Raw genomic sequence first — 109,601 nt, forward strand, 5'->3', positions numbered from 1 at the left:
ACGCTCCCAGGTAAAGCCGCTTATCGAATGAGGAGAGGCCCTGCCTGCATGCACAGGCACAATGCCGTTTGGAAATTTCATTTCCATAACGCAGAGGCCTTTGTTTCGGGGTTTGAAACATTTTGGAAATTCCCCATAATTGATGCAGGAGGTGCATGCCTTCAAAGCAAGGCAATTGCATTCGAGAATATGCCCTCGAATGCTCCAACAGTGAAATCTCGTAATGCTCTGCGCCAGAGCCGAGCTCAAGAGTCTGTCCGTCCGCCTGGAGTCCTGAGTCCTGAATCCAGACCAAGTGCGGTGGAGCGGTCTCTGCTGTGATGTGGAATTCTATCCGAGTCCTGGACATGGGTTTCGGATTGGGTGTGCTTGGATGTGTTAATTAATAAACGAAGTCCACTTTAAGACGACGTCTGCCTGCCGCCTGCAATGCCACTCGATTGCCATGGCAGCGAGGAGGCAAGGCAGCAAGGCGGCCGGGCACCAGCATGGAAGCAGAGCGGCAACCTCAACGATTTCAATACAGTTACGGGTTGAGTTTGCCACAAATGCCGAACGCCAGAAACTGGCACAGATTGCCAAGCTTTGCGGATGGTTACTGAGTCGACGCTCAATGGCCTGCAATCGGGGAAAATATGCTGCAGAGCAGCTCTGCTCTCCTCTCCCTCTCCCCCACGCACACACATGCACACCCTTCGATGCCGATCTCTTTGAGCGTTCGAGCAGCATTGCCCAAATGCCGCATTTTTGAAGTAATAAAGCGCTGGGCAGTGCAGGTCAAGCCATCCCGTGCCCCTCATTTGCCTCCACCCAGTGGATGTGTGTACGTGTGTGTGTGTGTTGTGGCTGCTATGATTGCGAATTACACTAGCCAACACAGATCGCAGATTCGAAAAGGGGGTTGAAGTACTCAAAATGGAATGAAAAACAAATAAAATTAAACAAATTATGTCTTTAAAAATACTACAAAAATATATAAAATATTTACAATGAAGATGTTGAGCACGTACTAACATTTCATCATGTTTTAAGGGAATAATTAACATTTTATTATACATATTTTAATACATTTTTAGGTTAACTTTTTGAACCAAAAAAATTACAAATACAAGTGTGTTAATGAGTTATTACAAGAACATTTTGTCCATCTGGTCACTATTTTTGGACAAGGGTTCATCTCAAAGTAATATAAATTAATAAAAATTAGCGCTGAACAAAAAGAAACCACAGTAATCTCAAAGCACGGCTATGCATTATTTCAAACGACATGTTCATGTTGTTGCTTCTGCTAAAAGACGAAGAGACTGAGACTGCAAGAAACTGCAAAATTGTTATTGCAATTTAAATTTGTTTCTGCGCTGCGCCCTGATCTGTACGCTGATAAAGATTTGCTGGCAGAGAAAAACTGTACATTCGTTCGTATTTATAGCGCGCTCTCTCTCTTTCGTTATCTTTGCCAGACAATCAAATGGAGAGTGAGCGAGAGTCTTTTTCGTGTTCCTGTTCCTCTTTCGCTTTCGGAAGAATGATGATCGATGGAACTGAATACCGCGTAGTATTGAGAGTATGTTCGGCTGTGTGTTCATGCACTCAACTCTCTCTAGTTTGAGTAACTCTAAATGGTTTGGGTATCCTGTGCGATTAAAGGGGCATTAATTCGGTTTTTGTTGCCTGCTGTTGCTTGACTTTTCCAATTTGAACTGCTGTTTGGTCGTCGCTCTTGGCCATTTGATATGCCGTTTAGTTCGTTGGCTAATTAACATTGCTTTACTCTGATTGCAGCAGGGACATTTCCATTTATTTCTCATCCCTCGCACACATACAAACACACACAACAGAGGAGTTTTCACGGAAAAAGAAATCCGAACTTGTCTTCAACAATATTATTCAACGTCCCCGACTCCAGCATTGGCTAAGTCAACTTTTGGCCACAGTCGAAAAGTTTTTTGACTGACTCCAAGTTTTATCATATTTTTGCACAGTCAAATCTCAGCGAGAGATTCTCCAGCGCTCCGCCCCGCGCCCCCCTCAGTTCAATTTGCATACAGAGTTGGAGCATTATTTTTATTTACCTGATTCCAGCGCTGATTTATGATTTTATCGTGAAAAATGCAGAGCAGCCGAGGACGTGAACGTAAACGTGGAGCGACGGAAAGGAAAAGGCGAAGCGCACCGAAAAGTCAATTGAAATGCAAACGTGGGCCAGTGGGCTGTCTTGGGTTGTCCTGGAGTTGTGGGGCCAAGCCAGGCCAGGCCAGGCCAGGACTCTCGTCTCTTCTCTTCTGTTTGTATATGCCTCGGCCGTTGCGTGTTGGCCATAACTCAAAGCTTGAAGCTTTGTTGCTTACCAATTGCGATGCGATGGCGTCACGTGTTTTCATTTGGCGCCTCCTCTCTCGCCTTTTTGCCAAGTGCTTCGTGGGAATTGTCACATCACAGGAAGTTGCAGCAGGGGCGACGTCATTGACTCATAAATAAAGTTAGAGCCAGCATGAAAGCTCTGCTCCTGCTGCTGCGAGGTGCGAGAGGGTTTCTCTCGCTGTCCATTCGAGCCAATTGCAGTGATAAAATTTAGTCCGAACATTGGTCGAAAGGATGTGCTTCGAATGTGCATTGGAGGAGGAAAACTTCCGCCTTATCCCCACGATTGGCAATGGCTGAAGACGCAGCAACAGGCAGCGGGTCTCGAGAGAATAATATTTTTCTTGTGCTAATTGGAAAACTAAAAATCGACGGGAAAGATATTCGAGGAAAACGATTTTATAAGTACAGAAATTGCAGAAAATTAAGCTTGTTTTTTCTGGGAAATCAATTGGAAATCATACAAATTTCTTGAACCAATTTCTTAGAATGTTATCCAAGGGTCAAATACAGCTTTGATTCGTTGAAGACCTACCGGTTAATCTGCCTGGAATTATCCCCATTCATTAACAAAATTTACACCATTAAGTGTGTCCTTAAATTGTAGATTGTCCTTTGTGTGGCAGGTGCGTAAACGGTGTGGGTGGGCAGGCTGTCATTCAATATTGCCAGCGGCAGGTTTCTCGAGATCTGCAGCTGATGCAGCCCCAGAGTCCTGCCATGTGGGATCGGAGGATGAGGCACGGGGTATGTCCTCTGCAGCCTCGGCAGCCGTCATACGGCGTTGTTTCATTAAAATATGCAAGCAATATTGCGGCATAAAAACACACACGAAATTATACAAAAGCAAGAGACAAACGCCCCGCTCACCCACATGTGGTACATACGGTTGGCGCTGGGGGTGGAATTTTTCATAATTTTCCAACGTTCGGGGAAAATATTTTGCAATATTTAAGTGATGCTGGAGCAGGATGGTCCTGCTGCTGCAGCTGTCAGGGCAGGATGGTCAGTGGATCGAGTGGAAAACGGACAGAAGAGAGAGGGAGAAAGAGATACACAGAGACAGAGACAGGGACAGGGACGGTGGGAGACAACAAACACATTGAAAGCGCATTTATTTGTCACTTGTCACGCGGTGCACTGTCGCATCGCGTCACATCGTTGGCCAACTGGCATTTTATAATTCCCCAACGTTTTCCCTCCCCCTCCAGCAGCAGCAGCAGCAGCAGCAGCAGAGTCGTTGAGAAATTTCACTTGATTGTCTGCCTCACACACACACACACAAACACACAGAGAAGGAGACAATTGAGGGCACGGTACTGGTGCGGTTTTTGGCCTGGGACAAGAGCTGAACTTTTAATTATTACCTGCATGTGGCGGACAGCGGTCGAGCGGCGGTTGGTAGACGACGGTCTGTCCATCTGTCGAACTGTCGTCTGTTTCGGTGGCTACAGGGCGTATGTGTGATATATGTAAGAGTGAGAGATGGGAGACGGGAGACGGACCGGAAGACACTTGTGCGACAACGAAGGCTGTTTTCATTTATTTTAATGTTTCAATTTTCAAGCAATTAACGCATAAAAGGACGCTTCGGCCTTGTCCAAATAATTGACCAAGATGGAAAAACAGTCAGGCTGTAATTTCATATGCAAAATTGCTTAAAGAGAGATATGAAGATAAAGAGGTGAAGAGAGAGGGTGAGGTGTGCAGTGAGATGACGGGGGGTGGGGATTGGGGGTCGTTTTCATCCCCCAAGTACGTTGGGGATGGGGGGTCGAGTCTGTTTTCTCTAATAAATGAAGTGAAAATGTTTTGCGCAAACAAATTTATGAGGCATGCAGCATCGAAATTATGATAAAAGATTGAAATGTGTGTCTGCCACCCTGCACATACATATATGCATTAGTGTGTGTGGCAAAGCAAATATGCGCAAATTCGTGTTCTGGCAGCAGAAGTGGAACGGAGAGCGGAATGGACTGAGGTGGAGCGGAGTGGAGAGCATCAGCGAATAAAATGGAGCGCCGAACCAAAAGTGGCGCGTACTCAAACGTAAAATGTTTGTTTGCGGCTTTCGAAAGCCAGCAAGGGGCTCGGCTCGCAGAAGGAGCTAGAGTTTGGGGCAGCAACACCAGCAGCAGCAGCAGCAGCAGCAGCAGCAACGTGCACACATCAATCACAGTAGCCAAGGAATGGGCCCGGCCCCTACCCTGTCAATGAACAAGCAAAAGAAAGGGCACAAAAGTCTGAAGAAAATATTCCCATGGAGGCAGCAGCTGTAGATACCCTTGATTGTCCATATTTTGTAGGTTTCCAGGCTACGTTTTTCAAAGAGAAGTACGATAAGTGATTGATTTCTGATTTATTTATTTGTGCAGAAGACAAAAAGGAACACGAACTATACCGACTTTTGGTTGCTGGAAATATAATCGTTTTTAATCTTCATTGTTCAATAAAATCATGGGAAAAATAAGTTTTTAAGTTTCATATTTTTGATTGATTTTTGTAGCTTCAAAGAAGGATGTATTTAGCCGGAAATTGAGTATTTATTCAATTTTCTATACTTGAAATATTTATAATTATTATTGTATTATATTATATTATATTATATTTTCATATGATCATATTGTATAGTATAACCTTAATATTATTTATTTTTACTCTGTCCCTTAACCTTTAAAATTTCATTCCGTTCCAAAAGATCGTCTGACAGTCGTTGGATACCATCGTGAAAAAGAGTACAATAAATAAGAAGCGAGAAATTTTGAAATTCGAGAGATGCACATTGAGCGAGAGAATACTTGTGTGCGAGTGTGTGTGTTTCTGTACATTCATAACTGAAGCAGAGTGTAAAATAAATATACATACACTGGTATATGTGTCTGTCTCTGTGTGTGAGTCTAAGGAGCGGAAGGAGAGTCGCATGCACCCAGATACACATTCAACGCTAATTTCCGTCACGTTGAGCATACAAAGGAGCGGCAAGGCACGTGAGGCGGCACACCGAAAAATATCTGGCAATGTGTGGCTAAAGTCGACAAGGGAAAACGTAGAACCTGCCATATTCCATTTTTCAAGAGGCAACAGCAGCAGCAGCAGCATCAAAGAGCTGCTATCGAATGCTGCAACAATCGTATGTGTGTGTGTGTGTCTGTGTGCTGCAGCACAAGGCATACAACAGACACCTTGTCGACACACGACTTTTCTTCCACGTCAGTGGTCGAAAAATGCCAAATAAAACTGTGCTTTCATTTCTAAAATAAGCAGCAGACATATTTCGATCGACGAACTTTTCAATTAGTTACCAAAACAGGGAAAACCCGGAACAAAAAACGAAAAGTTTGCCACAGCAAAGTGCAAACGGATTTTCTTCATTTGGCCAATATCCAAGGCAACCCCAAATGGTTTCGGTTTGATATTCGCCGTGAAATATGTGCGGCAAATGCAAATTGAATGGAAACTTTTCCTCGTTTCGAAGCCAAGTGGAGAGGCAATTATTTTTGGGGTACGTATCCTTGAAATTAACGCCCAAAACTAACTTTAAGTTAAGGCCAACTGCCGTGGATGGCAAACTAAACATCAGGTAAATGAATTTCCACACCAAACAGAGACACACATAGAAACGCGGGGAGGGAGAAACACACTGCACAGAGATTCCAACTCTCATTTCCCGAAAAATCAACGACTCTCGCTGACGCTGACGGCGTGATGGGGCATGTAAAACCCATTCTGGGGCAAGCTGAAACTCTTTGCTTAACTGGTGAAGCATGCAGAGAGCAGTGTGGTGCCGAAGGGAATCCCAGTGACTTTCAGCTCTGATTTTCAACTTAATTAATTAAAAGCAAATTAAAAGTTTTAATCTCTGCAACAAATTGTGTTGCCTGAAAGAAACAAAAAGTGCCTACAACATTATTTCGGGGCGAGGGAGAAGTAGAGGGAGAGGGAGATGGAGATGGAGGAGCTCTACTGATGAGCAGAAATAATAAACTGTAGCCGACAGGGACTGCTATTGCCGATGCGAAAACAATCAAGTGGAGGCGTCACAGAAAGAGAATGGGATAACTGGAGCTGGAGAAACAAAAGAGTTTTCTCTGATGAAAGGGTTGGCTCTATCCTGTCGCTGGGCTTTTTTGGGGGTGTGTTCGGGGATGTTTGGTTTTTCATAAGCCCAATGTAAGCAGATTTGTATCTTAATTCAACGCAAAATTAACAAATTTCCAAGCAATGCCAAACAACGGCTGACACAACAACGAAAGTCAATTTGTTCAGACGATTTGTGGCATGAAAACTTTTGCCACTCACCTTCTTTTGTACGTCAGCGGGGGAGCGGAGAGGGGCCAAAGAGCATGTGTTTTGTAATATAGAAGTTTATTTGTGCAACTTTTAGGGCTTACGGATATTTATTGCTTTTAAAAATACACTTAGCTTTCAGCTTTCGCCTTTCTGTGATCAATGGCCGGAAATCAAAGCCAAATGGAATGCACGTAGCTCTGCAGCAGCAGCATTATGGATGCAGCATCTCCTAAACGTCAGGCTCTGAATTTATGATGCCCAAGGAGCTGCCTGCCGCCTGCTGCATTCATCACGTGGCAGCCGTCAACAGCTGCATCGTCCAAGGATCCATCGTCATCCGATGGGCTGTCATAAAAAAGAAGCTCATCATCGGTTTTTTGGTATGCCATAAAACATTTTGTGCCACAAGCCACGCCTGGAATAAAATAATCCAAGAAAGAATCTGTTGGGCTACGCAGCCTAATATTACGCAATATGTAATCCATAGATTATAGCCAATGGAGCAGCAGTAAAGTAAAAAGTAATAAAACCCTTTTATTGTTTGTTGTTTGCACTGCCCACTGTGCCACATTGTAATCTGCATACATACATATGTACATAATCATATGCTCCCGCACGGCAGCAGCCGCGCAGACGTTCTCTCGCATCTTTCTTTCGCCTTATCTAGCGCTCTCTCGATCTGTCGCTCTCCCGCTTGCATTAGAGCACGGGCATGATTACCCCTCTCTTTCGGATCTTCTTTTACGTTCAGTATTACTGAGAGCACTTTGACGCAATTTTTGACGAGAGAGAGAAGAACGAAGTGTCCCGAAAAGAGAGCGCGTGGCGGGAATGAACGTCCGCCTGCCCTTGAACTTAGTCTGCACCTAGCACTCACTTCTTGCACGTCTTGAATCAAGCAAAAATCTAACAGAATCATCGTGCTTTCGTCGTTAACCTAACTCGAACCATTCGCTATACCTTCATCCCCCACAATAAACCGTTTAAGGCTGAACAATCGTCGACTTTTAACAAATAGATCGCAAACTACGCCGCCTAGCCGAATCTTTTCTTGAGGGATACGAGGAAGAGATGCTGTATCTTTTACTAATTGCGCGGGGGCTCATAAATCCATGGGCTGTATATCGGTGGGCGTGGCGTGGCGAGCAGCAGCGTCTTGTTTTGCAATTTCCGCAAAATGAAATCTCACTCACGCCAGCCAAGTAATCCTTGGGCGCCGCATTTAGTTGCAACATTTTATTGTTGAGTTTTTGGCAGTGCTTCGTTCTGTGCGTCTGCCACTGCCGCTGCCGCTGCCCGTTGCACTCGTAAATGTCATGCCATGCATTTGCATTTCAATTTCCATTACAATTTGGAAATGCCAAAAACGGGAAGGGACGGGGACGCCCCCGCCTCGTTGCTGTTTTTGGCCGCGATTAGCGCGCTATAAATCCAAAAATGTTGCCAGCATTTTAACATTATTTTGTCGGCCATCCCCAGCAGCAGCAGTGCAGCAGCAGAGCGGCCATCTAGTCATTCAGCCATCTAGCCAGCCATCCAGTCAGCCAATAGCCACTGTGTTTGTGTTGCCCCGTAACGTTTTTCTGTTCTGTTGTTAAATGCATGCAAAGACCATAAACCAAATCGTTCGACGCCAGCCACGCCCACCATTCTGAATGGGCAGGAGGAGGAGCAGCCTCCCCAGTGTGAAACATTGTCCTGCGACTCCGTAACGTACGTACGTACGCTTCAAAATATGCAACTCATTTTGCTGGTGATTTTTTTTTTGCATTTGGCAAGGGTTTTGGTACTGGTATCCTGGTATCCTGTATCCCATTTGCATTATTTGTAGCCCCCGATACGCATTTAATTAAAAGGGACGAGCATTTGCATTAGTATTGGGCTTGGATTAGCATTACTTATACGCACTACGAAAACCCCCCTGGCCCATTCCATTGCGCAAAATCAGCAAAAACATTTTCAGCTAATCCCGTGCTATATTCTGGTATCATTCCTGGTTTAACTCTGGGCTTTATTCTAGTCGTCGTTTCGTAATTCATTCGTCATTCACTGCTGGTTCATTTTGACTTCATACCTAGCTTTATTCGTGATTCATTCGTCATCCATTGCTGGTTCATTCTGAGCTTCATTCTTGGCAATTCTTGCCTCAGTCCTGGATTCATTCTGGCTTTCGTTAGAGCCTTCATTCTGCCTTCATCTCGGGCTTCATTCGTGGTTCATTTTGCCATCCTTCAGCATTCATTCCTGACTTCATTCAAACTTCTTTTAGTTTTCATTTCTCACTTCATTCCTGTCTTCATTCTTTGCCATGGAAGTCGGGAAAAGTCGGAGAAGCTAGTATTTTCGCGTAATTATAGTTGATTTACTCAGGAAAATGGATATAACCCGCACGTTTACTTAGTAGCTGTGTGTGTCAGCAAAATATCCAAGTGGATTGAAGAGCTCCTACTCCTCCGCTTGGTTGGCACGTGTGTGCGGGGCACAACTCGTTTTGCCTACTCATTTTGCGTTACGCATACGCCATGTATGTGCTTCGTGCTGGGAGATGTGGCGCTGTGTGGCAATATGGTTACGTGTAAAACTTTAAACAGCACGATGACTGCACAATTATGGCACCGAGCGAGGTAGAGGGAGCGTGGGGGCATGCGGCATAGGGCATGGGGCATGGGGCGTGGGGAAATTGTGGTTGGGTCTTGGCTGCAGCCAATGGCTTGTAAATAATACGAGCAGGTAAGCTCTGTGGCAGGTCGCGCGGCATAGCGTTCAAGGTTCCACCCTTTGTTGCAGCAGCGTGTGTGTGGTAAAATGGTGCCTCTGGTGCCTCTGGCTTTGCCATTTTGTGGCCGCTGTATCGTGGCAGGGCTTGTGGCGGTGCCACCACGCGCACTGCTCTGCTGCTGCTGCTGCTGCTGCTGCTGTTAGTGCAACTAATTAAGACAAACTAACGTGCGAGCGGCGGGGAGTGCCCCGGTTTCCCTGGGGTCGTGCACACGGGACCCTACACACATGTCCTTGAGAGGTAACAGTGCTCAAGGGCGAGCCGATCCTCTCACCCTCTTCTGGAGAGAGATGCGTACGTGTTTTGATATATGCTTTTGTTACAATCACAATGTGTTTACACGGAGCGCAACAGCGAGCCCCATGCCACCCCCATGGGGACTGCTTGTGTGTGGCAACAGGGCGCCAAGTGCACTTAATTTGTTTGCTTAATTTACAAAACATGAGACGCCAGCGATGCTCAGTGCCTCGTTCGGTGTTTAGTCCATGCTCCTCTGCCCCCATGCTCTCATGCTTCCATTCCTCATGCTCTTCTCCTGCTATTTGTGTTGTATGCTCAGCACTCACACTCTCTCGCCGGCTGTGGCAACATCGGCATCGGTATCAGGCTCAGTCTTAGTCACCGGCTGGTGTTGCATGTAAGTGCAGCTGTTGACTGGCGACATGAGAACATGGACCAGCCAGCGCTTTGACGAAGGCACTGGAAACATTGTAGCCCCTGTTGTCTGAACGCTGCTTGATAACGGGTTCGCTGTCTTAATTATCGCTACCTTAAGGATGCCCCAAAATATTCGAAGTGGGAAACGGTACATTTTATACGGGGTAAAGCGCCTGGGAATGGCTTTTCATTTTAATGATTTTTTAATGCACTTTGGGATGGATTCTTTAATTAAGTCAGAGATCACAAAAAAGATGTATGAGTTTAAATAAATTTAAGTCGAGAATTACGATGCCTATCCTAAATACATGGAAGGAAGAATTTGTAGAAATTTCTACAAAGAAAATGTCAAGAGTCCAGAAATCGTACCAGATAACACAGTCATCAATCCCAAAGAATTTCCCCGCCAGGCACAAAGGGGTTCAGGCATGATCTAATGATCGGTCCATAGAAATTTACTCAGTAAGATAATGCTGTTCGTAATTCGCTCAATACTAGTCTTTTAATAAAAGAAAACTTAATTTTTTTACATTTTTTATTATTTATTTATTTCATCATATAATTCTTGCCATTATCGCATTTAATTTTGAGCTAAATTCCACGCCCATTTTATGGCGTGCATTTGTTTTTTCTTTTGGTTTTTCTTTTCGTTTTGTTGCCTCTCCAGGGGGCGTGTGGTTTGATTCTGGGTTTGACCGTTTTGTGGGGCCTTTGCTTAACTTCCATTAAATTATCCATAATTATATGCATATTTAATATATAATTTCATCGCGCTTCATCAATGCTCTTCTCGGTTTTGGTTTTTTTTGTGTGTTTCCTGTATTTAAGTTTGATTTTACATTTTATTATTAGTGTTTTTGTTTTTTAGTTTAGTTTTAAATTTAGTTTTTGGGTGTTTTGGTTTTCCAGTTCTTCATTCAGTTGTTGTGTTTTTGATTTTTCAGTTATTTGACCGCTCTGCAACATTGCGATGAAATAATTTTCATTTTATTTCTGAAGATTTTCATTCGTTTTTGATTTACAATAGTTTTGCTTTTGTCGACATTATCCCAATGTTTTTATTTATTTTTTATATTTTTTTTTGTGAAATCTATGCAGAGTTCTTTAGCATCTGAATCTCCAAAAATAGTTGGCTTTTACTTTTACTTTCAGTAGTCAGTACTCTCAACCCTATCCATCCTAACACATACGACTCATACGCACTAAATTCTTTCGATTCGACATTAAATATTAGATAAATATATATTGTATTTATTTAATATATATATTTTGCATTTAGTATGTAAATTTAGTCTAGAACAAAGTTTCGTCTTCTGTTAAATTAACAAACAAACAAAAACAAAAACAAAAAACAAATAGAAACCGAAAATTAAAGCCACAATTGAAATTCAAATATAAATCCAATTAAACTGCATTCTGTCTCGATATTCACTTTTGATTTTGTTTTTATTGATTTTTCTTATGCCACTAATTAGTTTGCTTTTTTAGTTTTTTTTTTATCATAGCTTTAATTAATGTTTGCCTCCGCACGGGGGTCCTGCTGCTGCCTTTGTGCCTGTTTTTCGTTTTTCTTTATTCGTTCATTGATTTATTTGTATTAATTTATTATTTTGTAAATGTTTTTTACAGTTATTATTTACATGGCTTATGTGTCTAGGCTCTGCGTTTCTCGTGTTTTGGAGGGTGGTAGGGTGTACTTATAGTTTTTAAACATTCCGACCTCTGACTTATGCTTATTAATTGTTGTGTGTTTTTCCCCCTTTTCCCTTTAGTTTCGCTGTTGGGCTCTTTTTAATTTTAATTAAATTTAATTTATGGATTACTTTTCCCTATTTTTATGCTCCTCCAACGATCCACAACAATCCGTTACGCCTTGTTACGTATTCAATTTATGCTATATCTTTTGTTTTTGTTTTTTTTTTGTATTTTTTGTTACATTAATTATTTTATTTAATTATTTTATTTCTCGCCTTTCCGCTCACCTGATCTTCTGAAAAGTGTGGCCTTTCTTTGCAACTTTCACTTATGAATGTATTTATATTATATTTCGTTATTATCGGAATGTTGCATGTAGCGTGGCGCAACTGAATGAATGCATTGAAAATATACCTCCATTTTAACTATGAACCGATGCGATGTGCGGCGCGACCCCTGTTTCATGGCAAATAAAAAACAATATTAAATGCAAGGACATTTTACTAGCAGCTGACAATGATTTTTCTCCTCTTTTTACCCCCTCCCAGTATTTTTTTTTGTTTTTTTTTTGCATTTTCCATATTTTTTGTTGTATTATTTCTGGTTTGTGTTGCAATTAAGCACTTTGCAGCCACATATTCATTCATATTTTTGTATAGTTTCTTGTTTTTGTTATTTTTTAATTACACTTTATGTGCCGCCTCCTCCTCCTTCTGCTCCTCCCTCCCTCTGCGTTTGCTTTCCAATAATAATTGTTTATGTTGCTCCATATACCGGTCACAGCTGTGCCACCGCCAGCGTGGCCAATGCGAGGGTGACAGAGCCCAAGGCGCTGCAGCAGATGCACTGAGAGGCGCCGGTGAGCGCCGAGTTATCCGGATCGCCGTTGGCATACCGCTTGGAGCCCTCGAGGCCGAGTAGATTGGGCGAAATGGTGGTTGGCGGCGCATTGCTCAGCCCGATACGCTGCTGGACGCTCTTGTGGAACACATGGAGAATGGAGACCTCGCAGAGCAGCATTATGTTTGGCTGGTACTTGGGCATCGCCTGGAAGAAGCCCTGCAGCACCTGGCTATGCGGATAGATCTCCAGCGAGGAGTATGTGGTCGAGCCTTCAAACGCATCCTGTGTGATGCGCTGCAAGGGCGTTTTGTAAATCTGAAAAAGGAGGGAAAAGAGGCAACGAAAGGAAAGCAAATGGGAAGAATCAGTAGATATTTGTTCACTCTTTCTCGCTCTCTCAGCGTCCAATCATTAGCCTTCACTCACCTTGCGTCCGTTGATGTACCATGTAATGTTCGCCGGCGGATAGGAGGGACCCACAGTGCACACTGCCTTGAAGTGGTCGTTGGCGCCAATCACCTTCTTGTCCACCTGCATCACGGGGTCATCTTTGGGCAGCTCAATCACCTGCATGTGCGCCGACCGTATCTCGGTGTGGAAGAGCGGCGCATCCTCGGAGACCTCGCACTGATAGCTGCCGCTCAGCTCTCGGGTGACACCTTTCAACGTGACGGACGTGGCATCCGAATTGGTGAGCTGCAAGTAGGAGCACAGGAAGGGGAAACACACACAGTTAAAACCTGCCACAAAAATTGTGTTGAAATTGGAATTAAAGACCTATATCTATCTGCTTTTCAACATAATCTGCTGTCCTCTTCACTGAAGGCAGTGAAAAGCGCAAGCGATGCACTTGTTGTTAATCAACGAGGCAGAGGCAAGTGCCACAGGGGGCTTTTGTTGGGCCTTTTGTTCACCTTTGGTAAGGGGTATCCCCCCGCCATGCCATCCCATCCCTTGATCGTTGTCACAGTTTAGCATATTCTGTTAATTGCCAGCCATCGCTTGCCACTTGGCAAACAGTTGTGCAATATCCTACTCAAAATCCACTTCAGCAGCGAACAGTCGCGATTACCGTGCCCCACAGCGTCTGTTCAATGTGCCCCTCTATGGTGTGCGTATTTTGGGGGGGAAAGTCCTTTTATCACAGGCCTGGCCCTTTGTATTTAAGTTCAGACAAACAGCAAACCCATTCGAGTTTTGCATATGCCACCAAAGCCAGCGCGAACGTTGCCCTGCCTCATCGCTTTGTTTCATTTGCATCTGTACTAATCCAAGCATGGCTGTGTTGCCATTGCCATTGCCATTGCTGTCTGTTGGTTGTTTGTTGTTGGTTGCGCCACCGAATGCTGCTACTCGTATTGGCACATTCAGCTCCACATGGAATGCCAGGAATCCTGGCCACTACTGGCCCGGCCCCGAGGCGAACAACAGCTTTTTACGATTGTTTCAACACTTTCGAGCATTGCTCGCCCGTAGCCCGGCTTTTCTATTTAGTTGGTTGTTGATTTCTTTTTTGCTGTTTTCTAGTTTTCTGCCAGTTCATTCGCAGATATCGCGAATGTCGATAAGGGCCGCCAGGCACCATACAATCCTCTGGCTCCTGGATGCTGGATGCTGTCTGCTGCCGCATGCAACCTCGCGGTTGCCATTTTGGCATATTGGCTCCATGAATGTGGCTCCTGGATCTCCTATGGCCCCGCGGGCTAGCAAGGATAGCTCTGTGCAGCTGTGGTTCTAGTGGCTTTTGGATTTGTCGACGTTGATCTCGTTACGCAATCGTAAAATGAAAACAAATGCGAAACGTATTGATAAGGTTCTCTGTATGCAACAGAGAGGGACGAGTCTTGTGTGTATGCTGTGTGGCATGAATAATGTGCACTGGGGCATAGCCCATATACATTATATTTTCGTATTGCATGAGTACACTCGGAGAAAAATGGCATAGTAAAAAGGAACACACCCACAACTACATTAATTATTCGGCTTTAAAAAAAAAACAGGGAAAATAAATATAATTTACTTTTAATAAAATAGAAATGTAAGTAAATAAAATAAATAATTAAGTGTAAAATATTAAATTTTTATGAAATAAATATACAATTTTTAATATAAAATATATTGATTTTACAGTGCCGCTCAACTGAATAGGTTCAACAATTTTCAAAACTCAAACCGCTATATCTTTTTAACCGACTTTCTGATTTATATGAAATAATTTTTTTTGCCTAGATTGATTCATTGTAAATATGAAACATATTTAATATGAATGTGAAATGTATTTAAATTAAATATTTTCATAGTCGTAATATCAAAATGTAAATTTTCACTCTCGGATCAATGCTATTAGCACATCGAAATGTAAATATTAAAATTCAGGGCTTTTTTCTCTGGGTCCCGAGGCCATCTCTGATGTGTTTATGGAAATAGTTTTCCACTCAAACAAGAGTTAAAGCCAAGCAATGCCTAATTCTCTGAACTTTTGCCACAAATAAATGTTGTCCATGGCGCCACTTGCCTCTTGCCACTTGCCCCTTGATATGATTTCAATCCCCATCTAATTAAATGACACTAATTATGTAATCAAACATATACGCATACACAGCAAAAGTTGTTCCTGTCGTCCTTTATTTACTCACTAGTTTTTATGCCACGGGCAGCGTGGCTCTGCCTCATACCGTTGCAGGGGTGAGTGTTTGTGTGTGGCTTTCTGTCATATTTATTTAATTGCATGTGACTTTATTTGTTGGTGCCTCTCTGCTCTGTGTGGGACTGGCGGCGGAAGCGGAAGTGGCAGCGCCAGGAAGCGCGCCAAACAAAACGCAAATGTCTGCCATTTTGAGGAATTATATGCCCAGTCGTGCACCCTCATATCCTTGCTTCCTTTTTGAGTTGCTGCCTCTCCACATGTGAAACTGTAGCCATTTTGTATGAGAGGCAAGCCGCCATTCAGCCAACCATCCACCAGCAGTAGCAGTAGCTGTAGCAGAACTCAACTTAACTTTGCTTTTGTCGTGGAAAAGTTTTTCCTGACTTTTTTCCGTTCCTGTTTTTATATATTTTTTTGTATTTTTATTTGTTGGCTTTTAATTTCTATTTATATTTTATATTGCTTTAGCGGTAGCCGCAGCTGTAACTTTGGGGCATGAACAGAAAAAAAAATGATGCCACTAAAGCGTAATTTTGCATGCCACAAACACACACACACACACGCTGACACTTGGAGTGGTGCCAGGAGTTCCATGTGTGAGAGTAAAGTATTGTTTCAATAATTCTGGCTTTATGAAATAATAACTCTAAAGCAAAAAACGCTTCCAGAGAAAGGGAGAAAGCTCCGGCTGAGTCGAGTCGTCGAGTTGTAAGAATACAATGAATTTCATTGCAGTTGCCCCCAGTTGTGTGGCGCTGCCTCTTCCTCTATCCTCTGTCCTGTGCCCCCATGCCCCGTGCCGCACTCTCCATGTGCTGTGTGTGGCTCCTCGCTGAGCTTCCGCTGTTTGTTGTGAAGCAATTTTAATTTTACCAACGCTCTGTCGCATGCGGCATGTGTATGTGCCTCAGCTGCAGCCTCGTTTGCATGCAACACTTTATGAATTATTGCTGTATCAACTCAAGTCGCGGTGGCCACACACATACACAGCTACGTACTCCGATTCTATCCACACTCTACGCCGAGTGCCGCATGCCGCACATGCAGCACACAGACAGACAGGCACAGACACAGCACAGATACAGACACAGACACTCTCTCACATGTGCACGTATTATGTCATGCCGAATTTCCGTTGCCTCCGAGCATTGTTGTAACTAACGGCGTTCGGCGTTGGCGTTGCCTACGCTCCACTACCGCTCGACGCTCTTCGCAACCAATTCCCCATGCCACATGCCCCATACCCCATGCCATCCTCCAGTTGCCACTGGCATTTCACAACTTCGACTGCCTAACGCTTGTGCAAAAACCGACCACAAATTTAGTGAATGAGATGTTTCCGGTGCGGTTGTTATTCTCCTTCTACCACTCACACTCGCACCGCCATTGTTGCACCATGGAGCTAGTAGAGCTGGCAGAGCTAGGAGCTAGGACCGGCTGCCAGTTGTAGTTGTTGCCGTGGCCGTACAATTTTTGGGTGTTTGGAAAATGCATGGCTTTTTATTGTGCTCATTGTTGGCGCAGGCAGCAGACAACAAACAACAACAGCGCCAGTGAAGAGCCAATGGTGGATGCTCCTCGGACAGAGGACAGAGCTAGTTACACTCTGCGATTCCGATTGCAACAGTCGCTGTGTCCCCATCCCGAGCCCCCCCCTCCTCGTACTGCATGGCTCCTGCACTTCACGGAATGCATTTCGCCTTTTATTTATTATGTTTATTTGTTGCCATTTGTCATACACACAGCACAACAATTTTTAGCCAAGGCCGCCTCTCCACGGCGTAAACAACAGCCAGGAAAATAGAAAATGCCACAGAGTGGCGAGTGGAGAGGGGAGGGAAGGCCTGCATGTGACTGGCTTGAGTGGATAATGGTAATTGAAGTGCTTTCTGGCTATAAAGAGGGTTATGGCCAGAGGATATTTAGATGGAAATATTTCGATGAAGTGCACTCCAACCCCTGGAGAGCAACAAATTCTTCCATTGATTGTGGTCACATGATTATCAAAACATTTTCTCATTATCCCATAGGATGAGGGTCCACATATGGAAGGGCTATCTGCAAAACTACAACCAGAGTAAAAAGCACTGAAATTGTAGTATTTGCATATTTCCGAGAGTGGACATTGTAAAAAGAAATTGGTTTTCCTAACATTTTGGTATTAATATGACAATATTTGATTTATAACTAAATAAATTATTAAAAAAAAATTTCGTATATAAATAAAAATTTTAATATTTAGATTAAATATATTTCCAACAAATATAATATTTTATATATATATATTAAGGTGTTTTTAATTTATTAAAAAAACTGTTTAAAAATTGTCAAAGTGAATACTACTGTAATACTGTAATTCCAATATGTTTTGTATTTAAGCACCTAATATTTAGGTGTCGCGTCGCTTTAGCCTTAATGGTGTTCGAAAGCCAGGTGTTCAAACAGCCCAAGGTTGTCATTGGGCTGTTGGAACTTGTCTTGTTCATTCTGGCCATAAAAATGACTCAAACGCAACTCTGCCTCTACAATTAAGTAGACTCGACATTCCTTACTTATTTTCGTTATACATTTTTAATCTCCAAATTTTCACAGTGTATTTGTTCCATCGGTGATGCAGATTTTCATCGCGCACTCAATTACAGTTTTTCAACTTTACGGATAAGCCAGAAAAGGGGACTCCCACATGCCCCCCCCCAAACCCTCCTGCATGGTGCATCCTAATTAACAACAGTCCCCACAACTGTGCCTGGAGAAGTCCTACAGTCCGAAAGAAGTCCTGCAAATACAGGATCTACATTGGAGGAACTTTTTGGTCACTTCTGTCGCCAGGCCTTCGGCTGCCATTGGGTTCTGTTTCTGTTGCTGGTTTTGCTTTTGCTGATGCTGGTATTTCCAGGCGGAGAGTGCATTAATTTTAAGCGGCACATTGCTGTGCATAAATGTGAGCCGGCGTGTCGGGTTATTAACAATGTTAAAAGCAAACGCCAGGATATTCCGGCAAAGAAAGGCAGTGCCAGGAGGCAGAGGCAGGGAACTAGCACTGGCGCTGGCTGCCATTACCGCAAACTTAATGCGGAATAATTCCTTCCGTGTTGACAGTGTGCAAAAAGTTTTTTGGGAGTCCACAAACTGAGGAGAAGAGGATAAAAGGGCCCGAAAGCCAGTGGCAATGGCAGCGGCAGAGACACAGAGAAGAGGCCTCTTGCTTGCTGGCGATTTTTATTGTTGTGGCGGACAATGAATAAGCCGCAGAACTTTAGGGGCACTTGGCATATCCTATTCCTGTCCTGCTGTGACCCTTGCCCCTCCCTCGCCCCTTTGGCTTCCCTGCCCTGTCGCTCAGCGGGTGGTTCTCTGGTAATTGTGTTTTTAATTGAAGATTCGCCACCGAAGCGAGCGGCTGTCTCTAAATTAAAAATTTAATTACATTTAACATGATGATTTTCCTGTTCATTTTCCCCTTTTTTTGCATATACACGTACATATACATATATATGTTTCCACTCGGTGACATGTGCGCCAGGTGGAGTGGTGTTGCAAGGTGGTGGTTGCTGCTGCAGTGGTGGTGCAGTGCAGTGGAGGGGTGTGTTGCTTTCCCTATGCTGAATGACTTTTGAAGTTTGTCGACGACGCGACTTCCTATCTGCGTCCGCCTCCGTCTCCGCCTCCGCCTCGTGCTATCCGCCTTAATATGCATACATTTACATTCCAATAACGCTCAAGTGGACGACACGAGTGCACTTTGGTCTCGGCCACGCCCACCCCACCCAGCGTATGCCATGCCCCCAGAAGTGGTGGCATGGTGGCATGTCAGCGGCATCATCATCATCAGCAGCAGAAGCAGATGCAGCGGCAGAAGCAGCGACAGCTGCCATTCAAGTGTTTGCCTCCTTTATCCACCACCTCTGACACTCATAGATACACACACACACACACACACACACTCATATGATCATATATATGAGCGTATATGTATGGGTGTATGTGCATATGCATAATGGCGCACGGGTCGGGAACTTTTCTCATTAAGCCCCGTGTTTAGCTGTTTGAAATGATTTAGCAAAAGTAAAACAAGTCAAGTTATAATGTTTTAATCTCAATTACGGCACTTGCCACAATTTCGAGGCACCTCCGCCATCATACCAGCCAGCCAGCCATCCATCTGCATCTAGATCAGGGCAGCATTAGTGGCAGTAGTGGCAGATGCTTGATGCCTTGGCATAACTTAAAAATTCCATTTTCCATTTGTGGCCAGGACCAGGACTCGACCTCTGGCCTGTGGCCTTTGACGCTCGCTTTGCCGTTCGTTAGTGCTGCTATCAATTTAAGTTGGGGGCGCCTCATTTCGATTTGTTGCTGCTGCCCCTTGGGCTTGGGGCAGCGCCGAGTGCTGGCTGTTAACTTTTATTTTTGTTCAAAAGGTGCTGCCACTGCCATTGGTGCTTCCACTGCTGCTTGTGGCTAAAACTATGGGCTAACCTTCAAACTTAATTGCATGGCGAATGCTGGCTAAATCATTTGCATTATGCAATCGACCCTCCCACTCTCCCTTCCCCCTCTCTCTTCACAGCTCTTCTTTCTCTCTATGGCTTTCTCCATTGGGCCATGACCACTTCTTCCTCTCTCCGCCTCCGCCTCTTCCACCAGCTCGCTTTTCTTACGCTTTTCACCTGTTTGCGGTTCATAGCTGATTGCATCCTCAAGGAGTTCTGTTCTCAAATTAAAATGTATTTCCACTCGGGGGCGTGCCACTCACATAAGTAGGCTCTCCTGCCACATTAACCCAGCAATGCCCTCAATGAATAGTTTCCGATTCGCCAAATAAAATAAAAAACAAGCGAGGAATCGATAGAGAGCGCAAGGCAAAAAGGAAAGTAAGTAGAAATGGGAAATAATTAACACGCATAGCCGCACGCCCACTGCCCCGCCCTCTGCGCCTGCCCCGGCCCCTATGCCCCGTCGTGATGCTGCAATCGAAATATTTAATTAGTGCAAAAATGCCTTTGAATGCTAATTAGTGGCAAATTAACATTCGAGCAGCAGCCGAGTTGTTCCCCCTTGTATTCACTCGTATTTCTCTCTCGTGTTTTATTTTATTTGCTATCGTATTTTATTTCGCTGTTTTTCCGGCTAGTCTCTTTCTCTTTCTCATTCTCCCTTTTTGCTTTTTTGTCCCACTGCCAGGGCTGCATGGGCCAGAGTGCAAATTAAAGACACAATCAAAGCAAATTAATCAAGTCCGGCAGCGGCGGCATGCCCCACTCCCCCTGCTGATTGATGTGGCCGGCGTGCCCCATTATCGATGGGAACGACCGGGCAATTGTGATAGCCGATGGGAAATCGGAGCGATTCTGGTAGCTAGCAGCCCCGCCATTACATAAAACAAACATTACTCCATCATCCACACCCCACTCCTCTGCTTTATGCCATTATTTATGATTATTTAACGTTCCCCTTTTCTTATATATTTTTTTTTTTGGCGAATTTGTTTGTGAAAAATGTGGCCCGAAGTGTTTGTAAATGAGTTTGCAGTTTTATGTGCGGACGAATGAGTTTTCAATTTATATTTCCCCCGCACACACACACACACACAAACGCACACAAATTTTTCATGGCAAATTCAATTTTATTTATTTATGATTATACGACAATCGATTCGTTTTCGCCAAACGAACGCCCCCATTGAGGAGAGAAGGTTTATACACTGCACTGTCAAGGGTTTTGCAGGGTATACTCGTATTATGCATTGGATCAGTGAATGGGAAGATTCCCAGATGAAACAGCTGTTGGTTTTGGAAGCTGCACGTCTTGGATGATCTGCTAATTTGATATTTCAGTTTTTAACGTTTAAGCGTGTCCATTTTTTCCATTAGATATTAATATTTCCCAAAATGTGTAATGGTATTTCCATGCCTTAGGCGACCCGAATTTACTGCATACCTTGCGGCGGATGGTGTTTATTTATGAGCTCTAATGGAATGACCGAAATGGAACAGGAGGTTCCAAATTGATCTTTCTGCATCTATCTTCAGAGACGGCCTTTTATTCCAGTGCAGTCTTAGCTAGTGGTTATGTCCTTTCGAATCATAGAGTATCCTCCCTGATATGCAGCATATATTCAATGGGAACCCTTGTCTGGTTTCTGTGGGTTGTGTTTTTATGGTTAAAACAGGAACCGGATGCTGATTTTTAAATGGTGTCCAAAATATTTCGCCGCTTGCGGAGCTGCTGCTCGGGGCACCGAATTTATTGCATACTTTTCGGCTGTTGTTTTTATTAATGAGCGCTGCATGGAACAAACGGAATGGAATGGAATGGCATGCAAAATGCTGAGCATTTCCCGTGCACTAGGATGGATTGTACCCATATCTTTTAGATGCTTGCTGTTTTCTGGTTTTTCGGTTATTTGTTTGCTTTTGTTTGCCTAGCAGCCCAGACCAGCCCAGCCCGCGCGCGCCATAAACTATTTTGCACTTTTCGCAATATTTCAGTCAGCGGCAGCAGCAGCGGCATCGGCGTTAGCGGCGGCTGTATCAGCATTTGGGTCTGTGTGTGGCGTTGTGGCACTTTCCCAATTGTGCAGCATACACACACACACACACACATATGTAAATGGAAAACACCACCGAATATTGTAAATAAAAGTGTACAAATATGGGATAGCAATAGAAATGAAAAGTGTGACACACACACACACAGATCGCCCATGGAAGTTAGAGAGGGAAAAGACGATGCTGCCTGCAACTGCCTCAGGCAGCTGCAACACCGCCACACTGTCTACATTCATAAATATTTGCACAATATTTGAATATTTTCCCATTTGTTAGTCTGAAAAAACTTTGAACACATGGCTGCCGCTCTTGTGATTTGTTCATTAAATGGAGAGACAATGGAGACAGGAGTCCCAGGGCATTGTCTGGGGAGAGATTCCACGCTTAATTAAACTTACATCAACATTAATGCCGGCAACGGCGAAGACAAATGTGGGCTTGGCCTCGCGGGGTACATAGCGATAGAACTCCTCCTGGCCAAAGTACCAGCGTACAGCGTACAGTGCTGCCTGTAAAACGGAAGGAAAATGCGTTAATGAAAAGCCTGAGTGGATAGACATCGCAGCAGCAGCAGCAGCAACGCAGCGACAATGAGTCGAGCCACAGCAGCAGGGACAGAGAGGACGGAGAGATTGGCGACAACGGCAAGACAAAGTGCAAGTAATTATAATAATTAAGCATGCCGCCGTTGACAATATCCTCATAGCTTCTGGTGCTGCTCTTGTTGCTGCTGCTGCTGCTGTTGTTCCTTCAGGATACTTCACTTACCTGCTCCAAATCATATTGACAAGACAATGTCGCTGCATTTCCCATGATGACGGCCTCCGGCACGAATATCTTCAGATCCTTTAGGCAATGAGCTTTTGGGGGGACAGAACAAAAACAAAAACACTATCAGCAACCAGAGTGGAAAGGCATACGCAAACGGATATGTACATATGTATGTATGTATGTATGTATGTATGGAAGGATGAAGGGATGTTCGTGACAGGACTCCCAGTGAGAGAGGTTCTCGACTGCGAATTTCGTACACGGCATGTGGCAACAATTTGAATTCGATTATGCCCCAGGCAAAGAGACAATAAAAGAGAACAAACCATCAAAAAAGTGTAAATAAAACTCAATTATGCACGGGAATTTCCAAAGGACAAGGATCAGGCCTGGTCTGCTATTGTTGCTGGAGGGGGAGGGAGGATCCCCCTGCCCCCCCTGAGTGTTAATTTATGACAGTGGCCCTGGGCGACGCCATGGTCGACGCTCCGAATTTGACTTGCATTTAATGCAATTTATTTCATTTTATTTCATTTCTGTTTCATCTCTGGCTCGATTCATTTACGGAGCGCCAGTTGCCACACGAATTATCCGCATTAAATCCGATGACTTATCCGCCAACATCAAGTGGAAATTTAAATAAATTTCAGTAAAGAGATATACATATGTGGGATATCCTGCGACCATTTCGGGAATAGTTTCTACATCCATATCCTTCGATGGCTGAAACATAATCAACGTAATTGAATACATTCGGATATGCGGATCAGAATGCCGGAAAAATGCTGCACAGTCGTGTGCTGGGAGTGGAGTGTGGCATGGCTATGGCATGAAAACTGATTTAAAATAAATGAAGTGTCCATCGACTGGACTTTTTCCATCGATTTGTGGGTGCTGTAACGAACCAGGCTGGGTGTTGGGGAGTGGGAGAAGGGCGCACGCGGTTATTCCCGGCTGGGATGCTCGTCGGCTAATTGGGGTGGTGATCTTGCCCTCCTCTCACCGGATGCCTATCCTCATTATTAACAAGTTAAAATTTATGCGTGCTACGACGAGAGTTAAGGTGGACCTAAAATTGCTTGAACACATAATTGGCCCTTTCTCCGACCTGTCCCCGAACGCTTTTCCCCGCCTCAGATCTCGTTGAGGGCGGATTGACCCTCCCTACCTTGGCCATTCCTAGGTCGCAATTTATATGGAATGACCCCTTTGCGTCGTTATGGGATCCTCAGGGGCATTTGGCTAGCCGAAGGCAAAAAAAAAACTGTGAACTAAAACATTATAAAATTTATTGAATTATGACTAAAAACTGAGCGATTCCTAAACTAAAACTAAACATAACCCAACAAAAAGTACGCATAAAAAGTAAAAGAATTAAAAAAATAATATCAATAAAATTGCTTAATAATGATGAGGAATAAAACTAACAATTATCTCGGAATTCATGTATAAAGACAGTACAACAGCCAGACCGAAAGGGGGGGAGAAACGGAACAAACAATAGGGGGAATTATGTAATTATCTAAATTTCTCTTTCCTTTTCTCTCATGAGTGGAATTGCCAGGGTTAAATTTTCTTGTTCGTTCTCACTCACCCGATGATCCGCATATCCACCGACGAAGCGCTTCCCGGAGGAGATTTGGACCTGTAAAGTGAACTCCAATCGGGAGTAAATCAAAGGCACACAGAAAAAAAACCTCACTCACAAATTAAACTCTTTGCTCGCTCCACTCTCACTTTGAGCGACTCATTCCACTCGAGTACAACAAAAAAACTCTCTCTGCCCTTTCTTTTTCTTCCTTTTCTTTCGCCTGCCCTTCGCCGACTGTCGCAGACTTTAACGCACAAAAAAAACTAACAAAGAAATATTACTTAACTCATTAAATTATTAACACTAATCACTTAACACTGAATCCTATTATTACTAGAGATCTCAGCCATTCCCGGTTTCTTTTAGTTTTAGATTTTCTCCCTTCCGAAATCACTCCATCGTTCCCTGGGACGGTTCCCGACGATAAAAATCACTCGCGAGACCACTCGAAAGACCCCGCCAGATCTCGGACTGCTCTTGCTTTCGCTCTAGCTGCGCTATATAGCCCTGCCTTGGCTCGCTTTTCAACAAGACGATTGAGTTTTTTTTTCTTCTTCCCCAAAAACCACTCAACTCTCGCTAGCGTGGCGTCGGTTCCCGTGTACTTGGGCCTGCAATTTTTTCCAACGCTGCTTTGGCTGCTCCTCTGGACCCCTTCTGGCGTCCCTTGGACGCTCGATCTCCTCGACGCCTCGCGTCTTTGGATCCGCGAAGCTGATCCGGGCCGCTTTGCAAAGAAAATACGGCGATGCGGCGTTCCTCCTTTGCGGTATCCACTGCGCCAATGGCCGGTCCTACACGGATGAAATTATCTGACTAGTCCAATTTTCCTTTACCCTTCTCAATCTCACCTAGGCTGGAAAACTAATGCCGGAATGCTGAAGCTCTTCTCCTCCCGCCGCGATTACACGTTTTTTTCCCTTTTTAGCACTTATAAAAAATACTTATTGGCTGTTGACAGAGAAAACGAACGCTCGGGTCGAGCGCCAAAACGGGAAGAGACCGAAGCCAAGCCCCTCAACAAGCTACAACCCTCGGGCCCTCTCAAAGGACAGGGTGAAATGCCAGAGAAAGTTGACAATCCAAGCTGTTAACTCTATCACTCTTCCTATGCCACTTTTCGTGATCTCCCCGACCTAGCCCATAGAGGGTGTTTGGTCTACCACGGCCCTTACGGTGCCGACCACTAGATGGCGCTGCGAACTAGCTCTCTCGCTGATCCAAGCGTTACAAATACCCCCCGCCGAAGATCTGACTTAGTGGTATCACACAAGTCGGATCCAAACTGCGCGGATCAGCTATTGTTTTAAGTCTTTCGCGTGGTATCGCCCAATAGACCGTCCTTGTAGATCCTCCAACTCATAATAAGCATTACCTATCTTCTTGCGGATTCTGGCCTTCACATAGGCTGGGCCCAGTTTGGCACTATAGCCAGCCTGGAAGTTGCTCTGCTTAAAGTTCCTCCGGAACACCTCTTGGCCCACTTGGTACGAAACCTCCCTTGATCTCAAATTGTAATTTCGTTCGTTTTTCTGCCTTTGCTTTTCCATTACCATTAAGGCCTTGCTACGTACCAATTCCAACGAATCCTCCTTGGAGAAGACTAGGGATTTATCTTCCAACAATCGAAGAGCTCTCAGAACTTTATACGTTTCCCCGGAGCTAACGAACTGCTGCCCAAATACCATATAATAGGGCGAAGTTCCAAGGCTAGAATGGACCGCGGTTCGCAAGGCGCAACAAATGCTGCTCAGCTCCTCGTCCCAATTTTTCTGATCGGACCTCACATAGGAACGAATGGCGGCAATTACAGATCGGTTTACTCGCTCTGACGCATTCGACTGCGGAGAGTATACTGCTGTGGCCGTGTGTGATATCTTGTGCGCTTTGAGAAACTTTTGGAAGACTTCCGACTTAAATTGCGAGCCATTGTCCGATACGATGGTCTCCGGAAAGCCAAAAGTGTGGAATAGATCTTGCTGCAGATACTTGATCACGAGATCAGCCGTTAGTTTTTTTACAGCCTTCAGGAAGACAAACTTAGAATAGTGGTCTAGTACTATAAATATGCCAATATTCCCGCTTTTTGAACGTGGATAAGGGCCGAGAAAATCTACGTATAGCTTCTGGAAAAACCTCTGCGACTCGGGTGCCACTCCCAACGGGGGTCGCTGGACAGAGTTCGGTGCTTTAGTTGCTTTACAAGTGTCGCACGCGAGTACATACGCTTTTACATCTTTGACTAAACTTGGCCAATAGAGAAACTGTCGCACTCGCTCTAGAGTCTTATGAATTCCCCCATGCGATGCTAAGGGATGGTCGTGAGCATTGGCTAGTACCTCTGGAATGAGACTCTGTGGGATCCATAACTTCCAGATAAAATGATCATGAAGAGTACTCCCTGTGGCGAAATCACACTTCCTATACACACGATCTTCGACCACCCTCAGATCCGGCAAGTTAACGTCATTGGCCCTTATTCTGCTTACCAGCTCCACATACTCGTCGGACTGAAAAGCTGGTGACTCGAGATCAACTGCTTGTCCATAACCGACATCAACGGCCGCCAACTCTTCTTCATTAACTCTGGATAAGGCATCGGGTACAACATTTAAACGCCCACTCCGGTGTTCTATTTTGAAGTTAAAGCCCTGTAATTTCAATGCCCATCGGGCCAGCCGCGAATGTAGATCCGTCTGCGTCATGAGCCATTTTAGAGATGCATGATCGGTGATAACCGTAAAATCATGTCCCTCTATGTATGCCCTAAAACGATTGATGCAAACAATCGCCGCCAGACACTCTTGCTCGGTCACAGAATAATTTCTTTGCGCCTTATTAAGTTTTTTCGACACAAAAGCTATCGGAAATTCGTCTCCTTCCGGAGTCTTTTGCACTAAGACACCTCCAACACCTGACTTGCTGGCATCACAATGCACAAAGAAAGGTTGGCTAAAATCGGGACTACGAAGAACTGGCGCAGAGCACAACAGTTTTTTAAGTTCCTCGAACGCGGTACGTCCTTCTGAAGTCATGACAAATCTGCACTTAGGTTTCAGCAGGTCAGTGAGAGGGGAAGCTATCGACGCAAAATTTGCTATAAATTTACGATACCATCCAACCATCCCAAGGAATCTCCGTAGGGCTCTCAAAGAGTTCGGCACTGGAAAGTCTATCATGGCCGAAATTTTCCCGGGATCCGTTCGAATGACACCCTCCCCGACGATATGACCAAGATATTTCACCGAACGCATACAGAATTTGCTCTTTTCTACGTTGAGCGTTAATCCAGCCAATCGAACATGCTGCGCTACAACTCTCAACACCTTCATATGCGACTCAAAGCTATCGGAAACAATTAACAGGTCGTCCAAGTAGACGAAGACTTCATTGCGAAGTTCCGCAGGGATCACCTTGTCCATCAATCTGGTCATGGTTTGCGACGCGTTGGTGAGACCGAACGGCATAACCTTAAACTGATATAAAGGTTTACCTGGAATTGTGAAAGCAGTTTTGTCCCGAGACTCTGGATCTAAGGGTATCTGCCAATAGGCATCCTTGAGATCCAGACTCGAGATGAACATGGCTCTGGGGAGGCGACTTAGTATACCGTCTATTTGCGGCAACGGATAGGCGTCCTTTCGTGTAACAGCATTGACTTTTCGGCTGTCTAGGCAAAGTCGAACCTTTCCCGGTTTCTGGACTAGCACAACTGGAGAGGACCAGGCGCTATCAGATTCCTCAATAACTCCTAATTTGAGCATCCTATCCACTTCGGCATACAGCAGTTTCTCCACGGCTGGTGACACGGGAAAATGCCGTTGTTTTACAGGCTTAGCATCTCCTGCATCGATGGAGTGCGACAAAACCGATGTTCTACCCAAACCAGAGACTGCAAAGGATGGAAATTCCGACACAACCTTCTGCAACTCCTCTTTCTGACTTGGAATTAGTACGTGCGATTCCTGACAAATTTCTGCTACCTGCATCTCCGGAGGTAATAAATTGAACGTTGACCAAAAATCGATTCCTAGATATAAGTCCTGGCTAAGCGACGGAATGATATGTAGTTCCAAATCCTTCACGACGTTATCATAGGTGACTGGAGTTCTCAATCGACCCAGAACCTCCTGCCGCCTGCCATCTGCAGTATGAGCAACTGAGATGCCCCGTTTAAATGGAATCCTGCTGGTAATTATTTGTTTAGCCAAATTCCCACCAACTACACTCATCGCGTATCTAACAACCCAAGCACTGGCCGCTCAAAAATTTTTACCTCTGCGTACGGACGTTTATCGAGCTCTTTGTATCTAATCGCATTTATTGACTTAGCTGCCTTCCAAAATGATCTCATCCGTTTGGAGTGTCTTGAATTGGATCTACGACGGAACAGTGTTTCTACAGCCTCTGCATCTGAATTAGAATTAATGAAATTATGCCATAAATTTGTTTTTACTGTACTGACGGGCTGGACTGGAATGCTCGTATCTATAACTGCCTGGTGTTGATTTTCTACTGGCTGGCGTCTGGGTTCGCGGATTTTTGGCGACGCACACTCTGAAGCTGACGAGGCTGTGTGCTCGCCATGCCGTTTTTTTTCTGACATTTTTCGCAAGCTGGTTTGTAAATGTTTGGAATGCCACACCCATAGCAAAAGATCTTGCGTTTGGATTCGCAATCCTGGTACCGATGTCCTTCCTTATGGCAGTTCCAGCATACCAAGGCCAACGCTCCTATTTCGGCTTCGCCCTCACCTTCGGAAAACTCCGTTTCGTCATCAGACATGTGCTCCTCCACCAACTCAGCTACTTGCCTACGGAAAGGGACACTCTTTTGATACCCATAATTCCGTCTCACGTCCTCCAGGAAATTCTCTCTTCGTCTGCATATTTCCCTGAGCTCCCCAACCGAAGTTATTTTTATATTGAGCAACTCGTGCCTTACTTCGGGCCTCAAATTTCTTCGCAGTATGTCTACCACAGACTTTTCTGACAAGGGAGACTCTAAACTATCCATTAGCTGGACTATGGCATCATAAAAGGCATCGAACCCTTCCTTTTCTTTCTGCTTCCGGTCCCTGATCGCCTCTCGAATGTCCACATCCGTGCGAGTGTCTCGGAACTGTTTCTTTAATGCCTGACAAAGCACATCCCATCGGACTACTACCACTGACTTATGAAACCTCCAAAAGAATTCCCGAGCCTTTCCGTCAAAGAGGATGCTAGCGTTGCTACATAGCACCGCAAAGTTGCTTTCCAGCGTTGCATGGGTGAGAGCTTCTACCCTATAGATAAAATTATCAGCGCTAATTCCATCCGCATTCCCGCTAAATCGTAGCTTCCAACCATTCATAATGTGTACGACCTTGTCCGGCCTTTGGGACAGATCGGAAGCTAAACTTCTAGGAGTGTCTCTGCCCTCTCTGTAAAATCCTGCCGATTCTCGGCCTCCGCCTGCTTCCTGACCCTGCGAACTATGGTCTGGAGCTATATTTCGAGTGTGTTGATCCCGGCCAGTCAGTTGAAGATGAGCAGCGACATTGGTTTGTATTATTTGCGCCATCTGCTCCGACAACTGGGTTAAAAGGTCGTTTTGCATGGCTCGCACGGCTTGGGTAATCATGATTCCTATATTCCCGCCATCAACTGAAGCTGAACCTGGATTATTATTTGCTGATCCCGTCGCTGGGGTGCCTGAAGCTTTTTCTTTGCTTCCTGCCTGCTGTTTGGCGGTTTGCGTGCCCGAAACCGATGCGCCGCCTTGCAACTCAAAAGTGACTCTTCCACATCTGGGACATTTAGCATTTTCCTTCGAGTAGGGGACGATGCAAGCTTTATGAAATTCGTGGCCACACCTGGTCTTGTATGACTGCAGGGACCCAAACTCTTCCCCACACAGAATGCAAACGGACGGATTTACAGGTTCTCCCTCCATTATTGATTCCCTTCGGCACGTCAACTAGCTTTTTTTCTTCCCAGTGCTCACAATTCTTTGCCGGTCGATGACCTATCTCAACCGAGACAGCTGTTTCGGCGTTCTAGCAACTTTTTTTCTTGTAACACAAAAAAAATAAAAACTCTTTGCTTACAGCTTGAGGAAGTGAGACGCGTTTGTAACTGATAATAAAACAAAAAACAATTTATAATTAAAAAATAAGAATAATATTTTGTGAAAATCGCAATATATAAAGAAATCAAAAAAAACATTTATTTGCCTTCAAGCATAGCTTAGTTCCCCTGAAAAAAAATCATATCGGAACTGGTGTGAGAAGAAAGAACAGAGATAATTTACCGCTGCTTGTGCCGTGCTAATCAGCCCTTGCAACAACAACCAAACGTTTTATTGCTTTGGAGCGCCGATCCGCAAGACAAAAACAACGACTGCAAGCTCGAGTGCGAGTACATCGAAGCTAATCAGTTTCGTCTTCTTTACTCTCCTTCGCACTCTTGCTTCCGCGGACAGGTATGCTGGTTTTCCATCACCCGTGGCCAGGCAAACTCTTATTAAAGATTTTGTTCTGTATTTCCGAGCGTTTGATGGCCAGCTCTGCCGCATGACTATTGTAAACTATGGATGGGTCTTTGCTAAAACTCGTTATTCGTGGTCAGGGTGGACTTATTTAAAGACTTCTTCCCTGCTTTTCCAAACGTCTAACTCGTTGGGCTACGGACTCCATTACTGTAGGGTATTTAATCGCCTACTAAGCTCTACGTCCTCAGCCGTGGCTTGTCGATCGCTGCTAGCAACTTCTCAACAATAAATCCTATGCGACTGACTTGCAAAATTTAGCTGACTATGAAGATCGGTATTCTGGCCCAGATGCTGCAGCAACCGTAGTTTGAGAATAAAAGCGAATAAACGTATATGCCTCTCTTCTCAAGCCCACTACATATGTACATCGTTTGCCAGAAAAACCGAAAGTGTTTTTGATGTGTGTGTTTCTGCGATATTGTTGACCACATCGGGATGCGGTTCTACCAATTATTTTGGGTCCCATTGTTGGGCGCCACTAACTTTATAATAATGAAATTAATAATTACTTATAACTGTAACGAACCAGGCTGGGTGTTGGGGAGTGGGAGAAGGGCGCACGCGGTTATTCCCGGCTGGGATGCTCGTCGGCTAATTGGGGTGGTGATCTTGCCCTCCTCTCACCGGATGCCTATCCTCATTATTAACAAGTTAAAATTTATGCGTGCTACGACGAGAGTTAAGGTGGACCTAAAATTGCTTGAACACATAATTGGCCCTTTCTCCGACCTGTCCCCGAACGCTTTTCCCCGCCTCAGATCTCGTTGAGGGCGGATTGACCCTCCCTACCTTGGCCATTCCTAGGTCGCAATTTATATGGAATGACCCCTTTGCGTCGTTATGGGATCCTCAGGGGCATTTGGCTAGCCGAAGGCAAAAAAAAACTGTGAACTAAAACATTATAAAATTTATTGAATTATGACTAAAAACTGAGCGATTCCTAAACTAAAACTAAACATAACCCAACAAAAAGTACGCATAAAAAGTAAAAGAATTAAAAAAATAATATCAATAAAATTGCTTAATAATGATGAGGAATAAAACTAACAATTATCTCGGAATTCATGTATAAAGACAGTACAACAGCCAGACCGAAAGGGGGGGAGAAACGGAACAAACAATAGGGGGAATTATGTAATTATCTAAATTTCTCTTTCCTTTTCTCTCATGAGTGGAATTGCCAGGGTTAAATTTTCTTGTTCGTTCTCACTCACCCGATGATCCGCATATCCACCGACGAAGCGCTTCCCGGAGGAGATTTGGACCTGTAAAGTGAACTCCAATCGGGAGTAAATCAAAGGCACACAGAAAAAAAACCTCACTCACAAATTAAACTCTTTGCTCGCTCCACTCTCACTTTGAGCGACTCATTCCACTCGAGTACAACAAAAAAACTCTCTCTGCCCTTTCTTTTTCTTCCTTTTCTTTCGCCTGCCCTTCGCCGACTGTCGCAGACTTTAACGCACAAAAAAAACTAACAAAGAAATATTACTTAACTCATTAAATTATTAACACTAATCACTTAACACTGAATCCTATTATTACTAGAGATCTCAGCCATTCCCGGTTTCTTTTAGTTTTAGATTTTCTCCCTTCCGAAATCACTCCATCGTTCCCTGGGACGGTTCCCGACGATAAAAATCACTCGCGAGACCACTCGAAAGACCCCGCCAGATCTCGGACTGCTCTTGCTTTCGCTCTAGCTGCGCTATATAGCCCTGCCTTGGCTCGCTTTTCAACAAGACGATTGAGTTTTTTTTTCTTCTTCCCCAAAAACCACTCAACTCTCGCTAGCGTGGCGTCGGTTCCCGTGTACTTGGGCCTGCAATTTTTTCCAACGCTGCTTTGGCTGCTCCTCTGGACCCCTTCTGGCGTCCCTTGGACGCTCGATCTCCTCGACGCCTCGCGTCTTTGGATCCGCGAAGCTGATCCGGGCCGCTTTGCAAAGAAAATACGGCGATGCGGCGTTCCTCCTTTGCGGTATCCACTGCGCCAATGGCCGGTCCTACACGGATGAAATTATCTGACTAGTCCAATTTTCCTTTACCCTTCTCAATCTCACCTAGGCTGGAAAACTAATGCCGGAATGCTGAAGCTCTTCTCCTCCCGCCGCGATTACACGTTTTTTTCCCTTTTTAGCACTTATAAAAAATACTTATTGGCTGTTGACAGAGAAAACGAACGCTCGGGTCGAGCGCCAAAACGGGAAGAGACCGAAGCCAAGCCCCTCAACAAGCTACAACCCTCGGGCCCTCTCAAAGGACAGGGTGAAATGCCAGAGAAAGTTGACAATCCAAGCTGTTAACTCTATCACTCTTCCTATGCCACTTTTCGTGATCTCCCCGACCTAGCCCATAGAGGGTGTTTGGTCTACCACGGCCCTTACGGTGCCGACCACTAGATGGCGCTGCGAACTAGCTCTCTCGCTGATCCAAGCGTTACAGTGCCACAGGATGGACTATACGGACAGTGCGGACAGTACGGACAGGGCTGACAGGGCGGCTTGTGGCTGGCCAAATTATGGCTACTTTAATTGAACAAACCAATATTAATCAAAAGCAAGCGATGGCACATTCTCTCTCTTGTCATTTTTAAAAGGGAAATGGCATTACAGCGCGGATTGGGATTGGGGATTGTGGATTGGGGTCTGGCAGTGCATATAATAAACACTTATTTGGTAAATTAAATAATCAATTTTAACCGCAAAATGGTGGCACACACACGCTGTTGGCATAATAAATTCGGAATTCAGATTGCGTTTAACATGACACGAAACTCGTGAGGGATTGGCGCCAGGCAATATGGGACTCGTGCACACTTACCACTGAGCATTAACTCGGAGATTATAATCCAGCTGAATGCCAGCATATTGAATGTGGAATGCAAGAGCCCTGCTCCTCGACGAGAAGCACATCTTGCTCCCTCCCGCTGGCTGGCCATTTTTCCTGTGTGTGTTCTACTGTTGATGCTGATGCTCCTTCTGCGGATACTTCTTCTGTTTCTCCTCCTGTGTCTGTGGCTGTCTGCTGCGCTGTAAAGAGTTTAGAGTGCATTGCATGAGCAAAAAGTTTCAAGCATCAGGCGTATAATCATATTTGAGATGATGCCGCTCCTCCTCTGCTGCGCTCTACTCTGCTCTCAGGCTTATTGATAACTGGCTCTCCAGCTACTTGTCAAAGTTTCAGTAGCTGCAAATTGAAATGTTGCCCTTACTTTTAGTCTATTTATCCATCCTCTATGTCTATGTCTATGTCTTTGTCTATGTCTATGTCTATTTCTATGTCTCTCTTTTGTCTTTTGTCTCGTTTTTCTCTTGTCACTCGTGTCTGCTTTGACAACTTCTCTCTCTCTGTGTGTGTGTGTGTGTGTGTAAGGCTTTCAATGACACGCGTCGTTCGTAAGTTTTAAGAGTTCGACGTGCTTAAAAACTTTGCTGCAATAAGACACAAAAACCTTTAACTAAACAGCAGCACACGACACTACACAAACGATGTGTGTGTGTGTCTTTGTGGCAAATAGCATTAAGCATACGCAGCGTATGCCCCAGGCAGATGCATCAGCAGCCACCCACTGATTGACAGCTTTGGGGGCAGGAGAACTGAAGGAATACTGTGTGTCCCTGACAACTGAAAATAGATTGGATGTGTGAGAGAGTCAGACAGATGGACAGACAAAAGAGACAGAGACAGAGAGAGAGAGAGAGATAGAGAGAGAGAGAGAACGAGAGATATAGATGCTGACCACAACATTGAAAACAATTGTCAGATGCTGCTGGTCGTTGCATTTGTAACTTTTGGCTAGGACATCTTGTCCTGTTCTGCTGTCCAGTTGTCCAGTCGTTCTTGTGTATCAATTAGACCACAAAATCAGCAACTGTTTCTTGCAATTGTTTAGCTTCCATATCTCTGGCCGCAAAAACAGAAGCTTATGGTCGCATAAGCTAAGCAAGGAGGACAAGGAGCCAAATTTTGTTAATGATATCATCATATCAACGCATTAACTCAAGGCGACCCAAAGCCATTAAGCCTTGCAACCAAATGAATGTTCGTTTGTCTCTAATTTAAAATGGAATTTTCACTCCCCTCAAAATACACAGAGCCACAGACAGAGGCAAGAGACTGTGCCACAGATCCAAAGCCAGAGCTCCCAACGATGGAGCAATAAAATGACATTAGCCACTGGTCCTGTGCTGGGATCCCTGTGTGGGTCCTTAAGCATAAGACTGAAAGTTATTGTTGCCGCAAAAACAACAAACGCATTAACCGTAGGACCCTGGAAACGAATGCATGCCAGCCATGGCCATCAACCTTTTCCATATCGTTTTCGCAAATTGTCCAGCAGATTGAGATACATCCAGACACACTCTCATCCTCCTCATCGATTTGCTCATCGCTTGGGGCTGGGGCTGATGGCTGGGGCTGGGGCTCCGGCTGCGACAGGACTCTCTTTCTGTTAAATGCCCTCATGTGAGCATTTAAATTAAATTTAAATATTATTCTTAGGCAAGTCGATTATGTTCGGGTCATCATTTTGAACTTTAATGTGTTTTTCGGTGTGTTATTGTTTGAATGGAGAGAACCCCGAACAGCAGAACATTGGAACAGACAGACATTTTCTGAGTAATAGCCTTTTGTGTGTGTATTTCGTTTTGTTGGAGAAAATTATTTTGCGGTTGCCACGGCGGCGGGTGGTGGGACATTCTGCCTGCCACAAACTAATATTCACATCCGCCTCTTTTGTTTTTGCCTTTCTGCCGTTCTGCCATTGGAATTTTCATACAATTTTCGGGTATGCTTTCCGCACAGTTTTTGGATAACAGCAAATTTCCAAAATATTTCATTATGATTTTAATTGAAAATTCTCTGACCAAAAGGGACAGGGGCAAAATGAATCTCTCGTATCAAGTGAATATTTGATTTACATTCATAGCCTTTGTAATGAGATAGTCCTGCGGCGTGCTGGCATTAATCAATTGTGCTTTCAATAGATCCCCCGAAATAATAAGGAACATAATTTAGCACATACATGTCTATTTTTTGGGTGCGGTGATGGCTTTTCCTCCTCCGACGAAATGTTGTAATTAAAAAAGTTACAGCATGAAAAATGTCCTGTGGAGGCAGGGGCAACGGCAGGAGCGGGGCCATGTGTATGGCGGATTCAACTTTTTGAAAGTGCCATAAAACAGTTGATTATGGGAGCCATCATTAACGCAAATCTAAGCTTTCATTAAATTAATTTTTTATGTATAAAATTTGCAGTTTTTCCAATAAGAAAATGCGACCAGGGGCAGCGGAAACGCTCATCATAAGCCCCCTCCTTAAGGAGGATTGGGATGCGGATTGCTGGCGGAGGCAACTGCTCGTGACGATGGCAACGTCAGCCACGGCGACAAAAGGACGACCACCCAGTGTCGGGATATTCAAATGGCAGAGCAGAGCGAGTGGAAATTCAATTGCAAGTCAAATCGAAAACAAAACAAAGCGAAACGAAAATCCGTAATTGACAACATTTCAAGTGATAATGAGCACTTGCCACAGATACAGATACGCACAGAGAGGGGGAACGACACAGACACAGCTACCGGAGGAGATGGAGGCAAGGAGAAATGTCAGCACTGCTGACTGTGTGGAAAACTGGGGGCCAGAGCGAATTGATGATATGATTTTCCGGGCAGTGACAAGACGTAGAGTAACGGAATGGCATTAAGGGTGTATCCTGGGCGAAAAAGGACACTGACTAAGGCGGAAGCCATGACATGCAACAATGCTGAGGCAGCACCAGCATCAGGTAAGCTCTGGCTATCGATTGCCCCGACACTTGAGCCACTCGGCCACGTAGTCAATTTCATAGATAACAGTCGAAAGAAATTGGCATCAGGCATTGGCCTGGCCTGGCCCTAGAGGTGCGTTTAGGCTGGGCTTTAACTCGAGGGCTGGGCTTTGCTGCTTAAAGGATTCACTCGACTGTGGCAGACTATAGTGGAAGGAAATCATTCATTCATTTCGCTGTGGATCCACTTTGCTAATCGCCGTCTGTCAGTGGAGGGCGCTCACACACCTAAACAATAATCGCAAATCAAGAGAAATCGTTGCTATAACGCATTAAATGCGCCCTTGATTGATGCGACACTTGCTCGAGGGGTTGCTCATTAGGTTTAGTGCCGCAGACTGTGCCCCCGAATGCCACATGCGTGGTGCTGAGAGTCTGAGGGCTCAAGCCTCTAATCAATCAATCAGTGTTTATGCCACACCACACTCCTCCCCCACTTTCTCTGCCCTGCCTCTCGCTTTTCAAAGCACAAACGAAACGAAAGGAAAATAAAGGAAAAGCAATGAAAAGAAAAGAAAGCAAAGTACATAATGAACAAAAGGGCGCAAGCGAGAAGGAAAGAAAGAAGGAAAGTTGGCGAAACAATTGCTTCAGTTGCTGCGTCGTTTGACGAATGCCCTCCAGGCGGAATCGGAATCTGCCCCAGAGTCGGAATCGGAATCTGCCACTGAATCTGGAATCCAAATACGGCATACTATAATCGGTTCCGTGCCACTGGTTACTGCCTCAGAGAGAGAGAGATAGAGAGGAGAGCACCGAGAATTCTCCTCCTTCTATGTTTGTGCTTTGTGCGGCGTTGGCGTTTTTACAACTTCCGCTTTTTTCCCGCTTCGGGTTTGGGGGGCAGAGTTCATCACAGGTTCTGCCGCCTGATTGTCAATGAAGGATTAATGCGGCTCCTGCTCCTGGTCCTGGTCCTGCTGCTGGTTTTGAAACAGTAACAGCCACCGATACGCTTTGATTGCAGCAAGCAGCAGCAGCAGCAGCGGCAGCAGCAGCAGCAGCATTATGCTGCAGGCGACACAAACTCGAGGATCAAACCCCATCGAAACGAAAAGATAGAGAGCGACCCCAGCGGAAGGAAGCTTTGTGTAATGGCACAAAGGATTGCAAATTGCCAAGGCACTTCCTGGCAAAGGACATTGATTTCTTTTTTATACGAAAGTCCCAGCCCCATCAATCCGATCCCATGCCCTTGGCTGCCTGCCACTTAGACACAAGAGAGCGTGTGCGGCCATGCCTGAGTGAGTGTCACTGCCACTGTCACTGCCACAGCCACTGCCACTGCCACTGCTAGGAAGATGTCACGACGTGTCCTTTAATTATGCATGTCCTTCGCTAATGAATTTAGACGTAATTGTTTGCAGGATGCCAAAGACGTGGTCAGTGCGCGCTTTGCCAGCGGCTTGCAGGTCAATACTTAATCAAATATTAAGACCGGTGGCTTTCTGTCACTCACTGACTTTGGGGGCTACCTCAGAGGCAAATGGGGGCTTAATTAGGCGTTGCAGCCGGCATTGTCTTGTGTGGCATATCAAATTACAATCCAGCCTCTACTCAAATCAAATCTTGACTTCCATAATGGAAATTGTTGGGAAAAGAAAACTTTATGCGTAAAAAATACGAAGCCAAAATGAGTTGACAATTTCAAAGCCAAAAAGATAAACGCCAAAGGACCAGTGAGAGAGAGAGAGAGAGCTGGAGAAAGTGGGTGTGGGGTGAAGTGAGAGGTAGCCCAAAGCTGTGCGAAGTTTGTTGTAGCCGCTGGAATGCCCAGAGTTCCACTGTCCTGACAGCAGCCTCTCTCTGGTAACATGGAAAATGCATTTGAAACTCGAACTTTGAACCACGAAACCGATAAATCACACGAGTGAAAAACTGGCATTAGGATCTACGCTTCGGAACAAAAGAAACTTAAAGGATTCACGTTGACTGTCAGGCAGGAGGGAGAGAGAGAGAGAGACAGAGAGAAGCAGAGGCTGGCCCTTCCTTCGGATGGGCGCCAGTCGGTGACTCCGAGTCCGACTCTGAATCTGTTTGCATTTGGACACTGGCCGACGCCGCTATTTATGAAAATAGTTTCCAAAGCAAGTTCTAGCAGTATCTCTGGTAAACGGAGTGTATCTGTACCCAGTGTCTCTCTCTCTATCTCCATCTCCCTCTCATTCTGTGTCTCTATGTGGCTTCGTGTTGTGAAAGTTTCCCCACTGCAGCAGCAACCACTGGGCTGCTGCCGCCTCTGCCAAAAGTTGTGCAAATTGTGGCCGAACAATGGACGGAACATGGCAGGCAGGCAGCTCTGTGATTTCTCTCGGTTTTAATTTCGATGCTTTTTGGATTGTTTTGCGGCGGGAGAGCTAATCAGGCACCGGTTTTCCTATGAAAATTCTCCCCCCCCCCAATTGCCACATTTTCCATAGTTTTCGTGCAACCCCAAACAGTTTGCATAATTAAATGCCCCTCGGGGCGCCGTTTGATATAAGTTTCTTCTATTTCAAAGTCATCCATGTTACCCGCCGCAAGAGTCAACTGTTTGTTGTTCTTCGTGCCACATCTTTGCCGCCCCGCCACTCTGCCGGCTTTTCCTCCTTGAAAGGTGAGCAAATTGAACCGCAAATGATTTTAATTTGCGACTGCCTGCCGCTGACGTATTAATTTACATGCCACATATCCTTGTAGATTTCCTTTTTTTGCTACATTTGTGTCTGCAGCATGCCCTCGGGGGCACCACGCCGAAGAAGAAACTTTTGGTGCTGGGCGCGTGGTGCGTGTGAGCGCACTGCCAGGATGCTGCTCAATTTAGTTGAACATAAATAATTAATTACGTTGCGTTGCCTGAGTTATGAAATGCGCAATTAGGCGCGTTTAATATTTAATTAAGGGCTAACAGGGAGCAGCCAGGAACAGCCAGGAGCAGCACTGGCTGCCCATCGATGAACGACACACACAAAAAAAGAAAAAAAAAACGAAGCAGCAACTCCGGTAACGCACGCAAACACACGCTGGCGGGCGAATCATGGGGCGTGGCTGTTTATAAACATGGAAATGGTATTCGGGAGCGGATGAAGTGGCTGGATTAAGTGGCAGCTTAAGTATAAACAGGAAGAGGCGGTCTGCTAGTCAGAAAGGGAGAGAGAGAGAGATATATAGAGAGAGCTTACACCAGGGAGCGGTAGAGGGGTCCCCGAGAGAGTGACTAAAACATTGCTGGGCAGTCCCCCAGTGCGTATACTTGATTTGTGGACAAGCGTTTGGTTAAAGGCGAAGCTTAATGTTAAGTAGAAGCAGCAGATTAAGAGCCAGCAGCAGCAGAAGCAGCAGGCAGCAGTCGAGGGAGATGATAGTAAAACAGCAAAAGAAAGCACAAGAAATCAGGCTTTAAGAAAGCTTCCCTTCAGGAAAAGCCAAACAAATGATGGCAGCTGAAGCACAAAATCTTTAAAAATTATAACCCTAAAGAAAAACTAAAATATGGGAAATATTTAAGGATGGAATACGCCTCAGATGTTCTACTTGATTGCGCTTTACCTTCTCGCCCATAGGTTTTAACAGCATATCCTTCGTGCATACTCGTACGGAGTTAATGACGAAAATGTTTCCTATTAGCAGGCATTTTGCTATTAGATTATGTTTCCCCTTGCCTGATAACAGCATGTGGCGGAGAGAGTAAGAGGATCTTGCAGCAGCATCAGCCTTAACAGCCTGATAATTTGGGTTCGCCCTCCCCCTTCTTTGCGCACATCTCCTCATTTGTATTTTACACTCATTAAAAGATAAACGAGACAAGCTAATGACTTTCGGGGCTAAATAGTGGATGCCCCTGGCCTTTTTTTGGTAGCAAGGGGGTTTGCGGCAACGATGGCAATGAAGTGAAAAGCAAATGGCGGCCAAGCCATAAAATTCAAGAAAAGAAAAGCAAAAGAAAAACAGATAGGAAAAAACGCTGAGAAAGAGCGAAAGGCGAATGCATGCCGGAGACAGGCAAGAGTTGGGCGTAGAAAAAGGGGAGCGCCAGATAAGATTCGTTTATGACACCAACGCCCCCACGCCCTACGACCACACCCACGCCCCTTGCTACGAACATGCCGCATCCAACATGCCACATATCTTCCTCTGCGTCTCTTCTGTGTGCGTGTGCACGTCGCAAGACAAATGCAAATCCCTGGGTAATTAGGAGTTGTGTTCATGTCGTCGTCGTAATAGTTTTATGTTGCCACATTGTAGGCGACACACACGCGCTGCGTGGCAGCCACAAGGCTGGTGAAGCCTTCAGTCTTCAGGCTGAGATTGAAGCCGCCCCTGCAGTCATTTTTTGTTGGGGTTAATGTTTGTTCTTGTTTCGCTGCGTGGCATGGAAATCCTCTTGAGAGACAGACTCTCTTATGTCATACTCTTTCTCTTGTCTTCTCTTCTTGTTTTTCCCTTCTGCTAACTCTCTCTTTGGCAGCTGTTTTTGCTGCATTTAATTTGATTATACGCGTTCATTAGCCTGCTTTTTTAATTGAATTTTCGGCTAATTTTTTTCGTTAGCCAAAGCCAAGTTACAAAGTTAACGAAAACATTGTTTGAACTTGCCCCAAGACCCAGAGCTGGGGGCACGGCGCATGGGGCATTGTCTGTAAGCTTAAGCTGAAGTTATGCCTCTACTTTCAGGGGGAGACTCTTCTTCTTTTTCTTTTCCGTATATTCGTGTGGGATAAGGGAATATTTATTTTATTAGAAATTTATGATTTTGTTTTTTCGTTTTCTGTTCCTTACATAATAGAAAGCGGAAGCGTGAAATGAGCTTTGCTGCATAAACAACATACACCCACACACAGACACAGAGGAACACAGACACACACTCGTACGCCTGATGGCCATGCAGGTGGCAGGTGGCATACCATGCCCCCAAATGCCATTGTGGTGGTGGCGGCGGCGGTGGCAGTGGCATTTTATGACACAGTAGCCATAACTTTTTCGTGGGTTAGTTGCTTATTTTGCTCAAAAGTCCGCAGAAACACAGCCATGCCATGGCCACACATAAATTCCCTGACAACTCGCATGGCGATGCCACAAAATAAAATACGAGTGTATCCTTGCTGCTTCCAGTCGCTGCAGCCTCCCGTCGTTCCACTTGCAGTCTTAAGTGGCATCTGAAACTTCTCTGCCCCGCCTAGGAGTAAAACTTTGCAGCAGCCACGCTAACGCTCGTTGCATCAACAGCCAAATAAAAGACTGCACCACCACCGGCGTCTTGTTGTGGTTCATCACAGAGCTTTGTCATTGGTGGCGTCACTTCGCGCCGACTTTTGCCACGAAATGTTAACCGTTTTCATCTGCTAACAGCTAGCAGCGGTTAATACCTCGCATTTTTGTCGTAATTTATGGCCTGAAATAATGCGCACCATTAAAAGTTTTGCAGCCCGTGGCAGCTGCCACAACATACAGCGCTGTGCATGCAGCACGTGTTGAAAACGCCAGCGATACAAATCTAAGCCAAAACTTGCCTCACGGGGCAGTGGCAGCGGCAGAAGGGTAGCCGCGGGGGCAGACAGGCAGATCTAAGCTCAAAATGAAATCAACGCCAGGAGATAAAAATCTTTTGCTATGCAGAAGCTCGTTAATACATTTTTGATGAGACACACACAACAAGTGGCAGAGGCGGATGGACAGCGGAGCAAAGGCAGGGGGTTCAAAGTTATGAAGAACTTTTCCCCGAGTACGAAGTGGCACACACACACTCTGACACGGTTTTCTGGGGTTGGCTTTTGAAATGTTTTGCCTGCGCCGCCCTCCATAAATCAGAAGCAGAAGCAGCAGCAGAAAACTGGAAACTAAAAGGCTGCCCCACAGGCAGTGCCACAGATGTAGAGGGGCAGGTGCTGCAGGAAGGCAGCTGGGCGGCAAACTACAGTTAAATATGTTGTAACAAATAAAGTACATCAGCAATGGGGCAAATGCTCACAGGCAGGGGCAGAGGCAAAGGCAAAGGCAGAGGATGCGGTAAGGCTTCGTTCGGATTCTTTCTGCACGGCAGCTCATTCATATTTATGGCATTTTTGCATTCAGTCGGACATCATTTCGTAATGTGAAGAGAGCTGTTACCACCAACCATACTTTGTCAGTGCCTATCCCAACCTCTCTCTCTCCCCCTCCCCCGGGGCTGTCTCTTTCTGTTACAGATATCATGGCAATTGGCACGTGGCTCATACGCAGGGACTAAGGCTGCTGTTTCTTCCTGGTCTCTCCTTTTGGCCGGACTTCTGGCCGGATCGCTGCTGCTGCTAGTCTTTATGCTTTGGTCATTTATGAAGCTCATAAATTTCCACAAAAAATTCTTCCTTTTGGCTCTCTTTGGCGCAAAATTACAGGGGGAAAAAAACAAGAAATTGTCTAATAAACTTTGCAATAAATTCGAACATAAATTTTATACACCGATCCGAACCGAACCCCGAAGTTCAAGCGTTAAAACTATGCCAACAAAAGCCATTAATTCCAGTCAGCAGAAATGAAGTAAAGTGTCAGTTATGTCTGGGGGGAAAGCGGAGGGGGAGGGGAGTCTAACAGGAAGGGAGGTTCCAGGGCTAAGAGCTGAGACAGCGGAAATTAAATGCTGCCACTGGCAGTTGCCCCCAGAGGACCCTATCCTCCATGCCATCCTGTTGTTGTTGTTGTTCTTTTGGTGGGATGTGGCATGGGGCATGGGGCATGGGGTTTTGGCTTGTCCAATGGCTGCTACTCATAATTAGATGATTTAAAGTTATCGCAAAAGTTGCAGTTGGCTGCCTGGTGGCTGCCGCCTGCAACCAGGTGGTGGTGGGGCGCCGGCCAGGTAGTGGTTCGACCTCACTGGGCTTCGGCTCCGACAGCGGTTCGATTCACTTTGCCGCTTGCCAAATGTCTCTCAGCGCTTAATTGCAAAGTTTTCTCTGCCAGCAAAGTGATTTCCCTGAACTTTGCCACATAAATTATGCGATTTTTAAACAGCAAACTGGAGAGAGTGGAACGGAGTGGCCGAGTGCCAGTGTGGCAGAGTGGCAGTGTGGCCGAATGAGGTTAGTGCGCGCGGGGGGGCTGGCAAAACTTGAAGACAACAAATACTCTTCTCGTACAGATAGTCGTAATTCGGCATTCATGAAATTCACTTTGCAGCGTCGAAAAGTTCGAATGAGCCGCGGGCTCTCAAAGTGGCCTCGCTATCTGTGCTATGCTTTGCTTTGCTCTGCTCTGGCACATCCTTGCTGCTTCTCCTCTGGCACTAATATATAATGAGGACACACGAATCTGATACTGATGATCTCTCGCCCCCTTTGGCACCCTCTTGTGGCGCGCTTTCGCTCCCACATCCGCACCCGCTCGTGTGGGGTCTATGTTTGCCTGTATGCAGAATGGATTAAAAAACTTTTGATTAACCTTATCAAAAGCAAAAGCTGTGTAAACATCGCACAGGGCAGAGGCAGAGCAATCAGGACGTCGACAGGACGACAGAGGGGCCAAGGGCTGGGGCGAGGTCGAAAGTCAAGGGATCGAGGGATAAGGGCGAAAACAGCGCCAAAAGACTCATACAAGTTTTTAAAAGAAAATAAGTAACTTTTTGACAGCCTGCTGCTCAGCACACACATACTGCCACATACTCTCTGCCACACGAGCTAAACTGTTGTTGGGTGCTGCTGCTGCCGCTGATTTTGCTGCTTCTGCTGCTGCCGCTGCCTCTGTTTTTTTATTTTTTAGCTCTTTGCACAAAGCAGAGCAAAAGTTTGCTTTTTTAAAAAGGCAACTCTCTTAGCCTTTTGCCAAAGCGCTGATGTTACGTTGTTGATATACGAGTATACGCTTATATATCTGTGTGTGTGTGAGCACTGTAGGAGTGTGTCTGTAATAAAGGCAAATAAATTAAAATAAATGTAGGGAGATACAGTGGAGAGTGGAGAAGGTGGCTGCTAAAAAGTTGCTGGATATTGATGGAAATAATGCGAAGAAAAAGAGAGGATGGGATCTAGCCATCCGCGGGTAGCGAATATTTGTTGGATACCCTGGAAGAGCGATCTATTTAAGGTGGAATCTTCTTCTCTTGGATATACAACTATTAAGCTCATAAATACTATAAGAGTTTTTAGAAGAGTTTACTATTAGTCTTAGTCAAATCTCAAAAGCTGAATCCGCAGCAGCAGTCGGCAAGGCTCCTGATGCGCTGCAGCTCACGTACACGAGTATAACAGTGATAGCCACCAATACCATGTTCCCTTTCGTTTGCTGTCTACGTGCTAAATGTGAATATATGTGTTGTATAGCATTATGATCCAGAATAGCGGTCTTAGTTGTACGATTGCCCACGAAGATTGTAAACTCAAAACTAGTCGAAAAGATTCCTCGAAATATGTACATTGCTTGGACAATCGAAGCTCCTTAACTGATTTATAAGCCCTTAGTTGGAGGCTCAAACAATTAATATTAGTGCCCTGAAATAAACATATGTACAGCCGAAAATATGGAATCGGTGGTAATCGGTAAGCAGTTCCTTCGATCACATTTATACCACTGCTTATTCTGACCAGTTTGTGCCAGTTATTAATTGCTTCAGCCTGTTTTGCATTGATTCGACCAATTATCGTGTGATTTCTGGCCTTTTTGGCCCTTACTTCTCTGTAAGTGCTGTAAAATTCCCAAATACTTCTAACAATATCTTTTAATGAAAATCCAAACACCCCCTGAAAGTCTATGAGATTGCTCATCCCATTCCCGTCATCTTTTAACTCTCGGATATTTTCTACATCCAACAAAAATATGGCAAAAATCTCGTCGTGTGGTTACGCTTTGAGAGGCAGAAGCAGCACTTGATTGCCAGCCAAATTACAGCTTTCATCAATTGCAAAATTCTGATAGGGCCAGAGCCCTGTCTGGCCCGTCTGTGCCTCTGCTCCCTCCATGCAACAAGACTCTCCAACAACACTTGTCAATGTTGTCATGGGGGAGCATGGGGCAACATTGAATTAAAAAATTGTTGAACGAACTGGCTTATGTGCAAATAAATGTTTGCAATGAGCAAAGGCAGCAATTTGTTTCATTTTACATTTGACTTGGCTCTTGTTTGTCTGAGAATTTTCCAAACGGAATGGGGAGAGGGCTTTCGGGGCGTGTGTCTTGTTGTGTTTTCTGTTCCCTTCACAGTGTTTGCTCTTCTCACAGTTGACTGCAATAAAACCGCAATTTGCCAGGGCTAACGCAGACACTCACATGTGTATGTCACAGCTGTGTGTGTATGGAAATGTTTCTCAAGTGTCGCACCTTTTACGCATCGCATTTGTAGGCGGCAGACTTTTCCATCGGATATCCGAGAGGGGCTGCCAACACGTTTGCACAGTTAAATGTCCTTATCGCTGAGGCGTCGCACTTCAATCAGTTTGGGACATCAGGGCGTCTACATATATGTATGTATGTATGTGTCGTGTGGCAAGGTGATGTTCGTTCGCCTGGAATTAACATGCCACATTTGACGGTACTGTGCTGCCATCTCTGATGTTTTTATCATTGCGATTCACTTTATTCTTGGCTCCAAAATGAGCATTACTTGATTACCCGCAATTATTGTTACTGTCTTTGTGCCACACACACATATCCACACGGCGTATACAGCCATTGAAAGGGGGCACATAATTGCCGTCGCATATGCGGCTGCCGGTGACAGCGCTGCTTTAAGCATACTTGACATTAGTGCGGTGGCAGCAACAGCAACAGCAACGGCGACTGCAACGGCGACTGCAACGGCGACTGCGACTGCGGGAATTTTAGGTCAAAATGCTACCAAAAACAAAAAAAAAATATGGAAAAAAATACTTTAAAAAATACTTTCCCCCTCATTCGAATGCGAATGTGTTAGTGCACTTGTACATAAATGGTGCATCAGCAGCAGCAGCGCAGCGGCAGCTCGGAGCAGTTATGCGCTGCATTTAATTACAGTTGGTTGTACAGTGTTGGGATGTTGGGTGGGAAGTGTGAGGGCGAGGCAGTCGGAAAAGTTTTCGTGCACGGCCTCTGCCGTGGCTGCCGCAAGTTGCGCTTTGTGCCAGCTAAAAAACCCAAAACGCATTTCATTAACACAGCTCAACTTCGTGGCAACAATAGCAACAATTGTAGCAGTAGCACTGGCAGTGGCAAGAACAAGACACACACACACACACACACAAAATGTGGCAAACAGGCGGAGAATTTTCATTTTTTTCATATGTACTCTTGTGTACTTCTGGTGCATGTCGCCAAACATTTAGCAGGGTGACGGGCGGTAGGGGGCCGGGCAGAGCGGCACTTCAGCCGTGAGCCAAAACTTGCCACACACTCACACACACACAAACACACATGAACATGTGCACCACTCTTCCATGTACTCCAAAAACCCGCCGCCGACGACGACTACGACGACCTCAATTTCCAAGCGCATAAACACTTTTTTTATTTTTATGCAAAATAAAATCGCTTTTCTGTTGTGCAGCGCATTGACCGAAATTTACTATATATATTGAGAGATCTATGTATATATACAGCGAGAAAAAAAAGGATATTTTTTTATGTTTGCAAGGATAATAGAATATTTGAAAATTTTTTCAAGCGGGGAATTTTTTTTTTTTCTATATTATCATATTATTAAATCATTTAAATATTTATTTGACTATAGAAAAATCGTGACGAACTCATTTTTCAGAAAACCTCCTGTGCAGAAGATAGAAAAATGTTGCGATCGGGCCCTTATTATAGCCAGAAAGAACAACATTTTATGCTCATGTGTCAATTGGCTGTTTTAACACCTGGCTTTTGAAAACTATTAATTTATTCGCAGATAAGGCTTTAATTTACAGAAACCTAGTACTGGGTTTCGACTGGTTGCATGACGAGTTTCTACATAGTTTGAATATCCCTTTAAAATGTAGAATGGTTTAAATTTTCCTTTAAATTTCCTCATAAAATGTATCTATTTTTTTCGAGTGTAACATAGATACAATGAAAAGAGTATATTTGTTTAAAATAAATCAAAATACGCCGAAAATGCCATGGATATATATGTGATACACAAAACAGACAGCGACGAAAACAAATTCTTCTTAATTGGCCAGTGGCGCCCCCCGAGAGTGCAGTATGCCACAAAAATGTTGAAATAAAAATCCACTACGGATCAACATGCTGTTTGTACGCACACACTAGTATATCCCCCCAAGAGCTTTTCCGGAGGGAAAAACAAGAGCAACAATAGCCCGCCAGTTAATATTTAACCAGGGAAATGGGAGCAGCGCCAGCAAACGGAGCCGAATCGGAGATACTCTGCCAGGAGAAAGCCCAGCAACAGCAGCAGCAGCAGTGCAGTGTAATTATCCATTCAATAAATCGAATTATGCGAGTTCTGATTTTGATATTGAATTACGGGAAATATCGATCAAGGAATACAATTTCATTTCAGTTGCTTGTTGGAACGGTGTCCAGGGGGCAAAAGGGAAATATCTGTCATGTCGACGACATCGATATCGACGCCGTTGTCCGGCAGACGCTTGGCGACAGCCTGCCCCGGACATGCACACATATACGTACTCTTACTACTCCTCCCCTTGCCACATGCCACACGCAAAACAGCCAGAGAAGAGAGGAGAAGAAGAGGAGTCAATACGTTGCCTTAATTGCTTACAAGTTGTTTGCCATGTTGTTGCCGGAGCATGTTTATCGTTTAAAGTCAAGTGAATTGACCTCAGCGCGAATGACCCACTGGACAGAGGCAGCACTGGAAAAGGACTCACTCCACGCCACTCCACTCCGCTCCGCTCCTCTCCTCTTCACGGGGCCCCAGACTGTCGGCATTGATTTTTATGGAGCCAAGAGATACTCATCGTAGAAGCACAAGAGCCGACCACTTTATGACTTTTTTAATTACTTATTTTGCTTAAAATTGTGTAGTGTAGGCAAATAAACAAAATGGAGTGTGGGCGAGTGTGGAGTGTGTGTGCGTGCGTGGGCCATAGATACACTTGTATCTGCACACATACACTGGCACAAAAATATGGCTTCGTTTATAGGCAAATAAAATAATGAAAATTGCGATACGAAAGAGCTCCTACACTCCATGGTGTGGGGCGCAGCAACCCAAAGGTCCTTTTGTTTGTCTTTTATTAGGACCGTAAAAATCTTCCTTGTAGCCTGCCACGTCCTGACATCGTCCAGCTCCTCGTAGTCGTGGTTGCGCCTGCTGCTGCTGCCAGCCACTTGACCAGGCCCAGGACAATGACGACAATAACGATGTCGCTATCCCCGACCTTTTGTCCATCAGCCGACCGACCGGTCTGGGGGCCTGGCCCGGGCCACTGCCCTGGACACTGGGCAAATTTTTATATAGTTTACCATATTGTTGTGCCACATTTTGTTGCTGCTGCTGCTGCAAATATTTTGCGAGGAATGAGGCCAAAAGGCAAAGTCCTAGCCACAGCATAATTTGGAGTGCAAAGAGCCAGGGCAGGACAGAACAGGGCAGGGCTCGTGCTGCGGCTGCTGCTGCTGCTTCTGCTGCTGTTGCTCTGTGACTCAATTGAAGTGGCTGGGGTCCTGCTGTCCTCCCAGATGTCTAAATAGACATATATATGAGAGTATGAGAGCGTGTATATATTATATGCAGTTCGAGGCGTGGCCACACTTTGATTGTCTTCATTTAGCTGGATTTTATGCTGATTTACTTAGGCCACAGACAGCACAGCACAGACGTTTACGACGCGATAAAATCTGAACGCCATTACATAAACCCTGGCCTATGGCCCATAAACCCTGGCCGAGACACAGTGGCCCCCGTGCCGCGTGCTGGGGCCGTTGCCGAAAATCTCGTATCCCCGATTGCAGGAAGCAGCTGCTTCAATTTTCAATCGCCAATTCATTGGTGGCTCACATTTTCGACGATTTAAATTAATTTCAAATATCATTTCTCACTTGGCGGACGACCCTGACCCGTGTGGCAGCAATGCTGCCTCCTATCCTGCTGCCTAATGAATATTTAAAATGCTGCACGTTCCACTAACACTTTGGTGAGGAACACACTCACAGAGAGAGAGAATATATGGAAGGACTCTCCTTCCACTGCTGTTGCTGTGGCAGCACATTAAATGAAATTTGCTTGGATATTCCTGGCTGGAAATACCATTTTCAAGAGGACACCTATCACAGAGAAAAAGGACCCCAGACAATGTGAAATTTATTTAGGCGAAAGACCCGAAAATCGATTTCCATTGAGTGCGGAATAAAACCCCACATGACTCTTCTCTTCTGGGTTCTCTGTGGAGTTGCAGATAAATCAAGAGATTTTCTGTGTGATTTTATATGTGAAAAATGTCCTCTAGACTCTACTTTCTTTAGTCGGTATCAGGACGATACTGGAAGCAACAGTGTTTAACTTTTTGATGTCTTTATTGCCGCCTTCCAGTCCGCTGACCTCCAACCACCTTCGGGCGCCTTTAAAGTAATTAAATTTTCGCGGTATTACGCATACGCCACTTGGTACAGCAGCGGAGTAACATTGCGGCGTAGCTGTGGGACGTGCGGTATGTGGTATGTGTTTGATTGTGTGGCTAGCTGGCGCCTGCTTCTGCTGCCGCTAAATGGATGGTTGCAGGCGCTCACTCGCGGTCTCTGTTTCCGTCTCCCATGAACAGCGTCTGATCCTCATCGTTCCCATTCCCATGGCATCGTCTCGTCTCATATCAACAATGTTGCTAAGCTGCCAGCATCAGCTACTCCCAACGCTGCTCTTCGCCGTGGTTTCAGCGTTGAAATAGCAGAAATTTTGATTTTACGACCTTGTTGCCCGTCATTAACGTTATTTTATGATGACGCTGATACGACCGCGAAATATTGTGGAGGAGCTGCTTGCTGGCTGGAAGAAGAAGCTGGCTGCCACATAAAGAGGAACCTCTGGAGGAGCCACTGGAATGTTATGGGATGAGATGTGATATTATGGGGGCACGGACAAAGTTATTATGTTTCTGATGTCTAAGTAAAAAACCAATAAATGTTAATGAAAATCCCAAAGAGACAAAGTTTAGTTTGTGTTTGAGTTTGAGTTTGAGTTTGAGGCATGCAGCATTGAACATAAGCTGATAATATTATTGCGGCTATTAATGGGCTCATGGTTTTATGGGTGTTTTAATCGCTTTTGTTACTGTTGCCGTCGCCCCACACAATATATACCACAATAAAAAGAATGCTTATGTTGCGTGTGTGTCGCCACCGATTCCCCTCCCCGCACTGCTCCCCTCACTGCTTTCCCCTTTGTATGACTTAGCAGCAACTTGCAGCTTTTTGTGGCGGCCGAAGGTACAAAAACTAATTGCAAAACCAAACGCACATCCAAGTAGCTTTCAGCTTCAGCTCCTTCTGTAGCTTCAGCTTCCGCGTCTGACTCTAACTGTGGCAAGGTGTGTTTTTGTGTGTATTTGTGTGGCTGCTGCACAGTAGAAAAGCAATTTAGCAAATTCCTTGGCGTTTGGCAAATAGAAAAGCCAACTTCTAACGCTCTCCCTTGCTCTCCGCGGGACCTTCTGCAAAATCAATTTTAATGATACCAAGATGCTTCTTCAATGGCCATGGAAGTGCGAAAGACGGCAAGGCAGAATTAAATGGCACATGGCGCGTCTATAAAATGCCAGAACACATTCCTCCACTCCGTGCCTCTCACGTTGCAACATATGCATTGTGTGGCACTGTGGCGTACAGCTTTTGTGCCGTGACAATAAAGTAGCAAAAGCCGCAGATTTTATAGCCCTGCCATCTAATTATTTTGTAGAAAATATTTTTATGGAAAGTAATGGAGTCCCCCCACTGGAAAGCCTCGGCGTTCAGGCTCTCAGGCAACATTATCGTGTGTGCCACACACCTACAGAGTCTTTAGTTTAAGTATTTCCTTTGAGTGCGTTGCAAGTCCCTCAACTAAGTTGTTATATTTGCACCTGCGCCTGCACCTGTGTGCGGCATCTGTCGCCGCTCTGTCTGTCGGTCTGTCTGTGGTGCAAGCAGATGCCATTTGGTCTTCCCCCTGGGGTGCCGAGTGCTAGTGCTGGCTTGTCGCAATTAACGTTTCGTGAAATTCCTGGCAGGCACTCGGATCAGGGGCAACGATGCAGCGATGCAACGTAGACAACGCATTGGGGCGTGAACAGCACGGAAGTCGACTGCTCAGCCCCCACTCCGGCGGCGTATACTACGTGCCTTTAAGGTCTAAGGACTAGAGCAGCCTTTTCTTTGACCTTCTTTCTCTGTGTGGGTGGGGGATGTATGGGTGGGCGGATGAGTGGGTGTGTCTGCCCTGCAAGTTGTTGCATGACATTGTTCCATTGCTGCAGCATTGAGTGTTTTTGTGTTTTTCGCTGTGACAACTGACGGCCTATTTGCGTGTGCCACAAATGCCATATGCTGGAAATTCCACAGGCAAAACAATTGCTGCCATTACAGTTTGTAATTTGGTAATCAGCCATACGAATCTGCATAATGGCAATTGGAGCCAAGCCCCAATCCTGACTCTCCCACTCCTGCAGCCACATCCTTGCTCTGGTACTCGTCGTCGTAGTCGTCGTCGACGTCCTGTGGCAAGTTAGGTAAACATGGCAAGAAAAGTTGCCAACTTTTAATTGAAGTGAAAACGACGATAACGACAGCATTGTTGAGGATCTGGGACTAAGGATAGCTCCTGTAGCTTTGTTGCCAGCCCGCTGGGATGTGGATATGCTCCACTCTTTCTCTCTCTCTCTCTCTCTGCCTCTGTCTGTCTCTCTCTACCTCTCGCAGTTACATATGGGCCATGGAGCAAAAACAGTTGCGGAATTGCTTTTTAAACCCACAGAGCGGCGCATAAAAAATCAGCACAGCCCCGCACTCTGGGGGCCTCTGCTATTCGGATTGCGAATGGTCTAAAGAATAGATGATGGGGTCGCTGGGGGGGTAGTCGGTGTGGCAGTGGGAGTGGGCGGCTTAAGCCTTTAAAACGTGAAACTTTTGAGCCGCTTCAAGTTTTAGCCAAGCGTATTTGCCTTTGTGGTCGCACTCGCACCCCGTCCCAGCTGACAGGCAGGCAAATATTCTATATACATTCTTCTCTTGGAGATTGGGGGCCCTGGGGTTGGCGTTGGGGTTAAAGTTTGCATTTCATGCATGCTGTAGAGAGGTACTGTAGAGAGAACTAGGACTGGGACTGGGACTCGGATTTTGCGGGTCAACCTGTTGCCAGGAGGGCGCTGCAAACATCGGATGCGGGGGCTATCAATGCGGGGGCTATAAGCAGGCAACGAACGGCCTTGAAAGGATAGTTCAGGGATGGCAAAGCAGGATAGTAGCACGGCATTGTTTGCATTGCCACACGCAAATATGTTGGAAGCTCCGGCTGGGGGCCAAGGCACGCGCCAGAGTGCGACATTCGTGACGTCGCATTCAGGACACTGTTTTCCGTCCGCCCCATGCTTTGATTTATTGATTTTTGCCAGGGCACACAGCATACCAAATGAGAGACAATATTTGCCTCGGCCTCCAGTGGCCCACATGTGGCACAAAATCACGCCACCGACAGGAGGCGGCTCCCCATCTGCTGGTATCACTGTCGGTGTCTTCCATTAGCTGAAACACCAACGCCCATGGGCCGCCCGCCCGCCTGCCTGTTTAATAAGCCACCGCATTTTAAATACGGAGCAGCTGCATGGCACCATATCTCTGGCTCTGGCTCTGGCTGTGTGTCTGTTGGTGCCTCCAAATGACGCAAGTTCAATTAAATCAAAGCCTCAGCATATTTCTTACCCGCTAGACAGTTCCGGCGCCAGACGCCGCCGTCTGCTGGCGGCGATGTCTGCTGCAAGCAAAAAGAGAGATGGGAAGACGAATTAAATTACATTTAAAGCGCAAGCTGCAAAAAAAGCTGCCCCCAAAGAAAAATGAAAAGAAGTAATAAATTTCCCCAGAAAAAAAAACACCAAAAATCATGGAATTGATGTCGCGAAACCGAAGGAAAGAAAACTTCAGTTCAAGATATATTATATATATGTATGGATCTTAATACGACCTGAAGATACACTGAAGACAATTCCAAGAAAATTGAGGACTTCCAGGAAAAAAAGACTTGACCAAAAAAATAGCAAAGACCGTGAAATAATACGAGCAATTGTCTCGTTGAACTTTCCATAATTCCGAATCGCCCCGAATGGCTGAGGAAATACTTATCTTCTTAAGTGGGAAACGAAGATGCCATTGCCATTCATTCGCTCGTATCACGATTACTGGGCGGGGCAGGGCAGGGCAGGGCACTCGTACTCGTACTCGTCCTCGCATTCGCATAAAAAGAAGCCGACAAAGTGGCCGCGCGATGAAATAAAATCGGGAGGGTGGAGGAAAAGGCAAAGAATGAGATAAAGTGCGAAGAAAAAGAAAATGGAGGGAGAGGCAACAAGAGATAGGGAACAAATGAAACGAAGAAGCCCATGTGGAGCAGGCAGATGTCAAAGACGAAGTCGAAGACGAACGCCAGAGATAAGTAAAAGAAAAAAAAGAGCAAAATTAAATTGGACATTTATCAAGAGATCCCTATTGATGCCCCATGCAAAAGGAAGGGGGAAAGAGGGCGGAAAAAATTATACACTTTGCAAAAAAGAAAAGGAGAAATGGAAAAATAACAGACACAACCAAGTTGAAGCGTTTGGTTCCTATATTTCCAAGCATTATCCTGAAAGCATTGCTCTCGCATTATTACGATTCGTTTTTGGAAGCCAGGTGTTCAAAGAGCCAAACGACTGTCATTCTGACTTCAATAATGAGCCGATCGGAATCAAGTAGTTCTATAAGTTGCTGCGCTCTCTCAGTTTTTATATCTTCTGCTAAATATCTCCGAGTGTAGCCCGAACAAATAAAAATAACAGATACAGATATACACACGTATGAGGAGGAGTGTTATGGGAAAGCTAAGTGGCCGCCAAACGTTGAGCAGAACAAATTCGTTCAATTATTGTTTTGAGCGAAAAGTTTTATTGCCGGACACGATGGAAATAATTTAAACGTGGCCGTGGGGCACAGCACAAAACGACTCGAAGACACGCGGGCATAAATTAAAGTCAGTCTTCGGGGCAACTGGGAGCTGGGGAGCGAAGTGGTCCCCCGCCAAGGGATCAGCCACTAATTACGGCTATTAGTGGAGCGGCAAACAACTGAAGGAGCGAGAGGCTGAAACAATTACGGCCTCATTTAATCACCTGCTGAAAATGTAATTATGTTGCATACTTTTTTGGGAGGCAGGCGCTTCGTTTCACACGATTCCCCATCTGCCCGAAAAGCGGAGGAAAACTCGCAAGAAAAACAAATCCAAAACCCCTCAAGGGGGGTCCTGGTCCCTGCGCCCTGGTGTGTGGCATGAAATGTTGGCTGGCAACGCGATTTGGAATTTATTGCATGAAATTAACTTTTGCAAAATAATTCACATAACTTTGGGGTGTGCCGAAGGGCCGGCCGAAGTGGCTTAATAAAATAATTTATGATTTCGGCCCTGAGGCACATTTTTGGGGGCACCCCACTGCGACGCAGCGGTTGCCACTTGTCCGAATCTGTCTGGCTCCATGACACTGCCCCACACCCTGCCACAACCAGTGGCATGAGACGGGGGACCGTCTATTGCCTACGTCTATTGCCCAGCGAAGCGCATGAAACAAAGCAAATTAATTACGAGTCAAAGAGAAAACCTTTGACTCAACTTTTGCAACGCACCTTTCCACACACAGACACACACACACACACACTCCCACGCAAGAGAGAGACAAATGCCTTTATCAATATCCTTTTGGGGCAGGCAGGACAAGACCCCTTGCAAAGAGCAAACAAAGTCTAATCAAATGCGACAGCAGCTGCCTCTTCCTTGGGGCCACTTTCAAGGCTGTGCTGTGTGTGTGTTCGTTGATGCGTGGCTAATATGCCACTGAGTGGCAGCGTGGGGCACGCCCCCCATTTGACCGAACGGACAACTGCGTGACGGTTGGGGCGTTACAGGCGTTGCGGCTCATCCAGCTTCCCAGTACCCCAGCATCCGTCTAGATTCCGTCCGTTAGCTAGGATTATCGAAAGGGCGGCCGAAAGTGGCCCCACTTTTTGCTCAGTGAAGCGTTGAAGCGGTGACCGAATCAACAGCTGCCAAACGCTTGGCAAACGCAAATTTATAATATCTTTGTGCTATTCGCACGCTTTTTATCAACACATTTCACATGTCATTAGCCAAGGTCCAAAAGAAGACGGTCCTTGAGCAGGAAAAATGCCACTAATCTTGATTTAAATAGATCATCAGATGGGCAAAAACTTGGAATAGATGCCTCTCTATTGGGGGATCTTTGCAAATTTGACATTTGTCTGTTGTTTGTGAGGTTTTTGGAGAATGAAAAGCTTTTAAATTAAGAAGAACGCCAACGAAAGACAGCGCTCATGCCACAAATGTGTGGCGCTCAGAGACCCATTTGAAATATTAACAAAGGGCACAGGTGACGGCGACGGCGATGGCGATATAGGAGGAGTTTCTACCTGGAGTTGCACTTGAGCTGACAGTGCAACATGTGCCAAAGAGAGTTGGGGTGGGGCAGTGCCACACATGCCACACATGCCACAGACAATTCCGCTAAAAGCTTTACACCCATGGACAGTGCCGTGCCAGTTGCCAACTTGCGAGTCAAATTAAACGCTCTCTGCCTCCCATGCTGCACACTCGAAAAGCGCTGGAGGGGATGTGAGTTTTATCTTTGCCACGCCAGCCACAGCCGCCGCAGAGAGCGGGTCGCTGTGGCAGTGGAAAACGCAGCAATGCGGCTAAGCATCATAACTCATGCGCCAGGCATCCGTGTGCTTGTCACTCAAGAAGCGTGAAAAACCTGCCAAGATGCTGCCGCCGAGGAGTCATCTCTGGGTTCTGCTGCTGCTGCCTGCTGCCTGCTGCCTGCATTATGCAGTTCCCAGAGTCCCCAAGCACCAGAGATGCAGCAGCAGCTGCCGTTGAATGCACTTAACATGTTGTACCATAAAATCGTTGCAGCCATATACCCCGTGCATATTAATTTGATGGCTCTCATATTTATGCCAAAGCAAAACCAAAACCAAAGCCAAAGCGTTTGCCATTCCCCCGTTTCGCTGTCGCTGCTGTTGTTGCGACATTTTTTGACAAGTTGCAGTCAGAGTTGCAGACACACTCAGAGTCAGAGTCACATTTGCAATGCAAGCAGCAAGAAGGGGCAACCAAGGAGCAGCTCCTGGAGCCAGAAGCAGCTGTGCGGCTGCTGCTGCTGCTGCCTGACACTGTTTTGCATATGGACGGAGGACAAGTGCAAAAAAAAAGCTGCCAAGCTGGCAATAGACAAACGGGACAAGGACTCTAGGACTAAGGACATAGCCACAACCAAAACTACAACTCCCACTCCTCCAAAAACTGCCCCGCGTTCGGGATTCTTTTTTCTTGTGGGTGCAGCAGCAGCAGCAGCAGCATTCCACTTTAATTATTTCAGCAATGTTGCCGCCGCCGTTGGTAACGACATAAAATTTACATACGCAATTTCATTGTTGCCGCAGGATCTGCTGCCACCCCCACCACCACCACAAGAATCCCCACCGCATAACGCATTTTATATTCAAATTTTTTTTGCAGCTGCAGTCTGGCCACCAGGACACTACAAATTCTATTCTTTCTTTTTTTGTATTTTGTTCGTTTCGTTATTTCGTTGTTGTGTGTTTTCCTTGTAGCTCCAAGGATTGTTAGGGCTGCATCGTAATAATCGGTTGTAGGAGAAAGCGGCATGCAGCCGTTTAAATTCTCTGTCGATATAAAAAGCATTTATCCAGCAGTAATACCCACGGAAAACACGGACTAGTTATGGCTATGGGTTCTCATAAAGTGGGCAGAAGAGAACCAGTTCCCAGTTCTGGTTGCTGTTAGTGATGTTCCTTGATTTCCTGCTGGAAGGTGGAAAGGGGAAGGAGCACCCTCCAAGCGCCTGCTTTATTATGCATGTTATGCAGAAGTTTGTGCCCCACCCATGGCCTGGCCACACGGCGATGTCATTGCACGCTTGAGCAGCAAATTGTCTGGAGGATGGGCGAGTGTTGTCTTGTCCGACTGTCAACAGCTTTTAGGCCTCTTTTCGGGCCGCGTTAAATGTGGCGCAATAATGAGCCGAAATATTTGCATTTCTTTTGGGCGAACCCAAACGAAACGAAACGAAATGCAATAAACTGCCGAAGCGAAAAGCGAAAGCACAAATAAAAAGTAATCAGAATTTCAGATTCGAGCCATAAAATGAAAGGCGCTGGCAGAGGGGCAGCGAGTGAGCTAAAAAGGAATTAAAAAGTGTACTAAATAATTCATTTTTGAATTAAAATATAAATCACTTTCACACCATTTTGTCGGAGTCCGGGACATTGGGCGTAGACCCAGAGTGTTTCCTTTTTTTCCAGGACACTTGTTTATTTTATTACGCTTTTTTTTTTGGGGGAGTGTACGCCCCCCATCGGGGGACCGGGGGACAAGCGCCATGCAAATGAGCGACCCGACCCGCGCGTATAGCGAAAATCTTTTTAATATAAAAGTGAATTACTTTTAGCAGCGATTTCCGAGTGTGTCCTGCCCCCACCAGGACCTCCATTAAAATTGACGAACTGTAAAGGAGGTCCTTCACGCCCGCCCAGGGTCCAGGGACTGGCCATAACCGTCTCGGAGCCTCGACAGGCAGGCAGGCAGGCAGGCAGGCAGGATAGGGAGGTCGCGCTCCTTGGGTTATTAGGCAGCTTATTATCGTGTGGCACAGTCTGGGGCATCATTATCGAGTGCTTTGCGGCTATATCCTGCGCTGCCCTGTGCTGCTGCCTGTCCTTCTAGCAAAAGTAATTTTAGTATCCTACGCATTTTTTAATAGGATTGTGTTTTGGGGAATTACCTGAGAAAGGACACAGACATCCCCGCGGGAGATCCAACCACAAGAAGGGTGGAAAGAGCGGAAGGAGGAGGGGGGGACTGGGACAAGCACAAACGGAAATGAAAACGGCAATGGGCACTTTTAATTTCTCAAAATGGCAACTCACTGACATCCGTTGCGCATTCGATTCATTGATTTAATGCAGAGCAACAGCAAAAAGACCACTGGGATCTGGGATCTGGAGGGCTTCCTTTCATTACCCTCCGCTCTCACACCCACACCCCCATCCTTTTGGCCAGCCTGGCAGCTTAAGAATTATTGAGACTTGTTGCAAGAGTTCATACCGTGCGAAATAATTCAGAAAAAAGCTATTGGCCATGGCTTTTCTACCGTTTCTACCTTTCCCACTGTTGCATGGTCCTGGCTACAGGCTCCTGGCTGCTGGCTTCTGACTCCTGACTCCTGGTTGCATGGCTCTGGCCACACTCTCCACTTTTCTTCTCCTCTCCCTTCGGTCGGTGGCTGCCGTGTCATTTGTGTTCTGTGAAATATGCATTCGATTTTTTTACACTACAGCATTTCGCTTATCTTTCGACTGGCAGCCACATCGCATGGCCACATCTCCACTCCCACTCTAGGGAGAGGGAGAGAAAGAGAGATAAAGAGAGAGAGAATATTGCACATAGGGAGCAAATATCACGTATACGCAATGTTGTGGCTTGTTGGTGTTTTCTTTTCACTGCAAATTAGCTGGTAAACCCCCTTTGGGGTACGGGGGTCGCTGCTGCTGCCTCGAAGAGTGTGATAATTTACTCATTTCATGTGCTATTACGAGTAGTTGTTCGTTGAGTAGGGGACGGAACAGTGGCTGTAAATTGTGTGTCGCCTGTTAGGGGGAGAACGAGAACTTTTTCCAAACTCTGACCGAAGGCACTCCTTCAGCCTTTAGTCTTCAGTGGCTTCCTCTGTTTTATGTTTATATTTTCCCCGGTTTTCTCTCTGGTGCCATATTTATCATATCTCACTTTTGAGCCGGCTGCGCCTTGTGCCGCCTCGGTTTTCCATGCCATGCCTCTGCTTGCCTTCCCTTTCGTTTTTTTAGTTCAGTTAAGTTTGCTGCTCGGTCTGCTCTGGCTGGTCTGCTGTTCTCTTCACGCTATCTAATAGCTGGTACTCGGCTCTTGGAAACGAGACCGAGACAATGGCTTCAGCATCTAGCATCCAGCATCAGCACTTGCTGCACTTGAGTTGCTCTTCCTGCGGCATCCTCTCGCACACGGACATGGGGCAAGAGCCACTGCTGCTCTTTTCATGTGGCAGGACCCCGGCTGTGACCTAAATTTTTACCAAATTGGATAAATTTTTCGCATTTTCGCTGTTCTATTTTTTGCAGCGTTGCGACGACGCCGCCGCCAACGAAGGCGACTCCCATTGTAGTTGCTTTTGTTGCTCCTCTTCTCTCTCTCGCTCTCGCTCTCTCTTTACTGTTGTTGCAATTTCTCGCCACATTTGATTTATCTCGCCTTATATACAACATCCCGAGGAGCATCATATACATATGTGTGCCCCATCTTTCCCGCCATATCCAGAGAGCTCTTTGGCTTTTTTGGTTGATAGTGTTTGTTGCTTCCGCTTTTGTTGCCGGCTACTGCCTTTGCCACTTCTCGATGCTCGTGTTTCTTTCTGCTGCTGTGTGAAGCAGTGACTCACCGCACACGGAACGGTGGCTCTTCTTGTGCTTGTTTTGCCACTTGTATCTCCAGAATTGAATCTCGCCCAGTTGCCATCTTTGTCGTTAGATACGAGTATCTGCAACAACTACTACAAGAGCTGCTCGCTGCTTGCCTTGTCGTCTGGCTGGCCGCAGCGCTTTTTATTTGAAGTCCTCTCCTGCTCCTACTCCTGATCCTGCTGCTGTTGTCCTTTTTTTCGGGCTGGGCTACGTGTTAGGCATAGTAGTTGGAGGACTGCTGTCGCCCCAAGGCTTTTAATCATGATTTACGAGCGGACGAGACAAACAGGAGACAGGAGGTAAATATAAATGGAATTTTAAAATGTGATCTGATTTAATTATGCACGGGGCCAAAGGAGTCAAAAGGGAGGACAGCCTCAACGTTATTTATATGTATGGTGTCCTGTTCGGGCGTCTTAAACTAGAGCACATCTGTGTATCTGTGTATCTGTATCTGGCAACGGGGCGGAGAAAGAAACGAAAGACAATCAAATGAAGCGACTATCCTACTGTCCGAACAACAAAAAAGAAAGCTTTTGCAGTGCATGGGAAAATCATTATCACTTTATGCCAACAAAGTTAAAGGAAATTCCTCAGAACCCTTGTCGATATTCCGTTTTGCTTTCTCCGCCTCCCCCCGCTCACCGAACAAAATTCCAACACAAAACTATTATAGCAATCTGTTCTTCAAGAGCTTCGCTTCCCTTTCATATATGAAACGAAAACAACATTCCTGTAACAACAACCCTGTAAGCCCGCTCCTCCTCCTTCTGTCCGGAAATTTCTCTCGTCATTTTTTGCCAGGACTCCATTTTATACTTTTTGTGTGTATGTGTGTGTTTTTGCTGCTGTTGCTGCTGCTGCTGCTCCCCTCTCAACACTCGCTCCGTTGCACTTTGTTAAATTGCAGCCAATTGGCCATGGCGTAGGCCATCCCGACAGCCCGACAGCCCGACAGCCAGACGGCCAGACAGGAGCCAAGAGAGCTTTTAGAATTTATGCGCTTTGTTGTTTATTAGCCATTGCGGTCAGTGTTTTGTTGGCAGGAGGCAGGGCAGGGCATCTTTGAAAATCAAATTCCAAGGCGAATGTTTTTGGGGGGCATATCTTCGAGGGCAGAGCCCAAAAAGGCAAGAAAGGAAAAATGCCATGCAAATAGCAAAGAGAACAATTTCAAATGAGACATATTCAGCCCCCCAAAAACCAAAAAAAAATCCACACAAAAAGCCCCGCTAACCACACAGAGAAATACACAGCGGGAGACAAATACAAATAGGAGGCGATAACACAAACACACACACATACCAAGTACACACACATTTATAGGCAAATATACATGTATTTACAGTGGGTCCCCGAACATCAAACGTTTTGCCAAAGCTGGGAACTAGGAACTAGGACCTCCCGCCCGAGCATCCCTGTCCTGATGATGGCAGGAGTTGTTTTTCTTTGCCATCGTTGACATCGTCAGCATCGTCATCGCATAGTCAATATGTTTTCATTCAATTTGGTAAGCATTTTCATAAAAATTTGCCCCACAAGAAAAACATTGCGCACATATGTGTATGTATCAATGTGTACGAGTGGAGGGAGTATGTAAGAAACAGAGCTCCAATCCCTAACGCATATTCCCCATTCCTTTGGCAATAGGAAATTATGCGAAATGTGGTCTCGATTTGCGTAAACAAACCGGAAATGATGTGCCGGCCGCCTGCCGTCCGCTGACCAAATGAACGGAAGTGCTCCCTCCCTCGCTGCCCCGCAAAAAAAAGGGCAACACAACCCAAAACCTCACTCCAATCGCCGACCTCCGACCGCAACTGTATTTATATTTATGCATTTATTTATTTGCCAAAAGGATCAGTCGCCCCAACCCCATTGTGCGTCGCCCATTATGCTAATTGAACAGTAAAAAAAAAAATGTATAAAGCAGAGAGGAAACCGTCGAGCAATCGAGGAACTTTATAGGCCCAGCGCGTGCTCGGGGTCTCCAAAAAATGTAGGTCTAGCAGAAGTCATAAAAATTTTACTCGCAGCGCGCATCACGGACTCCAAAGAAAGTAGAAGGAATGTAAATGTAGCACAGAGATATCGTACGCTCCAAAGCGTAGATGAGGCACTGGCAATGGCCAAAAATATTTTTAATAAAGTTCATGGTCTAAGCAGCTTTACCGCTGACCAAACGGCCGCCCTAGCAATATAATTAGAGGCCGGCATTGGCATTAGCATCGAGCCTGGTCTCGGTTCTAGTGCTGGTCCTTTCTTGTTGTTACTGCAAATTGAATTAGTAACCAGAGCGGCGGAAAGTGGACAGGCAGCAGAAATCCTTTTTGCTCTATTTGCCACCCACGTGCCACCGCTCTACCGTTCTACCATTTCATGCCATGCCCCTTCGTGGCTACGTGCCGGGCAAATCAAAGGCACAGCCAGGAGCCAGGACCCCTAACGTAAACCGCAAATGGAAATGCAAATTTCCCGCGGTTACCGCGACTACAACGGCGACCGCAACCTTTGGCCCCCCCGCCGCAGCAGCCTCGACTGCGTCTGGGGCCGCGGCCCATTGCAGCAATTTAATTTCTTAAGCAATTTTCATAATCTGCAGCAAATTGTTTCTGAATGCTGGCGGGGCCCAGGACTCAAGGCTCGAGGCCCAGAACCTCTCTTGCTGCTGACTGGCCGACTGACTCGTTAAATTTTATGCAGTTGGCGGCTGCATTTGTGCCACAAGCTGCCATTGAGGCATCCACTGTGCCGACGCCCCACGACGACGCCCCCCCGCACAATTTCGTAATGCAGTGGAGCAAAAGTTTTTGCTATTTTATATTAATTTTCCAGGCCCAGCAAGGCAGCGCCCTTGATGTTGACTGTCGACTGTCGGCTCCCTGCCTTGCCCTGGCGCCTGCTGCATAATTAAATGGCAATAATGGTTCAATCCTGGCCGAAAAAGCAGCTGCTGAGAAAACGATGTCCTGCGTACAAAAGCCAAAAATTATCGGCTTAACTGCAAATAATAATAATAATCCCCCAGTAAATCTTCCAAGCCAAATTATTTTCACCAAAAAACCAAAAACAGATATACATTTCCATTAATGTTGCATGAGTTGTGGAATATTTTTCTAAAATGAAATTTCCTTAGCTTTGGGCAATGCATTTTCCAGCAGCACTTTTCCACTCTTCCACTCTCTCTCCAGGGCCGCCTCTTGGCAGCTTAGCCAGGCAATTGTCTCATCCGCTCTCTCTCTTTTTTTGGGTTGGGGAGGAAACTTGGCAGCTTTTTGCTACTTGTGGCAAGGCACTTAACAAGTTCCCACGCCGCACTGTGGCATACGGAGTGCAGCTAATTGCTCCTCTCGCCTCTCTCTGGCACACACAAAAACCAATTTAGATGCCCGCCCGCTGGCGCCAAGGGTGCGAAGGGGCGGGGCGGTGGGGCACGTGATAAATCAAATTTGGTTGCCTTAACAATATTTGCACATACGACACCCGAACAGAACAGAACAGAACACAAATCAAATCAAATTAAAACATAAAGTCAGGCAGTTGCGTGTTTCTCCCCGCCCCTAGAGTACGGTCTTGTGTGTGGCAAGCGATGCCCAGAGGATGAGCAAGGGGATGGTGGATGGGGATTGGGGCCTCTCTTTTATTATTCCATACGCATGCAGCTGCCACACGTTGAGGCAAACGCGACGCGTTTATGACGCTGACAGAATTATTAGGCCTACATGCGCTGATTCCAGATTTCCGATGCCGCTGCCGCTGCCGCTGCCACGCTGGTGGGTCCTTTAAATATTTTTACGCAGATAAACTAAACTGTAAGCCCGTGCGGCAAAAACTCGCAAATGGATTTTCAGCGCAAAAATCACAAAATCGCAAAACGTGCTTCACATACTTCTACGTCGGCAGCGTGGGGCATGGGGCATGCTGCATGGAGCAGCGTGGGAGGCGAGACTCATCATAAATACATCAGGCCGGAGGATGATGGGGATGCCACACACTTGAGACTGTGAAGCGGCTTCTGCTGCTGCCGCTGCCGTGCTGTGCTGTGTCACTGCCACCTGTCTGTGGCAGCATGTCACGCGACCTGTCGACCGACGAGCATAAGCTGACATTTTTATTAAAATATTTCCGCAGTTTCCAGCATTAACTGTGGCGCCACCATCGAAGAGGGAATTGTTGCTGCTAATTTTGGGTTTTGTCTGGTCCTTTCGTTCTTTTCCCTCCTCTTCCCGTCCGTGGCATGCCACTCCCCACACGCAATCTTGGTCAAGTTTCAGTGCCCCATCATCGTGAGGGCCTGATGATCTTTCGACCTGGTGCCACACAAAAGACGTGGGGTAAGTGCTCCTTTGTGCGCATTTTGCACCTGCCTTTTGTTTGCCATCAATGGACAATCACCGCCCGCGAGGGCACCCTCCTTTGCCATTGTGTGGCATTGTATTGTATGACTGTCTGTGCCTCATGCCTGGCCTCCCCATGTCAACTACTCGCACAGGTAGTCATAGTCCTGTTCTTGGACTCGAACTCCTGTTCGCCTCTGGTCAGACAGCTGGGACAACAACGACTCCGAGCAATAAAATTTTAATAAGCCTCAACTGGCATCCTGCTAGGAGTTTCCACTTTCTGTCCTTGGGCTAACTTGCACGTCAGTTCTTCCCTTTCTCCCTCTCTCCTGTCAATCCGATAGAATCCAGCTCCTATTGTTCGACATGTTGCTGCATATGCATACTCGTGCTCTTATGTGGCACTATTTGACTTTTAATTACCCAGGAAATGTCTAAAGCTATTTCACTCTCCTACAATTCTACTCCGCCAAAGGACCACTTCAATTCGTGCCTCGTATTAATGCCCCAAACAGCTGCTGGTGCTGCTCCTGCCCCAAAGTACATTTGGTGGCTGCTGTGGTGAGGACATTACGTTGGAAGTGCTCGAACCGCCTCCACACACCTTTCTTTCCCCAAAGGCACATAGCGGGAGCCAGCTTCCGGTAGGTTTCAGGGGTGTGCTCGAAAAGGGGTTCTGTGTTTGATGACAGAACAAATTCCCGCTATTCTAATTATAAAAAAAAACAGAAAGTTCTCTATCTGATATTCATCACAGGGAAATAGGACACATTCTATCCGGAAATACCCCTCGCCCCTTTTGGGGGATCATGGCTACGCTCCTCGTAAGCCCTTCACGGGCCCACGCACACCCGAGTGACATATTTGGTTTTCGCCAGAGTTTGATGTATAAATAAAAAATCAAGCGTGACGAACACACAAATTCCATGCAAAGTAAATTTTCATGTTTCCCGGGAAAAGCGGCACCAAATAAAACACGAAAAAAAGGAAAAAGGCCCCCATCGAAGGGCTAGAGACTGGGGTCTGGCGCCTAAGCCTATGCAATATATTTGTTACGGGCAACACCTATAGGTGTTTGTGTGTGTGTCTGTGTGTGCGGGGCAGGATAAAGCCTTTGAAATCAATTGAAAACAGATATTTGCTCGGATGATGCTCTTTAAACAAAAAAAACCGAGTTACTCGCTAGAGTAAGACCTTAAGAGACACCCAAAAAAGAGAGCCTGCGAATAGATAACTATAGATTTACAAAAGAATACCATTATATTAGAACAGAGAGTGGAGATTGTAAAAAGAAAGAATGTATTTCATATATATTTATCATACAAAAATTTCATATTTAAATAAATTTTTTAGTATTTAGATTATTAATATTTCCTACAAATTTGATTTAATTTACTTTAGTTTAAATATAGGGATAGAGTTTTTAATAAATGGTTGCTTCAAAATTAATTAATGTTAAAAATGTTTATTTAATTAAATATGTTTCTTTTGTATCCTTATAACTTTACCATTTTTGCTCTGAGTGTATTCTTCTTGGAGATGAATTACTTGAGTTATTGTTTGAATAATTAAAGCCGTTTCAACTTTAATTTCAAGTATTCACATACTTGAAGCTACCCTCGAGAGCATTTATTTATTCGACCTGATAGCAAATATATATTCCACCGTCTGTCTGTTTGTCTGATTTTAAATGAAAAGAATTCCATATGCTGTGCATGTTCCTGTTTGCTTTAGCCGCCACTCGATTCGTTCTACGTTTTTTTCCATTTTACACTCTACAACCAAGTCCGGGAAGGAGGGCATGGGTGCGGGGTACAGCAGCTGACGCAGCAGCAAATCAATCAAATCAAAGTGGAGTTGTTTGATTCATTTGTTTGCTGGGGGTGGAAGAATGGCAAAGTGGGAGAAAGGGAGAAAGATTCCGGTGGTTTGTGGTGGCAAGAAAAATCAGAAGAATATGCAATACAATGAAGAACAAATACGGGCGCAGACAAAGAGCAAACAAACACACACACACAGAGGCACAAAGTGGCATAAACTAACTAAATAACAGTAACAATAACTTAAGTGTATTTGTGTATTAGTGAGGGCATCGTCAGCTGCTGTTGCTGCTGCTACTACTGCTATCTGTGGCGGGGTCAAGCCAGAGCGTCTCCTGCCCCAATCTGTGTATTTCTTCTCGTTCTCCAGACTTCAGGCGACTGTTGCAAAGTTTTTATTTATACACACGTTCCGTTCCCTGTGTGTGCAACACACGGCAATGGCAATGGCAACGGCTACAGCTACAGCTACGTTTCGTTTCGTTTCATTCGTTTGTTTGTTTGTTTATTTGTCATTTGCTTTGTTCCGTGCGCTCTGTGGCAATCTATGCTATACTGCCAGTGCCAGTGCCAGTGCCACTGCCAGTGCTCGTGCCCCTAAATTGACTATCCAGGCAACCGGCAACACAACCTCTCGATTTTCGAGGGAAAAAACCAGAGAGAAATGTTAAGCTTCTGAGTGCCCACAACTATTGATACCCTTTTGTGTGAGGCATGAAACTATAGAGTCTTGAGGTTGTGTTCTCCGTATGATACCCTCTGGGAAGGGTACACAAAACAGAGAAATCCCATACAATTGTTGAAGCGCACGTACCGCACACACACCCATCGGTCAAAGGGTCGTATACGTAACGTGGCATATCTTTGACTGGGAGAAAGGGGCCCGTCGCTGACCCTAGTCCGGGTTTGTGTTTGCAATCAGCCGCAGCGAGTGGCCCGCCGCGTGGCCAGGCGACAAGTGCCACCACCGCCACCACCGCCGCAGCCACCGTTACCGCCACCGGCACACACACTCCACTCTCGTGGACTGAACACAGAGTCACATACACAAGTTTCGATACTTTTAATTATTGCGTACATGACCGTAACGATGTAGCAGGACTTTAGAGAGAAGATGGCCAACGGGCAACGGCCAACGCAGGCAACAGCAGGTAACGATGCTGCCCTGTCCCACACTGCCACACGCTTAGTGCACGTATTAATCAGAGGACGAGGACTGTGGCAAGTTTTTTGTTTGGACCGAGGCAGCTCTTCGAAGTTAGCGTCCAAGAATTCCCACTCCCTAAGACCCTCCCTCTCTGTTCTCTGTGTTTTCTGTTTCGTATTTGATTCTTGTTCTAGTTTTTGGGACAACACAGAACTTTGGCTTCATTAAAAATCAGAAGACGTTTCATATTTTGAAGAACGTGACACTACGTGAATGAAATCCCAAAAGGTTGATGCCACCCTCGGTGGGAGGGGGAGCGACAGGGGCCAACCACAGGCCTCCCAATTGATTGACGCATAAACAGGCAATTAAATACAAAAGAAAAGCAGTTGCAATTGTTGGGCAATTTGCACGGTAAATGAATTTCCACGCACGCATTTCAAATCAAATTTGGGGAAAATTTAATTTCTGCCTCTCGCTTTCATGGATCGCCGGATATACACACACACACAAACAGACAGATGTGCACGTAACTATTCACATATATGGCACAGAAGTGTGTGTTTGTGTATGCGTGAGTGGGTTCCGGCCATGTGGGGCACGTTTCAAGATTTGTTTACTTTGTAGCTCCAAGCGCCAGCGGAGAGGAGCATAAATAAATTTCTATAAATTCTTGCACGGCATTTCATTTGCCATTTGTGCCACTGCCAGTGCCAGTGCCAGTGCCAGTGCCACTGCCACTCTGCCACTGCTGCTCGTTGTCGTTGTCCAAAAATTCCCGAGCAGTCAGTCGTCACTGGGTTTTTGGGGAGCAATGCTCCTTCACAGGGAGCTGCCAGGAGCAGGAGCAGGAGCTGCCACTGGGCTCTGGCTTATTTATTTATTCATTCGCTGCGCTCTCACCCTTTTGTCTCTCCATAAGTGTGTGCCTCTCTGTCCCAAGTGTGTGTGTGTGTGTGTGTGCGGTGCGAGTGTGTTTGCTCGCCATTTTCTGTATGAAAGGATTTTGCAGAATTTAACAAACAAACAAACCGAACACAGTAGACGCAAAGGAATCGGGAGGCCCCAACAGAAGACAGCAGCAGCACGCACTGCGACCGTGCCCCACACACGGTCCTGCCCCTGCCTCGCCGGAATCTGCTGCTGCTGCTACCGCCTGGCTGCTCATAAAGTTGACCCGAATTCATGCTAAACCTCGCCTCTGTCGCTTCTGTGTGCAAATAAATAAAGCAACAAGATGCAAAGGATGATGCCCCGCCACCCCGCACTCGATTGCGACTTGGTGGCGACTTCCAAATGCTCTTATCCTTCGACGATCCTTTCACTGACAACCCGTTATGGATAATCTAATTGAAAACAGAGTCAAAAGAATTGGACAACCGAGATGAAAGGCAAAGCACAACACATCTAAAGATTTCCCACGCGGTATGTGTCCATGTGCACATGCCACCATTTGTCGATGATTCCACCTTGGTGACAAAGTATCCATGCTTCCGCTTTCACTGGCAGAGAATCCCCAAAAAAAGGTTATAGGCATCTTTCGGGGCAACAAATGATGGTTACAGTCGGAGACCCAATCGATTTGTGGGTGAGGGCTTTCAATACGTTTTATCTGTGCAAGCAACACTCGTGCTCAAGAAATTGCAAAACCGAAAATAAATAAGATCCGATTTATGTTTGGGGAAACCCCCGCCCCAATCGCCCAACCACCCCACAAAAATATATAAAGGGGAAAATCAAAAGGAAGCAGCAGAGAAACTCTTCAACAGCTTCCGTGTTTATTTATAGACGCTCAAATAGTTCGCTTAGACAACATAAGACCCAAAGAACCCACAGCGGCCACAGTGGGCCATCGAAAGGACTTTTATCATTCCATTCCCCCCGCATTTTCAGGCCGCAAAATTTGTATTTACACTGTGGATTTGTGTTTTGTGTGTCGCGCGCCGTGTGGCAGCAGCAAATTTTTAATGAATTTACAAACCAAAGCCGAACCCTGAACCCCTGAAGCCCTGAACCGAGTGAAAGGACAGCCCGGACTCGGGCTCTTGCATTCAGTAACGAGTTCGTGTTCGAGTCTCATTTTATATTCAAAACACATTCGGCAAATATTGATACCCTCTCCGTAAATTGTTTAAAATGCGCAATATCCCCAACGTCAATAGAAGACAAATTGTGGAACTAAAAGCAGCAGCGTAAAACGCAAATCACGCAGCTTTTAAAACTTTTCGTTCTGCCTCCCGCACCACCCCTTTGGGACACTGAACGGAGCCACGCGGCGTATACTTGATTATTGGCAATCAACCATAGTTTCGATGTACGCTCCGCCCCAGAGCCGCTATAATTAAGGCCTTGCCTCATGCCTCCTGCCTCATTCCTCAAGCTTCAAGCTAATTATAATTGATGCCAATGTCGGAGTCGATTTTTTAGTTAAAACTTTACACAGAGCGAGTGGCACTGCCATACCAGAGAAATGATTAATTATGGTTGAAAAGTTGCACGTTAAATAAAGGGATGAATTTTGCTTTTAATGGGGATCGGATATCGCTTTTTAGAGCACGCTACATTAAATGGAGAATCCCTCAAAGCATTCTACGACTGGCAAAAGTTTTTCGATTATCTATGTGCTGTGGCAAGAGATACTCGTAGTATGCCACATACCACATACACGCCCTCACCCATAGACTCAGACTCTGACACAGAAACACTCTCAGACAGAGACCGATGCAATGAATGTTGAATTCTCGTTAGAGCACACAATGTGGCAATGTGCCTAAGGGATAATTTAGTCATTTTTGTTATTGTTTGCAAGTCAGAAAACATTGAGTTTTAATTGAAAATCTTTGACTGTACAATGAACAGTTTCGTGCACCGAAACCCTGGACTCTGTGCCACATTCTTCTACCACTTCTCCGGAGGAGCAGCCGTAGGATGAGGCGAAAACTTTGATTGATTTATCTGTCAATATGCAGGAGGCAGCAGTAGAAAGGCAAAAATGTTTCAAATGCACAAAACATACCAAAAGCCAGAGAGAAAGTAGACAAACGAAAGTCTGCTGCAATGCAAAAATTGCAATTGCCAACTCAACCGAATTTACATGAATGCTCTAGCTCTCTGCTGCCTGTGTATTCTCTGTGTATTCTTGTTCGACTCTTCGACTGAGGCAGGATCTGCCATCCATTTGGCTCCTTACAGCCGCCAACGTCTGTCGGCTCTCGTCACTGTCACTTTTCTTGAGTTCAGGACTCTGGTCAATATTTTTCGGGCCAAGACATGCAATAAGTATGTATGTACGTACATACACGTAGATGTATGTTTGCTTGATCGAAAGCCTTTGAAACAGTAATGCGTAATGATGGCCCCAGCCCCAGACTTCACTTAAAAGTCATATGCTTCGGTTGCGTAGAGAGAGGCAGAGAGAGAGAGAGAGAGCAAAGCACAAGAGTGCAACAGCACAAACCCATAAACTTGCCACATTTGCATAAAATGCCCTGATGCCTCAAAAAAGCAGAAAAGCAGCAAAGCAGAACGATAGAACAGCACAGAACAGCAAAGCACACACCACAGGGCACAGGGTTCGTAAAAGTCTCCTGGCACAGAACGTATTTCACCAATAAATTGAGGAAATGTTTAGCCATGTTGGCCATGCCCCATCTTTTCCTGTACTTGTTCCTCCCCCCCGTATGCCTTTTTCCCATGCGGTAGTGGCAGTCAGTCCCATGTTTCCCATAGTTCAAAAGCAATGACTTGATTTTTGATTTTACCCCCAGAAATCGCTTGTTATTTTTGGGGTCTGCGCCTGCACACATCCTCATGCGACGCAGGGCCTGCCTGTTGAGTGCTGCCTCCTGCCATCTACATGGCATTCTCGAGTGAATGTTTGCTAGAATGCAAAAAGGAAATCCAGCATTTGGACTAAAATGTTGAATAATCATTTTGCTACAGATACGATCTCTGGGGTGGAGCTGAAGGATCCTCTCTCTCTCTTTCTGTCTCTCTCTCTCTGTTTGACCATAAGCCCAATTTAATTGAGTTTCAGTTAATCCTGCAATCACGTCTAATGCGTTTCTAATTAATTTTAAATAAAAACCATGCCTGAAAGACATTAAAGTAGAGCCATCCAAGGAACTTTTCCTTAGATAAAATCCGTAGTCCGTGCCTCAAATAGTTTTAGTGTCAGTCGTTGGGGTCGTGGCGTGGCTCAAATGTAAATGCGTGTCTAGCCTTCGATTAATTCATTATCCTTGGGCTCCCAAAGGAAGAGTGCTCGTCCTGCCAACAACGACAACTGTCAATGTTGTAGTTAAGGGCTTAGATGCGGCATTAGGCGTCGATTTAACACGACCCCATCCATAGGGTCCTGCCGAGGACATCCCTTCCACTCGGTTTCCACACCCACTAGAAGTTTGTGTGTGTATGGCGCTAAGAGCGCCTAAAAGCGCTTCAGGCCAGAGGCTCAGGCTTTGGCCAACTTATGAATGCGCGTGCACCCACACAGATACGACACATACAGACACACACACAGATACTGTGAGCCACTGTCACAGCGCTGATAAAATGTGAAGCGGATTAGGCAAGGCGGCGCTGCTCCACGCCGTGGCACAATCAGTAAATGGCACTTGATTCACTGCGCAAGTGGAATTTTTGATAACTTTGCCGCTGCCAAGGGGAAAAGTTGGTCAAAAAGTTGGCCTTTCAGTCGCTTTAATGCGTATAAATGCTTATCTGGTGGGGCTCTACGACTACGAGTGTGGGTGTGTGTTGGTCTATGACTAGATGACGATGGCTATGCCATGCCTTTACTCGTACTTTACTTCAAGTCTCAAAGCCAACTTAAATCCACTGAAAGGCCTTGGCTTTGCTTCACGTGCTGCTTTTCTTTCCATCCATCCTCAAACTCTCTCTCTCTCGCTTTCTGTTCTGTTCTGTTCTCTTTTTTGTTTTTCGAAGTTAGCAAAGTTTTTAGCTCCGAACATTTGCGCCTCAGAGCACACTCCAACCTACATATACACTCGAACACACGTACACACATATCTATACATAATTCAACAAGACGCTGGCACACACGTCACACAAATGTCGCCAAAAGCAAGTCTCAATGCACGCCATCAATCTTTGGGGTGGTCGCGTTGCCCCGAATCTTAGTCCCCCGCTCTGCCACTCTCCCGCTCTGCCGCTTCGCTGTGTCGCACAATTGAATTATTACATAGGGTCGAGGCAGACGTTTGGGCCATTTGGTACTCGATTTGGTCACTTAACCAGCAGCCAACGAGGGGACAAGACAACAACAAGACCGAAAGCAACAGCAGCAGAAGGGGCAGCAGCAACAGCAGCAGAGGGGGCAGCAGCAACATCAGCAATGTAGCATCAACTGCCACAACAACGAGAACAACAGTCAACAGGGGTGTTGTGTGTGTGACAGCGGCCACCAATGTGAGGACGCAACACGCATTTGCACCCATGTTTATGTATCTTCCGCCTCGCCGAGGCGCCTTTCAGCTCGTGTAAGCAGATCATGACTCCAAGGATACTGAGGAATGGATAATTTTCATTACTTTAATTTCATTACACTGTTTTTGTTTGTACACTGTCAGAGGGAGAAAGGAAATAATAAAGCTTTTCCGAGAAATACGAGTAGCAGAATCCTCAGGAGATAATCTTCCATTTTTCCCGTGAAAAACTCAGTTTCTATATAAAAAAAAACCTCCAGATCAATCGCTATGGACCCTTTGCCAGCAGAAACCAAGGCTATGAAAATGATTCCCGAGACAGAAACCGATTGGCCGACGAAGATCGAGGCATGATATTTCAAAAAGAAGATATTTTTCGTCCGCCTTCCATTCTTTTTTGCTGATTTAATTTTGCATCTCTGTATGAAATTTGTAATTTCCAAAGCATGAAAATTGTATTTCTGAATTCTATTATCAGAAAAATATTTGGAAAGATTTTTCCAAGCTATGTCTTTGGCAGCAAAGAGGCCAAAGTTGCCAACACACTTTCAGTGTTTTTGGCACTTGGCTTAGTGACCCATCCCATTTGACTTCCAGTTGGCCTTCAGTTTTGGGCTTTTATTTGATGATTGGTTGTTGTTGCTTCTGTCGATGTCGCTGTCGCTGTCACGTTGCCCTCTTCTCTTCTGCGTTTCTGGGCAGCAAATTAAAACAATTTTAACAGCTACTTTCGATGTCGTTTGTCGTCGTCTACGTTTTGGCCATAAATAAAACATGCCAACCTTGTTATTCCTGCTGCTGCTCCTGCTGCTGCCCCCAGCCAAAGACAGACTAGACGTTCTAGACCAGTTGTTCTGCCCTAAAGGCCAGGTCTCTGTTCTACGCATTGTTATTGGCATTGCCATTGGCCTTTCTGTTATTGAACTATTTACATTTGTTGCTAATTTACGACACATCGCCTCTGGGTCTCTTCGGCTTCGGGCTGACTCTCTAGGCGTTTCGGCATTGGCATCAATGAGGCCTTAAAGCAGCCGGCAAATTGTTGTTCATAAATAAATATGCCGTACATAAATCCCTATGCTATAAATAAGCGAGAACAGGCGTAAAGCAATTTATAGGCATTGATTTTCCGTGACTCTCCGGACACACTCCATTGATCCCTAGCAGCAGCAGCAGCAGCAGCCCTCCCGGAGGAAAAGTGACAAAAGTCTTGAGTGAAAGTGAAACTTTCCATTGGTTGGACCCCACCCCCACTGTGTCCATTGTGCCCAATAGCGGGGGCTTGGGGTCAGCCGCAGCACGTTGTTCCTGCTGTTGTTCCACTGACACTTATTAGATAAGTTTTTTGGTGAGTTCCGGACCGTGTCCGTGTACATCATTTAGCCATTTGCCATAGCAGCACTGTGCTGCTGCTGCTGCTTCTTTTGCTGGGGCGCCTTCAATTTTAATTGCATGCCAAAAATATCCGGATGCCAAGGGACTTGCCTCTGACAGTGGCCTCTTGAAATCCCCAGCTAAGCCGCCCCAATAAGACTTTTTATTGTCTTAGCCGGGCATTTAAATTGATCAAAAATGTAACAAAAGCAGTGCCAGAGAGCAGAACCTGAGCCAGAGCCAGAGTCCGACAGTCTGCTGACGATTTCATTCAATCTATAAGTAATTTCTTGGCAATTTTTATCACACAGCACAAGGACGAAGGACGAAGGGAAGAAGCGTTGCTAGGGAGATGAGCCTGAGACCACCCACGTGATTTGAATATTTTTCCAATAAACTTCAACAGCTTTTCAACAGTTCGAAAAGGGGCAGGGGCGAATGCCTATGCCTGGCACTGCTCTTGGTGCTCGTCCCCGTCCTAGTCTTGTTTTCATTTACATATTGGATTTAAATGCCCAGGATTTCCTTACTGTGCCCCTCCACTCTATGTCCTGGCTGTCCATGTCCAGCTGAGTGTTTTTCCTGCTCTGCTTTGCTTTGGTTTGGTTTGCCCTGCTTTTTGCTTGGTCTTTGTATCCGAGAGAGCCTAAGCTTAATCGAATTTCCCGCAAATTGGCAATAAATTTTAATTTTGAAAACGATTCCCCAGCGCTGATTGAAGTTAATCAAACGCCAGGCCGCCAGCCCGCGAGGCCACAAGTTTTTAAGCCTCCGTTTTGCAACCCGCAATGGCTTTCGGTTCTTGTACTCCATTGTCCTTGTTGTACGCCGGATCATCTGCCAGGGCATTGCACTTCGCCTTGCTCCGAGCACCGTGCACCTGCACAGCAGAGCGCCACCTACTCCGTCGTACCCGAAATCCCATTCAATTTGCAGCGTGAAAGCGTGGCGCTTCTGGCAAAAAAACTTAGCAGCAAACAAGTTGCAAAGAGCAGAATGCAAAAACAAGGCTTATTTACCTTCGGTCAGGAAGGGGTTTTTTTTCTCATTCCCTACGGCTGGAAGCACTGCTGCCTGTGCCACGGCTGCTGCTGCTGCAGCAGCTGCAGCTTTCGAAACTACTTCATCAATTTCATTCAGCACAACGGCGCCGCTTTCCCCCCACTCTATCCCTCTCACGCTCTTGGCTCTACTTTCTTTTATTTTTGGGCCCATAATCAAGTTAAAAAGCATTGGCAACAAGAAAACCCCAACAACAACAACAGCAGCAGCAGGAAAACTAAACACAGACCAGGGGAAAAATGATGTTTTAGTTGCTGTTGTAGCCGGTTGCCAGTTGTTGGTTTCTATCTCTGAGAGAGCGGACACAGACCTGGATCTGGACCTGGACATGGATGTGGACGTGGAGCCATGATGATGCCAGCGATTACGCCCACTTTTGTAGACGCCATACGCCCAATGTTTGGGCCATGCCTTGTCGCCTGTCTGTCTGTTAGTCTGTCGCTATCCTGTCGCAAGCCTCCTACTACTACTACTCCTACATTTTCCATGGAAATGGATTTGACGAGGCATGCAGCACTTGCAGAACCGGCGTTTTGACACTAATTTCATTTGCGTTGAAGCACTTTTTGTGGCCATCCCCGTCTCGTAGACGAGACGACTGCTGCGGCAGCATCGGAAACAAAGATGGTTGCACTGCCCCCAAAATAAGTTGTAATTGCATTGCACTACATTTAAGTTGAATTTGCGAGCTGTTTAGCAAAAACAGATGCCATACAACTCCCCACCACACAGATGGCTGATGGCTGTTGGCTGACTGCTGAATAGCTGATGGCTGATGGGCTGATGTCTGAGTGCCTTGCCGTTTGCCTGAAAGAGTTTCCAAAGTATTTATTTATTTTGCACGCAGCAATTCCGTTTGCCTTTCGAGTTAACTGAAAACTGTAAATGGTTTTTAGAGACAAACGAAGGAACGAAGGCACAGACAGACAGACAGGCACTCCGCTGATGGCTGCCGCTTGTTAGAGCTTAAACCATGATGGAAAGCTCTCTACGAGTATCATCCGAGTATTTTCCGTTTTTAAGGTGCTAGGATATATTACAGTAGAACCTTGTCCATTTGCTAACCTTTGTCTGAATGTACCTCACTTATTTTTTAACTCTGAGCTACGGAGGATAAAGCAGCTTCAAGTATCATTAATTAATTTAATTTGAGTTCAGAAGTTTTAATATTTAAATATATTTCATATTTACATGAAATATTTTCTTATTTAAATTCAATATACTTATTTTAAATTTGTATTTTTGTATAGATTCTTGCAAAATATATGAAAATATATTGTGGTTCCGGTTGAATGTAATATAAGGATTTGTCCATCAAACAGTGAGTAAATAACTTTATTTAGCGGATATCCTATGGTCTAACCTCGATCTTCGCTTAAGCTGAATTTATGTTGAGAAATTTTTCACTTTCATACAGCCGATTTATCCCAAGGATCCCTCCTCGGAGGAGCCGTATACCGTACTCGCATTCCCATTAAGTGTTCGATATCTTCACCTGGCAGCCGCAACAGTTAGAGACGTAAGCCACACTCCTCAAGGAAATCACCCTAAGCCCCTGCCATGGCTGCTGCCCCTGTGCGTTTCCTATATGCGTATCCTGGCGTCGTGGAGTCCTGGCGTTCTGGTTGAACGTTTGGGCCGTTTGGGTGGGGGTGTGGTGTGGCCATTCTCTCAATCTGACAATCGCATCGGCAATGCGTGTGTGTGGCACGCTTTAATGCGAAATTCTGATTGCGCTCGAATGGCTTCATTTATTTTCGCCACGGAGAAAAAATCCGAGCAACGCGCGAAAAAAATGTGCGGAAAAACTGCGAAAAAGAAAGCCAAACGAAGAAAAACAAACACGACGAACGACAGTTGTACATAATATTTCACTTATGAATGTGTGTGCGGCATGCCGCCCCTCCCCCACCCACTGGGGCGTAGGGGAGGCGGGACGTAGGTGCAAAGTGAAATGAATGAACGGCATGCGTAACGCTAGAAAATTTGTTATAGCAATTTGAACTGTCAACGAGAAACCGAAAAAGTAAATTAGGAAACATTTGAAATTTAATTCACTTGCGACACACAGTCCTTGTGGGGCACACATATGATGTATCTGTGTGGGTGTGTGTGAGATCTTGTGAGTGGCAGCATCATAGTCGTGGAGCAGTCAGACTGGCTGGCTGGGAGGACGAGTACGTAGTAAGTCTGGCAGGTGACACCGACACCTCCTGCCGACACAGACACTTAAGCACAGTAACTCGGGCAAAAGCAGCCAGAACCACTGCCAGCGACCCCACTCATCCTCATACAGTCACACATGTACACTCACACATACTCGCACATTGAGAGACATGCAAAATTAGGCGAGTGTCACGAATTTAAAATAACTTTTAATTCATTCTTGATGAACATATGCAAACGTTGCTCTTGCCTTGTGAGTGCCACACACACACACACACACGCATGGCACACGTATGACTGAGACCTCCTTTTGCATATGTAGACATTTGTGTGTGTGTGTGTGTGTGGTTGCCACGCCTCTTAAGTGCCACATAACTCGAGCTCAGCATAAACAACCGCACTCGCATAAATGTTCGTTAAACTCAACAGACACCAGCAGCAGCAGCAGCAACAGCAACTGGGACCCAGGGGCTCCAGCTACCAGGTAAAGAGCAGCATCCCATTCCCACTCCCCAGCCACCAGCCACCCACCTGAGCCACATAATTATTTAGTTTCCAGTTGGAAGGAAATTGTGGCACAGCTACTTGGTGGCAGGGACAGGTATAGTATGAGTATGGGCCTTTGGGCTTTTGGACCACACAACTCCTTCACCATCTTCGATTGTCATAAATCAACACGGACTCACGTACTCACGGACTCACGGACCCCCACGGCTCAGAGATTGATAGAGAGTGGATCGAGGGGGAGGTGGGTGAAGTGTTGTCAACCGATTGTTTGCCTTTGGCATATGTTCGCTCTGATGCCCAATGCCCAATGCCCCATCCCCCATGCCCATGCCCCCCTATGACAGGTGCAAGTTTTGCAGGCGACCCACTTAGCGGAGAATTCAAATTTCAGTTTCTGTTTGCACGACGCGTCGGGCAGCAGGAGGACAGAATTTCCAGTCCAGTGACGAGCGAGCGCGAACCCGTGGCAGAATAAAAGTTAGCGTAAATTATGCGGCACCGTGCGCGCCCGCTAATAAAAATAGAAAAGAGCGAAGGAACTGAAAACAAAAACACGATACCAAAAAGAAAACAGAAAACAAACAACGAGAACCAGAACCAGAGCCAGAGCTCAAAATGAAAGGCCATGTAGTATGTACACCGCTCTGTGGTAGAGCCAGTGCATTGAACTGGCTGTGGGTGCCCCACCGTGCAGCATCTAAATGCGATACCAACCTTATTGCGGGGAGCAGAGCAGAGCTCTTTCAGATCCTTCCAGCAGCAGCCCGGCCGTATGGTCGGTGCTCTACGGGTTATGCTTTCTAATCCACGCACGTTTTGCTTTTAATATTTATTTTGCGCTTTTTCACACTTTTGCACACTGTGGGGGGGACAACGCACTCTCTTACACAGACACCGCACAAAGGTTCGAGGACTTCAAAGGACTCCCTCTCTCTCACTCTGTCTGGAGGCAGTTCTTGGCTGACTTTGATTATCGATGGCTGCTTATGGATGGGTTATGGGATTTCTTTTCGTATGCACGGCGAGTGCCGGCGTACAGTTCATCAATGCAAATTGACACTAAACCACGGAGCATCGGCGGGTTATCTTTGTTTTTGTTGTTGTGTGATGTGTGATGTCTGATGGACATAGATATAGATGTGGATGTAGATAGATGCCGGCATACATTCACTTGGATCGTGTTTATTCTATTGTTTTTCGTAGTGGGGTAGTCCCCTGTGATGCGAGCACTCGAGTGCCACAATTTTGTGTGTGTTGGGCAAATTTTATTTAATTATTGCGAAACTCTGCTGTTCTTGTTGCTGTTTACTTTTGGGGCATGGCATGCCTTTTTGGGCTCTCTGTTTCCCAGTTCCCAGTGGAAGCCGAAGCGACAGCTGGATGGATATTGTACCCGTTACACTAACCGAACCGCACGAAAGACATTTTCAAACTGATTTGCAGTCGATGTCGAACGGTAACGAGCGCACAGCCGAAGCGTGCGGCATCCTCGGAACACACAGGGCGAAAGGCATCCACGAAGACGACGAGTCCTGCGAAAAGTGTGGAACGAAACGGAACAAAACGGAAATGGCACTCGGACTTGTGGATGCTGTGTGCTGCTGTGTGCCACTGCCATATCGTTCCCCGACTGATAAGAGACCCAGCTGTGTGCGTGTTCGGTGTGTGTGGCACTTAACTTGCAACATTGACAACAATTTATTTTTTGCACGTTGCTGGCATTTAAATGTTTTTGCTCTCTCTGTCTGCGGATGGAGTGTATGGTACGGCACTTTTTTAATCACTTAAAAATTTATGCGCGTCTTTTTTTTTGGTTTTTTTTTCGACACGTGCGTGTCAAAATGTTAGCGTCAACGCTGAAGGGTTAAACATCACATAGAGAGAGATAGAAGGGGAGCCAACAATTTGTTACCGAGTTTATTACAGTGACAAACAGCAGTCCAGTCAGAGCCAGCCAGAGCCAGGCCGAGAACTGCACGCGCTAAAGACATCACGCAGCGATATGCAATGGCAGAGTTAATGGCATATAATCCAGAACGAGTCGAAACGAGGCGAGGCGAGGCGAACGGACAGGACAAGTCAGCCAACCAGCCGTTTCCTTTTACGAGTGCGTAATAAGAAAGAGTGCGACGTGCCACACGGACGGGACGTGAGGCGTGGAGCACACAGACACTCTCGCTCCTGGAAAATCATGGACCCTTTTTTTTGTAGTTCTTGAAATTAAACACGAACCCCATCCTAATCCTGGCCAAATTAAAAACACTATCGCCGCGTCGGCCGGCGGCTAAGAGCGCGCACTAAGAGAGCAACTTGGCCCAGGAAAGAGCAGGCCAGGCACCGGCACCGGCATCCAACTTCGAGTTTTAGGTTAGTAGGGCAGCGAAAGGACACCGCGAGGACGACAGGAAGAGCGGGCGCAACTTAAGCCAGCAATTAAAATCGAGCAGGGTTTATTGACTAGGGCCCGTGCCGTCGTTGGCGTTGGCGTTGCCATGGCATACGTGTGCATTTCACACCTTGCAGCGGCAGTGGCAGTGGCAGCGGCAGCGGCAACGGGAGCGATGGTCTTGTCTTAAGTGCACTTAAACGGCGAGGGCTGAGCCGATGCTGAGACTGAGACTGAGACCCCGGCCAAGTGTTTGCCATTTGACACTCTCTTGAGCAGAGACAACAAGTGCGAAGCGAGAGTAGGGCGACGGCTGAGAGTGCGACAACGACCCGAGTTTGCTAAGTATTTTTCAATTAAAATGTCGGCGGAAACTTGCACGCATGATGAGCAGGAAAGTTTTTCATTGTCGGCGCCCAAAATCGTGTGCTCGATGCCCCTGCCCCATGCTCCATGCCACACCCCACAATGGCAACTGAAACGTTTGCTGAGGCAGAGACTCGACACTCGACTAACGACGGGCGCCAATCAATCTCCATTCTCCATTCCCATAGCAAAATGTTGGCATTGCCAGCCTCCGATTTTTTCCCGCTGCCTTTTTCGTGCCTCCTTGCGACATATTTAAATCAGAATTGGGGAGACAGACTCGAATCGGCTTTCGGCCGCTTAGGCAGTTGAAAAATTAACTTGTCCAACAACTGGCGCCAGTAAATAAGCAAAATCCCGGGAATAGATTGGTGTCGCCTGTCTGCTGCTGCGTGTCCTTTGGATAGCTCCTATTCCAAGTGCCATAGAATCATCAGCGGCAGTGTGGGGCGGCAATTGGAGAGTACAGCACTAAACACTGGACAAAGCTACGCCTGTTGCTGTTGCTGTTCCTGTGGCTGTGTGGGTGTTGCTTCTGCTGATGTGTCCTGTCTGCTGACATGAGCTGCAAAGTGTGGCACGTGTTGGCGTAACAATTTTGGCACAGGGCACTAGCATCAGAGGCAGCAAAGGCAGCAGCGAGGATGAACGGGGAACAATGGCAAACGCTTTTATGTGCCGTAATGAAAAACTGTTATCTGCGTGCGCAATTTGAACGCAATTTGGTAACGCGTTTCGCCACATAAAACTTAAGTGACCCGAAACCAGCCCAACCGAAGACCTGAAGGACCTCATGCCTCCTCCTCCTCCTGTGTGTGTGTGTGTGTTTGTGTGTTTATGGTCCTGCGTGCAGCTTGCAAAACTGTTGACACTCGCAGGAAATCAGGAGCACCGCAGCCACAGCTAAAGCCAAAAGCCAACGACAATGACAGCGTCGATGGCACTGGGGCTGGGGAAGTGCAGAGTGTGAGAAATGAAATTGTTTGGCGATTATGCAGCATTAAAGCCAAATGTGCCGTGTATGAGCGGCCACGGGCATCACATCACCCACCTCAACCGTCAACGCACTTTACTTTTATTTACATGTCAGTCAACTAAGGCGCACACACTCGCCCTTGCCTCTTGCCCACTGCCCACTGCCACACAACTGTGTAGCAGGGCCACACAGGGCAACCCCTTGCTTGCTTGCTTACTTCCACGGTGTGGCAACAGATTTGTTGCAGCTGTGGCTTTGCCAAACTATCATTAACATGTGGCGTTGGCTCTTGGCCCCTGGTCCTTAGTCCCGGAATCCGAGCGGACTATCCAGGACTCTCCCTCTGCAACACGAAAGGACAACAAAAATCCTGCGCTTTTGCAGTTTTTACAACTTTGCTGCTGCTGCTGCTGGGGCTGCCTGGCTGGCTGGTGCTCTGGTGCTTATTTACTTGTAAAATTTATTAAATATTTTTGTGGCTGTTGCCTTTGCTTTGTTTCCCTTTTGGCCTTTTTTTTTTTGTTTTTGGTATCCTTTTTTTGTGTACCGCAAAATTGCTGACGTTTTTAATCCTTAAGAAGCTTTTGGCTCACATTTTTACAGCACACACACACACTTACACTCGTTGCAGGGCGGCAGGCGGAAGCTTTCCCCTTTTTTTTAATATGCATTTTGCATAATTTTCATATAAACATTACTCATACGCCATGTGCACCATGCAATAGCAGCAACATAATAAGCAAAACAATTTAGCCAGCTTAACACAAATGAAATTTCGTGGCTCCGGGGCTCACTGCACCGCCAGCGTTATTTGATTGGTCTCCAGGTACTCTCTCTCTCTGTCTCTCTCTCCCTATCATCAATCCATCAGCCCACTCTTATGGCCCGGCATTTGTTGGCTTAATAAACTTTTATTGGCAAGACGGGAACATATGTACGTACGGATGTGCGTGGCTTGAAAATGCAGCTGCCAAACAAAATCCTGAACAATATTAGACAACAGGCAGGCATGCAGGCAGGCAGGCAGTGAGCTCTCACTGCTGGTGGTCAGAGCTCATGGCCAGATATGATCTGTAAGCCCCTATTACATTTCTTTCTGCAATAGGAAAACCAGCTGCCGCACCCTTCTGTGAGATACGGAATATTTGTGTAGGCGACGCCGGGCTGGCTGCCTGGCTGCCTGGCTGACTCTCTCTGCATTTGGCGCCGCTGGCCATCAAATTTTAATTAAAATTCAAAAACCAATAAATGCTCTCGACAAGAAACAAAGGGGGGAGATTTCTCTGAGAAAATAAACTTGTAAATGCCGCACACTAAAACGAGAACTGATCTATTAAAAATATTTCCCATGTATATTATTCTATGCACTTTTTTGATTAATTTTATTATTCCCCCAATCAGACCACAATAAAAAGCTGCTCCCTCTCGTGTGTTTATGTCTGGATGTTGAAATAATATTTATATAAGCTAATTGGAAATTCCATAATCAATCCAGAGGTCACACACACACACACACATAGCAGATGGCATTCAGTAAATTGGTTTTGCTACTTTTCATGCAATATTCAATAGGTTTTCGGTGTGTGGGTTCGCAGAACCGTTTAAGCGTTTGCATAACGACACTCCGTCACTTATGTGCCCCCATCTGTTAAACTTTTCTGCAGTTCAAGGAACTATCTACTCTTCTTTCCTCGGCCTGGTAATTAAGCTGGGGAAAAGCATGGAAAACAATACAGGAGCGGAGCAGTATTTTCCACTCACTTGCTTCCTCCGCGTGGCCTATTGTTGCTGCTGCTTGTGCTTCTGTTTCTGTTTGTTTGGCTTATAGTTCAGCCATGACTATGGATATAGCTCTACCTTCCATTCCATTCCAGTCAGCTGCTGTTGCTGCTGCTCCTTGTTGGCATTGTTTATGTATCTTAAGGATAATGACGCGCTTCATTATGCGCTTGTGTGAGTATGCTGCTCCTTCTGCTTCTGCCTCTGCTTCAGCTTCAGCTTGTGCCTTCTGGCTGTGCTGGGGAAACGATGCTCCTCCTGGCGCTTTTTGTGGCCTGCCTTATTTATTTTTTTTTTTATTTTTTAAGTTCTCTGTCTTTTGCGTAAAAACTTTTCGACTCCCAGACGTCGCGACGGTTCCTCCACGGCGAGAAGATAATAGAAACTCGATACGCTTTGCGCATCTAAGCTTTATCTATGGCCCGACTCTTTGGATGTGTTTTGGCATTGTTCAGAGCTGGCTCTCCTTCGAAGGTCCGTTGTCTTTTGTTTTTATTTACCCACACACCGGAGCAAGCGGCTTTTACCAGCAGTAAATTTAAGTTGATGCTTGCTCGAATCTGCCCCCGCCCCAGGTTTCCCTCGTTTCCTTGCACTGTGGTTGAAATAAAAATGTTGAATCGTCATAAATGGCTCCATAAACTACGTCAATAATGCCCCATGCCCCCGTAGTGCGCCTCCAGTGCCGCCGCGAATGGCCTCGACATCGCAATGTTGCTAGGGCCAGGAATGAGCATAAAAATGAAAATGAAAATAAAAATAGTTGGCCAGCATAAACGCCTCCGTGATTTTTACATAAGACCAAGACCTCTCGGTGCTTCAGTGCTTCAGTCCTTCAAATGCCAACGCTTTGGAGTCCTAGTCCGAGTCCGAGCCAAGTCGAAGCCGAGTCGAGTCGGAGTCCTTGTCGGAGTCGTCCTTTGTGCGATGGTTTTTTATTGTTTGCATTGCGACGTCATTGCCATGGGCGTAAAATGCTAGCTAGAATTAATTAAAATGAATGAGGGGACATGTCATAAACAAAGGCAAAGTCAACTGTTGACTAAGCGACCAGGACCAGGCCCCCGTGCAGCCCAGATTGTCAGGCGTGGGGGCGTGTCCTGTCCCTTAGATAAAACCACATCACAAAGATAGAACAAGCAAAAAAAAAAAAAAAAAAACAAGAAAGAAAAACGCAAACGAAAAAAAAATTGTAACCGAAAGAAAACTCCATAAATATTTCAAGTCTTTCGCTGCGCGAGTGGCGCCATCTATCGATGGCAGGGGGAGAATCATATGTGTGGGTGGGTGTGTGTGTGTGTGGGGGAGTGTTGTAAAACAAGTCATAAATTACAGAGCCCGGCACACTGTCAAAGTTCAGCTGACTGCGTTTTGGCCAGCCAAGTGCCAAAGAAATGGTGCACAGCCAGCATATATTGCGCATACGCCGCGCTTGCCGCTGCAACATGCCGCCGATGGTACTCTGCCTCCTCACTCCTACCGCATGCCCCTGCAGCTTTCCCTGCCTCTGACAAGTGCAATGAACTCAATTTGGACCTGGGAAAAAGTATAGAAAATACAAATTATGAGCCCAGCATTTTCCATTTGTATTGCCATGGAATGAAATGATTTTGCGACCAGCCATCTGACGTTTAATTGGCTTAGAAATTCCCTCGCAAAAACATCTCGGAATGAGAACAAAACAACCAAAAAAAAGGCTAGGACCAGGGCCAAAAGGTTGCCCCTTTGATGTGGTGCCTTTCAAACATGACTTGTGACTATTGACATTCGAAAACCATGACAGAAATAGCAAAAGGCTTAAAGGCGGAATGAATCTGAATGAAAGCCTATAATTAACATGCTTTAAGGACACAAAAACCCAGTGAACAAACGCCCGAAAAACAGCAAACAATAAACGAGACTCGACTTAACTCGACTCGAGACTCTGTTCAACACTCGACTTGACACTCGACACTCGACTCTCGACACATACACACTCACACGACTCGACTCACGCACTCTGGAAGCTAATTATGCTGCAAATACTAAAAAGATGACGCAGCAGCAAGCACTTAACGTCCCAAAATATCCGTATATATACTCGCAGTCATGCATGTGCGTGTAAGCGTGTGCTTTTGTGTGTTTCATAAAATATTTTCTTAGCTGCTGGCACAAAAGATCAGGCCAAGACATAAATCTCAACGTTTCAGTTAGGCAAAAGACGCTAACAACGACGGCAATGAGGAGTTAAGACATCATCATCTGGCAACGAGCTTGGGAAACTATGTACATACACTTCTATATGTATTATACAGCCAGAGAGAAGTATATGTGTGTGTGGTGGAGGGGGTGGGGAAATACACACAAATACTTTTGGCATATTCTCATTGTCATTATTTTCTGGCGAGGCTGACACAGCTAATAACGTGCCGTATGATTGTTGCAAACGCAGCGTATGAGTAATCATAATGATGCCACATACATACGCGCGGGCTCTCTTTCGAATATTTGTGGCAATGCGTAAATTGCTTTCGCTCATTGTGCGTAGAGCGCGTAGCCTCCCTTTTCGAATATAATGAAAAATAGCCGAAATTTTGCAGCGCCTTTTTGTTATGCTCTGCTTTGATTAATACTTCCATATGGCCAACACCCAGCACACACTCACACTGGCTGCGCTGGGAACATCAACGCTTTCACAGGCAGGCCAGGCCCCCATTAATAAAATATAACAATTTATGGCGGCTTATTATGAGGGGAGACATAAGGCACATACAGGGTGTTATTTTAGAGAAGGCTTTCTATCATTTTCCGGCATTTTTCAATTAACATAATGAAAGATCTCCCATGCACCCTACTTCAAATTCAAATCTCCCACTTTTCCACCACAAACAGATCCGGAAAATGTATGAAAATTTACTTAAACACAGTTTTCCGTTACATTGACAAACTTTTAGACGGGGCAAAAGTCCCTCAACAATGCCAGGAGAAGGCCAACACAAAAGGCACACATACACAGGCCATTGAGGCATTGAGTGGGACTCTCAGCAGCCTAAAATGTGTACAACAATTTGTTGGCTGCCCCTGCTAACAGTGAACATTTGTTAGACTTCAATGCGGAGAGCGGACTGTGCGGATGCCTGACTCTGATGCTGATGCTGATGTAGGGGTATGGTTACGGGCCCGGTTTTATGCCGCATTTAATAATGCCAGCCCACAAAAATCACATCCGCCAATTTACAACGCCAAACCAAATCGATGCGGCATCCTCGACATCCACATCCACATCCTCAGCCACATCCCAAAGCCGAAATTCAGGTCCGTACATTGTGGAGTGACGTCTACTTATAAGAAATATCAGCTACGAGGACAAACTTTCTCAGAAAAGTTGTCGTATATTTGTTGCCTTTTTCACAATTCATTAAATTTGATTAGAGAACTTTTGCCATAAAAATTACGAAATTGTGCCGTTGACGCAAGGCTAGCTCTCGTCTCTGGGATCAGGCCCCCCCAAGTTTCTAGCATCCTGCATCAATAAGTATATATATATATAATATAGGGATGTTCGGGGTATATGGAAGATTTGTGTTTGTTGTGCGTGGATATGATTTTGTGCATGTGCTCTAGCTCCTTGGGCTCCATTCTTTGAGCAAAACTTTTGAACAGTCAGGTGGCAAAAGCCAATCGGCCAGCCATCGGAATTTTTCCACAATTTATATGCCTGCCGACACCGCTTGAGCCCGCCCTCGTATTAGGGGTCGTATTATTTATTGTCGACCATCAGACGACGGAGGGATCCTTTTATGGCTGGGTCAAAAGTTTGCTCCAACTCTGTGACGATTGCAGAGAGAGAGAAGGAGTCGCCGAGAGAGACAAAATTGCTCATAATTAAATGCAAAGGCTCGTCGGCATTAAAAAAGCAAAGGCATTTTCCAGGCATTGCCATTGCTCTGCTCTGCTCTGCTCTGCTTTTAAGGCTGCTAAATAATTAAAGCAACTTAATGGACTCTTGGCCTGTGACTTCGAATAAAGGTATCTCTTTCTCTCCTTCATTTCCAACAGGATCTGGCGGCGGGCCCAAACTTCCTTTTTGAGTGCAGCGGCAATTGAATTAAGTTGTTCCTCAAAGTGAAAAACTTGTATAAATATTTGAATGGAAATTGGCGTTTAAGACGCACGCATTCAGCGGGCTCATCAGGGTCTAGGCAACAAACACGGAATACAGCCCCAAACAGTCGGTTTTCTTGGGCAGAAATTTCGTTCTCAAAATTAAACACACACGCACCCAGGACCTCTGCATATTTCAGTGAGAATTTAGTGGCTATCTTTCGCTCTCTTTCTCTCTCTGGCGAATATGCCTTCACGCTTGACCCGAAACATAAACTCCAGGGCCCAGATCTGCCGGCACTCCACACTGCCTGCCCCACTGGTTCGCTTAGAAGCTGTGGCAGCAGCAGCAGCAGCAGCATCAGCAGATTGAAGATTCCAGCATTCGACATAATGTTGCGGTTAAGCTAAACGACTGCATAGAACAAGCTTTTTATGCCGGTCCAGCGCCAGTCAGCCATCCAGCCAGCCAGCACCACTGACCTCCACAGTGCCACCCCCCAAGCCCCCAATGCCACAGTACGGGGAACACACACGCACACTGATGTGTGATGTGTGCATGTGGGTTGTTTTTGCGGCCAGGCACATGCGATTACTGAACCGGCTCGCCCGCTTCCATGCACCACAAATACCATACATATGAATACCCTACCAAAAAGAGAGGGTATTTTGAATATTTCAAAGATTAACCATTCAAAAAAGTCTTGCCTTAAATAAGTTAAAGACGTTACCATTGATTTCAAACCGATTAATTGGTGCTACCTACTTCTTTATTACATTTTTTTTGTTACTTAGAGCATCCCGCCTTCGTTGTTCCACATTTTGAGAGTTTTCCCTCCCGTTGTGTATTTAAATGAGGATTCCGTTAAATCCATTTAAAGTTCCGGCCACGGACTCTCATCCTGTCGAAGCCTCTCATTCAGGCTCCGAGGCGGATTCGGCTCGCAGGCTCCAGCGTTACCACCATATGAATGAACTTATTTCCGAATATTTTCTACACATTTAGTGCTTAACAAGTTCTCCCGTTCTTCCGTTATCCCCTTCTCGATGGGACATTCCGTCCAACGGATATAACTGCCTTGGCACCCTGCATCGCTCCCTTCCGTTCCGTTGCCATTCGGTTAGGTTGAGTCATTGTGGCTCACATCAAACGCATCCCAAAAGCTCAAGGAACGTCGATTTGAATGAAATAAATGCATGACACATACGATGATGATGATGATGCTGAGATGGGAGTAGATTTTTAAGTGATATCAAATTGAATGATAGGTACAGCAGCGAAGTCTGGATGAATGCGTTTTTCTAAAAGATTAATAAGTGAATAAGAGCTCAAAGTTAAATGAACACGATTGAGATATGCTCTTATGGGAGACTCACGAAGACAACATTGAAATTAAATATTTTCAGGGTATATGGTAAAAAGTGGATGCAGCAGTAGATTCCAACAGTTGTTAAAAAAAAAAAAAACATTAAAAATGGTAGAAAACTTCAACTTTGAAACCTTAGAACTTTTGGTATATCTCCTCTATCGACACGAATCAAAACTTCAGTGAGAGGTCGTACAATTCTATTTTAAACTCATTAATTCCTGTGGATATACGAGCTGCAGATGTCGAGTAATAATTACAAAAATGAAAAAATACCAAATCGTGTTTTTTTAATTTTTAAAATTTTACTTAAATTTTTTTTAAGTATGGCCTACTCATCTAGGCCAACTACCTCAATTTTATCTCGTGGATAGTACATTCTAAAGTTTTAATTTTGTGGCACAGTCTCATTAATGCCCACACCAAAACTTTTGGTGAAATTTAGGCGGCAAATAATGCAATTAATTAATGATTCAATCGAGTGCCACAATTCTACTGGTATTTTTGTTGTTTTTGGTTTGATTCGCTTAACACGTAACCAACTAATTGTATTCTGTGCTGTGTGCTGGATAAACTTGTCGATGTCTGCCCCAAGAAACTGATTGATTTGATCCTCGAGCTCAATTAAATGAGGACTACTCTGCTCCACTCTCAGCTTATTACTGTATTCGACGGCCACGCCCCATCAGCTGCTGTGACAATTGGCATTGTGGTGTGTCTGTCAAGTGGATTGTTGTCTGCACGATTCCGATTCCGCCATGTCTTTGGCAGCAAATTAGCTTAGCCGCTGCTAATAGTAGAGGGAATGCCATTGGCAATTCCCAATTGAGATTCGCATACGAAAATCAAATGAAATGGTTAATGGGTTTGTCGGATTGAAAGGGCAGGGCCACCAGAGAGAAAGGGCAAGGAACGGGGAGCACGACTCTGACAAGGAATCGCTGATAATTGACATTGCGATTTCGATTGCTTGGTTTAGGATTGAGGGTTGGGTTTTGGCGTTGGGTTTTGGGTTTGGGTTTGTAATATTATTTTATTGTTTCGCCCCTGCTTATGAAGTAATAATCCAGCCACGTCAACACAATTCGATTGTCAGCATAAAACAGTGAGATATGTAGGGATATGGGAGGGATATGGGAGGGATATGGGAGGGATATGGGCGGGATATGGGAGGGATATGGGAGGGGACTCTGAGGACACTTTGGACAGCCGAGAGGCGGCATCGCAATCAGCAGCATCATCGCAGCCAGCCGCCAGTCGACTACATATATAACAAAATCAGTTAGCAAATCCACTCAAATGTACGTCGCGCATTTCCATAGACACATTGACAGCTGCCCGCATGGCACTAGCCCGCAGCAGGATACTCTCTGCTAGATGGTAGATGGTTGTTAGTATGGTATCTGGTTGTTGGTTGCTGGTTGCTGAATAGCTGGTCGGATGACTGAATCGTTGACTGCCTGCCTGCCTGCCTTCTGCCTGGCTGTGCGAGTACTTGTGCTGATATGAATAGAGTCAGCGGCGCATCGATTTCACTTCATTTGATTCCGACCAACAAGCACACCGAGCCAACTGACTGACTAACAGACAGACAAACCCACTGTTAGACTGGATGACTATCTGACTGATGGGCAGACAACTCAATGGCAAGCAAGCCCACGTCGCGAATGCGAATGCGATTGCGAATGCCTCTGGCACAATGTTAAACGACACATGTCTGTTGTTGTTTGCCGTTATTGCCATTTCTCCTGGCAAGAGAATTTCCCTGCTGCGTAAGACTTTCCCAGTACCAAGGGGCTGACAGCGGGGAGAGAGCGAAACTGTAACCAAAAAAGGCTGCAAATATTTCAATAACGCTGCTGCTGCTTCTGCTGTTGCTATTGATTTCTGTTTCTACTGCTTCTACTCTGAGGAAGGGACTGCTTCTGAGCACTGACATTGTCAAGCGACCAAAATTCGCCGAGTGCTTAATTATTTTTTGCGGTTTCGTCCTTTTTGTGTGTAGCAAAACGCAAGCGGCCAAATTGCTTGAGTCACCAGTCGGCAGCCGCCACATAGGAGACATCTACTATTTCCACAGCAGCAGAAGGCAAAGCCAAAGGCAAAGGGAGAGTCGAGCTGCTAATGAAACCCACGCGAAATTGGATTTTCGTGTACATGACAGACGTTCCAACGGAGTGACAGAGAGACAGCCAGACTGGCGGCCTCTCCCCACTCTCATGGGTTCTTCCACAAGGCTATAGGGATATGCCTCTGGATAATGGGCAATGGGTACTGGGTAATGGGTAATGGACAGGGCGGGCCACACGTGCTTGACTAATTATGCGTAATTGAGCGCATATTTGTAATGCGAGCATATTAATTGGCCTCCGACTCAGAGCTACTTGGCTATGCGTATAAATAGTATAAATGCCGGCTCAAGTGCACTTGAAAGTATCTTCCGGATACGAGCAGTAGGAGGAGGAGGCGTACCCTCCTTCTCGTTCAGATTTGGGTCCTGATTTGGGTTGAATGTCCCGACACCCACAAATTAAAAGCATGAAGCACGTAATACGGCTGCTAACAAGCGCCTCAGCTTGGGTTCGGGCCAAAACTATTATTCTACAAGTACTCTATGCACTGAAGAGTCCCCAGCTTTGATGATTCCGAGAACGATAGTCATCTCATCAGAGTATAGATAAAGTCAGCTTTGTTTTCTCCCCACAAAACGATGGCAACTTGTTCATTAAGAGCTAATGGAGTGGGCTGATGTTGCTGTTGCTTTTGCTGTTTCTGGAACTGGAACTGGAAGTGCAGCGAGTATAAAATCTTTGGGATTAGATGCAATCAACAATAACAGCTGCTTGGGGCAACAGTCCGAGCTGTCCGAGGGAGCAACTTTTCGGGGCATCTGAAGCAGCAGCAGCGCTGTCTGTCAATTCTAATTGTCATTACGTATACGTAAAGTGAACTGAAAAGACAAACGAGTTAGCCAGTGATACCCCTCGACAGAGGCAACCAGAAGCAGCCATTGGAAGCTAGTGGGATTGGCAACAGAGTGGCAGTGTGGCAGTGGGAGAGTCAAAACTTTTTGCGACCAAAAGAAAAATGAAAGAGCTAACAACTTGGCTGTCGATGAAGACAAATGCAAGACAGAGCGCAGCTGTACAAAGCGGGGGGGTTGGAGGGCACAATGGCCAACATGGAATGCAGTGGCGGGAACTTCAAAAAGCGGAGAGCCCACATCAAAAAAGGGATTCCCCGGCTGTCCCCCATGGTTAGCCAAAGCCAAACAAAACACTAATGAAGGTAGTCGTAGCGAATGCGCTTGATAGCCGTCCGGGAGGGAGCACCACCAGCAGAAGGCTCATTCTCATCCCAGAAAAAAGGACCTTTTTCCCATTCGGCGGAGCCTTGTCTATTTTTTTGCTGCTGCTGCTGTAGCTGTTGTTTTCGGTCGAAGGATAGTAGTAGTGGCAGCAGATAGAGAGGAGAAAGAGGAGGAGTGGCAGCTTGAGCTCGTCGAAAAAAAATTAAATTCTACGCCAAACAATGCATCTTGCTCCTGCTGCTCCTGCTCCTGCTGCAGCTCCTCCTGCTCCTCCTGCTGCTCTACTCTGTTCTTGCGCTTTCGGCAGGATTTAAGCTGCCTGTCAGCCAGGGCTCCTGCTCCTGCCTGGGCTTATATATAGCATTTCCATGTTGGCGACTAATGCAACTTGGACGAAGACGGTCGTCGTCGACAACGACGATGGTCCTGGACGGCGCCCAGTGTCTTTGCCAATGCCATTCATTATGCTGGACATTTTTGCCGCTGCTTAGTCGCCAGTGGAAACCAATCATTGTGATACTTTCATTAAATTGTGCTGCTCTGCCCCTGCCCCTTCCCTGCCCATGCCCCATGCCCCTCCATCTCCATTGGCATTTTCTTGTCGTTTGCCATGGCATGCCTTTGCCATTTTCCCTTTGTCTTCTGTAGCCATGGCCGTGACTGAGTCCGGCATTTGTTCATTGATTTAAAATTTAATAAACGACCATTTGCCATTTCATTTAGTTTGCTTCCATAATTCGCGCTCTCTCGCGGAATGCAATTTAATTGTGCTACAACATTGTTTTTGCCACTGTCATTGTTATCTTTGTATTGCATTTGTAACCGATCGCCTCTGGCAGGTTCTGAGTGCCACAACCCTACAACCCCACCTACAGGGCGCACACATTGTTATGCATGCTCCCTGGGAGTGTGCCGTAAATTTGATATACTTGCGGGCGCTGCCGATAATTTAAGCGAGATATGGAAACACACTCACATGCCACATGCCTTATGCCACATGCCACACGTGACCCCCAGCAGCTCGAGGCGCAATAATGCCACTGCCAGTGGCATTTTCGGGTGAGGGTGAGCGCGAAAACGTAGCGATTGTGTGCCATCCATTAGAACAGGAAACCCAAGGCGACCACGGACTGCACTCCACTGCACTGCACGTTTCACGAGTAATTGTGCATATTTGAATTTCCGGCTTAATTAAATGCATTCAAACATCACACTGCCCGATGTAAATATTGATATATTTAATTGGAAATGAAAATGGCAATGCTTTGCCATCTTTTTACAGCAAAGATTCCACATCCCTTCCACGATGATTACCTGTCCAATGGCAGGCCTGAAGAGCGTCATCATTTAGCACATGTCGACTCGAGAGTGCAGCTTAGACCCTCAACAATGTCCGCTGGCTGTGGAAGCCACCTCCGACCGCCTCCAAAGTAGCGCCGAGAGATACGAGCAGAGAGCGAGAGCGACACTCTCAACAAGCCAAGAAATATCCTTCATGCTGCGGTGCCTTACATTAGCGCGATGCCGTGGCCCCGGAGCGGCAAACAGGCAAAGAGGCAACTGCAAATTGCAGTTGTATAATGCAGAGTATGAAAAATAATAAAAACCCGCGCAAATTTATGTGCTGTAAGTGACACTACAAGGCCGCCGCTACGGCACTGGTTCTGGGCGCTGGGCTCTGGGCTCTGGCTGTGACTATGGCTATGGCGGTGGCTGTAGCAGTAGCTGTGGCTGCGGCTGTGGCAGTGGCAGTTTGAGTTGCAGGTTCTGGCGCGCGCGCCACTCGAAAGGCGCGCACAGGGCGAGCGATGCCCGTCTAACCTTTTGCAGTCGTCGGAGCATTTTGTGTTGTCCTTGAGAGTGGTGGCATTTTTCTCTGTTTTTTTCGGGTTGTGTTTTGCCCTGGAAGACGACGGGTGATAGAAGATGGGGGGATTCCTCTTGACTCTCTGCGCCACAATTTGTGTTGACATCATCAGATTAAAAATTTTTTGGCGGGTGGTCTGGTGCTGTTGTTGTATGCCACGCCCTGGCGTTGCTTTTTGGCCTGGCATTTAACTCGTTTCACTTCATAAATTCGCCGTTACGTAATAAGTTCATTCTAGCTCTGGCATCCCCTTTTTTTTGTTTGCTTATTTTTGCGTATTTCTTTCTCTTAGCCTTCGTGTTGGCCATGTGTGTGCTACTTCCGCTGCCTCGACTGCCGCGCGCACTTTGCATTTCGCGGCTGGCTGAATGACTTGAACTCAGGAGAGTAGCAGCGGCAGCAGAGCAGCAGCAGCAGGGCCGGGCTTCAGCATGGGTTGGCTTCCATTCTTTATTTGAGTTATCATGACACATTTCGTTGGATTCAGTCATTTCTTTGGCTCTAGCTGGCATCTTTGGCGCATGGCTGTCACAGCGACACACAGCGCGCGAGCGACATGGCGCCCAAGCGATTTCGTTGTATGCGTGTGTATCAGCCAGAAGTATCTCTGCCTGTATGTGTGAGTGTGCCTACCTTAACAACTAACCAACGTGGCAGCCTCCACCTCCACCCATTCATCCTCCCACACCCACACCCTCTCTCTCTCTCTCTCTCTCTCGCTCTTTCTGTTTTTGCGCTGCTTGGTTGCCCTGCCATTTTAAAGCAATTTTCAAACAAATTTACTGTCATTAACTTAGACAGTTGATGAAATTTATGTCAGACATATCAACATCATGGCCGGCTCCGTCTCCGACTCCCACACTCATCCCGTCCCCCTTTTATCCGCCTTTGTCTTCTCATTGCCTCTGTATGGTGTCCCCAGTCTCGCGTAGTGGGTTCTGAGTTTGGGCCTGGTCCTGATCCTGAGCCTCGTACTGGTCCTGGGTCCTCGCTCCTGAGCCTCTGCCTGTGTGCTGGGTGCTGTATGCTGCACAGCTCAACTTGAGTTTGAGTGAATGACTTCAAAAGCAAAAAGACATTAAAATTTTGTTTACACAAACTCAACGAATCCAATTTAATTCAATTCATCTGTGTGTGAGTTCTTGTGTGTCAGAAGAGTGTGCGTGCGCGTGTGTGTGTGTGTGTGTGCGTGTTTGTGGCATGCAATGTGGAAGACAAAAACAACAACAAATCGTTTACCACAGTTCAGTGCCTTTTGCCTTATATCATAAAACTTGCTCTCTCTGTCTCTCTGCCGTTCCTGGTCTCCTCTGGCTGTCTTTCTCTGTCTCTGTTCCCATTACGACATCGAGCACAGCCCTTTAGCGTCTCCCTTGCTACCCCTCTCTCTCTGTACCGGTATCCGGCCGTCTCTGTCGCTCCTTTTCAGGCACAATCGATCAATTTGACTGCAGTAATTTGTGGGCAAAGGCGCAAAGTGCGCGCCGCCACCAGCTGTCATGCACTCATGTACATGTTCATGTTCTTATACATAATAACACAAACAACAAGTACACCAATAACTTTCTCATAACTACAACAGCAAATGGGAATATTGAATGGAAATATGGAGAATTTCTGCCACAACGAAGTTCAGATACCCTTCCTACACTGAATGGAAGTCATTGCAAATACTTCAGTACTACACTCCCATGAGAGTGAGCATATCATATTAAAATTTATATCTATGTGGACTCTAACACATAGAATGAAAGTAATCAATAAATAAATACAACTTTTCACAAGAAAAATATAAAAAATATAAGCAATTAAATATGTAATAAATAGTTACAACTATAAAAACTATTGATTAGATTAATAAATGTGTTATATTTTTTAGATTTAAGTTAAATAGGATATAATAATATATACTGTTATAGACAAAATTTAATATTTTACTACTTCTAGAAAATAATAAAAGTAAGAGTAAATAAAAAAATTAAAATAAAAAAAAAAGTTTTCAAAAGAAAAACCAAAGCATAGGAAATATATGTATAAAAACTAAGAGATAAAATATAAAATACTTTATTGATTCAATTAAATGTCAAATATGATTTTGATCTTGATCAGAAAATTCTATGATATTGTAACTCTTGAGTGACTGGTGCATTAAAAATAGGTTTACTTGTTGCACTAGGAAACAATCAAAATAAAATACGAAATCATAACGAATGACTGTTGAGCTTCTCTTACAATGTTCTTTGGGCTTGAGGTTCATTTGAGTTTTTCCTTAATATTTTGAAATATGTCCTCATGTGTGCAAGGAGCTCAATCTTAATTTTTCCAGATAAAGCTCCTTAGAGCGTGCCCACTTCGGTTTTAGCTACTGATTTTAATCGCAACAAGGTAAAATTCCTGATTCAATTTCCGATGAATAAGTAGATACTACTTTAAGTTCCATTCAACAGATTGGGCATACCTCTTGCTGAACCCATCGTATATTTTTCTGTATACATATAGTATACATAGTATACATGAGAGCAAATGTCAAGCCAAATCGTGTGCAAATTTTAATTTAATGACCCGCCAGTCAACCAACTTTGAGTCTGTCATAAACATTCGATGATGATGATCTGTGTGTTTGCCCGATATTTGTCTTATCTGTTTGCCAGGAGCCCGGGAGGCAGGATCCTGTGCAAATGAAGTGGCAGTTATTTCTCACGCAACTCGTCCGCAGCATGTAAATACGAATGGCCTATAAATGGCTTTAGTTCAACATACGGCACGAAGCACGAGGAGGGCACGAGGCAGGCAACAGCAGTTTTTATGCCGCCATTCTGCTCCTCATTGTCGTCAAACGATGGGATGACAGCAGCGCCACTGGTTGTGGGCTCTGGGCTCTCGATGTGTGGCAGTGGCAGTGGCAGCGACAGAGCTGTTGTTAATCCCGCATTGTTTGCTTTATAAATGCGTTAATTTTATGACAAGTTCATTTTATTGGTTTTCCTTGTTTGCTATCGTCGTGTTTTCGCATTGGTTTTCCACCAGAGCGACAGACAGAAGAGCATAAAACCGAAACGAATCGAGTCGAAGCGAAGCGGACAGAAGACAAGTGACAAACAACAAGGCAACTCACTCAATTTGATCGCCTGTTAATTGCTTGCCTTAATTGTTCCTCTTTTGTGTTCTGTTTGGCGATTGCGTGCAATGATTGAGCAGGCCCCAGGACGCAGGACCAGCAATAGACTGCGAGGCAGACACCGAATGCCCATATAATCCTATGTATTTTTGCTTACCTCCAGTCTATCGGCGCTATCCTTTGGTGCTGCCATGGCAGTCGTTTTTAATTGATAACAAGAACTAACATTTAATTAATAATAGTTTATTAAAGTGCCGCTTTGTTCAGCAGCTCACTTTGCCTGAGAGATAATGAGAGAGAGAGAGAGGATGATAGATGGGATGAACAGGGATGTGACTGCACTATTTGTTTATGACGTTCCACAGTTAATATCCATATTTTTATACCGGGACGCTGTGCTGTTCTCAATTACCAATTTGTGATCGAACTTTGGGTTTATTCAAGCGATAAACTTCTGCTGCAGCCCTGGGTTGCAATAAACTTTTAATTAACTCGCAGCTTAAGCCCGTGAAACACAGAGTTTTTCTTGTCTGCACTTTTCTTAGCTTTCGTCCCACAAACACCCCAACCCCTAACCCTAACCCTAACCCTACCTCTACCCCTACACACTTCAGTTTTAATGCAATTTTTATTAAAAGAAGCTGCCTGACGTTCCATCTTTGGCCCTCTGTCTGTCAGCTCATATTTCTGCTGCATCTTCCTGCGTCCACCTGCGTCCTACCGGCGAAGACCATTATTAAGGCAGCTTCCTCTAATTGGTTTACGCTGAAGCGTCCTTTTGTTGCTGTCCTCGCGCGCTGTCTCTCTCTGCATCAGTGGACGCTTCGAACCTGAGTCGTTATAATCGTCTGCCGTTGCGTCTGCAGAAGATCAAACTTACAAATGAAGTGGCAGGAAACTCCAAGACATGTGAGTGTGACTGTGACTGTGACTGTTACTGCGCCTGTGACTGAAGTTTATGACAATCGATGGGATATGGCACCTGTTCTGGCCCCGTTTCGGAGTTGAGTCCTTTATCCCTTCGACTGTCTGTCTGTCGTTTCGCTGCACAACTGCGCAGTCAATCATGCATGTGATGTACCCGCCAGGCTTTTACTCCATCTGCAGCTACAGCTTCAACCCTAGCTCTTGGTTCGACTTTGAATGGTGTGCTGGTGTGCTGGTGTCTGGAAATAAGCTCGTTAGTTCCTTGTATTGGCTTTGTTGCTGCGGAGTCGCTGCCGCTGCCGCTGCTGCTGCTGAAACAGCAAAATATGTGCACTTTGCTCGACTGAGATGTGTGAGTGTGTATGTGCTCTGCTGTGCTTGAGCGGTTGCCTGCAGGCTTGCCGGGCAAACTGCATAAATGTCAGCTTGTTTCCAGTTATCGCACACTTCTTCTGCTTGCTTTTTTTTAAAGCCACTGGGGCAGGCACTCAAGCGTATTGTCATAAAGGGAGAGTGCAACCAAAACGCTCCACTTGCTTGCTAGTTGGAATTGCAGCTTTAAGAGCGCCATAGAATCAAGCTGCTGCTGCTGCTCGCCTCAATCTCAATGTCAACTTAATAAGGTTGAAACTGCCCGGCAGTAAGTCAATATTGCTTCAGCTTTTGCTGGCTCCCCTGCTGGTCTGCTGGTCCTTCCTCGGGTTACCGCGCATCATGTCTCAATGACTGGTCCCCTGTTAGCGCTTTAAACACTACTGCCCCGTGGCGGAATGCCATGACTGACCCAGCTTGAATTATTTTCCATTTGACAGCGTTTATTTGACATGCGAGACTGTGCGGTATACAACAACAACAACAACAACAATAAAAAGGAAAAAAGCTCTGGAACGGAACTCCGAACATGAGAAGCAGACGCACACACACAGACACACACACACACCACACCTTGACTACGTGTGTGATGTCGTCAAAAGGAAAAGCGTTGCTGCTCCAGAGTCCACAGTCATGGCGCGTATGATAGATGCCCTCGCCTCCTCCTTCGTCACACCCTGCCTCTGACTCTGCTGTTATTTATTTATTTCATGGCTGTATGTGTGTGTATGTCTGTGCATCTGCTTTTTTCTGTCGGCAACTGTCCACCGAGGAGCCAGCAACAGCAGCAGCAGCAGCGGTCCAGACAGACCTTGCAGCAGCAGTAGAGACTCTCTGGTAGCCCCGCCGCTTGTCATCAATCTTCCTTAATAGATGTTCACACAATTGAATTATTACATGTGTCCAAGTGGCCGGCAATCGACTCTGCCCGACTCTTCTCGACTCGACTCGACTCAACTCTCTGTTGTGTCTGTCGCTCGGTTAGCTCCTGGGCTGGGCGGTGGTGTTGGATGTCCTGGCTGATGTTTGCATATGCTCGACATTAATGCTGTTAAAATTGCTCTCAAAGTGAAAATAGTATTTACGGAAAATGGAATACCGTAAATATTTCCAACCATTAAGAGAATAGTTGGCCAACACCTTTAAGGAAGCACTTTGCTCGCACATAGAGATACATTTTGTATGGAAATTTTGCTCCTAGTTGACATTGCATCAAGGTTTTTTCCTCTCTTTAATAAAGTAAACGACGGGACTGCCACCGCTGCTGCAGTCGCCGAGAACTTTTAAGTGAGCTGCATTAAAAGTTAGTCAAGTTGTCAACGGCTTGGCCAGACCCAGGCCCAGACCCCAGACCCATGCCTGCCGCTCAAGTGCAAGCTGATTACTTGCCTCAAAGTTCGCGAAACATGGCCCAAAAGCAATTGGCAAAGAGAGAAGCGTCACGAGAGTAGCGGTAGAGCGGCGGTAGAAGGAAATTAAATAAGCCAAGCCTTGCCGGGCTTAAAAGGGAAACACACAAAGTGTTATATTCCCATTGAGGTGGTGCCTGATTCGGATATTGTTTTTGTTAATGGCGGTCTCTGTTGTGGCTCTGTGGTGTTTGCTATCTTATTTATGGCAGAAAGATGCCCCCTTTATAGCAATTAAGTTCGGAAATGCATTTATTATGCGTGAAAAATAAATTTGAATGCAATGCCAGCGGCAGCGGCGCAGCAGCGTCAGCGGCAGAAAGCTTCCTGGCAAAAGTACTCGGAACGTATTTTAATTTAAATTAAGGCCCATTGAGCGACGTCCGATGGCATTTAATATCAATAATGCAATAAATTTCATCACACCCCGATTTCAGACAGCTCTCAGCCTTCGGATCGGATCGGCGCCGATCCCATGCATCAATTTGTGGCAGATTTGAAATGCAAATGCTCACTCCATAAGGAGCCCAGTGCGTGCAAGCCAATAAATCAAGGCGTGAAAACTCTTAAAAGCATTTTCAGGTATTAGCTCTCTGGCCAAAAGCGAAACCTTTTGAACCTTAAAGTCGAGACCCGTGCGACAAATGCGCTTAGTGCTTAGCAGAGCAAAAGAAAGCGCCGCTGGCGGTGAACGGGAGAACAGTAGAGAACAGAACAGTGCAGAGAAGAGATGGAGAGATGGAGAGATGAAGAGATGGAGAGAGGCAAGGCAGATGAGATTCCGAGAGAACCCAGAAACGGACAAGGATGCGGATGCGGACGCCACGTTGAACCCGCGGCTCATTATAAATTTGCCAGTTTTGCACGTTTCCGCTGTGCGCGCCAAAAAATGTCACAAAGTTTCACCCAACTCTCACTCTCTCTCTCACTTCTCTCTCACTTCTCTCTCGCTCTCGCTGTCTGTGACTGCCTGTGGAACCTCCGTTTGTATCTCTTTTTATGCTCCTTGGGCTAAATGTCAGCTTTTGTCTTGGCGCACACGCCAAAAAGTATGCTGAAACAATGTCAAGCATAATTTGCATACAATTTTTGCCTTGCCTTTTTCTGGCGGTGCTGCTTTTGCTGTTGCTATTTCTGCTGGCTGGCTCGCTGGCATTGCTAGTGTTGCTGGTGCCGGTGGTCATTATGTTTGTCGGTCGTGTCAGGCACGCACAGACACTCATTCACTCACTCACTCACTCACTCGCTCACTCACACTGCCACAGACACACACACACACACACACAATGCTCTTTTGACACTAATTTAATTTACGCCACTCGGGCGGCTACAAACGAATCTGTTCTAAATGCCATGAAATTGAGTTCAGACAAAATAATAGCGAAATTCAATTCAAAAATGTTGTCATTGTCCAACCAATAACAAGGTCAAATCAGGGGGGGAAACCAATGGAGCCCAGGCACCTATGTATTTTATTTCAATCCAGGACAAAACAAACACTGATTTTTCCTAATTTGTTCTCAAGAGGCAGCAGCGTCTGCCCATTGTCTTTCAATGGAGCACTTCGTATCCAAGTCTACAGATGGACTTTGCATAACGCTTAACATGTAATCAGTCCAAAGGTTTTTATAGAAGTACACGTGCCTCGACATTCAGACCCCCGGTAGTCAGTTTCTATATCTCTCTATTGCATAAAAAGTTGCAGTTAATTTACTACTATCGTGCCCGCTTGTCCCCTAGTAAATATTCATTGATATGTATAAACTTTATGCAGTCTAGGATCCTTTATTTTGGCTCTTATATTGTACAACACTAGCGCATTTGGATACTCTTAGTTCGTGCTCTTACACAAGCACGAAGTTGTGTTCAAAAATGGGCTAGTGGCTTCATAAATCAGTCGGCAAAGGAAGATTTATATATAAAGAATTCACTCAGAAGTACAGTAGCCCCCCGCCTGGATGTTCCCCTTCAAGCACTACCATGCATTCTCAGACTCCTAATAAAACGTAGAATACATTTGGTTGCCACTCAAGGTCTTAATTACTCTGCTGCTGCTGCTGCTTGGAAAAGTACAAAGTGCATATGCAACTTTGCAGGCTATTTGTCACACAAAGTGCAACATTTAACAGCTGGCCCATAAATTAAACGTTTCAACACAATGGACGGGCCAACACTTTTACAAATTAACAAGCGGGAGGGGGGAGGGGCTGGGGTCTCCGCCCCCAATCAAACCCCACGATGCGCCTAATTGTAATTAATTATGCAGTTCAGTGTGGAACACCTGACGATGCCACGCCCACGCTTACGCCCACGCCCATATACCACATTCGGTGCCCATTCCATTCCATGGGGTATTCATTTAAGCGACATGTACAACTTGAAACATATAACGATGATGGCCACTTCCGCTCATTAAGCAATTGAAAAATTAACATGCGCCCATAATTTATATTCGTGTTATGTAATTGCAGCCATCCCCAGCCACGTAACCGCCAGCGCAACCACCAAACCAGCCGCCGAGCCCGCAGCAAGTCTGCGGCTTTGCCAATTTTCTCTCTGGGTCCTTACGTCCATGGGCGTGGCACTATTGAAAATGGTTGGGCAAAAACTATATCTATGGGTATACACGCCCCAAAAAAAAAACTTTTGATTGATGTCACAAAAGGAGATAATTTTGGGGCCAAATGAACTTCTACCTTGGCTTTGTTTTAGGTGACCAAATTTTGCAGAATTTTTCTGATTGCATTTGCATAAGCGTTGGACGTTGGATGTTGAATCCATTGTAGCAGCCCCCGCGGGGCTAGGGGGTATCTTGCAAAATATTTCATTTAATTTTCAAGTTTAACCCAAACTCAACTCAACTTGAGAAATCTTTTGGCCAACGGCCGCCAGCAACGACTCCGAGTGGAAAAAACAAAAGGAAAACTATCTCAAGCCGAGGAAGATGCATAAAAGAACTGCAGGCGAACGGCAGTGGGAAAAGGCAAACAAGTGGGAGCTGCTTCCACCTCCGAACCGGGGGAAGGACGGAGGAGCAGCACCAGGGCGCCAGGGTGCACCAGGAAGAACTGTTTGCATTATTGATGGCCAGGATTATCTTTGAGCAGACTCTTACTACGAGCACGGAGAGTATTGACGAGAGTACGTTGACAACTATATAGGATATACGTAGGAGTATATGTGTGTGTGTGTGTGTGTGTGTGTGTGTAAGAGCACTGCATCTGCTTCAAGGATATTTGCAATTTAATTAATTTAGAAGTGTTTGTTCTATCAAGTGTTGATTGTGTCACTTGTTTGTGGCAGCACCACGAGAACGTACCATTTGAAAAGGGATTGGTCAGATGGCAGAAGACAATGCACAAAATACGGGATCGATAAGCCGCCCGAATGCCCGCCGCCCTTCGGTTCGATTCAAAGTCGAAGATGGATACGAATACGGAGACACAGACGGACATGGAGACGGGGAGACCAACTTCCTGGACCGAGAGCAAGTCCCTGGCGATTGACCAGCCATATTCCGTTCCGGACTGCCATTGCAATAGAATGCTTTTTATCTTAATCTCCTGCAAATAGACATTAAATGCTATTTCTTTAGATTTATTCAGAGACCAACGACAACAGCAATAACGACAGTAAGAAGAGGCATTGCAGCAGATTGGCACGAGCGGGCAGCCAAGTGGCAATTTGTGGCTTTGCACGGCAAACCGACATCATCAGCGACGGATAGAACAAAAGCCAGACAGAGGGACAGTGGGACTGTGGGACGGAGCAAGACCCGAGCAAAGTGGGGGCCAAAGTGTGAGAGGAGTCCTCCTCATTTGTCCCCAGGGGCATTGCATGTTTGAAGCAAATTTATTACAAGCAACAGCCAAAGCTGGAACCGAAGTTGGATCTGGATCTGAAGTCCACCGTCTACCATCCACCATCCGGAGTCCAGCAGTTGTCTGGGCCATCAGCACTTGGCTGGCTCGCCTTGCCTCACTTGGCCAGCTCTACGTGTCGCCTTCTATTGAGTGTGAATCCTTAGGGGGGATGGCTGGTTTGACTGTGTGTCCTCTGTGCTCTGTGTCCTGTTTGCATGTGTGTGTGTGTCTGCGGTGGGTGATGACCTAGGGCCAACACAACTATCGACAAGCGTCTTGGACTGTTGACTGTGTCCTGTCTCTGCTGACTCTTTTGCCACTTATAAATTCTGGCAGATACATGGCCCAAACACTTGTTACATCAATTAGAAGGCCACAGAGTGGCAAAATGTGTGCGGCATGGCCGGAATGTGAAAAGAGATTGTCAGAGTTGCACCATTAAGGTGTCGCTGGTACGTACGAGTATGTGCGGGCTTAATTATTAGTTGTGGAAGGGAACAAGGACAAAGGTTACATCTAGTCGGGGCGTGGAGGAATTTTCTAGCCACTCTAATAGATTGCTCTTAATTTCCTTTTCCCTCATAGTGTGGGGAAAGCTTTAGCTGAGCAAATAATTAACTTAAATGTTGTAAATGCTTTAAAGTGTGCACTTGAATATGGTAAAATACATAATTGCAACACACCCAGTGTGTGGCATACACACAAGTACGAGTGGAGCCACGGGCCACGGGCTGTCCAAGGCTTAATTGAATCACACTCGAGCTGAAGCACAAAAACTAATGCCATTTGTGTCGACAGCGAGACCGAGGCACTCTCTAAAATCTGTTCATAATTGAAATTATTTTGGCAAATTATTTCGCATTTCAATTTGTGGCCACCGCCCATGGCAGGAAAGGGCCTGTCCCAAAAAGGTAAGTATGTGTAGTCGAGAGCTTTTCGTTGGCCAATCCGACTGCAGGGTCGATGCTTCATAAATAATTCCCAAAGAGGACAAAAACTATACTGCATATGTGCATATACTATTTTGTAGGCTTTAAGTAGCTAAACAATTTCAATTGCTTGTAAATGTCTAGGTGAATGCATTCGTGTATTCAATTAATGATAATATATAATTTTTGTCAGACAAATTGGTAAATTAACGTGAAAAAACATGATTGCGTGTGGAAGTGAGTGGAAAAAAATTGACTGAAATAAATATCAAAATCAATTAAATGGCTGGCAAATAAATAATTTGCTTTCCGAAAAAGTATTTAAGGAGAGAGACAGCGCGAAAAAAGACTGTAGCTAATATGCTTAAATTATGAAATTAGCAAACGTTTTTAATTAAAATATTGCTGCAATTGGCCGGCATGTCAATGCATATATTTATTGGATGCCCATGCATATTGATTTGTGGCATGCCTCCGCTGCTGGTCGGGAGGCCGGCCACTGGTCGCAAACTGCAACTGCAACTGCAAATTAACTAATTTCTAATTTATATTTACCTGAAACATCCAAACATTTAATGGCAATTATGCCATGCCAGCAAATGGGCAAACAATAATGTACGCCCAAACATGGGCCAAATTAGCCAATATGCAAAGTTGCCTCCTCATATTTTTGAAAACATTTTGGCCAAGCAAACCCAACTCTAGAACTCCACTTTAAGCCAAACTGTGCAGCAAAGTCGGCTATTAAAATGTCGACTAATTAAATAAGTAGTTGCCAACTTTAAGTCCAATCAATGCTCCGCTTTGGACAAGCGGAGCTCCCTTGCAACGTGAACCGTGAACAGTAGTATCGTTTCTATAATTGGCATTTAGTTGAAGCGTCTTTCTTTGGGTGGTATATGCTTCGATATCCTCCCAAGGGAACAATGGATATTTATGCTCGATGGAAATTCAATAAAATCTTATCTCAATCCGCGACAAAGCATTTCAATTAATGCTGCATTGAACTAATTTGTTTATTGTTCTCTCTCCATTTGTGGCCCGCGAGCATCTTGTCCCTTGCCCCATATGGCATGTCATAGGTCAGGTTCGCTTCGATCCGCTCCGCTAATCCTTTCAATTAGCACAGGAATGTCGCTCGGCTCAACTTGACGTGCAACAAATTCAATTTCGCTGTCATTGCGTCTCGTTTGAAGTTAAACCAAACTGAAAATTGAGTGGCCTGACCCGCAATGAACCGTTGATGCCACACAGGATGATGCCACACGGCATCGCCCCTCCCCTCCCCCCCGCCACGCTTTTGTTTGCTGTCCAGTGTCCGGTGGTCGGGAGGGGTCCAGGGGTTTATTGTGCTTGCTGATTGTGTGGTGTGGCAACTTGCAGCAAATGAATATTTAAATCCAATGTATGCAAATGCGCTTCGTTCTTGCCCCCTTTTTTACCACTCACTGCCTCACTTTCTCTCTCCCTCTCCCTCTCTCTCTCTCGTTCTCCCTTAGCTTTAAACAAAAGCAAAATAAATGTTCGTCCGCCGCTGAGAAAATGCGCGCAATGGGAAAACTCTCGTTGACATTGCGGCACGATATAATAAAAAATAAAGAGAGAAAGGAATTGCCTGCATGTCGCATGGAAAAAGTTTTTAAAGCAACAAATAAACAAATTACGCGGCAACACCAACACACAAGTGTAATAAATAAACGCAACTGACAAAAACTGCACAAATGGCTGTCATTAGAGGTAAGATGGTGGGAGGACGGCCCGAGCAGTAGCAGGAGCCGCCCTAATAGCAGCGACCAGGTGTGGCATAATTGCCAAACATTTTCCTTGCTCCCCCGCTCAGCGTTCAAGGGAATTTTCCCCAGAACAAAAAAGGGCGCACTCCCACACACTTATGGCAGAGAGCAGAGCAGACCAACACATTATAACCAAATGGTGGATAATACGACTATAAGATACCCGCTATTAGGATTAGTTTTGAGGGAAGCCGATTTAAGGAACATAATAATTATTCGATTTTAATAACATTTAGCAAGAGTTTTGAACGGAGAAGGATAAGTATTCAGCAATGCAGATTTCGTTTATATTTAGTGTTTCAATGAAGTACACAATGCAAAGCATTTTATACTCAATGCAGTTGTGTGATGAAATAGTCTGTCGAAATTCTCTATGTAACATACTCTCCCTTACATATAATATACCCTTATATACTCTTCACATATATAAACAACAAGAAGAGCATTCAGTAAACTGAGCAGCTTAAAATAATTTATGATGCTTAAAGCAAGTAAATGGCTAAATGCCGGCATATGGCAGGTCAGCAATCGAAGAGCCCCTGCGCCCCCCGCTCGATCCAGGCCGTCGAATACGAGTATGTGTGCCTGGCACAGCACGCACGGAAGTCAAGTATGTAATGTTAATGTCTGGTCAACTGGAAAAACAAAGTAAATTAATTGTAGGTTCAAAGAAGGCAAGGAAAGGCCTCGGCCTCAGCATAGCCGTGCCGCCTGGGCCAGACCTGGGCTAAGCCTGTGGCCTGCCGACTGTCCGGCTATCCGGCTGTCGGCTGGCCGTCATTGCTGATTATCGAGTGCGACGCGGTCACTGAAGACTTCCTGCTCTGACTTCAATGGCCAGCCGATGGCACGGCACGGCAGAGTCTCACTCTCTCTCCCTCTCTTGGTATTGGTTTTTCAGCAAAGTGCAGTCAAGCGAAACCAATTTCCTATACATACATTGTAGCCACTAGGCCATGAGTGTGACTGTGTCTGTGTCCGTGAGGGAATTTGTGTGTGTGTATGGGAGAGCTCTTCCTGTTGCAACCGGTGGGTAGAGTGGATGCAGTGGTGGGTGGAATGGAGACACAGGTTGACAAAGCGCGTGTTGATGCGCGTGTCAAACTTGCACTGCCTGACGGAAGTGCTGCCAACTAGCGTTTGGCCAACAGTGTGGACGGAGAACGCGGATCATTCCGGGTGCCTGGACCGTGGCATAACAAACGCTCGGCTTTCAGACACGTAATATATCAATGAACCTCCTCGTCGGGCTGTTCCTGTTCTGCTGGCTGCTCGCTTGAAATATGACTTGGTGCTTGATCCCCTTGTTGTTTGCTTATGCAAAATACCGTAAAAAACAGACCTGGGCGAAACTTAAAGAAAACTTGAGCGGACATTAAGCAATAATACTTATTTGCTTAGGCAACTTTTAAACTGTCTCTGTGGGAGAGTAGGGTGGGGGTGCGGAATGGCTGATGGGTGTACTTATTTCAAAGCAGGAAGTGAAGTGAACTTAACTTCCGTTTTTGAAGGAATTTCCGGACTCCAGGTCTCCCGCCTCCAGGAAGAGTATTCATCATGGAGTGACTGATACAACTGTGTCAGGAAGAAGTTAATTTCCAGACGTCTTTCCACACGTCTTGAAGATCGCCACATTGCCGATTTCCACATTAAAAAAAAAAACAATTCAAGTTTTAAAAGTGCTCTTTGCCTTCCAGAGCATTCAAATTTGGACTCTTAGAGTGCTCTTAGAGCCCTTTCAATTCCAATACGACTTAAAGTTCGATTCAATTTTTCATTGTTTGCCCCAAGACCCTGCGGCCAGGCCAGTGCCGGGATATCGCTGCTCTAGCATATGAGTGTGTGTGTGTGTGTGTGTGGGAAGCCCAGAAAGAGCCCCGAAAAAAAGGAGGAAAATAAAATCATTTGTTGACAATTTGTTTAGCTGCTGTTGCCACTACAAATTCCATTTTTTTCCCCATCTTGTCGGTGGTTGGCTGCCTTGCAAGTTGTTTGGCCAAATTATTTGGTATGCAAAACACTTTCGGCAAATATTGATTTTGGAAATTTGTTTTAAAAACAAAACGACAATGGAATGGAACCGAGGACCGAGGACCGGGGCGAATGGGACATGGGAGTAAAGAAAGATGGGCGTGGTGGCAGCAACATTGTAGCATCGTCGCATTAGACGACGAGGGCGACACTAAAAGTCGCAGCAGCAGCAGTAGTTTCTGGGGCAATCGGCAAAAGTCGCACACTGACGTCATAAAAGGCTGCCACACGGCTTCCAGGACTGCATTTGTATGCATGAACATCGACTGCAATGTCTTCGCGTGGCACGTGATGTGTGGCACATGCCGATGCCCCAAAACCCTCCCATAGGAGCTGGGAGCCCTTTAAATTAGCTTTAAAAATGCCCATGAAGCCCATCTCATATTTTCGGTGCGGTCTACGCCTGCGGCTCGGTTTTCTATGGCTTTTTGGGCCACATTTAATTAGCTCTCGGCTAGAACTCTCCCTCTATCTCTCCCTCTCGCTACCTCTCTCTCTCTATCTCTCTCTATCTCTCTCTAGCCGCAGCGCGTTGGAGAGTCGCCGCAAGTGCAACAACCCGAAAATTTGCATAAATAAACGCAGGGGCAGCAGTGGTAGCAGCGCCGCAGTGAATGCTCTGAATGCAGCGAGTGTCTGTTTCAATGGGCCTTTGCAGCAGTCAAAGCGGTAGTTGGCGCAGACATCAGACAGGATCCTGCCACAGACACAGAACACCGACTCGAGCCCAGGGTCGGGCATCATGTAAATGCAAAGTTTTTCGATTTAAGTTCATAATTAAAATTGAATTCGCGCTTGCTCTTCCACTGCACTTCCACATCCACACAAAAGCGGAGTCCACACACACACACACATGCACATGCACATGCACTTGCACTTGCACCGCGGGAAAGTTTAATTAAGTTTAAATTTTGCATGCACCAGCATTAATTTGCTTAGCCACAGAGAGAGAGCGAAGGTCACATACACAACGGATTTCG

General features: G+C 45.7%; 1 protein-coding gene across 5 annotated transcripts; it reads right to left on the bottom strand.

Annotated features, from left to right (window-relative positions):
• Positions 1 to 12,012: 12,012 nt before the first annotated feature.
• LOC108157701 lies at positions 12,013 to 79,483 on the bottom strand. Of its 5 annotated transcripts, none has more exons than XM_033389176.1 (7): positions 78,760 to 79,483; positions 53,325 to 53,373; positions 33,539 to 33,742; positions 22,592 to 22,683; positions 22,222 to 22,332; positions 13,052 to 13,321; positions 12,013 to 12,940 (listed from the first exon to the last, which is right to left on the bottom strand). In XM_033389176.1, exons 3-7 carry the CDS (start codon positions 33,654 to 33,656, stop codon positions 12,560 to 12,562), a joined length of 972 nt encoding a protein of 323 aa, XP_033245067.1. In that variant the 5' UTR covers positions 33,657 to 33,742; positions 53,325 to 53,373; positions 78,760 to 79,483; the 3' UTR covers positions 12,013 to 12,559. The 5 variants fall into 5 exon arrangements, with proteins under 5 accessions (XP_033245067.1, XP_033245066.1, XP_017145361.1 ...); XM_033389175.1 differs by having other exon boundaries at positions 33,539 to 33,747; XM_017289872.2 differs by having other exon boundaries at positions 53,325 to 53,376.
• Between the last annotated feature and the right edge of the window lie 30,118 nt (positions 79,484 to 109,601).

This window comes from Drosophila miranda, chromosome 2 (genome assembly GCF_003369915.1).
Source record: "Drosophila miranda strain MSH22 chromosome 2, D.miranda_PacBio2.1, whole genome shotgun sequence".
Lineage (NCBI taxonomy): Eukaryota > Metazoa > Arthropoda > Insecta > Diptera > Drosophilidae > Drosophila > Drosophila miranda.

What these genes read in the sequence shown, in the direction of transcription:
- LOC108157701 (XM_033389177.1), bottom strand. Translation starts at nt 33,656, where the DNA reads ATGGCCAGCCAGCGGGAGGGAGCAAGATGTGCTTCTCGTCGAGGAGCA. An exon ending in CTCCGAGTTAATGCTCAGTG is followed by an intron (nt 22,684 to 33,538) that starts GTAAGTGTGCAC and finishes TCCCCCCAAAAG; the next exon opens with CTCATTGCCTAAAGGATCTG. An exon ending in TTGCCGGCATTAATGTTGAT is followed by an intron (nt 13,322 to 22,221) that starts GTAAGTTTAATT and finishes TCCTACTTGCAG; the next exon opens with CTCACCAATTCGGATGCCAC.